The 144,179-nt window shown below is 43.6% G+C and overlaps 1 protein-coding gene and 3 non-coding genes across 7 annotated transcripts; all 4 read right to left on the bottom strand.

Moving 5' to 3' along the window:
• Positions 1-33,233: 33,233 nt before the first annotated feature.
• On the bottom strand, positions 33,234-112,530 carry LOC122805094 (40S ribosomal protein SA). Of its 4 annotated transcripts, none has more exons than XM_044075324.1 (7): positions 112,428-112,530; positions 108,563-108,730; positions 99,854-99,972; positions 70,962-71,207; positions 65,225-65,353; positions 53,455-53,614; positions 33,234-33,373 (listed from the first exon to the last, which is right to left on the bottom strand). In XM_044075324.1, the coding sequence occupies exons 2-7, from the start codon at positions 108,693-108,695 to the stop codon at positions 33,282-33,284; spliced, it is 879 nt and encodes a 292-aa protein (XP_043931259.1). In that variant the 5' UTR covers positions 108,696-108,730; positions 112,428-112,530; the 3' UTR covers positions 33,234-33,281. The 4 variants fall into 4 exon arrangements, with proteins under 4 accessions (XP_043931259.1, XP_043931256.1, XP_043931258.1 ...); XM_044075321.1 differs by having other exon boundaries at positions 33,234-33,376; positions 112,428-112,529; XM_044075323.1 differs by lacking the exon at positions 112,428-112,530 and adding an exon at positions 112,392-112,407 and having other exon boundaries at positions 33,234-33,376.
• LOC122817381 lies at positions 70,450-70,604 on the bottom strand. The gene has a single exon (XR_006367230.1). It is a non-coding gene; the product is annotated as a small nucleolar RNA SNORA62/SNORA6 family (small nucleolar RNA).
• Positions 102,934-103,087, bottom strand: LOC122817373. The gene has a single exon (XR_006367228.1). It is a non-coding gene; the product is annotated as a small nucleolar RNA SNORA62/SNORA6 family (small nucleolar RNA).
• On the bottom strand, positions 107,411-107,561 carry LOC122817367. Its single transcript, XR_006367226.1, has one exon. It is a non-coding gene; the product is annotated as a small nucleolar RNA SNORA62/SNORA6 family (small nucleolar RNA).
• Positions 112,531-144,179: the final 31,649 nt, after the last annotated feature.

Here is a 144,179-nt window from a genome sequence, read left to right on the forward strand (position 1 = left end):
ACTGCATTAACTTTTTCCCAGACCACGGACACACCATCTACACAGAAAGTAGGGCTGCAGCTCCCTACATAATTAACTTGCTTTTTTGAGTGACCTTTCTTAATAACTGAATGAGGCTTGCTTGACTTGCAAAACTTTTGAAAATGGTTCAATTTTTTACACTTGTGGCATTGTTGACCAAATTCTAAGCACTTCTCTCTTCTCGACTCATGGTTGGCACCACAATCATGACAGTTAACAATAAGACTTGACTTAAGTTTATCTATGATTCCAGAGTGGGGGGTTGTGTCTAAGGCCTTGGTGAGGTCCAGATAGGCTGTGTGGACCACCTTACCCTTGTCCACAGCTCTGGAGACTGATTTGAAGAAGTCAATCAGGTTCAGGAGACAAGATTGGCCTTTCAAGAACTCAAACTGCATGGGGTCCAGTGTTTGAAGGTTGCCAATGTCTTTGTTTATAAGTTCCATGATAATACGTTCCATGGCCTTGCAGATCAGGCTCGTCAGACTGATTCCCAGGATTCAAGGTGGATCCCCCCTTGTGGAGTGGGATAACTATAGCTGTGCACCATTCAGTGGGCACGAAGCCTGAGGAGGCGAGGCTATGATTAAATATGACACTTAGGTGAGGTGCCAATTCATTTTGTAGTTCATGTAGTACACAGCTTGGGATGTCATCTGGTCCTATGGATGCTGTATTCTTAGCTTTGGAGAGTACATTTTTTTCCTGTGTGGCCATTATTACCGGAATTTGGCAATCTTTCAGTATTGAAATAGGCCCTTTAGGGGGTGAGAGGGGGGTGAAGTTTGCACTGAATTGATCTGCCAGGATATTGGCAATATCCTTGGGATCAGTATATTTAATGCCATTCTGTTGTAGCTCAGAGCAGATCTGAGCATTGCCATTTAGATTCTTGACATAGCTATAGAATGCCTTGTGGTTGTCTTTGTAATCTTTGGTAATTTTATTTTCGTAACTAGTTTTGAAGGATTTCATGAGGGATCTCAGCTTTTTACTGAGGGTGGTAAGGGAGTTTTTTTTGCATCCTGGGATTTTAATATATAGTTTTCCAAGTCAAAAAACCTTAAATCAGATTAATATGCATGTTCCAAAGGGTAACAGTCAATTTCTCCTGCACATAGTTGAGATCTTAAGGAGGAGCAACCTGTTTACAAAGAGGTCTCAGGTTTAAAACTCCTTTCAGAAATTCTTTTACCACAAAGAAAGAGGCTCCTTGGCTACATATGTTGAAATGGCAGCAAAATAAACTTTTATAGAGTTTTAAGTGGTGGCAAAGGAAAGTAACTCACACAAACATTTGAGCACCATTAGTACAAATTATCTAATCGTCCCATGGTAACTGGGTATGGACCAACTAGAAAACCACTTCCACTTACAACACAGGAGTTTTTACTAGCAGGCTTTCTTGCTTCCATTACCTACTGCATGACCTTGTGAAATAAGTGCCTAAAGGTATTAAAACTGAATCATTCAAGCAGTCAGCTGAAGTTTATTGATATTAAGTGTACCAAACTCCCTCTAGCTTGTGTGAGTAGATTCATTCTGTTGCCATTTCCATCAGAAGGGAGAACCTATGTTGCCTGGACAAAAAGAAGGTAACCACAATGACTTTTTGGGTATCCTTTTTAATCAAGATTTCAGATTACACCTCATCAGCAAACTTTTCATAGGTGTTTAACTAGGCTAATGACTACGAAGGCCTTTTTAAGCCTAGCCATGCATACCAAATCTCTGACAAGTTCTGGTACCCTTGGTAAATGTAAGCAGGGGCTTGGGAGATGAAACATTTGCAGGTTGCCTGTGTCCATTAGAGACATAGGTGCCAAGCTAGGGATGAATTTCCTGTTCCCCATCCAATTATTCAAGTTACACTTGAATTAGGCTAGGGAGGAACTCTGCTTCACATGGATGGGGAGCGTGGTCTCTGGGATACAAACCTGTCTCTCCAGCAGGTCCTATTTATATCACAGGCAAGGTTTAAGTCTTTAGAATGGATAGTAATTTTAGTGCTGACTGTTGTTCTGATGTGCAGGAGGTCCATAAGAATTGAGTTTGACAATGCCCTGTATGCCAGGCACAAATCTTCCCTCAATACCCTATAGGAGACCGAATAAAGGGAAAGGGCCTTGAAGTGGTCTGCATAGGACATTTTACTTATGCCCTGTATTCTTTTCAAGCCGATCTTCTCAATGTTTAATTTCTCTAAATCTTTTGAGTTTCTAATAGCATGATGAGAATAGACCCCATTCCTAAGCTGGAGTATAATTAAAGTTCATGAAGTTAGTATTGTTTCAATCTTTGATGTTGATACCCAAAAGTGCTCTTCACAGCACCTGCAATATACCCACAAATAACTCCTTTTGCAATTCACACAGAGTTTCATACATTGGTAGCAAATCTAAATAGGACTATAGATTCTTTATTAGACTGTTTTCTCCTACTAGTATTGGAAAAATCTGGTCTCTCTCTTCCACAGTGCTCTTGTTTCTGCCTGCAAATGTCGATATTTTATTACTTTGTGTCTCTCTGTGCATGAGACACTGTAATCACTATGTATAGCAATTTCAATGATCAATGCTACTTTTGTCTTTTTTCATGGACTACCATATCTGTTTTTTGAATTGTTTGTAATGGGTGATCGCATGTGATGTACACTTATAATACTTTGTGGTTCATGGTTCCAGTACTTCTCAGCTACTTCTATATTGTAGTGTTTGCACAATCCCCAATGCACTAATTTTGCCACATTACTAAGCCTTTCAGTGTACAGGTCCTCTGCCATGAGCACGCAACACCCAGCAACAAGGTGTGCGACTGTTTTCAACTTAGACTTGTCTGTTTTAACCACATGTTCAATGGACACATATATAGTTCACCATCCTGGGCTGCCATTACTGGTTTCAGCTCACCTCTCCTTAACCATTCCTGCATCAAATCCTGAACAAAATGTGGTTGCTCCAGGAGATTTCTATACTTACCACTATATTTATGGCTTTTCCACATTTCTTTCCTTCTCAACTGATCCTTCTTTTATTCTTTCTTTTTGGCACATTCAGTTGTGGTCTGATTTTTGTCTGCTTCTTATTTGATTTCCATTCCCACTTGCCACCTGAATGCTTCAGCTTAATTTAGGAGAGAGATATCTTAGACTTCCTCTCATGCTGTAAAACTTTCACTGTTTGGATCTGATGAAGTCATCAGATATGTATGTAGTCCCATGACTGCAGATCCATATGTGATCAATTTTGAGGAGGCCCATACCTCCTTCAGAGCATGGAATATATAATCTTGGTACACACACTACTTTTTATATATCATTTGATAAGCGTGAAACATTTTTCTTGTATTTCTGTCCAACTGATCCAATACCTTTTGCTGCCAGTCATTCACACCAAGACTAAGTTAAAACAGGAAGAGCAAATTGATTTATAGCTTGGACTTTATTCCTAGATATCAAGGCTGTTTTCAGTATTAGTTTTAGTCTTCTGAAGTATTCCTTACTGAGTTTTATATGGATTTTTTCATGTTTTATTGCCAATCCTTCAATTTCCAAATATGTAAACACTCCTTCCTACTCAAGTTCCTTTATATCACATTCCTGTCCTTGGTGCTGCAACTTTCTTGTCTTAAACATTGCTTTTGCACATTTATCAAGACTAAATGTCATTTTTATATCATCTGAGAAAGTTTTAACCACTTGCAGTTGTGCTTTCAACTCCTTATCTGATCACCTATACAGTTTTAAGTCATCCACAAAAAGTAGATGAGAAATCTTTAAGCAAGTTTATTTTTTGGAAGCCAAACTGTAATCAATACATAATATATTAAGTAAAACAGCTTAAGGACAAGACAAAAACAATACTGACAATCATCCTGGAATACCCCTCTGAAATTTTATCCCTAGGACAATAATTTGCCCTTTGTTATGGCTTAACTGCAAACTGGTTTGGCACTGTTTCATGTTCACTGTAATGCAATTGATCAATGTAGAATTTAACTTGTACATCCGTAACCAGGCATATAGCCTAGTATCAACCTATGAAGTGTGTTTCGCTAGTGCATTTGTCAATATATTATTATGTATGTCATATGTATGCTCTGTTATCCTAAATCTGAACATTCTGTCCATTTTACCTGTATAAAATGCACTACATAGCTGACATATAGCCATGTATACTGTATATTCAGAATTACAATTACCATTGATCCTGAAGACAAAGTCCTTCCCCAAATCTGGGTGTTTAAACCAGACTTCTGAATTAATCTACATACACTGGTTGCATTTCCCACATGGGGTAGTACAAAACTTGGCAACCTGTTCTTTCTCACTTTTATCAGGATAGCATAACATCTTATTCATATTCTTAAACTGAAATTTGGGGAGTAGGACCTACAATCTCCCTCACTTCTGGATCCATGATTAAAATCGACCAATATTTCTTATATACCCCCAGAATGTGTTTCACATTATTAGTATATCGAACAGGTACTCTTAACTTGTTTTCATGTGAATCATTTTTTTTTCTTTTTCTGTATCCCTCATTTTGAATGCTCAGAAAAAATAGGGTTGGGCTGAAGTAGTTCTCAAAAACCTGACATTCTCCATAGCATCAGAGATGTCTATAGAATTATATCCCCTTTTAGTCACTTTACTGTATAGCTCTTGCAGTTCTACATCAAAAGTTGTTGAACTGGTATTTAATCTTGATGCACTCATACACTGTCCCTTAACGACATTGTTGAACACATATTGGGGATGCATACTGCTCTTATGTAACAACATATTTCTGTAACACTCCTTTCTATGTATACAGGTGTTAACCTTATTTTCATTGTCAATAGTAATTAACACATCAAGGAAACCTATTGACTCTCTTGCAAAGTTCAAAGTAAACCTTAAGAATGCAGTTGAAGTGTTCAAGTATTCATAAAAACAATACAATTGTTCTTCATTACCTTCCCATGAAAATAAAAGGTCATCTACAAATCTATGGTATAACTTCACTTTCATTCTATATGGGCCTTCTAATATATACTGCCTTTCCCATACTGCCATGACTAGGTTGGCATAGCTATTGGCACATGACGTGCCCATAGCTATTCCATTCCTTTGCCAATACACTTGTTCGACAAACACAAAAATATTATGCTCTAGAATCACCTCCATCAGGAAGGTGTACAAATCAATGGCACTCCCATCTAGTCTCTTCTGTAGGAAGGTTCTTAACAGCTCAATGCCCTTTAAATTTGGAATTTTGGTAAACAAGGATTGCATATCCATTGTAACCATTAGAATACCTGTAGATAATTTCCCTTTACAATACTATACAAACTGTTGACAAAATCTTTGGTGTCTTTGATGACTACAACTTCATATGAATCTAGATAAGGTCTAAATTTTTTCTCTAGGAATATGGACAATACTTCGGTGCTCCAACCCCCTCCCAAAACAATGGGTCTCATTGGTGGATCTTTAGAGTTCTTATGGACTTTAGGTAGGCCTTGTATACTCAGCAGTATCGGATTATGAACGGTAAAATATTGTAACAACTTACAATCTATCAAACCTAGTGTAAAACATTCAGCTAATGCACAATTTATGCTATGCACCATTTTTTTCTACATCAATCATACTGATTTTGCCATTCAAAAATTCTCTCATTTTATTAAAATAATAAATACGATCCATCACTACGATGGGCCCCCTTTTATCGGCTGGATGAATACATATAGATTTATTATTCTGCAAGTCAAACAAAGCCATTCTTTCTTCAGTAGTCATATTAAAAAAGTGACTTCTATGAAAGTTAGCATCACTATAAAATAACCTATAAATATCATCTGTACATGCTTTATCAAATGCAGTCAAAACAGCATTGTTATTGGTAACAAATGAACTTGGTTTAGAAAATGCATCATTGCAAACTTTACTTCTCTGTACATCTCTTCACACTTTTTGCATGCGAGCCTCTGGCCTATCTTACTCATATTCCCAACTGACATCCTCTCCATTGCAAAACAGTGTATATACTATTGTAAAACTGTTATTCCTGTACAGACTAATTATGACATATATAACTCACATCATCTACCAGTAATATGTCAACTTCTATAATCCAGTCTTTTACAAGTTTGTAAGTTTTTGCAAATTTCTGTACTTTTTTATATTTTGTAATGTTAAAATTGTCTGCATTTTATACCAAGTACCAGAGCTTTTTGTGTTTGTAAGTTTGCAAATTTCTCTACTTTATATTGTAATGTTGCAAATTTCTGCATTTTATACTATGTACCGGAGCTTTTCTCCTCGGGTCTCCACTGAAAATGGGCCACAAGCCCAGCTGGACTAACCCAGTTAACAATAATAAATAATAAATAAAATAATAAATCGGTTATTTATAGTCTGACTATTGTCCGTTTCAAAAATACTTTTTAAAGTCACTGACCTCAAGAATGTTTTCAAGTCCAATATTACATATGTAATGTCCACCTTCTGAGAAGGTATAAATGGGAGTCCCTTGTTGAGAATCTGTAACTCACCCTTCAATAGCTGCTTACTGGAAATATTCCATACGATTAGGTCTGACCCTGCCACATCCTCTTGAGTGTGTGATTCGCGCTCAGATGTTCTCCCTCTGACTTGTGTTTCGGGCGATTCCTGCTCCTGGACCTTCCCCTTTGATTCTCTGTGCGTAGTGAGATTGGAAAATCTAGCACAAAACCGACAGCCAGGCACATTGAGATCAGGGCCTAGGCAAGGAATACAGTATAAATGGAAATCCTTATGAGGTATTTGCTTCACACAAATAATACAATTAACTTTTTTTGACATCGGTAAAACGCAAGAAAAAAGTTTCCCCAACCGGGCACTTGGCTTTAGTAATGACTTCGGTTCTGAAACAACTCGAATATTTCAATAGTCGGCTGACCGGCACTTGCGAAATGCTTCTGCTTCAGGCACCACGCGGCAAGAAAGACTAAAGAAAATGGCAATGGCTGTATGTTTTATACCCCTGACATCATGGAAGATAAGACAGCAACCGATGCAGGACCCAAGACTTTGGAATTCAGGCCGACTGAGGGCAACCTGTCAGCAGATTACCCAAATGGAATGACTGCAACAGTAAAACATGAAGAACATTGGGAGCCTGGAACAGAGGAACAAGGGTCAGCACACCCAGACACACCCACCTGAAAAGCCAGAACATATGACGAGTCCTCTGTTGGCACAGTCTGAAAAGTAAGGTTGACTCCAAAGAAAAAAATGGAGCCAACTCAAACCCTCTGGCCTGACAGTGAAGACCCGATCCCAAAGGCACTGAAGGAATCCGAGCTGTACCCAGTACAGAAGACAAAAGGTTGTCAGTGCCGAGGTAATTGGAATCTGAGTCACCTGCTCTAAACCCTGCGAAGGGGTCAGGGAAGTACAAGGGGTCGTAGGAGAGAAACCCCCTGCACCAGGAGGAAGAGGGAGCCGAGAAGATGGGGAAGACCCCCAGCTGTCAGAATCTGATCCACCAATGTATCAACTTCTGAAAGACTCCAGGTGGAGAGAATGGACAAGCCAGTTGAGGAAAAAAGAGAGATTGGGGAGTTCCCCAAAGAAGGGTCAATAGATGGAAAATAAGTAGCCCTGGGTTGAATCTGAGAATTGATCTTTGGCACTGTCCGCAGGGCCATAGAAGATATCAGCAGAGACAGCAGAGTGGGAATTGGTGCTATCGGAACCTCATAGCCTGTGTGAAAGTAGTGGTCAGTGTTGATGGCACCGACCCCCTTACCAGTGCCAAAGAGTTACTCCATTCCGATAGCTTCAGAACCTTACATTTTGGTTCTGAAGAGGAACCTGCAGAAGAGTGCTTATGCTTCTTTTGCATCTGTTTCGAAGGAGATGTTGGCACCGACCAAAAAGTTAGTACCAGAGGCTGGAGGAGACTGGTCAGCCTTGGACAAGACTTCTTCGAATGGGGCTCTCATTGAAACCCTTGCAGACAAAGCCCTCAATATTCAAATGGGATGCACCCAAACAGTAAACACAACATTCATGTCCATTAGAGTTTGGACATTTCCTGCTGCATTAGTTACACTGCTTAAAACCAGTTGTAGTAACTTTAGTGTTACCTGCTATCACTGTAAAACACACTAGGTGGTGCAGAAAAGGAAAAAGGCAAAAAAAAAAAAAAAAAAAAAACACATGGGGAAACACTACCAGCAATGGTAGAAAGATTATCTAACAGTTAGAGGGAGAGGGGAAGGGAACTACCAGCTATGGCAGTTAGCAATACCGTAAAAAGGAAAGGGAAACTCTCACTGCTAGAGGGTACACCAAAATATAAAAAATCTAGCGTCTTTTCTACCTTATTAGTTTAATCAGACAAATAAAGAAAAACATTTTTTTTACTAAACTACGAAAGAGGAGTTGGCTGGCACGTTTTGCTGCAAGAGTGGCAAACGCGATCTGAGGTAATGTAGAGAGGGACACTGTGGGTAGATTATTAGCTTGAGTTTTTTGGCTGACAAGAGCTATACAATGAGTCAAGAATAGATTAAGATTGACATCAGATGCAATGTTAACATGAAATCTGTTAAAGGAACCAAACCATCAGCAGACAAGACATGCTGGGCTGACAGAATCACATCCCAACATTATCGCTCACATCTGGAACACACTTACTACATGTTAGAGCAGCAACCTTGCCATATCAAAGGTAAACCTAGACAACTGGATTGAAAGCCTCAAACTCTCTCCCGGTCTAACTCGTTTTTCCCTCCTTGAGGCTAGTGGGAAATTTTGAATAGTTTTTTTTTGGCTAGGCTTAAAATGGTCTGCCGACTGATTCCTTAAGTATTTAACTATGAACTTATGAAAAGGTTCCAAGAAAGCTGATGTGGGCAATCCTACGACAGCTTAGTGCCAGAAACATTGGCAGAATTACTGCAGACTATGTACAACGACCCAATGACAAAGTACAAACATAGTGCTAGAACTCACAGAAGTAGGTGAGGGTCTGTATCAGGTTTGTCATCTGTTACTCATACTGAAGGCTAGAAGAGACCCAAGTTGCTGTATGCAGACATGGCATTACAGGCAGCAAATGACAATGGAATGGAATGGAATGCAAAACTGAAGGCACACAGGATGGAAAAGTACAGCTAAGACAACTCTAATGGCAACAAATGGGGTGCAAAAATCAGAAGAAGCTAGGAATGGAGAAAGCAGGGAAAACAGTGGAACAGGTTATCAGCTTCAAGTATATGTGAAGGGTGGGCTGAGTAGGGAAGTCTGAATCGGTTCAAAGCTCTAATCAAAGGGGCTGCAGCCAATTGGCAGAGTGCCAGAGGTAGTGTGACACCAAAGAATGCCAAAGAAGCTGAAAGGTGTACAGCAGTGGTGTGGCCAGTACTATTGCATGGAACAGAAACCTGGAAAGGCCGAGCAGCTGAGAAAGCTAGAGGTGACAGAAATTAAGTGCTTTAGACGTGGTAAAACCCATACCCTGGGACAGGCATGAAGAGCAGAAGCCAAAGTAGCCCTAATTGCAGAGATAGTCAAATATCTCGGGTGTCTGGGCACAAAAGAAATGCAGGGTCCATTCTCTTGAATTTTGAAGCTTTGGGAAAAAGTTCTGAAACTACCATTACTATGAAAATAGGATTTGTATGATACTATACCTTGGTGAAAATCCAGGAAAATAACTAACTGAATTAAGGCATCAAAAGCCACCTTGAAACAGTACTGAGAGGAGGATGAAGCAGAATTGTGTAAAAAGGGGTAAGTTTAAGTTCTTCTAGCACAAGATTAAGATCCCATGGAGAAATTTTCTTTCTGGGTAGCCAGAGGTGAATAACTCCGTTGAACTGTTTTGAGGTCCACAGGAAGACAAGCAGCAACAACATGCTATTGTATAGAAATGTAAGCTAACCCCAATCTGAAGATGTCACTTACATGACCAAAGCCATTTCAATTGTTTGGGTCAAGACGCCTGAAATGAATCCATTCTCAAATTAGCTCCACTGAGCTAGGAATTATTTTTGAATTAAGAGTTCCTAGCGTCCTGCACAACTTGCCACATTCAGATCCCTTTTGTCTACCTGAAATCAAGGTAAGCTAAGCTATCAGCCTTAGACTATGTTTGGATGTAGCAGTCAGAGATCATTATGAGGCAGCACTCTGCAGTTTCCTTTTACCATGTTGTTCAAAAGCACAAACTGCTATCACTGTCAAAAGGGTGCGATTAGGATCGCTTCTAATCTTTCTTTGCTTTTGACTAGTACCCTGAAAACAAGGGAATCCAGAGGAAATGTGGGAACAGAAAGTACAGTTTTGTACCTACCATAAATGTAGATATTCGAGTGCTTATACAGCTGCAGTCATTACAGATGGGTTATCCTGCCGTCAGGCGGGTCCTCGGTCGGCCGAATTCCAAAGTCTAGGTCCGGCGTCAGTTGTCGTTGCTTCTTCCCCGTCAGTGCGGCAGGGGTATAAAAGAGGCAGCCGAAGCCATCTTCTTCAGTTTTTCTTGCCCCAGATGTCAGGTGCCCCCAGAAGGAAGGCAAAACATAAATTTATGTAATCATGCAATATAGAATAATCACAAAACAGTAGTTGCAAGCAAATACACCATAAAAGAATACCCCAAATAGGTTGTATGAGAAGGTGTTTGTCATAAGGCCTGTCCTAAGAGGGGACGGAGGGGGGGGGTAACCTGGACTGCAGCTGTATGAGCACTCCAACATCTACATTTATGGTAGGTACAAAACTGTACTATGTTCATCGTGCATACAGCTGCAGTCATTACAGATGGGAAGAATCCCAAAGCTAAGTAGGGGTGGCAGGCACTAAGTGGAACTAGGAGGAGCAAGGATGCCCTGCAAGACTGCTGTGGCAAATCCCGCTCTGGATTTAGAGTATAGTGGATGGTGATAGTGCTTGGAGAAAGTGTGCACTGAACTCCAAGTGGCTGCTTCCAAAATGTCCTTGGTAGGAACCCCCCTGAGGAAAGCTGCAGAGGTAGCTGTGGCCCTGGTGGAGTGGGATCTGATGCTTGTAGGCACAGTTTTTCCATGAAATGAGAAAGTGTATGGAGTGGGCTATCCATTTTGAGATTGTCTGTTTGGAAATAGCCTTTCCTTGAGCACCTGTAGCATAGGACACAAAGAGTTGCTCGGATTTCCTGAATGGCTTTGTCCTGTCCAAATAATAACGAAGTTGTCTGTGAATGTCCAAGGAATGTAGTAGTCTTTCCCCTTTGTTTTGTGGATTAGGATAAAAGGTAGGTAAGCGGATAGTCTGATTCAAAGCTACACTGGATACTACCTTTAGCATAAAGGTAGGGTTGGTTTGTAAGGAAACTCTGTCCTGATGGAAAATGATAAAAGGTTGCACAGCCATGAGGGCCTGTAGCTCCGAATCCCTGCGTGCTGAGGTGATAGCCAGAAGGAAGGCTGTTTTCCATGACAGGTATTGTAGTTCTGTTGAAGAAGCTGGCTCGAAGGGAGGGTCAGCTTTTCCAATACGAAGTTGAGGTCCCAAGCAGGGACTGGTGGTTTCCTTGGGGGTTTTATATTCTTTGCCCCTCTGAGGAACTGTCTTAAGAGAAGATGAGAGAATAGAGGAGGATCTGTGTTGTATTGTGCAGAAATGGCTGAAGCGTGGATTTTGATGGAGGAGAAGGAAACTGTTTAACATCTCAGCTAGATACTGTAAAAATTGATGTATATTTATTACCCAAGGATTCTGGCCCTTTTCTTGATTCCAGGCACAAAATCGTTTCCATTTGACGGAGTAGGCTTTTCTAGTAGAAGGTCTTCTGGCCTCCAAGATGACATCCTGCACCTCCTTGGAGAGGAGGGTCTGTTGGGAAATCAAGGAATTGTCCATGCAGCTAGATTTAGGGTTTTGAGCTGGCTGTGAAGAGTCTTGTAGTTGTGCTGGGACAACAGAAGAGGGACTAGAGGTAGGATCCATGGTGGGGAATGTGTCAGGCTCTTCAGGAGCGGATACCAGTGTTGTCTTGGCCAGTCTGGAGCAATGAGAATAATTTTCGGCCTCTCTGCTCTGGCTTTTAATAGAACTTTGGGCAGCAGAGGAAGAGGTGGAAAGGCATAGACTGTCAACATTGTCCAATTGAAAGAAAGTGCGTCCACTTTCCAGGCCTGTGGATGATAGGTCCTTGAACAAAATGTTTTCAACTGGTAATTTCTGTGGGTAGCAAAGAGATCTATGTCTGGCTGTCCCCATGCCCGAGTTATCTTTGTGCAAACTTGGGGATGCAACTTCCATTCGTGTGGATCTGTCATATTTCTGCTTAGGCTATCTGCCAGTGTGTTTTCCTTCCCTGGCAGGAATTGTGCCTGTAGTTGAATTTGCAATTCCAGTGCTGTGTTCCATAGGGTCATGGCTTGCCTGCACAGGGGGTATGAATGAGTCCGTCCCCCCCCCCCGTTTGTTTATGTACCACATCACTGTGGTGTTGTCTGTCCTTATCAATAGCTGGCCTGAATGCAGTAGGTCTTTGAAGGTCATAATAGCATTTTGCACGGCTAGCATTTCCCTTTTGGTTGATGTGTAAGTGCTTCTCTTTTTGGGACCATTTTCCCTGAATGCACTGATCTGTCATGTGTGCTACCCAGGCGTAGTCTGAGGCGTCTGTTGTGATGATTTGAGTTGCTTGAGGTACACAGAAAGGGAGACCTATGTTTCTTTGGCATGCTTGAGCCCACCACAGAAATTCCTTTTGAAGGCATGGAATGAGTGGTATAATTGTTTCCAAGCTGTGGCTGTGTTGAGACCATAAGTTTTTTAGGTACCATTGAAGTTTCCTCATATGCAGCTTTGCACATGGGATTAGTAGGATGCAAGATGCCATGAATCCCAGAACATGCAGGACTTTCCTTGCAGTCAGCCTGGTGAAGGTTGCCATTTTGCTGAAGTATTGAGACAGTTGCCCTTGTTTTTCTGGCGTGAGGTAGGCCATCTGGGTGGTTGTATTCAAGCTGGCACCCAGGAAAATTATTTGTTGAGAGGGTATTAGTTTTGATTTCTTTTTGTTGACTGTGTATCCCAGAAAGTACAACAGTTTTATTACAAACGCCAGGTGTTTCAGAAGTATGTCCGTGCTGTCCGCTTGGATCAGGCAGTCGTCCAGATATGGGTAGATTTGTATTCCTTGTAGTCTGCAGAAGGCGATTACCGATGCCAGGCATTTCGTAAACACTCTGGGTGCAGTAGATAAGCCAAAGGGCAATGCAGAGAATTGATAATGGGTTGAACCTGCAAGAAATCTGAGGTATCTTCTGCAATCTTGTCTAATAGGGACATGCAGGTATGCCTCCTTGAGGTCCAATGTTACCAGCCAAGACTCCTTTGCCCAGCATGGGAAGAAGCTGCTGTAATGTGAGCATCTTGAATTTTGGTACCTGTAAATATGTGTTTAGCATGGATAGGTTTCCAATCTTGGTCTTTCCTTGGTACCAGGAATAGTCTGGAATAAAACCCTTGACCTTGTTCTTTTGCAGGTACCTCGAATCGCTTTCATGTCCATGAGAGTTGAAATTTGTTTTTGTGCCTCTGCCCTTTGATTTTGTGGCAGGTTTGGCATGCCTCTCATTTTTGGAAGGGTGTGAAAGTGGAACCTGTAGCCTCTTGTCTATAATGTCCAGAATCCATTTGTCTTTTGTAACAATATGCCAATTTTTTGAGAATAATGCCAGTTTTCCGCCCAAAGGTGCTGCCATTAAAGCTTTGCTTGGCAGGTAAAGGGGGAAGTCATTGTGTCTGTTTTCTAAATGACTGTGATCTATCTTCTCCACCTCTTGGGGTTGGTGCTTGCCACCGTCTGGCTCTGAAAGATCCTTGAGGTTGCCCTCTACCCCTTGGGCGTCTGTATCTGCCCCTTTGAGGTCTGTCCGTGGCTGGAAAGGACCAATTTTTTGAAGGCCAGTTTCTGCTGAAACGTGGAGGTTGTACCTGCAGGAAATCTTTCACTGTTTGCATTGATTTTGCTTTTTCCTCCATTTTCTTTAGTACCTCCTCAGCTTTAACACCAAACAATACATCTTTTTGAAGAGGTGCATCTAATAATTTGGCTTTGACATGATCTGGTAAGGCTTGCTCTTTGAGCCAAGCATGCCTACGTATAACCGACCCCGTAACAGCAGCTCTACATGAGGCCTCTAAAGCATCAAAACCACACTGCAAGGTATGTTTACCCACTTTCTCTGCACCATGCAACAAATCCTGCAACTCAGTTTGCTTTTCAAGTTAGATAAAAACTGTTGATACTTTAACATATGGAACTGACAGTTTAATGCCCTCGTGGTTAAAGTGGCAAGGTGTACACCTTTTTCCCCCACCTTTCTAAAGCTCTGGAATCTCTCTCTGAAGGTAATGGTTTTTTTTAGCAGTAGAGGCCTTAATTCCCTTGGGACCCTGTGAAATAGTTTCTGGGTCAGCAGTACGGCTTTTGTATAGGACCTGGTGTGAATCAGGAACCCGGTAATACCTGTCTGGTTTTACAGGAGCTGGAGGCAAAGAATCTGGATTAAGGCTGGCTTTTGTGTACACATCATCCAATATATATAAAACAGGAGGGATAGCCAGGGGCCTATGCTGGGGGAGCAAAAGAAAATCCCTGGGCCTTTTCTTGGAATCTGAGTAATCTTGGCCTTCCCAGTGAAAAGTGTTCCCTCAATGTATGTAGGGTTTCCCCAGAAGAGTAGTCCTCAGGGAGGGAGACCGAGGGAATAGACTCCTCTGCATCAGAGTCTTTGAAAGGAGAATAGGCATAATCCTGGTCCTCAGAATGTTCAGCGGTAATAGAGGCTTGATCTGAGGAAGGGTAGTCTTCCTCCAAACTGGGCCTTTTGTCAGGGGGGGGGGGTTGAGAACCCCTGATAAGAGTAATCAAATACTCAGCCATTTTGAGCATCTGTTTTTTAGGCATAGGGCCTTGAGAGGGAGTCTGAGGTCCCTGTTTTTTTGGTTTTCATGGCTGCTTTAGATTTAGTGAAAGCTTTAATAGAGAAGGAGGAAGGCCTGAAGACACCTTGAGAAATGGCAGGCCTGTCTAAACTCTTGAGTTTCCCCACCAAGAGTGGCGTCGGTATCTGTAGTAGGAATGGGGACCGAGGAGCCTGCGACCTCGGGTACTGAAGACACCGGTAATGTTGAGTCATCGGTACTCAAAGGCTGCGTAGATGCCTCGCTGAGAACCGGTAGTCGGCCTTATCATGGTGTCAGTAGTCTGTGCGGACCTCGTATGTCGGTCCTTATCTTTGCGTCTTTTACTCAAAACTGGAGTCAGAGTATCCGACATAATATAATTAATTTTTTTACCAAAATAGTGAAGGGCGAACTCCGCCCAGCGCTTAGTGCGCTTGTTGAATCTAGCACAAAAACGGCAGGCCGAGACGTCGTGGTCTGGGCCTAAGCAAGGTATACAGAAAGAGTGGAAATCCTTATGCGGTATTTGCTTCCCACATGAAATGCAATTATTAACTTTGTCTGACATCGGTCTGAGGCAAGAAAAGTTTCCCCAACGGGGTACTTAGCTTTCAAGACGACTTCGGCTAAAATATTTTTGTAAATCTCAGGAGTTGGCCGACCGGCACTTGCGAACTGCTTCTGCTTCGGGCACCGCGTGGCAAGAAAGACTGAAGATGACGTCGGCTGCCTCTTTTATACCCCTGCCGCACTGACGTCAGGGAAGAAGCAACAACAACCGACGCCAGACCTAGACTTTGGAATTCGGCCGACCGAGGACCCGTCTGATGGCAGGATAACCCATCTGTAATGACTGCAGCTGTATGCACGATGAACATCTGTCCAGTTCTGGGAGAAGGCATCTATTTTCCATGCTTTTGGAGTTGCTATCCTGCCACAGCACTTTCACAGCCAACACATTCTCTGAGGTTACAACAGTTGCAGTCAATGTTACACCAGCTTTGCAGATGGATTCCTCCTATGCTTGAATGGCCAGACTGCAAGCAGTTAAGTACTGTTGCTCGTTTATGCAGAACCTCCTTCTGTAAAGGAGTGAAGGTTTTCAAGACGTGGACGAATTATCTCGAGCGTTTCTTTACTTTGTTCTCCTAATTACCCAGTACCAGCTGAGACACTCCAAGCCAGATACGAGAAATCCATGGTCAGACTAGTTTTGAGGCAGAGGGTACTCTAATGGGCAGTCCCAAATTCTGAGCACATTGCTGAATCCATGAGATCTCTGATAAAGGGAAGGAGTATGGTCTCAAGTATGGGTAAGTTGACGGCATCCGTTTCTCAGGTACTACAGATTCTCATGCCAGTGTACTAGGGGAACCATTATAATTGCAAGATGCCAAGATCACCACTGCCAGAGAGTTTCTCAGGCTCCTGAGCACTCCGCTCTGGGGAAGGAAAGTTCCATTCAGGGAGGTATCGAGATATTCCCAGAAAACTAGCCTGACAGAATCAAACAAGGCTTTTCACTGTTGACAGTGAACGCCAGGCTCCTGGAGGAAGTGAGGGTGGGACTGACAGGATTAGTCAGTCATCTAGGTACAGGAAAATCTGAAAACCATTTGCCTAGCAAAATGCAATCACTGGAGCTAGAATTTAATAAAAATTCAGGCAGTGATCGACAAAGTAGACTAAAAAAAGAAGGTGAACTTAGTGTTCTCCTGCAGCAAACAAAGCATTCTTTGTGCTTTCTGGCAGTGGTGATATGGTGACCTAGACCTGCAGAGTGCGTGCATTTGAAAGGGAGCACTGGCACATTCTGAAGGGTAATCATTTGAAATGCTAGGAATCTGAAGAATTAAGAGAAGGGAGAGAGCTATAATGGGCCTCCTTGGAATTAAGATTTGAATAAAAACATCCTTTCTCGATTAGAGGAAGCCTTTGCAGCCCCTGAATACATTTAAGATGACTGTTAGCATGACAGATCTTTTGGAATTGATGGAATGCCCATGGAGTTTAGTATGTCTGTGAATAGCAGTTTGTACCCTTTTGAAGAGGTTTAGTACCCAGTGATCTTAAGATAACACTCCCAAATTTTCCTGAGGGGGAAAGCAGGACAGGAGAGGGAGACTGGGTTGAGGCAGGTTTGGGAAGGGGGCTGCCTGGCTGAGCTATACAAGAGCCTTGGCCTGGACGGCCCTAGGATCATATCAAGGACTAGTTTCTCATTTTAAAATCCACTTTTTCCTCTTTCCCCAGGTATAGCACTGCCTTGCTTAGGGAGAAAAGGCAGCGTCTTTACTGGGAAATTTTGGCTCTAACTTGGAGCTGAAAAAGATTGCCAGAGACTAGACATGTTTACTCTTCCCCTAGAGTTCTTCAGACTGAGTAGGAGATACAAACATGAGGTCCTTGTTCAAATCTGGCAGGGGCCTAGTCTTCAGCAAAATAAGTCTCATTACTCACCCAATAGCTTCTGCCCTGCATAATGTGTACACTGGATTACAGCAGTATCTGTAATATCTGTTAAAAGTGCTTGGCCATCTGACAAGAGATTACAGGGTCAGCATCTCGCTTCAAATCCTTATGTTCTGGTAAACCCATATAAGCTTTGTATGGTTGGACTTCAGAATATTTTTAGTTTCCCATGAAACACCTACATCCTCTTGTGAATGGTGAACGAGCAGTGATCTTTTCAGTGTCTAACTCAGGTAGCTGTAACTTAGCTCCAAATACGCCTGTTCAGAGTCACATATTTGAATCCTTCAGGAGGACCTACCACTTCTCTACAGAAGTGTCCTTGAACATTTCAGGTAGATACAAGTTAGGCATCCTGCTTTTAAGAAAACATTTGTCTACCTCAGCTGTGGACTTGAGTGGGTAAAGGCACTGCCCAATCTGGCACCTGCCAGCATGCCTAGTGTCCCAAGTTCAGAAAGAGCAGTCTTGAAAGCCTTTGGTCACAGGGGAGGAAACAAAGATCACAATGCAATTACCAGAAACATAAAATTTGCATAAAATTATAAAGCTTCTGACATTGAAGAAAAGCTCTGGACATAAGGAAGCGTTAGGTAAGCTGGTGGAAAATGTGCCCCACCATATACAGGGCCAATGGACCTAAGAGAAACTGTACACGCATGTACACACACCTATACAATGTGTGTACATAAATTATATACACATCTCTATATATAGAAATGCTCTCTTTCAGATGCTTCATTCTCTGCTTATGCTTTTTTCTTGGTAGACACTACAGCAAAACAGAACCAAGCTCGCATTTTTTGATTCTCCTGCATACCCTGGCCTATGCTGGACTGCCAAGATGAATGAAGTACAATGCGGACAAGAGTAATCATGGTCTAGACCAAAGCAGACCACTGAAAAGTACAGTTGTGTACCTACCATAAATGTAGATGTTAGAGTGTATTCACTGTTGCAGTCATTACACTTGGGTTATCCTGCTGGCAGACTACCTACAGTCAGCCTGAATTCCAAAGTCCTGGTCCGGCGTCTGTTGAGATCGCCTCTTCCCTGACGTCAGTGCACCAGGGGTATATAAGGTGCAGCAGATGCCATTTTCTTCAGTTTTTCTTGCCCCAGATGTCAGGTGCCCCCAAAAGGGTAGACTAAAAACATTGCTTATGAAAAGAGCATGCACTAAAATAAACAATACCTTCATCTACAAGCAAATACACCACATAGGTTGTATAGAATAGAGAAGTACAGATACGTCCCAGCAAAGAAAGGGGGATGGTGGGTGGGTAACCTGGACTGCAACAGTGAATACACTCAAACATCTACATTTATGGTAGGTACACAACTGTACTATGTTCGTGTTTCACTGTTGCAGTCATTACACTTGGGTTGAATCCCAAAGCGGAGGTTGGGCGGCTGGGTCTAAATAGAATTAGGAGTGGCTATGAGGCCCTGCAGAACTGCAGTGGCAAAGCCTGCTCTGGATTTAGAGTAAAGAGTGTGCACTGAACTGAAGTTGCAGCCTCCGAAATTTCCTTGGTTGGTACTCCTCTGAGAAAGGCTGCTGATGTGGCTGCTGCCCTGGTTGAATGTGGCCTAATGCCCTTAGGCATCGATTTGCCATGCTGTGCATAACAGAAGCGAATGCAGTGTCCTATCCATTTTGAAATGGTCTGCTTTGAGATAGCCTTTCCTTATGATCCTGCAGCATATTCAACTAAAAAAGTTGCTCAGTCTTTCTGAAAGTCTTAGTTTTGTCCAAGTAGAAGTGTAGCTGCCTGTGTATGTCCAAAGCCTGTGTATGTCCAAAGAATGCAGAAGTCTCTCCCCTTTATTCTGGGGATTTGGATAAAAAAGTAGGCAAATGAATGGTTTAAGGGCCACAGTGGATACTACCTTTGGCATAAATGTTGGGTTTCTCCTTGGAGAAACACTGTCCGGATGGAAAGCTATAAAAGGTTCCACTGCCATTAATGCCTGTAACTGATACTCTTCTTGCTGAAGTTATTGCTAGGAGCACAGCTCTTTTCCATAGAATTTTATTTCAGCTGTATTGGCTGGCTCAAAAGGAGGCAGTGTGAGCTTTTCCAAGACAAAATTGAGATCCCATGCAGGTATTGGTGCTCTCCTTGGAGGTCTTATGTTTTTGGCCCCTCTGAGGTACTGCCTTAGCAGTGGATGTGAAAAAATAGGTGGTTCCATATTATAATGAGCTGAAATGGCAGAGGTATGGATATTAATTGATGAGAAGGATAGGCCCTTGTCCAGCATCTCAGTTAGGTATTGTAAAATCTGAGGGATATTTGGAACAAGCTGTTCAATTCCTTGTGCCCGATTCCAAGCACAGAATCTCTTCCATTTTTCTGCATAGGAATTTCTGGTGCTGGGCCTCCTGGCTTCCAAAATGACATCCATAACTGCTTTAACAGGCATTTTTTGTATTACTGTATTGCCTTTCTATATTTTGAATACTGTAGTTTGTTTTCTTTACCTTGTGTTTTGCTTGCATTCTGTTTTAATAGCATATTAAAACTTCAAAATAGACCACAGCTCTCTCTGTTCCGAGTCAGGCACTGTCTTTCTAGTTGCCCGCCTCTTATGTTAATCTGACCATAAATCTCATTTCTCTCTACTTTCACTGGCTTATGTGAGTAATCACAAAATCATCATTTTTGAAATCCCACCCCTTCAATTATTTAAATTTATTGGCCATCCTACAGTATTTCATAGTACCAAAATACAAAAGTGACCACCCCTTTCAATCCATCTTGCTGTTTTAAAAATAGTAACTCTCCACTAAAACCTTAACTTTTTAAACAGGTAAAACTCAAGTTACCTACTTTCACATCTAACTTCTCTAGTGCACACTGCAGAGTGCATTCTTTTCAATCTTACATTTAAGCATCCCTGTGACTAGCACTTTCTCCAATACCTGCTGGAAAGCACTAGGAAGCCTTAAACTCATACAAACACTGAACTCTCCTTGTTAACAAGAAGAAATTAATAGTAGGCACTAAACAGCCTATAATTGCAAAGTACCTTGCTAAGGAAGCAGCTCCTATACTTTACAAAGAAAAAAAAAGCCCCAAACCAGGCATGTCCAAGGGTCAGCTTCCGGTGATTTCTCCTGTCCACCTGGTGAATCTGGGCATACTGGGGCAATGCAGCAATTGCCTCATGTACATAGACAACCCTCTCCTCCTACCACCCAACACTACAACCTGTGAGAGATGCACTTACATAGCCAAAATGGAAGCAAAGCTCTCTCCACCCAAGATTGTGCTAAACAGTCAAGAGGAGAAGGTTAACACCCACACTACACCTCAAGCAACACATAGCCCTTCTAAACCTGCACCACCAACACCACATATGCAGAGGCCCTTAACTGTAACCTGCCCAAGCAACAAAGACCTCTGAAGCTGAAACGCAAACCACCACCAATCACAACCAATGTGTCACATAGTTCACAACACCAGTGTGCCACCCAGCAACAGCCCCTAAGGCAAGACAATGTACCTAACACTTTAGTCCGGCACACTGATGTCCCTCTCACCAGGTTGAATAAGGAGAAAATTACAGTCAGCTGCCTGTCTGGTGCCAGGATCCGCCACAACGCATGCACTCGTCACTCCACAACAAGTACAAATATGACTCTGTCATTGTCCACGTTGGAGTGAACGACTTGAGACGTACCTCCCTGGACTACATGGAGACATGGAAGACCTCTCGGATCATGTGGCCCAGGCAGGTATGACCCTAGCCCCGAGTAGCATCCTGCCTTCACCCAGAATGATACCACAATACAAGGATAAAATGATTGACTTCAACAATTGGCTAAGCTTATGGTGTCATTCAAAGGGGATCCAGTATCTGTCTGCCTGGGATGACATGATTGACAGACCACGATGCTTTGCCAGAGGTGGTCTGCACCTGTCGCCCCTGGGATTCAGGTTACTGGCTAAGGCTCTTGCCACCCCTATAGTGCCTTTTTTAGGCAAACTTCAAAGGACAAAACCACCACCGTAACAGGTACAAGCATGCAAACTCTGAAGGTAATGCTACTCAATGCTAGAAGTCTAAACCTCAAAATGCACGCTCTCGAGGCACTCCTAAAATTGGAGAACATAGATATCTGTGCAGTAACTGAGACCTGGTTCAAGGCTCTAGAGAGCACCCCTGCAATACCAGGCTACCACACTTTTCGGCCACCAAACCAGGACCGAAACACTAAAGGTGGAGGAGTGTCAATATTCACCAAGGATATTCACACCACCAGGCTAGTTGGCCAACACAATGTGTCTGAAATTCTCCAAGTGCAACTAACACTAGGTAAGACTGCAATCCAAATTGTAGCTTGCTACAGATCCCCCACCATACCCAAAGATTCTCACTACACCTTTCTAAACATACTGGAAAATATTAAGATAGAACCAAACACCCTAATACTGGGTGATTTTAACTATCCTGCCATTAAATGGGAAAACTACTCATGTCCCAACACCTTTGTGCAACGGTTCTTGGAATTCATAAATTCCAATGCCCTGGGATCAACTAATCCATAGTCCCACCAGGGTCGCCAATATCCTAGACTTGGTCATTACCAACACGGGAAATCAATGCTCCATACCTATGGTCACCCCCTCGTTAGTCAGGTCTGATCATAAGCTAATCACCCTTAACATCCACATCCCACCCCCACCCCCCAGTAAAGAAACCACCATAAAAAACTTCTCCAAAGCCAACTTCATGCTACTCAAGTCAGAAGTGACAAACTTCATGACACCCATGCAGACGGGAACTGAAAGTTCAACTGCTGAATCCTACACTAAGGCACTGTATGAGCACATCCACTCATGCATGAATCATGCCATCCCAAATAGAACCAAAATACTCTCATCCAAAAAAAGGAAGCCAATCTGGTGGTCCCCTGCCATAAACAAACTTTACAACAAAAGGAAGAAACTTTTGCAGAAAAGAGGAAATTCCCAGGATGCAAAAAACTCCCTTACTAGCCTCAGTAAGAAACTGAGTGCCTCAAAATCCTCCAAAGCTAGTTACGAAAATAAAATTGCCAAAGATTCCAAAGACAACCACAAAGCATTCTATAACTATGTCAAGAATCTAAATGGCAATGCTCAGATCTGCTCTGAGCTAAAATAGAATGGCATTAAATATACTGATCCGAAGGATATTGCCAATATCCTGGCAGATCGATTCAGTGCCAACTTCACCCCCCCTCTCACCCCCTAAATGGCCCAACTCAATACCGGAAGATTGCCAAATTCCAGTAATAACGGCCACACAGGTACAAAACACACTCTCTAAAGCCAAGAATACAGCATCCATGGGACCAGATGACATCCCGGGCCATGTACTACATGAACTACAATATGAACTGGCACCTCACCTAAGTGTCATGTTTAATCATAGCCTCACCTCAGGTTTCGTGCCCACTGAGTGGCGCAGAGCTACAGTTATCCCAATCCACAAGGGGGGATCCACCTTGGATAACAAACTACCGTCCCATCAGTCTGACAAGCCTTATCTGCAAGGCCATGGAGCGTATTATCATGAAACTAATAAACAAAGACATTGGCAACCTTCAAACACTGGACCCCACCCAGTTTGGGTTTGTGAAGGGCCGATCTTGTCTCCTGAACCGGATTGACTTCTTTGAATCAGTCTCCAGAGCCATTGACAAGGGTAAGGTGGTCCACACAGCCTATCTAGACCTTGCCAAGGCCTTTGACACCATCCCCCACTCTGGAATCATAGATAAACTTAGTAAGTTGGGCATTAATCCCTATGTCACCCAATGGGTTGCTAAATGGCTTACTGATAGAACCCACACTGTAAAAGTAGCAGACTCCAAATCCAGCTCGACAAGTGGAGTACCTCAGGGTTCAGTCCTGGGGCCACTCTTGTTTGGCATCTACTTCTCTGAAATACAGGTCAACACTAAGGGACTATGGCTAACAAAGTTTGCAGATGACTGCAAACTGGGAGCCATTATTGAATCCCCAAATGATGTGGATACTCTACAAAAGGGCCTTGCAGAAACAGATGCTTGGTGCCAGAGCCATGGGCTCAAGCTCAATGCCAAGAATGTATTGTTATCCCCTTTGGGCAAAAACATGTATCCATGAATTACCATATAGGTGGCAGTACACTAAACACAGAAAGTGTGATAAGAGACTTAGGGACACAGGTGGACAGTGGTCTCACCTTCGATAACCACATCGCCACAACAGTCTGGAAATCCTTCGCCACAACAGTCCGGAAATCCTTCTATGTGGCACACCTCATCACGAAAGGCTTTTCATCCAGAAAAAAGGAGGTCATTGTCCCACTGTACTCATCCCTCATTAGACCCATTATAGAACACAGCGCCCCATTTGGTATGTACCTCTCAAGACATCTGCAACAACTGGAAAGGCCTCAGAAATAACTAAAAGAATCACAGGCCTAAAGCAGATGCCCTACGCTGACCGCCTTAAAAAAACTCCAGCTATACTCTGTCGCATATCGTCTACTCAGAGGCGATCTCTGCTTAACATACAAGGCAAGGCCATGTCAAACCCAGAGCTGTTGGACATGCTACACTTAAAGAAATCCCAATCCCTCAGAGCTACACGCTCCAGGGATCTAAACCTTGTCATCACAATAAACAAAACATGCTGGAGGGATAGGTTCCTAACCCAGAGACTCCCCAGACTCTGGAATAGATTGCTCATACATGTCAAGCAGAGTGCCTCTTTGGACCTCTTCAAGAGGAACCTTGACGATTGGATGGGAGAAAGGAAATTCACCCCAGGAATCACATCAGTCGCCCTGCTAGACAGGGGTCCAGGAAAGTAAATAATGTGGGAAGAAATAGCCAGGGAATTGTTATGGCTAGGCTTGTATAGGCCCTAGGGCTGATAGCCTAGTACCAACCTATGAACCTATGTTCGGAGTGGTTACATTATTCGCCATGCAGTCAGACTTAAGGTTCTGAGTTGGCTGTGCAGGATCAGATTGTTTTGTTGGGTCAGAAGATGAGGAATTTGAGGTAAAGTCAAGGCTGAGCCTTAAGACAAGCTCTTTAGGATTGGGTACCAGTGCTGGCGTGGCCAGTTTGGGGCAATCAATCATTTTTGGCTTCTCGTCTGACCTTTAGGAGTACCTTCGGGAGGAGAGGCAGTGGTGGAATGGCATAAACGGTCAGGGTTTTCCAGCTGAATGATGGAGCATCCACCTTCCATGCTTGTGTGTGATAAGTCCTTGTGCAGAATCTCTGTAGACAGTTGTGAGGGGATGCAAATAGATGTCTGGGCATCCCCATTTCCTTATCATGCTGAAGACTTGTGGATCTAGTTTCCATTCGTGAGGGTCCATGAGGCTTCTGCTTAGTTCATCTGCCAGTGTGTGTGTCTTTCCTGGCAGGAATTGTGCTTGCAGATGCACTTGATAGGTCAATGCTGTGTTCCACAAGTTCATGACTTGCCTGCAGAGGGGATAGGAATGTGTGCCCCTTCGTTTATGTACCACATGACTGTAGTGTTGTCAGTCTTTTAGCAATAGTTATCCTGGATGGAGTAGATCCTTGAAGGCTGTCAGGGCGTTCTGTACAGCTAGCATCTCTTTTTGATTGATATGAAGATGCATTTGGCTTGCGGGCCAAGAGTCCTGAATACATTTTCCTGCCATGTGTGCCCCCCAGGCATAATCTGATGCATCTGTTAGTGTTTGCCTGGCTGTGGGTAAAGTGAATGGCTGTCCCTTGTTGTGGTGACAGGCCAGTGCCCACCATCAAAACTCCTGTTGCAGGCAGAGAATGAGAGTAATTATTGTTTCCAGGCTGTGGCAGTGTTGAGTCCAAACACTTCTTAGATGCCATTGTAGCTTCCTCATATGCAGTCTGGCATATGGAATTAGCAGAATGCAGGATGCCATGAAGCCCAAAGCCTGCAGAATTTTTCTTGCAGGTAACTGGGTCTTTGTTGCCATCATTTAGAAGTAATGAGTCAGTTGCCTTTGTCTGGCGTGAGATAAGCCATCTGTGCAGTTGTATTTAAGCTTGCACCCAGGAATATTATCTCTTGAGAGGGCACTAGTTTTGATTTCTTTTCGTTTACTGTGTACCCTAGGCAAATTAGTAATTTTTACAAATGCCAGATGCTTTAATAGAATGTCCTTGCTTTCTGCTTGAATAAGGCAGTTGTCCAAGTAGGGATATATTTGAATTCTTTTGTCTGCAAAATACAACTACTGGTGCCAGGCATTTTGTGAAGACCCTGGGCACAGTAGATAAGCCAAGGGGCAGTGCAGAGAATTGGTAGTGTATTGAGTCAGCTATGAATCTGAGTATCTTCTGCAAGACTGTCTGATTGGGACATGCAGGTATGCCTCTGAGGTCCAAAGTTACGAGCCAAGCCTTCTTGCCCAGCATGGGCAGAAGTTGCTGTAGTGTCAACATTTTGAATTTTGGAACTTCCAGAAAAGTATTTAGAATAGACAGGTCCAGTATTGGCCTCCAAGATTTGTCCTTTCTGGGTACCAAGAAAAGTCTGAGTAAAATCCTTGCCCCTGCTCTTGCTGTGGTACTCTTTGAATAGCCCTCATGTCCATGAGAGATGAAATTTGCTTTTGTGCCTTTGCCCATTGATTGTGTGGCAGGTCTGGCATACCTTTTGTCTTTGGCAAGGTGTTAAAGTGGAACCTGTAGTCCTGAGAAACAATATTCAGTACCCATTTGTCCTGGGTAATCATGTGCCAGTTTTGTGAGAAAAGTGTTAGTTTCCCCCCCCCCCCAAGGGTGCTGTCAAAAGATAAGTGCTTGGCATTGGCAGTGGGAAGTCATCGGGACCGTTTCCTATAAGGTTGCGATGTGTCTTCTCTGCTTTTGGATGCAGGAGCACCCCATTGTTTAGGCCTGTATGAGCCTTGGGCCAGAGATCTGCCCCTGTGGTCTGACACTGGAAAGGACCAATTCTTAGAAGGCCAATTCCTGCTAAATCTGGGTGGCTGAACCTGAAGGCCAATTCCTGCTAAATCTGGGTGGCTGAACCTGTAAGAAATCCTTGACTGTCTGCATTGATTTAGCTTTATCCTCCATTTTCTTTAACACCTCTTCTGCCTTAACACCAAACAAAGTTTCATGCTGTAATTGAGCATCCAATAATTTTGCTTTAACATGATCAGACAGACTCTGTTCCTTTAACCAAGCATGCCTTCGAATGACAGAGCCTGTAACTGCGGCCCTGCAAGAGGCCTCTAGTGAATCAAAACCACATTGCAAAGTAGGTTTTCCCACTTGTTCAGCTGCATGCAATAAATCCTGCATTTCCTTGTTTTCAGGACATTCAGAGTGTCAGCATTTTCTGTTTTAGCAGAGACATTAGGTACTGCTGATATTTAAGCATGTGAAACTGGCAGTTTAAAGCCCTTACAGCTAAAGTAGCAGCAGTGTAAACTTTTTTCCCCCATCTGTCCAAAGCTCTAGAATCCCTATCAGAGGGAACAGGGTTTTTGCAGTGGAAGCCTTTACCCCTTTGGGACCCTGAGATATAGTTTCTGGGTCAGCAACAGGGTTTTTATAAAGAAATTTATGTGAATCTGGAACCCTGTAATACCTATCTGGCTGAACTGGTGCAGGGGGTAAAGACTCAGGAGACAGACTGGAATCAGAAAATACATAATCTACAATGTCTAGCACGGGAGGGATAGCAAGAGGTCTGTGCTGAGGCAATAAAAGAAAATCTCTGAGCCTTTGCTTGGATTCTGAACAATCTTGGCTCCCCCCAGTGGAAATGCTCCCTCATGGTGTGCAGGGTTTCCCCAAAAGAATAGTCCTCAGGAGGAGAGGCTGAAGGGATAGATTTTTCAGCATCAGAGTCCTCGTAGGGAGGAATAGAATATCCCTGTTCTGAAGAGGAATCAGAAGAAATAGAAACCTGATTAGAGGAATCTTAGTCAAGTGTCTTGCCTAGGCCTTTTATCAGGAGGGGGGTGGGAACCCCTGATCAAAGTAATTAGGTACTCGGCCATTTTAAGCATCTGTTTCTTGGGCATGGATGACTGTCCAGGAGAATGCCGTTTGTCTTTAAAGGTGTTTCAGATTTTGTCTTGGCTGCTGAAGTGGTCTTGATAGAAAGCTGTGCAGGTCTGAAAATACCCTCAGAAGCAGATGCCTGCTTAGCGGCTCCGGACCCATCTGAGGGACTAGTTTCCATAGGCCCAATACCTTGAGATTCCAGAGGCCTAGTTGTCTCCACGTGGGAGTCAAGAGGCAGCCTGTAGCTCTGAGGTAGTGGGTGTCGGGCTGCGAAAGCGCCTGAGAACCGGCGACTGGCCTAGAAGAGGCTTAGTCTGTTTTGGACCTCGGATGCCTGTCCTTTTTTCCTTGCGCTTTCTTGAACTCCGGTCATCGGCTGTTCCAACAGCATTATATAGGTAAACCTTCGGCCAAAGTAATGGAAAGCAAAATTGTACTGACACTTAATAGTGCGTTGGTTAAATCTAGCACAAAACCGACAACTAGCAACATCGTGGTCAGGGCCTAGGCAAGGAATACAGTAAGAATGAAAATCCTCATTAGGTATTTAATTCCCACAAGAAATAAAATTGTTAACTTTTACTGACATTGGTCTGGAGCAAGAAAAAGTTTCCCCAACGGGGTACTTAGCTTTACTGAAGACTTTGGATCTGAAATTCAATTTCAAAAGTCTCAGGAGTTGGCCGACCGGCACTTGCAAACTGCTTTTGCTTCGGGCACCGCGCCCCAAGAAAGGCTGAAGAAAATGGCATCGGCTGCATCTATACCCCTGGCGCACTGACGTCAGAGAAGAGGCGACAGCAACAGACACCGGACCAGGACTTTGGAATTCAGGCAGACTGCGGGTAGCCTGCCAGCAGGATAACCCAAGTGTAAGGACTGCAACAGTGAAACACGAACATCGAAATACTTGCAGTGGATTTGCTTACCACACAATTAAACCTTAACTACCAAGTCTTCTGCACTTGAATCAGCCAAAAAGGACAGGATGGAAGAAATCTTCTATGGAACATCCATCCTATGCTGCTGATAGTACACCACAAAGTATTGAGCACGGCTAGTAGTCCAGTTATGGAGTGGCTTGCACTGCAAGGAAACTGAATACACCCTTTATACTACAAACATCCTGATGCTATTGATGGGATGGTATCAGCTGAAGCCCTGGGGGTAGACTGAAAGTTAGTCTGGTCATGGGCTACCTGCAGGCAAGATATCCCAAATGTGAGAATTGCAATGAACTACCATAGTTTCATAGTATACTAGGCTATCTGCCCTGGGGCATTTGTAAGCCTAGCCATAGTGATGTGGCTTTTGCCACCCCATGAAATGGTACAAAAATGTACAGAATAAAATTTAGAATACTGTGCGCCTCTGTCTAGTAGTGACACGATGAAGGTCCCCTTATATAACAGAATTAGTTTACTGTGCCCCTGTCTAGCAGTGACACAGATGTGACCCCTGGGGTAAACTTACGATCTCCCATCCACTCATCAAAATTTAGTCAGTGAGGGGCTCAGCTTAATACGAACTGGGATCTTGTTCCAAAGCATGGGAAGCCTCTGGGTTATGAATCTATCCCTCCAGCATGTCCTATTCATACTTGTGCCGAGGTTTAAGTCTTTAGCTCTCGTGGTCCTGATGGATTTGGATTTTTTGAGGTGGAGCATGTCCATCAGATCCTGATTGGACATGGCCTTGTACATCAGGCAGAGATCACCTCTGAGCAGGCGGTATGCTACTGAATAGAGCTGAAGTTTCTTTAGTCTGGCAGAATAAGACGTATGGTGGAGACCCTTGATCCTCTTGGTGAAGTACTTCTGTGGTCTCTCCAGTGGCTGCAAATGCCGGGTGAGGTACATACCAAATGGGGCATTGTACTCAATCATGGGTCTGATGAGGGAGGAGTATAGGGGTACAATGACATCCCTGGATCTGGATGTGAATCCCTTCATGATGAGGTGTGCAAGGTAGAATGTTTTTCTAACCACTTTGGCAACGTGGGTGTCAAATGAGAGGTCGCTGTCGACTTGGGTCCCTAGGTCTCCGATTACTTTTTCCGTACTCAGTGGGTTGCTGTATGTGATAATTTGTGGGTACTTTGTTTTTCCCAAGGGGATGACTATACATTTTTTGGCATTTAGTTTAAGGCCGTGACTCCGGCACCAGTTGTCCGTTTCTGTGAGGCCTTTTTGTAGGATGTGTGTGTCCCCTGGTGCATAGACTATGGCGCCTAGTTTGCAGTCATCTGCGAACTTTGTCAGCCACAACCCTCCCATGTTTGCTTTAACATCTGAGAAATAAATGCCGAACAAGAGGGGTCCCAGGACAAATCCCTGTGGGACACCACTTGTGACTGGCTTTGAGTCTGACATTGCTCCAGTGATTTTAACTTTGGGTTCTGTCCTTTAGCCAGTTTGCAACCCATCTAGTGACATAAGGGTTTACGTTTAAGCTGTTGAGCTCAACTATGATGCCTGAGTGGGGTATTGTGTCGAAGGCCTTAGCCAAGTCCAGGTAGGCTGTATAGACTGCTTTGCCCTCATCAATGGCTCTAGTAACGGTTTTGGAAAAAACAGGTTCAAAAGGCAGGATTTGCCCTTTACAAAGCCGAACTGGGTGGGGTCAAGTGTCTGTAGGTCCCCTATGTCTCCGAGTTTCATAATGATTCTTTCCATAGCTGTGTAGACCAGGCTGGTTAAGCTTATGGGGCAGTAGTTCCCAGGGACTGTAGAGGTACCCCCTTTGTAGAGTGGGACCACTGTTGCTGTACGCCAGTGTTCAGGTACATATCCTGAAGTAAGGCTAAGGTTAAATAGCATTTTTATGTGTGGGTTTAGCTCCTCTTGGAGTTCACGTAACACGCAACCCGGGATACCGTCAGGTCCCATTGCTGCTGTGTTTTTAGCTTTGTTTAGGGCGGTTCTCACTTGGACATCTGAGATGACAGGGAGATTACATTTAGCTGGGATAAGTATTTCTTCTTTTGGGGGTGAGGGAGTGGAGAAATTTGCACGTGGAGAAATTTGCACTGAACCTGTCAGCCAAAATGTTGGCATTATCTGTGGGTTCGGTGTATTTTTTGTTGTTGTGAACCAACTCTGAGCATATCTGAGGGTTTCCGCCCAGGTTTCTAACATAGCTGAAGAAGGCTTTGTGGTTATCTTTAGTGTCCTTAGCGATTTTTCTCTCAAAGTTGGCCTTGGATGTTTTTATGAGAGAACGTAGTTTTCTGCTAATGTTGATCAGAGATATCTTCCCTTCATGGGATTTTGCTCTGACGTGCAGTAGCTTCCTTCTTTTGTTATACAATTTAATGGCTGAGGTCCACCAGACAGGACGCTTGCCTTCGGTGGAGAGGGACTTGGATTTATTTGGGATTGCAAGATCCATGCATTCTTGGAGATGTCCATAAAAAGCATTTGTGAAGGATTCTGCATTGTGGGATGTGGTATCCACTGGCACAGTGGGCTTAAAGGATACCATCTCAGTCTTAAGAAGAGTGAAGTCTGCTTTTGAGAAGTTTTCCACTGTGGTCTTTTGTGCTGGGGGTGGAGGTGGGATATGTATATCCAGGGTGATTAGTTTGTGGTCAGATCTCACTACTGAGGGGTATACTTCCGGTGTGGAGCATTTTGTCCCCATGTTTGTGATGGTCAGGTCTAGTATATTATCTCCCCTAGTGGGAGAGGTGATTAGTTGTTCCAGTGCATTTGAATTTATGAATTCCAGGAACCTTTGGGCTAGGGTATTAGGGCTAGAATAATGTAACAAATCTAGGTTTGGGTAGTTGAAGTCTCCCAGTATGATGGTATTTTGGGATGCATTCATATCCTCCAATGTCTTCAGGAAGGCTGAGTGGGGTTCCTGAGATTGGGAGGGTGGTCTGTAACATGCTACCAGTTGTATAGCAGTTTTGCCTATGGTTAGTTGCACCTGTATGGTCTCTGATGCTTCATGTGTTGCTACTAACCTGGAGGTGTGGGTGTCCTTGATGAATATGGACACTCCCCCTCCCTTTGTGGTTCGGCCCGAGTTTTGGGGCCGAAAAGCATGATACGAGGTATAGCCTGGTAGCGCTGGGGTGCACTCAGGAGCCTTGAACCAGGTTTCAGTTACTGCACAGACGTCGATGTTCTCCATGCTGAGGAGTGCATCGAGTGCCTGCATCTTGAGATTTAGACTTCTGGCGTTGAGCAGCATTACCCTTAGTTTTTTTTCCATTTTTGTTTTCTAAGGAGGTGGGTTTGTCTTTTGAGCCTTGCCTAAAAAAGGCACTATGGGGGTGGCAAGAGCCTTAGCCAATATCCAGAAGCCCAGTGGCGACAGGTGTAAGCCATCCCTTGCAAAGCAGCGTGGCTTGTCCAACATGTCATCCCAGGCAGACAGACATTGGATCCCCTTAGAATGACACCAGTACTTGAGCCAATTATTAAAGCTAATCAACTTGTCTTTGTATTGTGGTATCATTCTTTGTGAGGGCAAGATGCTGCTCAGGGTCAGGGTCATACCAGCCTGGGCTACATAATCAGAGAGCTCCTCTATGTCTCTTTTCATGTAGTCCAGGGAGGTACGTCTCAGGTCATTCACACCAGCATGGACAATGACGGAGTCATATTTGTACTTGCTTTATAGTGACTTGAGTGCGTGTGTTATGTGGCGGATCCTAGCTCCCGATAAGACAGCTCACAGTCACCCTCTCCTTGTTCAGCCTGGTCAGCGGGATATCAGTGTATCTTACTATAGAGTCACCTATTACTAGTGTATCAGGCATGGTGTTTGCCCTTAAGGGCTGTGATTGGTTGACACTGATTTATTGAAGTATGTGTTGCATGTGTTTTGTTTTGAGGTGGTGGATTTTTGGATGTCTGCTTTGGGAGCCTCTGTTGTTTTGGTAAGTTTTTTTATTAGAGCATCCGAGTATGTCTTTGTGTTTTTATGTGTTTGGTTTGCAGTTGTGGTAGGTCTATGTGGGACTGGGATTATTGTGTGCGTGGTTACCATCTCCTCCTGTCTGGTCATGCCAGCCCTGAGTTGAGAGAGTTCGGCCCCCAGTTTGGCTATATAGTTGCATCTCTTGCATGTATTTGTGTTTGTTGGGAGGAACAGAGGGTTGTCTGTGTACATGAGACAATTGTAGCATTGTCTCAAGATACCCAGATTGACCAGCTGAACTGGAGAGGACGCCAGTAATCTACCACTCGACATGCTAGAACAGTATAAGGGAGTGCTGTACCTTTAAGGGAAGTGGATATTCACAGGGGTGGTAGGTAGATGTAGTGCTTTACTTAGTACAGAAGTATTGAGAACAAGTGCTAGGCTTATAATATAGTGAGTAGTCTGATTATACTAAGAGTAGAGCTTCCTTAAGGGAAAATTTGAAGAGCAGACTTGGCGGAACCAGAAGTTTAACCGCCGCTGCGCTATGCACAAAGCCGTGCAAACGCTGATTTTAAACAGGGAACTACAAAAGAGCTAGAAATGGTCCAAAACAACCAATTACTACAGTTTCTTGTGCTGAGGTCACTTCCTACAGGGACAGGTAGGCTGCTCAAGGCTCCCCACTCCCACTGGTGAGCAAAGAAACTTCCTTCTATCCAAGTAAGGTAATGGACAACACAGGAACTACACCACAGCCCAGAATACAGCAATACCTGTAAACTGGTTTAAACTAGTCGAGGAACATTTCTACATACAACAAAGCAGTACTACTTGTAATGACATTTTCACCTCCAAAATGCTTAGCTCAATAAAGTGAGACCACAAAAGTTAAAGGTTTTAAAATTTATTATGTTCATTTTGCATCCCTGTGGCTCTTTAAGACCATTCAGATGTAGTTCCAGCCCATTCAGTAGCTTGAGCTGTGGGGGCTGTAGACCAGTCTTCTGCACTAGGCTGTGCACTCCAATCTTCTAAAACAAACAAAAAAAAATTAAAAACCTTTAATTTTTAAACCATCACTGCAACACAGTAGGATTAATTTACAACTTTTCAGACATGCATTATTCAACTACATATTTCAGGAAAATCTTTAGAACCTAGAAACCTTAAAATCAAATTGAACAGGTTAGGCTCAAGTCACGTGTTACTGCAAAGATTCCAGAGTCTACTATTAAGATTTTAAATACCAACACCTCTTAGACACTTAGTTTCCATAGACGTACTGCAAGAGCTACCATCCCATTTTTCCTTGAAGGCCTCCCAAGAGTAGAAATCTGGCCACTGAAGAAAAACGTATTTGGATATGCAGTGTAAACTACTGAACCACACAATGAACAGAATGAAAGCGAAATCACATAAGGAATTTGTAGTAGACATTTGAGTGATATCGCTATTGGCAGGACTTTGGGACTGGTCTTATAAAAAGGTCCAAAACCCCTCCCGACATTTCCATCTTAGCCAGATGTCCATGTTCATGGGACTTCACTGCATTTCCCATACAAGAGTAACATCTGTACTAAAATGAGTATGAAATTCCATTAACTCCTGGGGCCCCCATATCTCACAGGAGGTTCTACCAAGAGCCACCTGCTGCAACTCTGCGCCACAGAGACAAGATGACCAATGAATGAAAGTTGGCTTCGCTTGAACACGGGCTTAGACAGAGGCAGCTGTGAATGTAGGAAGTGAGGAAGAAACAGGCACCCCCAACCCAGGATGCACAAAGCTAAAAGATGTGAAAACTAGCTGAATACATAGAATAAATGGAAACTAATGACCTAATTTAAACCATCAACACTTTAGGCATTAAGTAGCACTGGTGAGGCGAACCTCTCCTTGTGAAAGCTGCGAAAGGTTTTCTTGCACACAAGAGCCTACAGGGTCCGACATTCTCCTGGCACAGTCAATAGTCACTAATACAGGCAGCTTTACATGTTAGGGGAGTATCAGCAGTTGGCTTAAAAGGATGGTAAAGTAACTTTAGAACACAACCACAGCGGTGTCAGATTCAAGACCCCTTTAAGGAACTACTTTGATAACTAGAGTTGTATCCAAAGGTTGACATGCAGAAACTGTAGACACCAGTATTTTCTTATGCTTCCGTGAGGATGCTGATGTGGTACTTAAAACAAGTGATATCAATATTAGAGCCCCAAACTTTTCCGGACACCAGAGAAGAGTTTCCAGTCTGATATGTATGGTTCCCTTGTATTTTACTTACTAGCTCTCCTTAAGATATACAATATTCAGAAAAAAATGTTCCTAAAGGGGATGAGAGCTTGATCATCCAAGTCTAGGGTGTATAAGTGAGACTGTTTTGGGTCAAGAGATTCACAGAGGTAGTAGTACAGACTCTGCATTACTATGATCAGGGAGGAAGTAAGGAAAACTAGAAAAGTACAGTTGTGTACACTTACCATAAACGTAGATGTTAGAGTGTATTCACTGTTGCAGTCATCACATTTGGGTTATCCCTGCCAGGGTTGCCCCCGGCCGGCCCGAATACCAAGAGACTTAGTATTTCTGCATCTGTTGCCATCGCTTGAGGACGGCCGTCAGGTCATCAGCAGTATAAAGTAAGGCAGCAGATGCCATTACATCAGTATTTTCTTGCCCTAGCCTGTCAGGAGCCCCCAAAGTAGGAGGCCAGGTTCTGGTGGAAGAACCCCACCAGTGGAAAATAAATATCAATATGTCCATTGTAAGGAAAGGAGAACAAGGAAGAATGGTAGTAAAAGGAGAAAGAATAAAGGGGATGGCGGGAGGGAAAAGTACAGTTATGTACACTTAACCATAAATTTAGATGTTGAGTGTATTCATTGTTGCAGTCATCACATTTTGGTATTAGGGCCGATTGAGGGCTACCTGCAGGCAGATAACCAGAGTCTGGGGATTTCTGCGTTGGATGCTGTCACCTCTTCCATGAGGTTAGGTCGGGGGTATAAAACGTGCAGCAGATGCCATTACATCAGTTTTTCTTGCCCCAGAGGTCAGGCACCCCCCAAAATAGGAAGCAATCACATGGTGTGGAACACCTCCAGTAAAAAGTAAATACCATTTCCATAAGATATGGCCAAAAAAAGAGGATGGGTAGAAGGTATAGAAGAAAAGACAGGGGTCTGGAGGGAGGGTAACCAGGACTGCAACAGTGAATACACTCGAACATCTACATTTATGGTAAGTGTACACAACTGTACTATGTTCTTCATGTTTCACTGTTGCAGTCATCACACTTGGGTTTATTCTCAAAGCTGAGGAAGGGTGGAGGCAGTCAAAGCTGAGGAAGAGTGGAGGCAGTCAAGAAGTATTAGGGCTGGCTAGCAGGCGTTTTAAGACTGGCAAATACAAATCTGGATTTAGAAAAGACAGGCAAGTGGTAATGCTTGAAGATGTGTGCAGAACTCCAGGTTGCAGCTTCCAGGATGCCCCTGGTAGGGACTACTCTGAGAAATGCTGTAGAGGTTAAGGTAGCCCTAGTGGAATGAGGTCTGATCCCCTGTGGGGTAGGTTTTCCATGGTGTTTTAAGCAGAAAAGGATGCAGTTTGCTACCCATTTAGAAATAATTTGCTTTGAAATGGCCTTGCCCTCTGCCCCTGTTTTCTGAAAGATTGTCCTGTCAAGGTAGAACCTGAACTGTTGGTGCACGTCCAAGGAGTGCATGATCCTTTCCCCTTTATTCTGAGGATTAGGAAAAAAGGTTGGTAAATAAATGGACTGGTTTAGCGCCACACTGGATACCACCTTGGGCATAAATGATGGGTCAAGTCCGGAGGGAAACCCTGTCCGCATGGAGGATAATGAAGGGTTCCACAGCCATAAGGGCCTGAAACTCAGACACTCTTCTTGCTGAAGTAATGGCTAGAAGTAAGGCTGTTTTCCAAGAGGGGAATTTTAACTCTGCTGTAGCAGCAGGCTCAAAAGGGGGGAGCGTGAGCTTCTCTAGTACAAAGAGAAGGTCCCAGACAGGAGTGGGAGCTCTCCTTGGGGAGTCTTACATTGTTAGCTCCTCTCAGGAATGGTTTGATCAGAGGGTGAGAGAAGAGGGGTAAGCTTAGTATTGTAATTAGCCGAGATGGCAGAGGCATGAACCTTAATTGATGAGGATAGGCCTATGTGGAGCAGCTCTGCTAGATAATCTAGGATTTGAGTTAAGGTGAGCACGGCTATGTCCTTTCCTTGAGACTGGCTCCAAGAACAGTATCTTTTCTACTTTTCTGAATAGGATTTCCTAGTACTAGGCCTCCTGGTCTCAAGGATAACATCCAGCAACTGTTAGAGAAGGGTTGCTGCTGATGTATTCAGGGAATAAGCCAGGCTGCCAGGTTCAGGGTTTGCAGCAGAGTATGCAAAATCTGTCCCTCCTGCTGGGACAGCAGAGGGGGGGGGGTCAAATGTACGTGCCAGGGTGGCACTGCTGTCTTTGTAGGAGTGGGTACCAGTGCTGGCGTGGCCAGTTTGCTGCAGTAAGGATTGTCCTTGGCCTGTCCTGTTTGATCTTGAGTAGTACTTTTGAAAGGAGGGGCAGAAGGGAGAAAGACAGATTTGAGAGGTTTTCCCATGTAAAGGATTGGGCATCCATTTTCCATGCCTGGCTGTGGGGATTTCTGGTGCAAAATTTGCTCGGTTGATGGTATGGGGGGGGGGCAAAGAGGTCCACCTCTGGTGTCCCCCACCTGTGTATTAGAAGTTTGAATGAGTTTGGTTCCAGTGTCCACTTGTGTGGGTCCATTAGATTTCTGCTCAAGTCTGCCAGTGAATTTTGTTTGTCGGGCAGGAATTGAGCTTACAGGTGCACTTGATTGCTCAAGGCTGTGTTCCACAGAGCCATGGCTAACCTGCAGAGTGGGTATGAATGAGTTCCCCCCTGCTTATGTACCACATAATTACCACAGCTCAATACCAGTCAATACCAGAGAGGAGTTGACGTCAGGTCAGGCAGTCGGCGGCGGTACTAATGCGCCAGGGTACATATGCAAGCTCTTTGACCACATATCCTCAGTCTTTTCTGCCCTAAAGATGTCAGACCTTAAAAAGACAAGTCAAAAAACCTGCGCAACCAAAACAACAATATAGCATACAACAATATAAAAATATACTCACAAACTTCACTCAACACAACCACCCCAAATACAGAGGAAGGATAGGGGTAATTGATCAGTATAGCAATGATCCACGAACATCTACATTTATGGTAGAAACAAAACTGTACCATGCTCCTCGCCTTCCATTGCTGCAGTCCTGACTATTGGGTAGTCCCAAAGCAGAGGTAAGGGAGGCTACAAAAGTAGTAGCTGCAGAGCTGACAACATGCCTTGTAAAACAGCTGTGGAAACCAGCCCAGACGCAGTAGAGAGGTAGGAAGGATGCCCAGGAGAGTGCATGCACTGAACAAACTCCAAGCTTCCAGAATATAATTAGTTGCCACCCCCCAGAAACGTTAGTTAAGTGGAGTAGCAGTAGCCCTAATGAGGCCTAACTCTAGCTGGAATCTCCTTATATGATGGGAATAAATAAAAATGTAATGCAAAGCAAAATCCCAGCCAGAAATAGTTTTGTTTGAGCTGGGCTTGCCCTATAAACCCAAAGCAAAAGAAACAAACAACTGCTGAGACTGCCTAAAATCCCTTAGTCCTGCTTAAATAGAAACAATTGCCTGTGCCTGTACATCTAAACAGTGTAAAAAAATCTTTTCCTTTTTTTTGAGGATCTGCAAAAACGAAAAAAAAATCTATGTTTGGCTATTTGTCACAATGAAACCAACTTAAGGCATAAAGAAGGATTAAGAATGAATGATACCCCTATCCTTATGGAAAATCAAAAAAAAAGAAGCTCGTTACAAGGGCTTCCTGCACCCAGACACACCTCTGCAGAAGTAATAGCCAACAGAAAACAGTAGTCTTCCATGACAAATATTTCAATCAGCAGCAAGCTGCAGGCAAGGAGGTTGTGTAAGTAAGTTTTTCAACACAAAATTGAGATCCCAAGCAGGAGTAGGGCTCTCGTGGGGTCTTGGAAGAGAAGGAAAATCTCCAGGCTCTGAAATCTCCAAATTTTTTGAAATACTCTCTTCTAAAAATCTCTTTACATTTTTCATGCATGTTCAAAGTACTAGGTCTTCTAGCTTCCAACATCACATTTTGTTGACTGTGAGGATGAAGAGACCTGCTGTACTTCAACACAGAATATGCTTTGTGCTGTTAGATGAAGAGAGTGAGAATTGATATTGAGCAGATGAGAGCCTTCTGATGAGAATCACAGATGAGGAATCGAGGAAGGCTATGGAGGCAATCGTAGTCACTGAAAAGTGGGTACCAGTGTTGCCGAGGCCAATCTGAGGTATCAATGGCAGAAGTGGTAGGTCAATAGTGACCTTATCAAAGAGGTAAGACTGGGTAGAGGTGAAAGCACATGGTTTGGCTGCTGAAAGAACTGAAAGACAGAGCATCCACTTTCCATGCTGTGTGATGAAACTGAACTACAGCATAATACTTGGCAGCTGGTGGTTTAGTGGAGGCTGTCAGTTTTCCCCATGAGTTAGTCAGACACTGCTGAGCAAAGAAATCCATGAAGATCCAGTTTCCACCATAATCCATGTCTTAAATGTTTAACACATCTGCTAAGGAGTTCTATGGTGCTCCTGGTGCTAACTTGCCTGAAGAGTTAGTTGCAAGTTTAGCGCAGTCTCCCCTAAAAAGAGGATAGAATGTGTTCTTGTTGCTTGAAAATTCCCCTCGTTTGTTGGGATGTACCACATGACAGTCCCCTTGTAGAAAAGTAATCAACACTCGCCCTGGAAGAAGTAACTCCGCTTGCTTAATGCAACCGACTGCTTGATATGTAGAAATGTTGATCCATCTGATGCTGTAACCTTCTGTTGATATGGTTTGTATCCACTTTCCCAGGCATGTCCGAGGCATCAATGTCCCTCCATTCTGTCGAGCTCTGGCGGCAATGTCCTATTTGGTCACAGAGAGTCCCTTTGTTTTAGTGACATGGTGAGCTCACCACAAGAATTCTATTGAAGGCAAGGTATTATTGCAATGACCTGGTCCAAATGAGATACATTTTGTGATACCACATTTTGAGATACCATTGTAGCTTCCTCATATGCAGTTTACATTGGGAAGCACCAGATGAAGGACTTGGCAGAACCCTTTGCCCACCCGGAGAGTCCTGCAGTCAGCACGGACTGATGAGATAGTTGATGGAAGTAAAGTATAATTTTTGTTTTGTCCGGGGTTATCTGACTGCATTCAAATGCCAGTATTCAGTCTCAGGCCATAGAAGGTTACGTATTGAGAGGGTCACAGAATACCTAGGCATCTTAGCACTGCTATAACATATCTTAGATCTGCTAAGTATATATTCTTTTCTCTGTAGAAGGTCTTCCTTTGAGCCAGAACTGGTAAGTAGTCAATTCAGTAAAGGATGATTTGAATCTCTTGAAGCCAAGAGTAAGCTTGAACTGGAGCTTGAACTCGTGAATACTCTGCTTAAATAGTTTTCAAAGGAATATGCAGAGAACTGGATAATGAGAATTTCCAGCTCTAAACCGTAGTTACTTTCCTGCAACTTGAAGGGCAGCTTCCATGAAGGTAAAGCTTCCTACCATCATCTGATCTTTGCCCCGAAAGAAATTTATCTAGCAGAGTCAAAAGCTGCTAACGCAGAAATCTTAAATTGGGATGAGAAAAACAGTACAGAGAGAGGACAAATTGTCCTTGTTGTTCAGAAATCATTGGCACGCCCCACAGGCGAGAATAAAATCCTACAGGCCCCTTTCTGGCCCAATGTGAAGTGAATGGCCCTCATGTGACTGAACTGTAAGCCTTGTTGTGAGGTAGAGCATTTGTAGAGGAGGAACGCTCTTGGGGCCTTGAAAGGGGCATGTATTGCCGTAATGAATGAATGAAACACACCCAATATCCAACTTGTATTTGTAAATCATAATTTTTGAAAAAACAGTGAAAGAGACAGTCTTGAAAAGAAAGGAGCTGCTAAACTGGCTGGCAGTTGGGTAGCTAAAAACAGGTCATTGTTTACGAAAGGTAGGTAAAGCCCTGGACCTCGCCCTCTGCAGAAGTGAACTCAGGTTCTAATTTCTAAAAGACCCTGAGCCCTGCCCTTGAGCCCCCACCTTCCCGCCCAGACCTACTAATAGACCAATCAATCTCATACTACCCCTATGTCCACCCTTTAAGGCCTTCTCCTACTACCTGCATGCATGCACTCCAAAAATCTTTTGCAGTTTGCATAGACTTCCTCCATTTTCTTTCTTTAAAAAACACGCTTGAACAATACAAACCAAAACAACAGTCAGACTGTAAATCAGCATCCAAAACTTTGTCTTAACATGCTCTTCTAAATTCTGATGCTTCAACAGAACATGCAGAACAACTCGAGGAGGCCTGTACAGCATCAAAACCACGCAAGGAGCATCAAAACCACATTGCAAAGACACATTACCACTTGTTCCAGCACAAACCAAATCCAGCAACTTCTTACAATCAAAAGCATCCGCCAAAGCATCAGAATTAGAAAGGAGATAATTCTGATATTTTAGCATGTGAAACTGACACAGCAAGACAATCTGGTGCTTCCCATGGCTAGAGGAAGACACACTTTCCCCACCTATCCAAAGCCCTTTGCTCTTTTTATCAGTGAACAGGATTTTTTAACCACAGAAGCCTTTACACCCTTTAGGTCTTGGAAAAGGTTTCTGGGTCCGCCTAGGACTCAAACATTTCTGAGTCAGCACCCTATAAATACCTATCAGGCTTAACAGGAACCTCACACTTAATAGTTTGTTCGTTTATAACTAGCTAGCTGGCAACAACCACAACGTCGTGCTCAGGCCCTAAACAAGGTATCTGTGGTATTGTCTGTCTTTACCAAGAACTGTCCTGGCAGGATAAGGTATCTGAAGGCTGTCAGTGCATTCTGTACAGCTAACATTTCTTTTCGATTGATACGCAGGTGAATTTGCCCTGGGCTCCATTTGCCTTGAATGCATTTGCCTGCCATGTGAGCCCCCCATGCATAGTCTGATGCATCTGCTGTCAGTGACTGGGCGGCAGGGGAGGGGGTTTGAGTGAAAGGGAGTCCCTTATTGTGGTTGAAAGCCTCTGCCCAAACAAAGGAACTCTGTCCTTAGACGAGGAATGATGGGAATCACCGTTTCCAGGTCCTGAGATGACACCAGAGAATTATTTTTTTACATACCACTGAAGTTTCATGATATGCAGCCTTGCATATGGAATTAGAATGCATGAGGCCATGAACCCTAGGGCTTGCAGTATTTTTCTTGCAGACAGCTGGGTTTGGGTGGCCAGTTGTTTGAAGTAATTTGTCAAATAAACCTGCTTTTCTGGAGTGAGGAATGCCATCAGGGAAGTTGTGTTCAATATTGCTCCCAGGAATACAATCTTTTGGCTCGGTACCAGATGTGATTTCTTTTCGTTGATTGTATACCCCAGAGAAGTTAGGAGTCTCTTTACAAACGTCAGGTGCTGAAGTAGCAATTCCTGTCTGCCTGAATCAGGCAATCGTCCAAGTATGGGCAAATTTGAATATTTCTCTGCCTGCTGTATGCAATGGCTTGAGCCAGGCACTTCATAAATACCCAGGGCACAGTAGACAAGCCAAAGGGAAGTGCAGAGAACTGACAGTGCATAGAGCCTCCCTGAAACGTAGATATTTCCTGCAAGATTCCCTTATGGGGGACGTGCAGATAAAAAAAAAAAAATCTTAAGTCTAGGGTGACTAACCAGGAGTCCTTGGCTAGCATAGGAAGCAGCTGTTGGAGAGCCTGCCCTGAAACAAGAAGTTATGTACTCACCATAATGTTCGATGTATGTAGTCCATCTCGCCTCACATTCTTACCCGTGGGTTCAGAGCCGAACCTCGGCTCAGACTCTGCCATACTCTAGCTTGAAGTCTTTCAATTGGCTGGGCTAAGAAGGTATTCCCATGCTGCACTGCTCCCTTTCCCCAGATCTTGTTTGCTGCAAGCTAATCATTCACTTCTCCACACACAACATAGAGAAGGACGAACATACTAACCAGAAAGGAATTTGAAACCATACCTAAAACCCCTAGGTCCTCTAGGAGGGGGGGGGGGGGGGTGGTAAGTAAGAATGTGAGGAGAGATGGACTACATACATCGAACGTTATGGCGAGCACATAACGTCTTGATGTTATGTAGTCCAATCTCACCTACATTCTTACCCGTGGGACAGCGTCCCCAGCACCTGAATCCTGGGAGGCTCAGTGGAAAATACACCTGAGCACTGTGGAATGAAAGGAAGACCTGCCTCTGGACACCAAATCTAACTTGTAGTGAGTGACAAAGGTGTGAGGAGATGCCCATGTAGCCGCAGCACAAATATCCACAGACAACCTGGCCTGAAATGCTGTAGCTGTAAGACACAGATCGGGTAGAATGAGCCTTCACTCAAAATGGTAAATCCCTGCCACATGAAGCATAAATGAATGAAATACATCTAGACAATGTGACTTTGGAAACAGGAGACCCAATCCTGTTTTCTGAAAGTGAGAAACAACTGATCCGATTTTCTGAGATCCTTCACTCTATGTAAATAGAATCGTAATTGTTTGTGCACATTCAGCTGATAAAATCTAAATTCTGCCTTGTTCGAGAACTCTGGAAAGAATACAGGTAGTTCAATGGATTGGTTTAGATTAATAACGGAAGCCACTTTTGGTAGAAAGGAAGGGTTTGGTGCGAGAGAAACCCTGTCCTTATGAAAAATCAAGTAAGGTGGTCTAACTGATAAGGCTTGAAGCTCAGAGACATGTCTGGCTGAAGTGATGGCTACTAAAAAGATGGTCTTCCAAGTCAAATATTTTAAATCACAAGTGGCTGCAGGCTCAAAGGGGGGGGGGGGGGTGAGACATTAGTCCCAAAGCATAACTGGTTAAAAAATTGGAGGACAAAGCAGCATAGTGCCCTTCAGGAATGTCTTACAAAGTTTGTGCCATCAGACTAGGCTCATCAGCGATGTGAGAAGTGGAAATAGCCGCCAACTGGACCTTAATAGTTGCGGCCGCTGATCCTTGGTTGAAAAGCATGGAGAGGAACTCCAGGACTGACTAAATTGGAGCTGTACAAGATCAATTTGTCTTGCATGCGACCATATGGAAAATCTCTTCCATTTGCTGGAATAGATTTGGTGGAAGGCTTATGGGAGGAAGACAGAATATGAACCACTTACGGCGAAAAATGATGAAGCCTGACTAATGATGGAAGTGGAGGAGCCAGGCTGTCAACTGGAGGGTCTGAAGAGAGGGATGGAGCTGCCCCGACATACGAGTCAGCAGATCTGGTTGAGGGTCCAGAATCCAGGGGGTGTCCGCTAGGTAAGGATGGAGAAAGGGGAACCAAATTTGACGAGGCCAGTGTGGAGCAATCAATCATTTTGCTTCCCAAAGACTACCTTTCTGAATAACCTTTGTCAGCAGAGAAACAGGAGGGAAGGCATACAGTAGACCGGAGGGCCAATCGTGAACTAAAGCATCCCTGGGTGACTCCCCCTGAGGGGGTATAAGGATGAAGGAGCTGCTGAATTTGGTAATGAGGGGGCTGGCAAATAGGTCGCAGCAAGGCTGACCCCACCTGCAGAAAATCTGCTCCGCAACCTGATTGTTCAGGGACCACTCGTGAGGCATCAGAATAGTTCTGCTCAACCTGTTGGCAATCGCATTGGACTTCCCCGGAATATGCATTGCTACAAGAAAACATTGGGAAGCCTGCCCACTGCCACACTCACATGGCCTCTCTGCAAAGGGGGTACGACTTTGTTCCTCCCTGTTAAGAGAGCATACCACTGACATATGGTCTGTGTGGATCGCAACTGTCCCGAGAGGAAGAAAGCTCTGAAGTGCTTGCAACACCAGTAGCACTGCTCTCATCTCCAGGACATTGATATGCAGATGCATCTTGTGTTCCCGGCACATGCCTTGGACTATCCTGCCTAGATAATGCCCCCCCACCCCATCTGGGAGGAGTCAGCTGTCACTGTGGCAACCGGAGGGGACGGAACAAAGGGTTTTCCCACGTCGAGGTTGCTGGTGTGAAGCCACCAAATCCTGCTTGCACCTGTGATTATGAGACGAGAAAGCGGAAGACATTGCAGAGACCACTGGGCAAAGAGTAGCCATTGAAGGAGCCTCGTGTATAGCCTCGCCAAAGGAACCAGCATAAATTGCAGCAGCCATCGTTCCCAACAATTTCAGGATCAATCTTGCCTTCAATCTTCTCAAAGGGAGTAACACGTACACCTGCTGTTGTAAACTTTGAATTCTTTCCAGTGGTAAAAACGCCCTCATGAGCATGGTATCTAACTTGGCGCCTATAAAGGTGACACGCTGCGAGGGCAACAAGGCAGACTTTTCCCAATTTAGAGTGATGCCTAATTGTTGACACAGTTTGATCGTAGCGTCTCTGGTTTGTAGGAGTAGATGCCTGGTGGTGGCAAAAAGGAGCCAGTCGTCCAGGTACGGAAACACTTGGAATCCTTGACGTCTCAAGTGAGCCATTACCACTGCCATGCATTTGGTGAACACCCTGGGGGCTGTGGTGAGACCAAAGGGCAGGGTGCGAAATTGAAAATGACTGGCTCCCATCCGGAAGCGTAGATTACTTTTGGATGCCCTATCCCTCTTTATATGTAGTAAGCATCCTTGAAGTCGATAGAGCACATCCATACTTTTCCCCAACAATGGGAGAATAGATTGCAACGTAACCATACTTTTCCCCAACAATGGGAGAATAGATTGCAACGTAACCATTCGGAACTTGGACTTCTTTACCTGGGTGTTCAATCTGCCGAGATTCAAAATGGGTCTCAGGTCCCCTGTCCTTTTCGGCACCAAAAAGAATTTGGAGTAAGTCCCTAATCCGATCTGGTCTGAGGGGACATGCTGGATGGCTCCTTTTTCTAGCAGCTTTAAAACCTCTGAAGCTGCAGAATCCCTTTGATTGGGTGGAACATCCGGGATTTTTTTGATCGTAGGGGGAGCTGAAGAGAAGGGAATGTGATATCCTTCGGAAACCATTTTTAATACCCATTGGTCCTGAGTGACACTTTGCCAGGCCTCTGGGTATAGTGAAATGCGACCCCCGACTGGCTCCGGAAATGCAGGCGGGCCTCCCATCAGGAGAGATGGTAGGGAGAACCACGAAAGGAACTGTGGTCTCCCTGGTTATGTGGGCCTCCTCTGCCCCTAGGGTGGAGTCTACCAGGGGACTCGCCTTGTGCGTCACGAAAAAACTTTGAACCACATCTTTCCACCCCTCTGGGTCTTGGGATAAGGCCTAGATGGTAGGGAAAAATGGACTCCCACAGCAGTTTTTCCCTCTTGCTTGCACCTAGTGAGAGTGTCCTTCACCTTGGTTCCAAATAAAGAGGAACCATCAAACGGGGGAGTTGGTGAACAGATTTGAAGGCCTCTGCAAAATTACAGAAGCGCATCCAGGAGTGTCTCCTGACAGCAACTTCCAAACTTGCTGCCCTACCCGCTCCTTCGACTGCTTAAGAGATCCGCTTCATGGAGGAGTAAGCAACAGAGTTGAGGGTAGACATCCGAGCTTTGACCTTCTGAGCCACCGCGTCAGAAACGTTACCCTGTAGAGCCATCTCCAAGCTCTTTCAGGAGATCTCTTTGGAGCCGTGTAAAGTGAGATGAGTAATTCAGCGACCGCAGAGTAAAGGCCGCTGAAGAAAACATACGCTTCCCGTACCGGTCCATGGTCCTAGACTCCTTGTTAGGAGGATGGACGGTAGATGAGGTCTCAGCCAGTTCCTTCTTGGTGACCGCTGCCGCCATCATGGCATCTACAGGAACTCCCTTGGATAAAAACTCTTTGTCAGAGGGGGCGGACAAGAATTTGTTGAGTCTCCTGGGGACTGATTCCACACAGTCATTGGTTTCCCACACCCTTCGACAAACCAGATCCAAAAGCTCAAAGGGTGGAGGCACCCAGGAGGCAGAGGGCTGAGCCCCAAAGGCCTTCAGGGACAGACTCCTCCTCGGAGGGGAGCTTTGGAGGGCCACGTCACCCCTCTGCTTCAAAATTTCTAGGATGTCAGAGAAAGACATCCTCAGATGATGACTTGGGGAACCCTTCAGATTCCTTGCAGTCGGGTGTCTGACATGAGGGACTCATCTTGGGAGTTAATGTGCTTCCTCTTGCACATTTGTTTTCTGGGTGGCTCCTCAGACAAAAACACTGAGGGGCTCTCAGAAATACGGGGACCACTCATGGGGGTCTCCTGAGGCCTTGGGTCTCCAGCTGTCGAAAGCTAGAGGGCAATCAGAAATCGGCACCGGAGCTGGAAGGGACAGAGCATCAGTTTTAAATGATGCCGCTGAGGACCTGGCCAGTGTGCTCGGAATGGCCTCGAAAGCTGGTCCCTCCAGCCCCGAAGATAGACCAGCCATGGAAGACCTCTGAGCAGAAGGGACAAGGTCCGAAGCAGAGGTCAGGCTCCCCTGAGCCGAAGCACCGAGAGGGAGGCTAGGAGCCAGAAAATTACCCAAGGCCTCCCCCTCTGGTCCAACCGAAGAACCACAAGTCCTGGACCCCGTGGACGGAGCTGACTGGGTCGGAGCTGAAGCCGGAGCCGATAAGCCAGGACAGGCCATCGAAGCCGACCACTCCAGCTCCGAAAGCTGAGATTCGATCGGAAGTATCGAAGCTGGCTGGGTGACAGGCTCCGTAGCCGACTGGGCTGGACCCGAAAACAATTTTGCCAGTACCGGTGACTGGAGCAGTCTCTGTACCACGCTATCTACATCCACATCTGAAAGGGTCCTGGAGGACCTAGATGATGAGGAAGGAGATCTAGACCTCTCCGGAGACCTACGAGGAGAAGACCAGCTCCGAACTAGCACCTCTGCAATCGGCTCTGAGGGAAGCAGATTCAGTCAATATACTAACTTCCTGCGGCTCCGAGGACAGTGGAGCAGAGGATACCACAGTAGATTTCACAGTAGATTTCACTACTTTCTCCAGAGATTCCAAGGATACAGATGGAGCCGGAGAACACTTTTTAGCCTTAGAAGTTTTACCCTTAGAGGGACAGGACTTGAAGCTAGAAGCCCTTCCCAAATCCTCCTTGAAGGAAGGTTTCAAAAGTCCTTTCAAAATTAGTTTGTTCTTCCTCTCCTGAAGAACAGATGGGCTAAAAGCATGGCAAAATGTAAAAGATTCCTGGAGGTGAATAGCCCCCAGACAATAAACACAGTGTCCAGTGATAGACATCTTATAACCACATTTAGTACATTTCTTAAAGCCAGAGGGCTTATGCTCTTTCGTATCCTTAGACATAATGAGAGAAACCGCCAACCGTTAATAATGATCAACCATTAATATATATAAAGGGTGGGAACTAAGAAAACCAACAGACAATTACAAAGACCTCTAACTTAAATTGGTCTCAACAGGAACACAAGGAAAGGACTAGGTCCTCTAACTTAAACGGTCCTAGCCCAAGGGATGGGTACCTAATTAACACAAGCAACACAGAAGGGGCAGACTAGTAACTGAAACGGGCCTAGCCCGTAGGGAAACAGTTAACGGGACACCACAAAAGACAATACCAGAAAAAAATTTCACACCAAGTATTAGACCAGTACACACACAGCTATGAAAATAGCTTTTTTGAAGCAAGAAACTGTCAAGACAAAAGTGATACTTAGCCACAGCCAAGAGCGAGACCACGTCCGAGCTACATGAGCGGCAAAGGAGATCTGGGGAAAGGGAGCAGTGCAGCATGGGATACCTTCTTAGCCCAGCCAATTGAAAGACTTCGAGCTAGGAGTATGGCAAAGTTGGAGCCGAGGTTCGGCTCCGAATCCACAGGTAAGAATGTAGGTGAGATTGGATTACATAACATTGTAGATATTTCCTGCAAGATTCCCTTATGGGAGACGTGCAGATAAGCTTTAAGTCTAGGGTGACTAGCCAGGAGTCCTTGGCTAGCATAGGAAGCAGCTGCTGGAGAGCAAGCATTTTGAATTTTGGTACCACCAGGAAGGTGTTGAGTTGACAGATCCAGAATAGGGCGCCAAGAGTTCTCTTTTCTGGGCACCAGGAACAGTCTGGAGTAGAAACCCTGTCCCCTTTGCTCTGCTGGAACAGGTTGAATAGCCCTGAAACTGAGAAGAGAAAGTACTTGCGTTTGGGCCTTTGCTCACTGGTTTGGAGGAAGGTCTGGCAATCCACTTGGGGCTGACAGTGAGTGAAGTAGAATCTGTATTCCTGGGAAACAATGTTTAAGACCCATCGATCCTGGGTAATATACTCCCAGTTTTCCTCCTAGGGGTGAAGTACAAGTCATTGTGAATTTTTTCCATAAGAGGGTGGCTTACCACTCCGTTTTTGAGGAGGGAGCACTCCATTGTTTAGATCTGTGCATACCCTGAGACTGTAGTCTTTGTGGTCTGCTGCCCCTGGGTTTGGACTGAGAAGGTCTAGGAGGAACTTTAAAGGACCAGCTTTTTGAAGGCCAATGCCTACTGAATCTAGGTGGCTGTACCTGTAAGAATTCTTTAACAATTTGCACAGTTTAGATTTTTCCTCCATCTTTTAAGAACTACTACTGCTTTTGAGCCAAACAAACATTCTTGGTTTAATGGAGCATCTAGTAATTTTGCCTAGACATGGTCTGGCAAGATTTATTCCTTCAGCCAAGCATGCCCTCTCAGAACAGACCCAGTGATAGCGGCATGCTTCCAAGGCATTAAAATCAGGGCAAGAGATAATATACTGCAGTGTTATGTCATGGTCTATACATTTTTTGGGGATGCAGTATGACTGACAGTGCAGTTCAGTGCTCTGGACCTGCATCTTTTTTTTTTTTTTTTTAGGGGGTGGGGTCAGGGTACAGTAGGACTTGCTTATAAAGTACTGTCATTTCTGCAGTTGTGGTAATGGTCTGTGGCAAGGCTACCAAATAAATTTGTATACACTACCTCCCAGCCAAGCAGCCAAAGCAGTGAGGAAGCTGCCTCCCTCTACCCAGGATTGGTGAGATATCTTGCATTTAAATGGTTAGGTAATTAGGTATACTAGAATAACTCTCTAGTCAACTCAGTATTTTCTACAGCACTACAAACGGAGAATCCTACACAACCCCAAATTCACAGGCCCAAACATTCCAGCTAGTCCATGTGCCCACTAGGTGTGCTAAGATACTCGACTTAGCCCTTATGAACACAGGTGTTGCACCCCCCCCACACACAATCACCATGAAGCTCTGTCCTTTGAAATAAAACCTGGGGCACTAACCAGATCTAGAACTTTCAGGAATTAGTCCAATGCAAATGACCTATTAAGTGCCACTGGCAACATTTAATGAAGTTAAAATAGCCTACTAGCCTAAGGACAATTGTAAGGCACTCTGTGTATTGCCTTTGAGGTTGCTGACATAACTAATGTGCTGAACTGTAAATTAAGCTACGTATACTGAGCCAGAGGTTACAGCAAATCTACAGGCTGATAGTCAGCTCCAACTTTATTCTTCTTTCTCCCCTTGACACCTCAAGAAGTAACCCCAACTACAACTAGGGAATACGTTCTCTATGATCTCTAACAGGCCAAAAAGACACTGCATTGATGGGTCCTGATAATATCCCAAGACTCCTCCTAGATGGCAAGAAACATGACCTGAAGGGCCAACTAGAATGATTTAACCATAGCCTCCAAACAGACTATGGAAAACTAATGTAGGACTGCAGCTGCCATCTCTCTGCACAAGGGCAGACCATCTACAGACCAGAGTAATTACAGACTTACAAGTCTGACTAGTCTTGTATGTAAAGTCATAGGAAAAAACTTATGGATAAGACAAGCAATGACACAACCTTCACTGCACCTAACAGTTTTAGTCAACGGCAGCTCAATCTGGTGGACTTAAAGCAACGGATGAAAGCAAAATGGGGCATATGGCCTACCTTGACATGCCAAGGCATTCTACATCATATCCCGCTCAAGGAAAAGCTAAATGAGATTAGGTGTACACTCCTAAGTCACCCACTAATCAGCTGGCTTACAGACAAGTCCCAAGAAATCTGCAAAAACCTCAGCCACTAGCAGTCAGCAAGTGCTTCGTGCTTGGGCAGCTCCTTTTTGGCATCTTCTCTGAAGTCCAATATCACTGGCCTCTGGATGACCAAGTTCAGAGGTGAATGCAAACTAGATACCTTTATAGAACCCCTCAAAGACAGATACTCTCCAAGAAGGCCTGATACACGCTAGTAACTGGTACCAAAGGCACGGCCTAAAATTCAGTGCCATAAAATGTACACTATAGTAACCTTGGGTAAGGACCATTTCCGTATTTAACAGTCATTTAGTATATATGGTGTCTGTCGCCATAAGTAATGCATTCGATCCAAGGAAGGCAGTATTGGCCTAGTCAGGACGTGTTCTTTCATCTGTCTGATGAAGGAATATGAACCTGGATGTCTTTATAATAAAGAACGTTACTCTCATTTTAACAAGTGACACGGGAGCTTTAACACACACCAATAGTGGTATCTTGGAATTAAACGGAAAGAAAAAACACTTGCATAAACACAATAGTAATGTGGGATGAATTTATAAAGAGCAATGAATAACTGAAGTGAGTGGACTCAAAACAGTGAAAGGGGGGAGGGGGCTGCATACTTAACTATAGTGTGTGAAAAATCCGAGCAGATACATTAACAATGATGTGTCTGATACAGTCACCAAGGCCCTTGATGAGGGGAAATCTGTGCATACAGCCTACTTAGACTTAGCCAACACCTTTGACACCATCGCCCACTCAGGCATAATTGACAAACTCATCCAGCTAGGTATCAACCCGTATATCATTAGACTGGTCCCTAACTGGCTCACTGACAGAACCCATATAGTCAAAAATAGTGGAATCCACCTCAAAACAGCAGACCTGTAACCAGTGATGTTCCACAGGATCAGTCTTGGGTCCTCTACTGTTTGGAATCTATTTCTCAGGAGTGCAAGCTATAACTGAAGGTCTGCAGCTGTCAAGGTTTGCTGAGGACTGCAAACTGGGAGTGGTCACAGAATCTCCCAACGATGTCCACATCTTACAAGAGGGTCTTAAATGACTAGCACCAAAGTCATGGCCTTAAACGCAAAGCAAAAAAATGTATTAACCCTTTCAGTAAGAATGATGTTCCTACTAACTACCACATCAATAGCACCCTAAGTAGACACACAGTGATGAGAACTGGTGACGCAGGTTGACAGCAACCTTACCTTTGATCATCATGTCTCCACAGTGGTAAGAAGGGCATTGCTCATCTCATAAGCAAGGGCCTTGCCTCCAAAAGAAAAGTTATAACCCCCCTTGCTCTTCCCTCATCAGGCCAATAATAGAGTATAACGCCCCTTTTGGTATGTACCTTTCCAAGCACCTGCAGCAACTGGACACACCACAAAAGGTTCCTCACAAGGAAAATTCAAGCTCTTCAGCATCTGTCCTATGAGGATAGTCTGAAATCACTCACTTTATTCCGTTTCATACAGATTACTCAGAGGCAATCTCTGCCTTGCATACAAGGCAGTCTGAAGCTGCTTAATTGAAAGTGCTGCATATCCACAAGTCAAATAGTACACTGGGTTACTCGCACTAATGGCCTTATCCTGGTAGAAGACTAACAGAATCTGCTAGAGGGACAGATACATCTCCCAGAGGTTACAACACCGTTGAAATAGACTCCTGCTTCATGTCAAGTAAAGCATCTCATTGGCCCTCTTCAAACGCAATCTGGACGATTGGATGAATATAATTTGACAAGTTTACACTTGGGTTCATAGGTTAGTACTAAGCTAACTGCCCTTGCAAGCCATTTTAAGCCTAGCCAATTATCCCTTGTGAGACTCAAAAACAGCGCACCTTGTGTTTGTAAGGAAAACACCTTAACCATTAGGCCACCCTCCCAACCCCTTGAATTACTATTGTTTAGAAAATGCAATTTGATGCAAAAGTCTTAAGTGCATCACAGTGCTATATAAAAAGGTTTTATTTTTCTATGGCCTTTGCGACAATTTAAGAACTCTGCTTTCTCGGGAATCCCTGAAAAATAAAGTTGGAAGGTTTTCAAAATGATGTGTTACTAATTAAAATTTGGGGACAGAAAGAGGCTATTGCGCAGTAAAAACAAGTGTCCCACTAAGTAAACTGACAGTACAAGGCAACAGTACAAGAACTTTGCCACCTGTTGCGAGCTATCATTCACAGCAGCAAACAGTGCAAATTACCTTTGTGACTTTGGCAGATATGAAGGGGAGGGGAGAAGAGTTTAAGGACTACAACTCGGGCATAACAAAAGAATGGAAAATGGCCACTTTAGAAAAATTGGCAACAGGCACTGAGAATACTGTTCTGTGTGATTATTCCCGTTTCTCTTAAGTAGTCACTGAAAAGCAACAAATGACAATTAAGCCTAAAAGAAAGCAGGGTATATGTGAAAACGCATGTAAAAGGCAATGCACTGACAGGAGCTTATGGGCTATGATGTAATATTTTAAAAGCCAAACACTGCATTGTGGGATACCCAGAGGTAGACTAAAAAATCAAGGTGGCAGACCCCATGTGGGCAGTCTCGAATTATATTTAAAATAAACAAGTACATACAGCCCTAAAGTGGTGTTAAAACATTGGAAACATCAATACATGCTGTGGGTGCAGTTCTCCATTAAAGGTGCACTATGCAGTGCACAAGCACTGGTTAGCACAAGACTACTACAGAGCACTGTCAAAGGGACTGCATTTAAGAGAACTTCCTGGCCAGACAAGGCGCTGGAATAAGTCTTGTTTGGCAATAGTGACACTGCAATAATCGTACTGGTGGAGAAGCTGATTGTACATCAAGCAAAGGTTGAATTGGGGGGGGGGGGGGGTTTATAAACTAGTTCTTGCATATCATATACAAAAAAACAAACAAAAAAAAAAAACAGAAGCTATTATGTTTTTAATCTGTACAATACGAATAGTAATTACAAAGAATTACCAGTTGGGAACTGTTGGATAGGAACTGACGGGACCTGAACTCCCTCAGACCAATCTGGGACTTCTGCCTGGGTGAAGTCTGGTACCGGAGCAGTCCATTCAGCTTGAAACTCCTCTTTAGTGATGGCCTTTTCAGCAGCAGCCTGTTCTTCTTTCTCTATCTGCAAATATACCAGCATCGTATTAAATTTCTATATGATGTGTTGAAGTTAACAATGAATCTCAAACTACTAAAACGAAAGTAGTCGTCATGCACCCTCATCTCTAAAGATCAGGCAACAGTACTCTGAATTGAGGATGCAGTCAAGTCAACGACTCGAAGATCAGGGTAGAAATCACTTTTACACCTTACCTCCATTTAAATAAGCAATCAGAATCACAGCTGATAAAATTCAAGTACTGCACATGTACAATATAAGACCCTTACTATGTGCAGTGGTATGTAGCTCCATACTTATCCTCCCTAAATTGTGAAGTCATACCTTTCTGTGCAGAGTGACCTATTTCAGAAACTCAAGATTGGCTGCTAATTACCATTTCTGCAGACAAAAAGATACCATCTTAAAAGCAGCCTGACAAGGCAGCAAGCTCTCAAACACTGATCCCAGAAATCAGTATTAGCCAGCAGTTTGTTGGATTTCAAGTTGACAAGTCAATATTAAACAGCAGAGTATTAATGCTCACAGAAGCAAATTTAGTTTTAAGCAAAACTAATCAGCGATTGATTACAATATGCCCAAAAAGAAAAGTTGCATAAAATCTTACCATGACCATAGATGTCCTTCCCTTCCATGTTGCAGTATTCTGCATATGGGGTTTACTCTTCTAGTCTCGCATACACAAGGCTGGTATTCAAAAGCTTTCAGTCCCTCCAAGGTGCGCGAGACATTTGACGTAGCTGAGAACGTGGGCCATAAAAGTGACGTCGGCATGCACCAGCCCTCAGAACTGAAGGCCCCAGTCAGAGCCAGTCCTAGTAAGGGCAATGCCAATTCATTGCCATCCAGATAGGGAAGTTATTAGCTGACAGGAGGGGAAGGAATACTGCAACATGGAAGAGAAGGACATCTATAGTTATGGTAAAATTTTACACAACTTTTCTATGTCCTTCTATTCCCATGTTGCAGTATTCTGCATATGGGGGAGGGACAAAGCTCACGGAGACTGGGGTGGTGGTCTAGTGGCAGACTCCAGGAATCTATAGCCCTGGCGAACCCTGCCCTGGAGATGTAGTCAAGTTTACATTGTTTGGTGAAGGTGTGAACAGACCATGTAGCAGCCTCCAGGATAGTAGGGGTAGCCAAGCCCTTAAAGGAAGCACATGAAGAGGCCATGGCCCCTGTGGATGTGTTTTAACTATACCCTGCAGAGACTTGTGTAGAATTGGTGATCCAACTTCAAATAATCTGTTTGGACACTGCCTTCCCCAGGGCTCTAGGGAGGAAAGATACAAACAGCTGGTCAGCCTTGTCCGATAGACCTGGTGCTGTGCAGGCAGAACCTGATTTGTCTGTGTACATTCAGTAGCACACTCACTGTCCCCTTGTGTGTTTGGGGAAAAAGACAGGCAAGTGTATGGCCTGGTTGAGGGACAGGTTATTCACTACCCTGGGCATGAAGGACTGGTTTGTCCCAAGGATGACCCAGTCTTTGTGGAAAACAAGGAAAGGAGGAATAGCCATAAGGGCTTGGAGTTCTGATACTTTTCTAGATTAGGTCAGGGCCACTAACTGAAGAGTTTTCAAAGTACAATGCTTTAGGGAAGCTTTATCTGCTGGCTTAAAGGACGGGAGCGTAAGCTTCTCGAGCAAACAGTTAAGGTCCCAAGGCGGGGGAAGAGGGTTTCCTGGGGGGGAGGGGGCGTCTGAGGTGAGGTACCCCTTTAAGGAAGAGCTTGGCAGGAAGTCTGGATGCTAAAGGGGGATCCAGAGGCAGGCATGCAGAATTAGACTAGCTTTGATGAATGAGTAAATCCAGTCTGTAGTAGTTCACACAGATAATACAGCACTAGAGGGTGTTTGCTAAGTTCACACAGATAATACAGCACTAGAGGGTGTTTGCTAAGAAGTGGGTCCAGCTGTCTTATGACACCAAATAGTGAATCTTTTCCATTTTGAAAGGTATGATTTTCTTTCTTGTATTTGGCTTCCTGGCCTCCTGCAGGCCACTGAGCACGTCCTCGTTCTAAATGCGTCTGAAGGGGATCAGAATCCTATCAGACAGAGGGTTAGGTGTAGAAGCTGCCTCTGTAGGTGAATTAGTGGCCCCTTGTGCTGTGTGAGGTGGTCTGCTCTGGGGGGAGGTAACTTGTGGTGATTGCCCTTGGACAAATACAAATCTAGGAGCAAGGGGAACCAATGGTGTCTGGGCAAGTAGGGTTGTCACCAACAAGATTTTTGGACTGTCCTGTTGTATTTTCAGTAGGACTTTGGAGTGGAAGGGGGGAATGCATATAGATATCTCCCCTTCCAGGAAATTGAGAAGGTATCTGTTTGCCAGTGCCTGGGGTTCTGGTGTCCTTTTGCAAAAGCCAGAAGTTGCCTGTTGATGATGGAGGCAAACAGGTCTATTTGAGGTATACCCCAACTGTGGACCATATCCAGGAGCATCTCGGTGAAGCATCCATTCGTGGTTTGTGCTGGTTCTGCTCAAATATCTACCTGGAAGTTGGGGAAGGAGGAATGTAGGTCACCTGCAGAGTGATTTCCTGTGAAGTGGCAAATTCCCAAACCAAGAGGGCTAGTCTGCAGAGCAGGTAGGACTTGGTCCTTCCCTGCTTGTGATATACCACAGTACAGTGGTGGTGTCGGTGTTTATCTGAAGTGGTCCCTGCTGTAGGAAAGGAATAAATGCCTGGAGAGCTAGGAGGATTGCCCTCATCTCTCTGGCATTTATATGTTCTAATCAGTGGGGATTTGGCCACAGGTCCTGCAACCTTTAGTGGCAGAGAATGACTCCCCCAACCCAGGTCTGAGGCGTCTGTGTGCATGACCTGTGTGGGCTGGGTTGTGCTTCACCTCTGCCAACCACAGTATTTCCTTTATAGGCAGGGTAGAAGGGTTCCTCGTAGAGGACAGAACGCATTCTAACGTGTCTTGGTCGAACTTAAAATGAAAAGGCAAAATAGCGAAGCGGCTTTTAAGCAAATTCCTTCCCAGGGAAAGAATTTGCTTGGCAGCTTCCATTACTTTGCCGATTACGGCACTGTAGTGCAATCGGAGTTAAGTAAGGGGGGTGCGGCGGGGGTGAAGCCCCCCCCCCACTAATGTATTCTTTCAAAATTTCTCTTTTTGGAACAGTGATCCCCCCCCCCGGGGGGGGGTCGCTGTTCTGAGCTTTCGAGATTGTAAGCTTTTGCTTACATGGGGTTGATTATTCATAGTTCGCTTTAAACGTTCGATATTACAGACCCGGGTAGAAGGGGCACAGTGTGCTCCAGAGGGTGGTTGTATTGCTTCCAGACTGACCAAAGGTACCACTGTAACTTTCTAACGTGCAGTCTTGCTAAAGGAAGCATGGGTATGTTAGCTGCCATGTAAGCACAATAGTTTGAGGTACTGCCTTGCAGTCAATTCTGTGGAGTGAAGGACCAGGAGGACATATTTTGTCAACGAGTTCACTTTGAATGGGGGTAGGTATGCCTCCATGAGGTCTGAGCAGATCTTGTACCAGAGGGATAGAAATGTTTTGGGTTGGTTGTAGATGGGATTTTGGGAAGTTTATCTGGAATCCCAGTGATTGAAAGAGGGTCACCACGAAGTGGATGTGCCTTTGGAGGGTCTCGCAGCCTGGATCAACATGTTGTGCAGGTAAGGGAATTTCTGTATTCCCTTTGTCCTGCAGTAAGCAACCACTGGTGCCAAGCATTTTCGGAAGACCCTATGCAGTGGAGAGTCCAAAGAGCAAGCCAGAGAACTGCAAATGAGAAACACCAAGAATCTCGAGTATTTCCTGTAGGTGGGTTTTATTGGGATGTGGAGCTAAGCATCTTTTATATCCAATGTTGCCAGGAATCTTTGTGGAATTAGGAGAGGGAAAAGGGCTGGCAGGGTCAGCATTTTGAAGGTAGGGACCTTTAGGAAAAGGTCGAGATCTGAGAGGTCTAGAAGAGGTCTCCAGGATCCATCCTTCCTGGGGACCAGGAAGAGCCTTGAGTAGAATACTTTTCCTTTTGCAGCTGAGCGGACTGTCTCTATGGTGCCCTGAGCCAACAGGGTCTGCACTACTAGTTGCAAGGGATGCAGTTGCTGTGAAGGTGGCCGTGGGATGCCTTGTCCTATGGGTGGGAAGATCCAGGACATGTAGTAACAGTTTTGTAGTATGGACAGGACCCACTTGTCCGAGGTGAGATTGGTCCAACCACGGAGGCAGTGGGAGAGGAGGAGGGGGTGGAGGAAGCAAAGGTGGCTGGTAGTCAGATGCTATCTGTCCCGTCTTGAAAGGGCGGTCTTTGGCTAGAGGGAGGAGGATGCTCTAGCTGGAGGAGGTGCTTCCATGTGGGGCATACGATGCCTTGAAGGAGGGTCAGGATGAGAGTGCTTCCTAATAAACTGTTTTTGCTGAATAGTTTTTGAAATTTAAGGTCCTGCATTTCTTTGCCTTTTTGCTGCAGAGACTTGAAAAGGTCCTACTTTAGAACCAAAATGTGCAGCATTGTCCTAATGAGCATCAATAAGCTTTGCCCTGAAATCATCTGGCAGGGGGTGCAGGCGAAGGCAAGAGTATTTGCATAAGGCAGATGCTGATGACCTGGCTGAGGATTCAGCAGCATCAAAACTGCACTGGATACTGTGTTTGGTAACCTGGGAGAAGACCGCCAGGAGAAAGGACAGTGATGCTTTGGCAGGCAAGTCTGGAATATCTGCCAGACGTTTGGTGGCAGACTCTTAAGAGGGACAAGGCATACCTGGCCATACGAGTATGGCAATTTGTAGCTCTGAAGGCCAAGGTAGCAAAAGTATATATCTTTTTGCCTAACTTTTCCATAGTTTTGCTGTCTTTGTCAGCAGGGAGAATGGTAGTAGGAGCTTACAGGCTTTCTCTGTAGAGAAAGAGATTGTGGCTGGATCAGCAGGTAGGCACTTAAGCAGATGCTTAGCAGTGTCAGGCACCTTGTAAAATCTGTCTGGTCTGCGTGGAGCAGGAGGTTGGGAGTCTGGGTTAAGAGATGCTGATTCGAAGGCATCTAAACAGGCAGGCAGGATAGAAGGAACAGCAGATGGGCTGGGGGATTCCATTTGAATGAGGTTGTATCTTTTCTGTACCTCAGTCATTTCTGAGGATTCCCATTTAAAAAAAAAAAAAGTGTCCCTTCATCCTGCACATAGTTTCTCCAAAAGTCAAGTCTTCAACTGGGGAGTCAGGGTCGACAGATTCTTCCTCTGGGGATCTGTATCCCAAGGGAAAGATATCCGAGTTGTATGAAAGTGATTCCTCTTGAGGAATTTGAAAGGACTTCCTCTTCCCTAGTGACTGCCTCTGCAGTCCGAGGCCTAGGGTTTAGGAAAGGAGGTGATATGAAGTAGCAACAGCAGAGGTAGGCCTCAGTGCCATAGAAGTACTGAAAAGGCTTTGGCTAAAAGCCTGCCAATCAGGCATGCTTTCTGTTGTGGGAGAAATATGTTTCCTTCTCTCTCTTTTAAGGGGTCCAGTGGACATCTGTATGGGCCTAAAAACCGGAGACTGCAAAGAATCAGAGTATCAGATGGACCCTTGGAAAACTCAGGCTCCCCCCGGCGTCTAAAACTGGTGCCAGAATAGTCTCTGCAGACATGCTCTCGCCTAGGGATTGTGTGGCGTCCTTAGAGGTACCCGCGTTATCAGAAACTGCAGATCCAGGTGCAGAGAAGACGTGTACAATTATGGTAAGATTTTACACAACTTTAATACGTCCCTTCCACTGTTGCAGTATTCATATCGGGGAGAGTGCCAAAGCTCAGGAAGAAACTTGGGAGGAGGTAGGACCAGCAGAGCCCTCTAGGAAGCCATGAAGGATGGCCCCAGCAAAACCAGCTCTACAGGTTCCATCTAACTTGTAGTGCTTGGTAAATATATGCACTGAAGTCCAGGTAGCTGCCTCAAGAATGGAATTAGTATCAAAACCCTTAAAATGCACCAGAAGCAGCCACAGCCCTAGTACAATGAGCTTTAACAGAATGAGGAAGGCTCTTGCCATAAAAAGGAACAAAATAGCCTTGGCGATCCAAGAAGAAATAGCATTAGCTTATCCATGCAGTTCAAGCAGGTGGGGTAAGGAAAGGCTTGATTTTGTAAAGTGACCCTATTTTTGTTCATGATTTTGATAGTATTGTTAAGGTGTATATCAAATTTGAGGTCATTGTCTAGAACGACTCCTAATAGTTTTGTATGGGGGTCTGGAGAGATTGTAGTGCCGTTATTAGAGTACACAGAAAATGAGAGTGGGTTACACCTGTTGGTGGGGGAGAAAAGTAGCAATTTTGTTTTTTTTAATATTTAAGATCAGACAGACATTTTTCCACTGTGTTAAAGGTTAACTGCGATTCTATACACAGATCTGACAGAGGAAGCTAAACAAATCAGAGTGGAGTTGTCTGCGTATTGAATGCAAGTTGCATTTGGGATGACAGTACAGCGATCATTAATAAATACAGAAAACAAGAGAGGCCCCAGTATGGATCCCTGGAGAACTGAGGGTATTGGGTAGATGGCCGATTCTGCCATGGGACGCCCTGCTGTCTGCCATTCAAATTAGACTGGAACCATTGGACAGCAGTCTTATCCAAGTAGGTAGTTTCTAGGGTCTGGATTAGTAGCTGGTGACTGACCATGTCAAACTCATTGGAAAGGTCTAAGGGGGCTGAGGATAATTTATTACTGTTGTGGTTTATGGTATTAGAGAAGGCATGGAGGGCGGAGGTGGTGCTATGAAACCCTGAGTGAAGTGCTGCCATTCACTTTGCGGACCCTTAGGAGCAGGACTCGGGGCAGGAAGTTCCCTCCATAGTGTCGTCGCAAGATGCTGGTTTTCAAGATAGGGTGCCAAAGACAACAGAATCTATTACGAAGGGTTTTAGGTACAAAGGTCTGACGGACGGAACAGGAAGTACGGTCTTGCGAGGCACCTAGACAAAATGGACACTGGCTGTGGCAGTCTATGAGGGAATGTCTCCCACACTGGCATCCACCCCACTTGGATGACATGAAACCCCACAAGCAACAATAAAAAAAAATAATAAGCAAGAAAACGGGGCACTTGCCTGTAAAGGCTTGGTGAATCAGCAACGGAATGGGCATTCAGACAGACCATCAAGTGATGATGTTCAGAGTAGTTCTGAGGATGGTACGTGTCCAGACTTCACCTTTATGCCCCACGCTATTGCAAGGAGCATGTGTGTGATGTACGGCATACCTTAAACAAACCTAAAGGCTTTGGTATACTGGCCGGATATCAGGCTGCCCTTGGCACGGGATGTCTAATGTGATGAATACTGCAACAGTAAACTGGAAGGACATCATAAGATTTGAACCTGTGACTGAATATTTATGATCTGTAAATGTAATCCCTTTATTCTGTGAAATAATTTCACTGTAATTTCTGGTATAACCTACACACATGCTTTCAAAATGGTGAATGTGTACTGCTATCTTTTATCTTACTCCACTCCCAGTGAAGTACCGCATTTTCAGGAACATTATCTTATTTTTTCTATAAAATCTTCGAAACCTTTATTACACGAGTGTAAAGCAAATACTGTTGATTTCTACACAAAAGATACTGGAACCAGTTTATAGCTGTGACTCCCGAAGCTGCGCTACCTGCTCTTAAAATCGTGGGCTCTGAGAATACCTCTGCAAGTGTGGAAATACCGTATGTCATCTGTGACAACTAACAAGACTGGCTGATATCATTCAGAGCTACAAAGGCACATTCCCTACCATATATTGGAGCCTGCACACCTTTGGAACAGCTGCTACAAGAAAACAAAGCAGCAAGAAACAATAGATCAAAGACATGCTTTATTGAGACAATGGACTAATTCTCATTGGTGGATTACTTTAAGATAATGGATTATATAATGAGATGGTTCATTTACTGTTTGCATCTGATGAAGTATTGGCAACTTTCACTGAGCCGACTATTTTCCTTCATCTGTGGTACTTTCTTTGGTTTTGGAGTAGTGTGTTTAGTACCTGTTCATGTTATTTTTGGTTCTATAAAATCTTGTTACTAAAGTCTACAATATACAATTCTGACAAGTCAATCCCTAGTTTGAAGCTGTTACACTATATTTAACCCTTTAGTGACAAAAACTACACGTGTCTTCTAATAGAGGTCTATTTGTAACTGAAATTGATGAGTCTTCAGTCCATTTCACAATTTTTCTGTAAAAAATTAAACATTGTCATTTCTTTCAACCTTTAACAATTACAGATAAATCGTGTTTGGTGCTGGGCTGCCACAACCTTTATAGACGAGCTGAAAATCTTTTACAGAACTAGCACCACCACTGACTTGAGCTATGGTATGTATGTTTTTTTTTTTTTTTATTTTGCCCTGAAACACTACTGCCTTGAGCCAAGGTATGCATTTTTTACTTTGCTTTGTCTGATGTCTGTACATCATTTAAGTGGTTTACTTTATGAAACTGATGATCTACACTGACCCCTCTTTATTCCCCCTCAGTGCAATACTTGCACTGCTTCTGAAAACTAACTATATTCTGAACATCTAATAGTCTGTAGCAGTGTGCTTTTGTGATTTAACCTTTTTGCGTTTAGAAAGATTAACATTTTTGAACTAAAATGTTTAAATTTAAAATAAACATTTCTGAACAATTTAGACTTGTTTATCCAATTTTTAACTTGAAACTAAACATTTACTGGTGTCTACTGCAGAAGTATCATTTGACATTTAAACAATTTGATATTTAAACTTTTGAGATTTACTATTAGACTGAACTAAAAAACGCATGCGGATGTTGCTTGAGAAGGTAGCCTGGTGTGTCACCTTTTTTTTTTTTTTTTTTTTTTTTGAAGTTTGTTGACAGACATTACACTAGAAACTTGAAAGTCTGCTGTCTGCTTTGTAGATGGTAAAGTACATTGCTGTTAACTGGATAATGTCTTTTACACTGGCATCTTGGAGAGTCTGAAGTTATTTGAGACTGTTCAGAAGGAACACTGCTTAAAGTTTTTAGATTGTGTGAAGTACTGCTGCTTTTTTTTTTTTTTTTTTTTTGAGGCTATTACTGAAGTCGTGTTTTGAATTAACACTGGTGTTCTGTAGTCTGTTTTGCAGAATACACTGACTGCTGATTAGGTTGCCATTTGTTTTTGTGACCAATTTGTACTCCCCTCCATGGTGGCTCACCACTGAAAGAACTGATGACTGTAGGATACTGGAATTAACTGGCATAAATGCCTTAATCTTAATTATTCTTGTACATTTTTCATGCATCGTTACGTAGCATGAATATTAGGAACCCTCCTATCTTATATAATGTACAGTCAGCTTTATTGCTTGCCTTGTATTTTGCTTATTTTCTTTTATTGAATTCACATGTTGTACTACTTTGTTATTGTCTTAGCACTTGTAACCATTGTTACATTTTTTTTTTAATTCTGTTCAGCTGAAAATGGGCTCATACCCAGTCAGAATTTCCCAGTAAAATGTCAAGTCTGTTAATTACCCAGATCTGTGCTGAACAGGTGCTAGCCTCTCCTTTATGGGCCAAATCTTCTTGTAGTTTTTAGAATAAAGTTTACACACACTAATTCCGTTAAAAATGCTTCATGTACAGTGATGATAGAGGTCAACATCTGAATAATGTTTTCAATAGCAGTACGACTTTGGAAATTAGTATTCTGGAATGCTGGACATTTGGCCTGACTTCTGTACTCATACCAGTGTCTGTACTGCCATGACTTTGTGCATAACAGTCCAAACTTAACTGGCCCTGAAATACTTCAATATTAAAACCCTGTAAAGTTTTACATGCCTCTTTAGCCTCTGTTTCCAAGCCTTGTAGCACACAAGGTTTTATTTATACTTAAATGTACAACACATTCTGTGCACAGTATTCTTGACCAAAGGTTATTTTCTCTAATTAAAAGTGCATTTACTGAAACCATATGCAAACCAAAGCCTGCTCCAATATGGCTGCATTTCTAGACTTATGTGAAGAAAGTACTGTATTTTTGTACATGTAAAGGATACCCGAACAAAAAAGTGTTCTTACAATATTAAATACACAACTTGTGTTGGCATTAATCAATTATATAAACAATGAGCAACAAAAAATATGCAATTTAATTTTTAGTTTTCTTTATACTTTTTTTCCAGACCTTTTGGTATCCTGCTCATAGTTTTGGGCAATTCAGTCAAGACTGGATACACTGCACTCCACACTATGTTAGAGTGTAAGTTGTGGAATCTCAATCTACCATAATTAAAAAGTTATCAGTTAGATCAGGAGAAAAGTTGCTATGAATGTAATGGAAGGGGTGCTGGTACCGAAAAAATACACCACCTCCTGGAAAATATGTTGCATGTTAAGTACTCGCATAAAACAGTTTCAACTGTGGCTGGTAAAGTACAGAAAGGCATTGGTCTGAGAGCAAGGTGGGTAAAATCTGAAACTGCTCAGATTAATGTAAAACTCATTTGTGTGAGAAAGGTGTTTGCAAGTACTTTAGGAAGCAATGTGTAGTTAGTGTACGCTCTACTTAATTATCTGGGGGAGGGGGGTCTTACTGCAGAGTACTGAAACGCAAACAAAACATGACAAAGAATCAATACCAAACACCACTCAAAAACGTCATTGCAAGGGGGCAAAACTCCTTGCAACCCACCAAACTTTATATTACAAATACATAACACACGTATACAACTCACATAATCATACCACAGAGAAAAGGAGATGGCAAACTTGATATAGAAATTTGGGTTTTTCTGTCTCCACATTCCAGGACTCTGCATTCAAAGTCCTGATATTAAAAATGGTTACAGTGAATGTTAATATATAGTTAATACCAAGACTTACTGTTAGAGTGACTACTACTCAAATCTGGCGTCAGTGTGGAGATAAAGCCTGTATTTCATAAAATCAGCAAAAGTTGTGCAGATCAAAGGACTACAGTTCCTGTCAAATTGTACTTTAAGGAATCACGTGGTGGGTAGAGTGGTGGACCTCAAAATCTGAAAAGGCACCTTTTCTGAATACTATCTTCAAATATGGAGCTGACATTTTATAAAATCATTTTAACATCTTGCAAATCGCATCCATGTTAGATGCAAGACATACCCACTAAATCTGCCAATACGCAAAAAGCAACAAAACATCATGCTAACTTAAAATCCAAAGCATTACATCATATTTAAGTCCTTGGATAAAACTCCCCTTTAGGTCTGGAAAACAACTTTGCCCTTCAGGGGTTAAGAATGCACCTCAAATACCATGCAAACACATGTTCCAAACGCAAAACAGTAACAAGTAACCTACAGACACAAAACATTCAGCAATCACAAAAAAGAGCACACCAAGTATTTAAAAAAACTGTTTAAACGCCTTTCAGAGTTGTACGTTTCAAATGATCACTTAAGGTCATCAAACTGAATGTTGGCGCTTAACTTTCCTATTCAAGAAAGGATACCAGATACAACTGAAAAACCTTAGTAAAACAAGTTTGTCTGATCTAAATTTCCCCAAAATTCACTGTCAAATAAAGTAATGTTTTGTGTTCTGAAAAAAGACAGTAGTGTCTTCGTAATCTTTTAAGCCAGTCCTTACCTCCTCAGGATCTCTGTAGAAATAAAGATCAGGCATAACATCCCATGGGTGCTCACGTGAAATAGTGCCACGCATGCGAAGGACCTCACGAGCCAGCATCCACCACATTAAACCAACTGAATGAGCCCCCTGAGAAAAAATAAGTACACTGTTTAAGTAGAATGTTTTCATTCATAAAACAAGACCAATGCAAGTACCTGTAAAATGCATTTACTGTAAGATGTAAAAAAAAAAAAACACTGCTGCAAACACCACAATCGCAGTCTTAGCCAAATATGGAGTCAGAACAGAGTACCCCTGCAGCTGAGCTGAAACCACCTTTCCTGAAGCATCCGTATAGTCACGAAATAAGTAGTCTTTATTCCATTCTCTCTTTCTCCAAAGACTGAAGAAAGCCTGTAAAGCACAAAAAATCCTACCATGATATGCCCCCTTTAAGGCCAGATCAGAAAATCATTTCAGAACAGTGGTCTCGGCAAGTCCAGACAAAGGGAGGCCAAGGTCATAAAAGGGATTAAGAGGGGCTGTAAAGATGTGTGAGATACCTGGAAACCCACCCATGTCCTAGAACGCCTTTAACTAGTGAAAAGGAAATGGGAGGCAACTGGTGCTGTACGTGATCCAACTTTAACATCTACTATGACATGTTCCCTAGTAAACTGCACTACAGACATCACAATAGACACACTGAAAGCTCTTCAGTGTGGTGAGGGCTAGTTAGAAACTAGAGGTCTGCAGGAGCCATTACAGAATCACAGGCAAATCCAGTCCTGACTAGAGACTGAATGACTAATCTACAGTTTGTTTGGGGGGGGGGGGCACTGAAACAGGGTACCTGCCTCAATGATTACCTGGTCATGCCTGCCTAAAAGGCAGTGGAAACTGCTGTACCCTAGCAGAATGAGAACTGATCGATCACACTGGTAAGACTGCAAGGACGTAGCAAGGTATGCCATGAGCTACCCGTTTGGAAGTTGGGTGTTTAAATACTGGCACCCCCCCCTTTTTTTTTTTTTTTTTTTAACAGCTACAGTTACTAGTTCTACTCAGATGAGATCAGTAGCTATAGTTACTGGTTCTGCTCAGAATCTCAGTTTGGAGATACCCAGGAGTACACAACCCTCCCCTTGTTTTGTAGAAAACTGCAACTTTTATGAGACTCCTCTCTAACTCCTCCTAGCAAGTTGCATTTGTGCATATCCTGTTTTCATGGAAGACTTGCACAGGGGTGGAAAAAACTAGGTTCAGAGGGAGTTGAGGCTCAAAACAAGATCCTACAGTGGGAGCAATCTAAGTGGTCTCATGCAACATCCTTTGAGAACTGCTTCACTGGGAACTAGGAAAGGGGGTTTCAACAGGCAGAGATGGCTGCAGTGTGCACTTTGAGAATCATAACAGCTCTACTTTCTACTTCTCACAAGTAGGCAACGTCTAGGAATATCTGTACAGACAATGGGGCCGGTGGTCCTCTGTTAGGACACCAGTGGCAGAACTTCCACTTGGCTAGAAGATTTAGTTGTGCTGGGTTTCCTGGCCTTCCTTAACTCATTACAGCAGTGTGCCTCCAGACGTTTCTACCGCTAACTCCTACTGAAGCCTCTAAGCATCAAACATTGCATGTTCATATGTTCATATCTGCATCAATTCAACAACCATGCTACACACAAGGTATCAGAAAAGTTCATGTTAAGGCAGACAGGATGGCAAACTGTACTGCTATTTGACCTGTCTAAAGCAGCTAGAGATAGATTATTCACATATTTGTACTGTAATAATTTTCATTTCTCTCACTCTCAACATTCAGGTAACAGAACTGCATAAACCTCACATGGAGGCTCAGAGCTGTATGAAGAAAATCCTGCTGGCAGTGTGTCTCTTGCTTGACTAGAGATATCATAAGCTGTTCATACATTACAAAATAAATATTTGATGCCATTATTTTGGCTTATAAAATCAAGTTTAAAGCATCAAGCTCAATGAATGCCACAACATAAAGACTTACCCCCTGAATAGTTTGCCATTTACAGTTTTCTGGTAAAAATTTACGGTTCCAGAGATAAGAATATTTGTTTGAACTGTAAAGTGATAACTTCATTGGTTTAGAGGCTCAAGCAACACCCACTGGGAGTTAAAGGTACACGCTAAGAGAGCTGTACTGGAGGGAATGTGCAGCAAGTTGACTGGTAGGGGATAATGCCAGATTATCCACACTGGCAGCCTGCGTGTCCACAAGCTAGTATGGGTGGTCAACCCCTTGGGTCACAAGGTCCACATGTTAAAGCAGCAAGTGGTTCTTCTCTCCCTAACCTCCACATAAAGGAGAAACAATGCTGCCTGGGCAAAATTAGTGCCATCAGGACAGGCACCAATACCTTGGGATCAACAGAAAAGGAGTGGAATAAAACTACAGACCTATCCCGGGAATGCAGAAGGCATCTGCTGCCAAGGTCTCTCATGGGTATCCTGGTGCAACATTCAGTCAGTTGTCTACTATACGAAGCAAAACAAAGGCTAAAATTTCCAGCCCACTCTACTTATGGACTAAATCCAAAATCAATTCCATTGTTAACATCCATTCATTGGGATGTAGTCATCTGGGTAGGTACTGTCTTGGGGTTAGCCATGTTTCGTGTGTTAGTTCCCATACTTGAACAGCCAAACTGCAAAGTGGACAGCAGTGAGCTCCCCTTAGTTGTCCATGTACTACAATACCTTATTTTGGTGTCAGAATTTGCAGGAGCTCTGTTGCAAGATTTGGGCGAGTGTACTGATGGCTAGATAACAATCATCTGATGCTTACACACTTTCCAAAAGTGCCTGTCCTAAGTCCCCCACACTCAGGGGACAGGTGGAATACCCATGAATTTTCTTCCAAAATTGTAGTCTGGACCCATTTTGCAGAACCCTTGTCCTGAGAATCCTTCCCATTGTTCTACAAAGGCCAACCAACCTCCTATTCTGGACTGCAGGAGGTTAACAGGAGAGAAGAGGGTGGGATAGGAAGGAAGTACTGTTCTAAATTACAGCTGCTCCCTTTGGTTGCAACAGTCCTGAGAACCTGAACTACCTTTACGGTCAACTGTGCCTTTTCCTTGTCTGCCCTCCTTTCCTTTTGGGGCTTTATTCATGCATTGCTTGGGAGGCAGAGGGTAGTTTTTGATAAGTTTCAGAAATATCAAAGTGGTGGGGGAATAAAAAAGTCAGACTGCAGAGTCCCCTTTTACAGTTCAACACATTTCCCACAGAAGGTCCAAAGAGGAGCTCCTTGTCCACAGGGACATTAGGACCTCTGCATTTGCATGCCCTATTCAGTAAAAAATAAATTCAGTGGCAGCAGCTCTAATCATTTGACACACAAGTTTGTTACTGGGACATTTCCTTCTGCAATGTATTCTCATAGGCATTGCACCCTAATGCCCTCCTCCACACAGTCCTTGCAAGGAAGCAAAACAATGCTGCTCCCCTTTCCCCATTCCTTTATAAAAAGACAGACAACACTCGTACAATAACTACCACCAAAATATCATATTAAGGAATTCTACCTTATCCACTACTATAGTTTGCCAACTACATAATCTTAAATAATTCAAAAGCTAGCCTTCCTGCAGGAGCCTGGAGCTTTTTAAATACTTCCAAGCTCCTTAAAGGACAAACAATCTTTTCCACTGCTTATGCGAATATAAAGTTGGACATCTTGGACTGAACTGCAGTTATGATCACTCAACTTAGGGATAAGAGAGATCATTTTATAGAGCTACCATGACAATGAATGTGCTGAAGGGCAGAGCTTTTACGTAAACACAGACTCACCTCCCCTTTCTGGGCACAAATGACCTGGCTATAACCAGACGTAGCACCCCACCAAAGCTTGATCAAGAGGTGCCTTTCCAATTTTAGCAAATGTTCGGCTCCTTCCAAAGGGACATCTGGTGACATGACAAGACCACCAAACATGGCAGCTTCCTTAAGGACTTCAAAAGGTATAGGAGTCCATAGACGTTGGGCCTGGGGGCAGAGTATGACCACATTAGCATAACTGGACAGAAAGTCCTGCAGTATTCACTGACTTTAGTCCTCAAGTTTACAATTTACACAACTGAATTTGGAAAAAAAGGACCGGGAGGACTTGCAGATGAACAGTGAGCTAGGATGCCACCTCTTCCTGCCTTAGCCTTTGACCTGAATTTCCAGCGAATATTACAGACTGACGCTGAGACCCAGACAAAAACATTTATGCCAGTTTTTGAAATTAATATGCATTTTACAAGCAAGTATAGTCTGAATGAATACCATCCCCAAATCTCTGCTTGGAAAAGCTGTAAACCAAGCAAATCTATCAGAAGCACATTCTAAACAAAGTACTCTTCTACCAAATACCAAAAATCCAATACCAACCAGACACTACTTACTATATACATCTTCTCCATACGGACACTGCAGTGCAGCACTCCTGTGCCATCTTTTGGATGAGACAAAAGCCGCATCTGCCAAAGATGTTAGTAGCTTGTGTAGATCTCATGGCACTTATTGGGGGGGGGGTCCACGGTACCCTGGCCAAATTTCTCCTGCTCGGTATGACCATCACCATAGGTGCCATACAAGAGGCCATTGTCCTGGTGGGACTGATCTGGTCAACAAAGTGCAAATAAAACATCTAAACGACTGAGCAAAATGAGTTACAATTGCTGCACGAACATCCAAGGTTGCCTTGGTCACACTTGGACCAAATGTACTGTAATCAGCCTGGCCTTGGATACTTTGAAGTTATCTGTAAAGGTCAAGAGGGCAATCAACTAATGCCATTTTCCAGGAAAAAAGAAATTAGAGTGTGCTTAACCTTTCAGCTATATTCCAGAAACACACTGTGGGAAAGACAGGAGTCCAGACATTTGGAGGGAGGGGGGAGCATCCAACATGCTGAAATTAGGACAAAGCTACTGTTAGTTAACTGCAAAATAAATGACAAAACTGTTACAAACTCTGTACTGTTCAAGGAGACCAAGTAAGCAAGTCAAATTCTCACCATCCGTAAGCAATTTATTCCCCATCTAGAAGCCAAAATCCTAAATGCAGAAATAGTCTTAAATTTCACTGGATCTCCTTAGTAATGTTACTGTTAATTCTTTGCATTAAATATGTAAAAGCTGGTGCTTAAAAATCACATTTTAAAAGACCACCAGCAAATCGCAACCTAACCATCTCAAATCAATACTGGGCAGAAGTGATCATGTGGCAAGGAATACTATCAAACTCCACTCAATAGACCAGGAAGGTACTTGTGGCGCTAGCGAAAAACCTGCCGTGTTGCTATTGCACACTTCCTACACTCAGGAGTTCATTGGCCAGAAAGCCTCAGCTCTGAGCTCTAACAGTGTGCAGTGAGCTAAACAGTTACTTCAGCAAAAGCAGACCAAACTGTGAAGTGCACTTTAAAAAACTAGGCATAACCTACTTTTATAAGAGCATGCAAGCCCTGCTTTAAATTTCACTTCAAACTTGAAAGAGTTGACTGACTTTACAAGCACTGAGAATGAAAAAACATTTCCCTCAAAGTAAAAAATAGTCATCATACATGAGCCATGTTTGGGGTAGGTCTAAACATAAAGCCATGTGAAAATTATGTACTGAACAAAGGAATCTGTGGAACAGCAAAAGCAATAACTTGCAACTATTAAAAAGGAGGAAATCTGCTAAAAGCAATGTGTAAAGCCTTCCCTTGAAAACAGTGAACACCTACCTTGTTATTGCAAGGAATAGCAATATCAACATAGCGTAGAGGTGAATCTGTGTTACACAGAGCAATAGTTGGGATGTTGACATAGGAAGCCTCAGTCAGTGGCTGGTGATCAGCACGAGGATCTGTGACCACTAGAAGACGTGGCTCCCTGAAAGCAGCCTGAATCTGGTTAGTGAAGGTACCAGGAGTAAAACGCCCAGCAATAGGTGTGGCTCCAGTTGCAGCAGCAAACTTTAGAACAGCACGCTGTGGGACAAGTTTATTGTTAGTACTAGCATGTCTGATCAGTTAAGCATCATTTAATCTACAACAAGCAGCTTCAGAGTTCCATAGACTTGGTATTGCTTGCTACTGCCCAATAACAAGTAAATACAGAAAGCAAACATACTCACCATTAACAGTTGAAATTTGAATAGCAGGATCACTGCTGCAATACAATTCTTTATCAGTCACAACTGGCCACAGGGGACATGGTTCCTGACAAGGATATGTCACTGAGCAGCGCCTAGTTTCTGGAGCCAGAAGTTCCTAATGTTTGCCTTAAAGCCCCACAGAGGAAGAGAAGACTTGGTTATATGCTAGGACCTCAGACTCAACACCATGAAAACTTTGAAGGAGGACCCTTAAAGAGAAGTGTCCTACGGAATTCCAAAAGAGCTGTGGAGATATGTCAGTCACTCAAAGCACAATGGTATGCAAAAGCCTGCATTATACCATTATTCAAATTATGTCAGCATATTTACACAAATATACTATGCTTACATTAAGATAACTGCTGCAGTTTAACTAAATGGGAAGAGTGCTGAAAGCAGTTTGCTACCCAAGGGGTTTTCCGTATCCCAGACCTGGAGAAAGCTGCAACAAAGATCAATATACAAGGGCAATTGGTAAACGACCATGTGCAGCTGGGCAAATTGCCACCTGCAGCCATTACCCTTGTATGAGGACAGTAGTGAAAGAAGACATGTCATGCAATTTGACCTGCAGAGGAAGTCTATTCCAAAGCACGGGAAGATGCTTGGTAAAAACTCAATCCTCAAGGTTTTATTTATGCTGATGCAGATTAAAATGTCTGGTTCTAGTATTTGCTGCACAATTTAAATTTGAGAAAAAGGGAGGCAAGCATAACTAGCAACTCAACGAGCAAAGCACTAATCATCCCTCAGCGGTCTCCAAGACAATGAAGGGACAAGGCCTTCAGTCTCTCCTGTAATTAAGATCAAGACCAGAGACTTGTTGCTAACATTGGACAATCTGAATTTTGTCTCCAGTGAGGTACAAGCCAAAATGAGAATTATATTCTAGAGTCGAACACTGAATATACGAGTGATCATTTCCTTGGATCTGGAGGAGATGCCCTAGGCGATTAGTTGTGCCACAGGACTCCCCAGCTACAGTACCCACATGATGATCAAATGACAGGGATCTACAAGGGTATCTAGACTGCTAACTGCAGTTTCACTCGAAAATGGGATGTCAATGCTCTTAAGCTGCATTTCTTGCTATTTGGTTTTAGCCCTTTTACTATAACTCATGTTTATTAAGATCATTTGGAAATGAACACCAACCTTCAGGGTTTCTGACAAATGTAAATTTGGTCAGACGTCCTGGTTTTTGGTTCTGAGGTCAGACAAACTGTAGAACAGAACACAAAGCACAGATCCCCAGGGAACTCAACTGGTACCTTTGTACTTTTTAGAAGAGGCAACTGCCAAATGGACGTGAATTCTACTTGTTCTCTATCTTGCCCCAAAAGGGATCAAGGTTAAAAGCCAGTAACTTTACAATGGTCATGTATGGTATCAAATGCATTGGCCAGCTCAAGTTAAGCTGCATGCATAGCTGTTTGAACTATCACTTGAGTGACATTCTCAAGGAAGTTGACAATTAACAAGCATGATCTACCCTTCATAAAGCCAAACTGTTGAAAGTTGACCCTGAGATTTTTGAACAAGATTACCTGACAATATGCTCCATGGATTTACAAATCAGACCCATACAGCTGGTAGGTCCAATTTCTAGGGCCTGTATTAGACTACAGCTTTTAGCTAAACTTAGGTTCATAGGTGTGTACTAGGCTAATGGTCCTGGAGCCTTTACAAGCCTAGCCCATAGGATTACCCTGATACCATGCCACCCGACCTTAGTTCCCAGTGCCTCTGTTGATAGAACCACTGGAGTGATTTCCCGGGGTGAATTTTCCATTTCCCATCCACTCAAGATTTCTCTTTAAGAGGGTCAGTGAGGTGCTCCGCTTAACATGTATGGGGAAGTCTATTCCACAGCATGGGTAGTCTCTGGGTTATGAACCTACCCCTCCAGCATATTCTGTTGATTGCGGTAATGAGGTTGAGGTCTCTGGAGCGTGTGGGATTGGAATTTGTTTAGATGTAGCATTACTAACAGAGCTGGGTCACATGGCTTTGTAAGTCAGAGATTGCCTTTAAGTAGGCAATATGAGAGAGAATAGTCAGGAGTTTTTTTGAGTCTGTCCATATAGGACAAGTGTTTAAGGCCTAGGATCCTTTGTGAGGTACTTTTGTGGCTTCTCCAGTTGTTGCAGGTGACTAGTGAGGTACATGCCAAATGGGGCATTGTACTCCATGATTGGCCTAATGAGGGAAGAGTAGAGGGAGACAATGACCTTTTCTTTCTGGATGCAAAACCCTTAGTAATATGTGCCACATAGGACTTTCTGACCACAGAAGCAATGTGGTGGTCAAAAGAGGTTGCTGTCAACCTGTGTTCCCAGATCTCTTACGACTTGGGTTCAGTGGACTACCATCGATGTAATTCATGGGAACCGGGTTTTTCCCAAAGGGGATGACGACATTTTTGGCACTGAGCTTAAGGCCATAGTTCTGACATCAGTCATTGGTCTCAGTGACGCCTTTCTGTACAGTGTCAACACCACTTGGGCAGTTAATAGCCCCCAATTTGCAATCATCTGCGAATTGCCAGCCAGAGACCTTTTGTGTTGGCCTGGACTTGAGGAGATACCAAACAGGAAAGGACCCAGGACCGAATCAAGTGGGACTCCACTCGCGACTTGGCAGTCTGACCTGGAGTCAGCTACTTTTACACTAGGTTCTGTGAACCAGTTTGCAACCCGCCTAGTAATATAGGGGTTGATGCCTAGGCTTAGTAAGTTTTTCTATGATTCTCGAGTGGGGAATGGTATCAAAAGCCTTGGCCAGATCAAGTTAGGCTGTATGAACCACCTTGCCTTCATCCACAGCTCTGGTGACTGACTCCAAGAAGTCAACCAAGTTGAACAGGCATGATCTACCCTTCACAAATCCAGACTGTGTGGGATCCAGAGTTTTGTGATGCCCTATATCCTTGATGCATTCCATAGCTTCTCACATCAGACTAGTCAGGCTAATGGGGCGATAGTTCCCAGGGTCTGTAGTCGCTCCTCCTTTGTGGAGAGGGATGGCTGTAGCAGTGCGCCATTCTCGCTCCTCCTTTGTGGAGAGGGATGACTGTAGCAGTGCACCATTCTGTAGGGGCAAAGCCTGAGGTAAGGCTGTAATTGAACAAGGCACACAGGTAAGGTGCCAATTCACTCTGTGGTTCGTATAGAACACAGCCAGGGATATTATCAGGTCCCACAGAAGCTGTATTCTTGGCCTTGGACAGTGCTGTTTTAACCTGTCCAGGAGTAATATTAGGTGCCTGGCAATCTACTGGTGCTGTGATTGCTCCTTTTGGGGGGGTAAAGTTGGCACCAAATCTGTCGGCCAGTATATTGGCAATATCTGTTGGCTCTGTATAGGAGGTTTCCATTGTGCAGTAGCACAGAGCAAATCTGGGTATTGCCGTGGAGATTCTTTACATAACTACAAAAGGCCTTGTGTGGTTGTCTTTACTATCTGCTGCAATTATGTTTTCATAGCTAGCTTTAGAGGATTTGATGAGGGATCTCAACTTTTTGTTGAGGCTGACAAGGGAGTTTTTCCAGTCTTGGGACTTCACCTTATCCACATCAGTTTCCTCCTCCTGTTGTAGAGTTTGCTTATGGCAGGGGACCAGCAGACTGGCTTGCTTTGTTTTGGATGAGAGCATCATGGTTCTACTGGGTAGGGTGAGATTCATGCATTTGTGTACGTGTTCGTACAGTGCACTGGTGTAGGATTTGGCGGTCAGCATCTATTCTCCATTTGCATGAGTGCCGTGAAGTTAGCCACCTCTGTTTTTACGAGCCCAAAGTTAGCTTTGAAGAAGTTTTTCACGATGGTTACCTTTGCGGGGGGATGTGGATTTCCAAGGTGATTAGTTTGTGGTCGGATCTAACCAGGGAGGAGTTGGTGTAGAGCAACGGTCACCCATGTTATTAATGACCAGATCAAGGATGTTGGCTACCTCTAGTGGGTAGAAGAACAAGCTGGTCCAGGGCATTGGAATTAATAAATTCCAGGAAACGTTGGGCAAGTTTGGTACACTAGTAGTTTTCCCAGTTAAGGGAGGGGTAGTTGAAGTCGCCCAGTATGTGTGCGTTAGGTTGGACCCCAATATTCTCCACAGTGCTTAGGAATGTGGAGTGAGCCTTGGGACATGGTTGGGGACCTATAGCAAGCTATGACCCGAATCGCTGTCTTAGCTGCACTTGAAGTACCTCTGATGCGTTATGTTGGGCTACCAAGTCTGTAGGTGGGCACATCCTTTATGAATATGGAAACACCACCGCCTTTGGAGCTTCGGCCAAGTTCTGCGGCCAAAAGGTGTGGAATGAGTTACAACCTGGTAGTGCAAGGGTGCATTCTGCTGCTGTGAACCAGGTCCTCTGTTACAGCACAAATGTCAATGTTCTCCAGTTTAAGGAGTGCTTCAAGTGAGTGCATTTTGAGATTTAGACTTCTAGCGTTGAGCAGCAGGACCCTCAAGATTGCATGTTTGAAGCTATTACGGTGGTAATTTGGTCTTTGGAACACTGCCTAAAAGGCACTATGGGGGTGGCGAGAGTTTTGGCCAGTATCCAGAATCCCAGGGGTGAAAGATGACAGATCTCTGGCAAAGCATTGAGGTCTAGGTTATCCCAGACAGATACTGGATTCCCTTAGAATGACACCAGAAACTTTAAGTCAATTGTTGAAATCAATCATTTTCTGCTTGTACTGTGGTATTCTGGGTGATGGTACGATGCTGCTCAGGACTATGGTCATACCAGCCTGGGCTGCATAATCCAAGAGCTCCTCCGTGTCTCTTCATGTAGTCCAGGGTGATACGTCTCCGGTCATTCACACCCACATGTACAATGACAAGAGTCATATTTGTACCTGTTGAGGGACCAGAGTGCGTGCGTTGTGGCAGATCCTGGCACCTTACTTTCTCTTTATTCAACTCCATGACTAGTGCATTGGGCATGCGATTTTACCTTAGGGGCTTTGGTCGAGTGGCACAGTGTTTAGGAGAGTTGTATCTAGTGAATACTTCTGAATACTTCTGCCTTGGAGGTCTACCGTTTGGGTAAATATTTATGGACAGCCTCCGCGAAGGTGGGTGCGTGGTTTGTTTTATTATGTGAAAGCAGTGCTGGTGTGCGTTCTGAGGGCTGTGTGTTCCAGGTGGTGTGGTGCAAGTGTTTATCTTCTCCTCTTGACCAGCTATTCCAGTCTTGGCTGGAGAGCATGTGGCTTCCAATTTGGATATACAAATGCATCTCTTGCAAGTCTGAGTGTTGGGAGGTAAGAGGAGAAGTTTGTCAGTGAACATGAAGAAGATGCTACATTACCTCTGGATGCCCAAGTTCACCAGGTTAATAGGAGAAAGCACAGAGAAATGACCTTTAGACATGCTTGGAGGGGTGGGCATTAATAAGTATTGGAGCGGTTTCCCTGTAGAACATACAATGCTGGTAGCACTTGTGTGCTACAATAATTGCTACAAGAAGTCTGGCAAAGTGCTAGACTAATAAGCTAGTAAAAGTACACGAGAGGAGAGAACTAGCAGATCTAAGGGAAAATTTGAAGAGCAGACTGGCAACACTAAGCAGCTTACAAACAGTCCTGGATACAGCAATCTGTATCTGGACTCTACTAGTTACAGGAAAGGGGGTAAACAAGTGCAAACACTGGCTTTTAAACCAGAAAGTTGAAAGATATGGAAAAACTGCCCAAATAGCCAGTAAACTACAATTTCTGGGCCAAAAAACACTCCTCTTGTGGTAGATGGTGCTTACTGCTACAACTGACGAGCTAGAAGGCTTCCCTCCAAACACAGAAAGGCTTGGGGGGGTTCAGAAGCTTACAAGCAGTCCTGGGATACAGCAAATTTGTATCTGGACTAGACTAGTTACAGGAAAGACGGGAAACAAGTGCAAATAGATTTAGAGATTTAGGAGGGGTATGGGCAAGTGCATTATCATCAGTCAAAAGAATGGGAGACTTGTATATTAACATTGCCACCCAGATTGGAATATGTTACAGGTAATGCCCACGTTGTGTGCGTGTGTGTGTGTGTGTGTGTGGGGGGTCCACTACTTCACAGCAGGATATTAAGCTGCTATGAAGCTTTGCCATTTAAAAAAAGAAAACAGCCATTTTATTACATTTGCTAAACACTGCTTTACCATTTAGCATGAATAAAATACAAAGAAAAACAAAAGCATGCCAGACTCTGCATATCTGTTTGCTTACGTGCATCCATGAGCATAGGCAAGAGACAGATGGTGCTGATTACTCATTCATGATCTCTGCATACAGCATTTTTTTCAATGACTAGCATTACTGACTATTCTGTTTTTATAAACAGACGTTCTAAATCAAGGTACAGAGAAGCAATATAGGGTAAAAAATCAGAACAGTAAGAGGGACAATTCATTTGCACTGAACGTCACAGAGGATATCTTCACTCCAAAAGTGACTAATTGGGGTATGGTCGTGCACCTGCCTATTTTTGAATGTGTTTCTATTTGTATAATTCTGAGTGTCATTCAACATGTGCTTCAGTGTGTTTTTCAGACGCAACGCTTGCATGACTTTATTCTGAATGTAAAATACTTCCTCCAATTACATATACAACAGTAAGTTTGAAACATTAGGTGGAGGAACTATTTTGCAAATATAAAAAATGCATACTAATTAAAAAATACAAATAGTACACAGCTCATTCTTCAGCCTAATGTCATCCAGGGTGTGAGGGATTCTGGGATGAAAGTTGCGGGAAGAAATTTGTAGTAAACCTGTTGGCTAGCATACCTGTGCAGTGACATATGCTGTGGAACTGTCACCCCCCTCTCAACTGTGGAAAGTTCAGAGCAAAGCTGAGTGCTATTCATTAGCTTTCTAACACAGCCAAAGGCTTTATAGTTATCCTTTGCCCCAGATGCAAACCCAGGTTTGTTATTTTTTTTCTTGGTCCTGTAGTACCTCTTCTGGTTCCAGGCATTTTTTTTTAAACTGTCCCAGTACACAAGAGTTCTAGACCATGTTAAGGAATTTCTCCCCATTATAAAAATTTAACTATTTAAACACTGAAGTGAGGTATTTTTAAAATTCTCCATTGTGAGACTCCATACGGACCGGTAGATAAAATGCATTTGCTTAAAGAGGCTTAAAAATCCTTAGTGTAGATTACTGCATATTCAGGGTTGACTGCAGTAATGCCAAGAATAAAATTAGAAACTGTCATACTTGTTTAAAATACTTCTTTTTCTAAAAGTCTTTAAAAAGGGCGTCAGTTACCAGGGAAATGGAAGTCGAGACTTAAGTCAAAGTTAATAGGCTTAACTGGTGTGGGACATACTGGGGGTAAAAACAATGAGGACCATATCAAGAATGCTTTTGTTTCTATGGCAATGACAGGGATTTACCTAATCAAAAGATATGCAAAGGTATAGGTGCTCAATCTATGGTAAAGTGAAGCCACCAGGGATCACAGATGTTACTTATAGGAATTTCTTCTAAGACTACCACAAATTGCACATGTTCATTTGGGGTCATGAAAGGAGATGTATAATGGATCGGAGATGAATCATGCCTTATTCATAAGTAAACTGCAGTTCTAAGAGCTCCTTATTGAGGTTTCTGCTTCTTAGTCAAGATGGGAAATGATCCCCAACAAATATTGAAATTCCACTGCAGTTTTCACTGGGCCTGAAGGAATGGCAAGCATAAAATGTATAGAGTGCTTTCCTTATTTGCAGCCACATCAAACACAAAGTGCCTCAAAGTCAAGCAGTTAAGACTCCTGGTACTGAGGAGCCACCTTAATGCTGCCCAGTTTGGGATTTGATGGAAGTTGGGATGTTTATCGTTAGATGAACTTGGCCTAAAAATGGCACTATGGGGCAGACTTTAGGCCAGTATGTGGAAACCTTTGAGAGATTCAGGTCATCTTCCACAAAGCAAGTTAGACTGACCATCTCATTTCAGGTTAATGCATACTGGATCCCCCTTAAATGACAGAAGCTATCCAAGACAATTAAGTCAATGTCTTGTAGGCATAACTAGGTGGAAGTATTCCACTCAGAGCAAGGAGTCTTACCAGCATGTTTTTTTGGCATGCTCCTCCAGATTTTGCACATCAGAGCATTTACTCCCACATAGAATACCACCATGTGTTAGTAATCAAGACAGAGTCTTAAGAGCTCTTAAGTCAGCAATTCTGGTTCCTGAAAGGCAAGAGCGTAACCATGTCCTTGTCTAGCCTAGTGCAGAATCTGTACATCTTACAATTTAGTCAATCACAATCATTAGATCCATGTCTGTAGACAAAATGCATGACTGGTAGCCACAAGTGGTCAGAGTTTGGCATCTTAAGGAAGATCAAACCTCAACTTCCTCCCCTAACTCACTAAAAGAAACTTCACTATCCCCAAAACGAGGGTGACTGCTTACAAGCAAGCATAAGCACCAAGATACAGTATTAAAATTTAACTATAGAAATGATAAATCTAGGCTCAAGCTATCCTTGTAGGCTTTGGGTATGTCCACATCAGCAGTCAAGTGCCAAGAGTGGGCAGGTATGTTGCAGTGTAGACTGGATCATGCAAGACAAAAAATAACATTACATGGTCCATGTTTGTACACTGCAACAAGATATGGTCTGAAGTATAACATGGGTGGCAAGACAGAAAACTTCAGCCACTTACCCTTGTACAGTTCGAATTTCTGCTTGGACCACTCTAGACTATAAGGGTTTCTGGCCATTAGTGGAAATATAACAACATCCATGCTGCTAACCAGCATCTGAATGTCCAGGTGAGATGCTAGAAGAGAGCTCCTTAACAGAGGCAGCCACGGAATGAGAAACCAGACTTGTCAGTGCAGAAAGGGAATCAGAAGCATCCAGTACACTATTGATTCACAGTCTAATAGTATTACTCAGCCTGTCCGCCTTTAATATGCCCCAGTTTGTCTACTGCACAGCCAATGCAACCATCACAATAACCAACACAGGAATACTGCAAACACTACTTTTAATATTTCTGGGACTTCAGCTTTGAAGCAAATATAGCATTACTATAAAACATTTCATATTCAACTTTTTACCTCATCCTTCACACAATTACATGAGACTGTCAAATAGGTGCTCCATCTATTCCTTGGTATGGCAAAATTCTTTGTTATACAACTTAGAGGAACATATCAGCCAGTTATTTCAACATTAGGTTCCAAACACCTGATTAAAATAGAAAAATTTCCATTTAACCAGACAAGACCACCCTAGCCACCAGTAAAAATGACCCATTATTTTTGCATAAAAATTTTCATATAGCAAACTTGAAACTTTACATATTTAGGTACACTAGCAACACCCTTGGATACTCTTGCAGATGTCATAGATAAAAGGCCCAGTGTCCTTGGTTAACAGAAAGTACAGTTCTGTACACTTACCATAAACGTGGAGGTTAGAGTGCATTCACTATTTCAGTCCTGACTTGTGGGATTTCCTGCTGTGGAAGCCCTTGGCCGGCACGACTACCAGAGTCAAAAATCTCCCTCCTCAGGAGGTGAACACCCTTACCAGACATCAACATGTTTAGGTATAAAAGGAGACAGCAGACACCATTACTTCAGTTTTTTCTTAACCCCTTAGAAGGTAGGCGTTCCCAAAATGAAGCATAAGCAAGTGAAAAAGGTAGAAAAATGAGCCTGCAAGGTACACACACAGAGGGTCTTCTGGATAGTGCAGAAAATAGAAGCAGACTACTACTGTAAATAAAAAGGGGGAAGAAGGGAGGTAAAGACTGCAACAGTGAATAAACTAACATCTACATTTATGCCAAGTGTACACAACTATACTATATTCTTTGTGTTTCACTGTTGCAGTCCCGACTTGTGGGATGATTCCCAAAGCTGAAAGGAGAGTCAGTTATGGAGAAGGGAGGATGTCCTGCAAGATGGCAGAAGCAAATCCTGCTCTAAGACTTGACGAGGTGGTAGTGTTTGGTAAAGGTATGCACAGATGACCAGGTAGCGGCTTCCAAAACGCGTTTGGTAGGCAATCCTTTCAAGAAGGCAGCAAAGTAGAAGAGACCCTAGCAGAGTAAGTCCTTACAGTTTCAGATGGCTTCTTGCCAATATGACTAACATAAGGAAATACAGTGGGAGATCCACCTGGAGATTATCTGTCTGGGGACTGATTTCCCTTCAGAGCCAGTGGCAAAGGATACATAGTCGGTACGACTTCCTGAAAGATTAGTTTTGTCAAGATGCTAACGAAGCTGTCTGTGCAAGATGCTAACGAAGCTGTCTGTGCACATCTAAGGAGTGAGGGATACCCCCCCTTCTGAGGCTTGTGGAAGAAGGTGGGCAAGTGTACAGCTCTAGTCAAGATGCGCCTGTAACCATCTTGGGCATAAAAGATGGATTAGTCCTGAGTGATACTCTGGGTGGAATGAGAAATTTTTCCACCTCCACAAGAGCTTGTAGCTCAAAGACCCTTCTAGCGGAGATAACCAGTAAAAGGGCAGTCTTCCAGGAAATTTTAAAGCAGTACAAGCTGACTGTTCAAAAGGGTGGGTGGGGTAGCTTCAGTTTTTCGAGAACAGAACTGGTGGTCCCATGTAGGTGTGGGTTGCCTACTGGGAGTAGTGAGGTGAACCACTCCCCTAAGGATTATTTTTCAGCGGGTAGGAAAAGATAGGAAGAGTGGGCTGAAGTGGCAGAGGTGTGAATCTTGATGGAAGAAAAAGGATATCTCTGTCCACCAGGGTAGGCAGGTAATCTAAAGTGGCAGAAATACAGGCTGACTTAGGATTGTGTTGGATTTAAGATTTATGGTGAAAAGGGTCCGAGTGGAAGCCCGATCCTCAAGGAGCTTTGAATGACTCGTGGCTTGAATGGAGGCACTCATCCAGATGGGGGTAAATTTGGATCCCTCTTGTTCTGCAGAAGGCAATCACAGCAGCTAAACGTTTTAGACCATGGGTGTAGTAGACAAGCCAAAAGGCATTGAAGAAAATGGACAGTGAGCGACACCTGCCCTGAAGCGAAGGAAACTTCTGCAAGATTTATCTATGGGAATGTACAAGCAAGCATCTTCTAGGTCCAAGTTGACCATTAAGGCCTGAAGGGCCATCATGGGGAAAAAAGTCTGAAGAGTCCTTTTGAATTTTGGCACCAGCAGGGGCAGACTGAGGGTGGACAGGTCTAGGAGAGGGTGGCAAGAGCCTTCCTTTCTGGGAACCAGGAATAGTGTGGAGTAGAACCTTGTCCTTATTTGATGATGAAACTGGTTCCACTGAGCCCTGTGAGCACAGGTTGTAAAAATCGGAGAAAAGGCCTCCGTTTGACTTTGTGGAACATCTGGGTAACCAGAGTATCTCTATAGATCTTTGAAAGTGAGCTTGTAACAATCCGAGATAACCTTCAGTACCCACTTGTCTGAAGTAATGAGGAACCAGTTCTCTTTGAACAGGGATAGCCTTATCTTTTCTGGAGAGGGTGAGGTTGTCATTGCTGCTCTCTGCCATGGCCCTTTGGTCTGTAGCTCCTTTGCCTGGGGGTTCCCTAAGGACCATTGCCTAGACCTTTATGACTGCTAGTGCCTTTGAGGCCTTTCCCTCAAGAGGCTTCCCCTGGCTGCCTTTTGATTGAAAGGCAAAGGACCAGAGTTTAGTGGGAAACTCAACCTAGGAGGCTGAACCTGGATGAAGCCCTTGACAGTTTGCATAGATTTTGCTTCATCTTCCATTTTTTTAGCACAGCCTCAACCTTTGGCCCAAAAAGAAGTCCTTGTCCAGGGGTGCATCAAAGACTGAATGTGACATGGTCTGGTAGGGTCTCTGTTCCCCAAGCCAAGCATGTTTTCTAAAGACACAGCAGCTCAGCTAGGGGCCTCCATAACATCATAGTCAGTGTAAAGTGTCTAGCCACCTGGGAGCTGGAATGGCAAAGGTCCAACAAGTCTTTAGAAATGTTCTTGTCCTCCAGAGAGGAAATAGGTTTCATTTTATCCAAAATACTTCGTTGGCATTTTATCACATGACACTGGCAGTTAAGGGATCTCATGGATAGGGTAGAGTTGGTGTAGACTTACCAAAACCATCAAGGGCCTTGCTTTTCTTGTCAATAGGTAAAGAATTCTTAGAGCTGAATTTTGCTCCCTTGGGAATTGGAGTGACAAAAGCTCCGTCAGCAGAGGGTTTTTTTGATGGACTAAGGATAGAGAGTCTGGGTTCAGGGAAGAGTCCATAAAAACATCCTCTACCACCTCCAATACAAGACGAATAGCCAAAGGTTTGCATTCTGGGAGGGGAGGTCAATGAAGTACCCAACCCTCTTTTTAGATTGTGGGGAATTCCTGTGCTTCTCATTGGAAATGTTCCCCCAAGGCACAGTCTTTCCCCAAAAGTGTGTTCTTCATGAGATGAAGCTGACGACAGATTGTTCTCAGAATGTGAATCCACTAAAGTAGTAAGGTAGGGTTCTTTCTCAAAGACAAACCCCTCCTGGTCAGAATCCTCATCTGAATCAGGTGGTTCAGAGAAAACATCAGGGGTAGGATCCCTTTTTCTTGGGGAAGGCTCCAGAGTGGGTTGCCTAGCTCTAAGGAGAGGAGCTCCTTGGCTAAATTGACCAGGTCTCACTGATAACCTGCTCAGTGTGAGCCGGTAGGCACAGGACTTGAGAACCCTTCTTAGAAATAGCTTTAGCCTAGGTGCATCCACCATCCGGAGGTCATTCTCTTTGCAAGGCAGAATCTATTCAGGCAGATGCCTCAAAGGAACACTGCCAGTATGGGATCGCTCGGAAGCAGATGTCTGCTGAACGACTCCAGGCCCAACCGACAAACTGAAAGCCAAGGCCTGTGTAGAAGATGAGGAACCAGACACCATGCAGGAGGCCTGTGCCACCACCTTGGTCCCATACGGGGGCTGTAAAAGTGCCTGGTCTTCCTCAGTGATAAGCCTTGGGGAACTGGCAGACAGTGAAAGGTTGTCGTCAGAGGCCCTAAGCCCGGGTCTTTTTCTTACTCTTGGTGAGCTCTACTTCAGGATGACTAGCAGATGCCATAGAACAGGTCTATATCAATGTTGAATGCTGACCAGCAGATGTCATAGAACAGGTCTATATCAATGTCGAATGCTGACAAGTTCGAAGCACTAAACTTTGAACTTGAAAGTTCTAAGTGTATGTATAACCGAGATCGCCATAAAGTGCAGGAAGGGAAGGTTTCCCTTAACTGCCCTGTAGTGTGATCTCAGAGTTGGTATATTTAAGTAGTGGGGGGAGCAGGGGGGCTTGCCCCCATGCAGAGCATTTTTTTTTTTGACATTCAACGCTTTTAGATTTCAAACTTTCAAGTTCTAAGTAGTTTGAAGCTTTGAAGTTGTCAGCATTCGACAATCTGACACGGACCCCATAGAACGATGCGCAGAAGACTAGAAACATATGCCTAGCTAAGATTTTGGCCCTACACATGATGGGCCTAGGATTGAAACTACCTCAAAAAATAAGAAGTCATGATCAGAACCTAGACAGGTGACAAAAGTATGAAAAAGTCTGTGTGGGATTTGCTTACCACACAGCAAAGATGATGGTTGCCCTTATCTGACATGAGTTAAGGCCAAGTAAGGGTTTCCCAATGGGGTACTTTACAGCAAGAACAGTCACGGCATCGGCTGGCTCCCTTTATACCCAAACGTTCTGATGTCAGGGTAAGGAATCCCCCAGCCTTAGGAGGAAGATTTTTTTACTATGGTAGTTGGGCCAGCCCAGGGCTTCCACAGCAGGAAATCTCACAAATTAGGACAGCAACAGTGAAACATGAACAACCAAGGATACACTTGGCTAAAGGTGGGACAGTGGTAGTTAAAAGCATTACCAGAGTACAAGGGGAGGAATGCAAGCTCCCACCCCAATAAGAAGGCATTCACTGCACAGGACTTTCTGCACAAGTTACCTGGCATAGAATTTTAGAGATTGTTCTGTAAAGGAGAGCAAGTCCATTGCTGAAACACAAACTTTGGTTCAGTTGTAGGTTGGAGAAATACCTGCTCTGTTGGTCTGGAGACATAGGACTTCAGATTTTAAGTCTCTGCAAGCACATCAGTTTCTAAGACAACACAGCTATCCTGAACTGCAAACAGTGCCCCCTTGTTTGAAATACTACACAGTGATATTGACAATCACTAATTTTTAGTACGCTTGTGTACCATACATTAAGTATTTTAACACAGAAAGACAGTGCCCAATATTTATGCACTTTCCCCGTCTTTTGGTCCACTGTCCCTGCAACTTTTCAGTGTTCAATGTATACCCCCATCAAAATCCAAGGTTTCAAAACATGCTTTTATTTTATCAAATTACGATTTTAAAAAGTGACCGTATTTAAATGTTGTTAGGCACCATTTTTGCTAAAGATGCAATTACAATTCTGACAAAGCTTTGTTTTACAAAATTTCACAATTTAACGAAAAACACGTGTACCTTTTATTTCATTAAGTACTTATCCAAAAATATGAATGTTCCAGGGCATTTCACATGTAAAACTAGAGGAATTGCATATATTAGTGTTTGCAGTGGATGCCCTGCGTTTATATTGGTATGACTACCGGAACTTTGCAGAAAAGTATTAGAGAACATCAGTATACTATTAAAAAATGTGACCGTAATAACCCTTTGTATAAGCACTCTACAGAATGTGACAGCTACAAAGTTTTTCTACAATAGAACAAATTCATTTCGATTTAAGAGAAAACTATAAAAATTATATAGAGCAGAGAGACTTATTGGCAAATAGAACTGAAGGCTGACAAAAAGCCGGGTTTAAACGAAGTTAGGCGTTTTTTTGAGAGATATAAGATTGCATTTTAACAAATAGCATGTGTAGTTTTTCCTTTTATTCTGAGTAAACTGGTTGACTGTGTTTTAATTGTGTTTTAATGTGTTGACTGTTTTATAGCAAAGTGTGCGTTACTGGTTTTTGTTGTGAAGTCGTCCTAGAGACGAAAGCATTAAAAGGTTGTATGCTCATTCTGAAGTCTTCTATTCTGCTTTTGCTGCTTCATAGGTTGGTACTAGGCAACCGGCCCTAGGGCCTACACAAGCCTAGCCATAGCAATTCCCTGGATATTTCTTCCCACAATATTTACTTGCCTGGACCCCTGTCTAGCAGGGCGACTGACATCAAATCAAGGTTCCTTTTGAAGAGGACCAAGGAGTATAGGGAGTCTCTGGGTCGGGAATCTATCCCTCCAGCATGCTTTGTTCATTGTGATAAGGTTTAGATCCCTAGAGCGTGTGGCTCTGAGGGATTGGGATTTCTTTAAGTGGAGCATGTCTAACAGCTCAGGGTTTGCCATGATCTTGTATGTTAAAGCAGAGATCACCTCTGAGTAGACAATATGCCACAGAGTATAGCTGGAGTTAAAAATACCAAAACAGGGCATTATACTCTATAATGGGTCTAATGAGGGGGAGGAGTACAGTGGGACAATGACCTTTTTTTCTGGATGAAAAGCCCTTGGTGATTAGGTGTGCCACATAGGATAGCCTGGTATTGCAGGGGTGCTCTCTGAAGCCTTGAACCAGATCTCAGTTACTGCACAGATATCGATTTTTTTCCATTTTTAGGAGTGCCTTGCGAGTGTGCATTTTGAGGTTTAGACTTCTAGCATTGACATGCATTACCTTCAGATTTTGCATGCTTGTATCTGTTACGGTGGTGGTTTTGTCCTTTGAACCTTGCCTAAAAAAGGCACTACAGAGGTGGCAAGAGCTTTAGCCAGTAACCTGAATCCCAGGGATTGACAGGTGCATACCATCTCTAGCAAAGCATCGTGGCTTGTCTATCATGTCTTCCCAGGCAGACATGATACTGGATCCCCTATGTATGACACCAGAAGCTTAGCCAATTGTTGAAGTCATTCATTTTGTCCTTATACTGTGGTATTCTGGGCGAAGGCAGGATGCTACTCAGGGCTAGGGTCATACCTGCCTGGGCCATGTGATCAGAGCGCTCTTCCATGTTTCTTTTCATGTAGTCCAGGGAGGTACGTCCCAAGTCATTCACTCCAACATGGACAATGACAGAGTTGCATTTGTACTTGTTGTGGAGTGACTTGAGTGCATGCATTATGTGGTGGATCCTGGCACCCAACAGGCAGCCGACTGTAATTTTCTTTGTTCAGGCTGGTGAGTGGGACATCAGTGTGCCTGACTATAGAGCCACCTATGACTAAAGTGTTGGGTACACTGTCTTGCCTTAGGGGCAGTTGGGTGGCACACTGGTGTTGTGAGCTATGTGTCACTTTGGTTGTGACTGGTGTTTGCTTGCGTTCCAGCTTCGGAGGTCCTTGTTGCTTGGGCAGGTTAATGTTAAGGGCCTCCGCATACGTGGGTTTAGTGTTGCTATGTGTGGGTTTTGAAGGGCTATGAGTTGCTTGAGGTGTAGTGCAGGTGTTAACCTTCTCCTCTTGACTGTCTATAGCACAATCTTGGCCAGAGAGCTTTGTTTCCAGTTTGGCTATGTAAGTGCTTCTCTCACAGGTTGTAGTGTTGGGTGGTAGAAAGAGAGGGTTGTCTGTGTACATGAGGCAGTTGCCACATTGCCCCAGTATGCCCAGATTCACCAGGTGGGCAGGAGAAATCACTGGAAGCCGACCCTTGGACATGCCTGTTTAGGTGCTTTTTTTGTAAAGTACAGGAGCTGTTTTCCCTTACCTTTGCAAGTTACTTTGCAATTATAAGTTTCGTTTTCGGTGGGCCAGTATTTTTACAAAATTTCATAATTTACTATTGTTAACAGACATAAGACAGAAATTGGATTCTTCTCAGGATACCTTTCCCCAGATAATATGAAAGTCTTATTAGCATTTGCTCTCAGAAATCTTGAAATGTGTAACTGTCATTAAATGCTAAAATATGGCTAGTATTTCTATAAATCCAACATACTTAATACAGCCTTCATTTATACACAATTTAATGTTTTACATATAGTTACTAGTTATCAGATGTATTTGTACTTTTTAGCAAGTCTCCTTCTAGGAGTTCTCAATCTATACAAAAACATAGTTCCAGCTTGTAAACACATAAGCAAACTATAGCTTTTTATTTTGCGAAAAAGGTCTTTAGCACACCACCACAGACTCTCTCAATTAAAAACACTTATTAAAAATTTGGTTAAAGACTTGGTTAAAAACAAAGCTTCGAGCTTGTGAAGCCTTTGAAAAACTACAAGAGCTGCTGTAGCCTTCATCAGATCGTAACTGGCAAGGCCTTCACTTTTCATTAATTGAACTACTTCTATTCATGTCCTTTGAGCTACCTTCAGCAGTTGAGAGTTCTGTTTTACACTGATAAAATAAGCTATTTTCCCTTGCCCTAGTATTAAAAAAAAAATTATCCAGCAACTATGCTTAATCTATGCCCAAAATCAAGTGAGCGATATGCATGCCAATTATAGCAACATAAAAAAAAGCAATTCTTGCAGAAATTTGAGGGAAAAGCCACCTAATGCATTTGTGCAAAATAATTTGATTACAATTAGTCAACCATTTACCAATGGCAATAAGCCATCTGAAAATGTACTGTGAGTTGCCAGTACATACGTCTTACTACCTTTTGCAATAATAGTTCTACAATTGTCTATAATCCTGCTACAGAATGGGCAACCTGTACATTAAACTAATGTTGTCCAGCACAGTGCTGAAAAAGACCAATTCCACGAAGCTCCGAAAGTTAAGCAAATGGCTGCCTTTTTGCTCATTAGAAAGTACTTGGATATACACGATAAAAAAAATGCACGTGTGCATGCTTGTCTGTGCTAGCTTCTGCAACTGAGACCATAAACAGAGCGACAAACAAAAAAAATTAAAGCAATTAGTTTAAAGAAAAACCTGTGTATGGTGCATGTGCAACAGTGTTAAGACAGAATGAGTGTTGGTAAGCAAGACTGCAATAAGCAGTCAGCAGCATTCAAGTATGAAACTAATGTCTAGCATAATCAACTGACCTTAAACCACACTGGTTTACCAGCAAATCTTCAGTTCTACAAGACAGCAGTGGCAAAATTAGGTAACAAAAGCATGGTGAAGGATGCATTTGCAATTAAAATAACGTATCTGATGTGCATCAACTCAAACTGGCTGTAACTGATGTGTGCATTTACATTTGTTTTGATTTGGTGCTTCTGAATGTGTCACACACACACAGACATTACATAACACACACTTTTGCATGCATGCAAAATAATTCCTCCAACAACTAGGTTACCTAGGGGTAAGCACTAGGTAGTCTACCACAGGAGTGGTTTCTGGCCCAGACATTTTAGTTTATTGGCCATTTGGGCAGTTTTTCCATCCTTTCAACTTTGGTTTAAAAGCCTGCATTTGCACGAGTTTGTGCTTGTTTAAGCTCCGCTGATCCAGATTTGGCATCCTGCAGACTACAAGTGCAAAAGGAAGGAGAAAGAGATACAAGTGCCTCTTTTTATTTTTTCATAATTTACTGCTTTCTGCACTTTTTTTTTTTATTTAAACGCAACTGCATTGAAACTGCACTTGCTTTAATTTTGCTACACACAAGTGTGCTAGCTTGCACTGCATTTAAATTGTTTCTACTGCCATTTTAGCTGCTTAAAACAAAAGTTCTAAAGTTGTTTCCTGCCTGTTCTGTAATTCTAGTACAGATACAGATTTGCTGTATCCAGGAATGTTTAAGTTTCTGAGCTCCCCCAAGCCTTTCTGTGTTGGAGGGAAGCCTTCTAGATAATCAGTGGGAGTGGAAAGCACTAGGTAGCCCATCTATCACAGGAGGAGTGGTATCTAGCCCAGAAATTGTAGTTTATAGGCAGTTTGAGCAGTTTTTCCATCATTTTCAACTTTCTGGTTTAAAAGCACGGGTTTGAGCTGGTTTAAGCACCGCGAAGTGGCACTGAGGTAAACCATTACCAGCACCAGAAAGTCTGCTCTTCAGTTTCTCCCTTAGAATTTGTTTGTTTTTACTTCTTGCACTTTAGCTTACTCGCCTTGCACTTCAACAGGCTTTTGTAGCATTTATTGTCAACACTAGCTGTTCCTACACAGCTAACAGTAGCAGTGCTTATAGACCACTCCTCCTGGCACGATTGTAGGGCAATTTCCTGCACTTTCACATGGTGAACTTGGGCATTCTGAGGACAGTGCATCAACTGTCTTATGTACACAGACAACCCTCTCCTCTTGCCTCCCAACACCCATAATGTGAGAGATGCGCTTATCACCAAGCTGGAAGCAGTGCACTCCCCAGCCACAACCGGACTAGTTAGTCAAGAGGTGGTGGTCAACACTTGCAACACACTACACGGGACAGACCCCCTCCAGAACACAACTCACACAAACCATACATCTAACTTAGAGGCGGCTCTCAAATTTACCCAGAACCCCCCCCCCAGACAGAAATGCAGTCTACCACCACAACACACCACCAACCACAGAACACATAGCTCACCACCACAGTGTGCCTCCCAACCAAAGCCCTCAAGGCAAAACACTTTGCCCAATGTACTAATCATAGGAGACTCAATTGTGAGGCACACTGGATGTCCCACTCACTACGTTGAACAAGGAGAAGGTGACAGTTGTCTACCAGGCCAGGATCAGCCACATAGCACATGCACTCTGGTCACTCCACGACAAGTACAAATATGACTCAGTCATTGTCAATGTGGGTGTGAATGACCCGAAACGTACCTCCTTGGACTACATGAAGAGATGTAACTATTGGATTAGGTAGCCCAGGCAGGTATGACCCTAGCCCTAAGCAGTATTCTACCGTCACCCAGAATGATACCACAGTACGAGCAGAAAATGATTGACTTCAACAATTGGGCAAGTTTCTGGTGTCATTCTAAGGGGATCCAGTGTGACTGCCTGACGACATGCTCTTGCCACCCCTTATAGTGCCTTTTTTAGGCAGTGTTCCAAAGACCAAATTTCCACTGTACCAGCTAGAAACAAATGCAATCTTAGGGTCATGCTGCTCAATGCTAGAAGTCGAAATCTCAAGATGCACTCTCAAAGCTCTTCTCAAAATGAAGAATCTCGACATCTGTGCTGTAATGGAGACCTGGTTTAAAGAGGCAGAAAGCACCTCTGCGCTTCCAGGCTAAAACTCATTCCATCGGCCCCGGAATATGGCCAGAAGCTCCAAGGGCGGTGGAGTCACCATATTCATAAAGGATATATGTGCCTCTAGGCTGGTAGCCCAGCACAATGCATCCAAGATGCTCCAGGTACAACACCGGGTAAGACCGCGATACAAGTCATAGCCTGCTACAGAACCTCAACCGGGATAGACTCTCACTCCACATTCCTAAGCACCCTGGAATCTATCAAGGTCCAGCCCAATACTCGCATACTGGGTGACTTCAACTGTTTTCCCAGTTGATGGAAGGGTAGTTGAAGTACCCATGCACCGGCCCAATGCTTCTTGGAATTCATCAAGTTCAATGCCCTGGACCATCTCATTTCAACCACAAACTGCTCACCATGGAAATCCATCTCACCTACACCCCCCCCCCAAATGTGACCACCCTGAAAAAAAAAATTCTCCAAGGCTGATTTTGGGCTGCTAAAACACAGAGGTGGCCAACTTCTCGGCACCTATGCCATTCCCCTCAAAATACAGCATACAACAACTTTGTTTGTAGTTTTATTACAGAGTGTATCTTGGGGTGGGACCTGTAAATGACTTGTCTCCTAACTCATATGCTGAGCTGTATTCTGGCTTAAAAAGGACACCAGTTTAATACATTTATAGGAGCAGATGTTTTTTATATTTTAATTCCTTGTGCAATTCAGTTTAGCCTGTTAAACATTTTAATCTATGCAGAAATCAAACTTGTCAAAAACATTTAACCATTTCCTAGTACAGCACTTTTGCAGCATAATGACAACTTTAAACCTTGAATTTCAATGCAATATACTCATATGTCAGAATAGGAATTCATTTTTATTCTCAGCAAGTCTGTTCACACAGAGAAAGTGAAGACATGAATGGTTTGCATTACTGGGCACTTCTGAAACACTGTCAAACAGCCAACACACTCACTAGCAGCTCGGATATGACCAAGATGGCAAGAACACAGCTGTCGATGGGACAAAGCTCTTCCTGAATGGGAGGCATGGATCAAGCAGTTGTCTTGAGAGATGTACGCAAACTTACTTTGTTCCAAGATGGACAAAAATTATGCAGTCAAGCACTTTTTTTGGTTTTTTTGAAGACTGATCAGTGCAGTGGACTGTCCAGATGGCAATTCAGGGCACTTAGGCATATGGCAAGTCAAGGCACTTGGGCATGCTCTTTCCCAGCTGCAAAGTGGAAAAATTGTTTGTGCTCCTTGTGAACTGAAACTATTCCAAGTAATTGTCCATGTCAAGACATTAAATGCATAATGAACAAGGAATAACCCACAAATTTAACATTTTGAACTTCACTCAGCAACTTGCCCGATCTTAACAGGCCACAGACTGCGTACTACAAACAGTCAAAAGTGCCGCCTTTGTTCCTGTTAGAGCTCCTTTTTTAAAGCTTAATGTAGTAGTTTGAATCTGTTCTGAACTGGTTGGCAAGTACCTGAAGCATTCAAAAGAAAAATTCAGAATCTGCTAATGACAATCAACTCTTATTCTTGGGTCCAATTTCAGGCTAAACCAATTTTCAATGAAGGCAGCTACTCATCCACCCAAGACACGTCAGGGGACTGCCTCATCAATCCGTTTTCCTGGATAGGAAGGAATCTGGGCATACCTTACTGCCCAGTCAGTCCCTTACTGCCTCTTCTATGCCTAAATGTTTCTCAAAATCCTCCCTTGCTTAACACGTTCTACCCTTTGCTGCCAAGCTGCTGTGACTACCTCAAGAACACTATTAATGGCGGGATCAAGAGGACTTTATGACTGAAATGTAGTTGTCATGTATGTTTACCTTGCTTGACCTCTTCTCTGGAAGAGACTCCCCATTCATGTGAATACCTTGCTTTACCTCTTCTCTGGAAGAGACTCCCCATTCATGTGAAACAAAGCTCTTCCCCAAGCCTATTCAAACACAATCTGGACCAATTGATGGGAAATACCAAATTCACTCCTTTGTCGCCTGTGGCCCTTATGGACAGACAGTTTTAGATGCCCTAAGGCAGAGGCATATACCAAAGCCATTCTAGCTTGTGGGCATTAATTTGGAAAAATGGGGCATGAATGGCTAGGCTTAAAAAGGCTCCACAGCCATTAGCCCATTAACCTCCTATGAACATGTGAATTTGACATAGAAGGCATTACTAAAAAAAAAAAAAAAAAAAAAAGGTTTGAAACAACATGGGACAGCAAGTACTATCTACTGTTTCACTAAATCATCCAGTTTAAGAACAAAACATGACCACCAATATGCTACAACACGTATACAAACAGGGGATTATCTGCAACAGGGACAGACCAAATGCCTATACAAAGAAGTTATGTACTCACCATAACAATCCATCTGAATAGTCAAGACTTCATTTGTCAGCAACCTGTGGGTTTCAGATCCGATACGGATCCGAGCTGGCAGCTTTCCAAGCCAAGATCCGAGCTCCAAGCTCCTCCCCCTCACCCATACTACACTACAACCTCCTTCCAACCCTCAGATCGAGTTTGCCACCCACAGCATGAAACACATCAACCCAAGAGACATAACCTGACCTGAATACATAAACTAGGCTCACCAGACCCAGAACACTGAGCCCAAAAACAGACGTAAACCACCACGGTCAGGGAGAAGGAGGGGAGGAAGGTTGCTGACAAATGAAGTCTAACTACTTGGATGGAACGTTATGGTGAGTACATAACTTCTTTATCTGAAGTAGTTAACTTCATTTGGTCATCAACCTGTGGGAGTCCCCAGCTACCAAAAGCCTTGGGAGGCCCTTAAGGAAGGATATTCAGGAGCACTGCAGAACCAAGATGCGCTTCCTCTACACACCATATCCAACTTGGGTCTACATTAGAACAAATATTTAACAATTCGAATCACTAAAGGTCAACCTTTAGTGATAGAACTGTTAAAACACTGAATGTTCAGAGGAAAAAAAAAAAAAAAAAAAAAAACACACACCTCAACGGTGTAGGCAGGGGGACAAACACACCTGCACCCACCACTACTTAAATATACCAACTCCGAGACCGCACTACATTGAAGTAAACCGAAATCACACCCTACGGAGATTTCCATTAAATTGTTCGATGTTCTGCAGTTTTGCTATTCTCGTGTCGATGTCAGATTAGACATTGTCGGCTTTCGAGAATTTAATATAAACCCGTCCAACTTGAGGTAATGAAAGTGAGAGGAAGCCCAGGTAGCCACTGAACAAATCCAGGGAAACCCAATCAAAATGCAGCAGAAGTGGCCATAGAACGAGTAGAATGAGCAAGAATCCTGGCTGGTTCTGGTAATCCATGTTCCTTATATGCCTGCAAAATACAAAGAAATCCATCTAGCAAGAGTGACCGTTGAAACTGGTTTCCTCAAAAAGTGTTTGGCAAAGGAAACAAAACGCTGATCAGACAGAAGGGTTTAGATCTATGCAAGTAAAAGCGTAACTGTGAACATCCAGCAAATGAAGTGTGTATTCCCCTTTATTTTGGAAGTTAGGGAAAAATACTGGGAGATTAATAGACTGACTGATGTTTGCCTTCGAAGAGACTTTAGGAAGGAAAGAAGGGTAAGTCCTGAGAGACACCATATCCTTATGAAAAACCAAGTACAGGGGTTTCATACATAAGGCTTGAAGCTCAGACACTCTTCTGGCCGAAGTGAGAGCTACCAGGAAGGCTATCTTCCACGACAAGAATTTCAAGTCAACCGATGCTGCGGGTTCGAATGGAGCCACAACTAAGGCCTGAAGAACCAACGTCAAATGCCACGGAGATGGATGCTTAGTAGGTCGCAGTAAAAAAGTAACTGAGAAAGGTCTTATTCTGGCAGCAGCTAGAGAACCTGAATTTTCTCCTACATGAAAATGGGATATAGCCGCCAGCTGGACTTTCACCATGGAACAGCTAGACCCCCTGCTGGAAAATCTGAAACAAAAATTTTAATACCGCTGAACAAGAGCGGTAAAGGGATCCAAATTTCTCTGAGAAGCCCAAATGGAAAAATGCTTCCATTTACTATGGTACACTTTCCTGGTAGAGGACTTGTGTGCCACCACCAGAATGGACTTAACAGGAGAAGAGACCGGGAGTCCTGGAAATTAATGGAACTGGAGCAACCAAGCAGTAAATCTTGAGGCTGTCCAGATTCGGGGGAGGACTTCCCGAGGGATAAAGAATGAGATCTGGAATGGGATCCAATATCCAGTGCGGAGCTACTAGATGAGAAAGTAGGCAGGGAAACCAAATCTGACGAGTCCAGAATGGGGCTAGTTTGTTGATATACCAGACCAGTTGACATTGACTGAATCTCAATAGTCCCCAGAGGAAGAGAAGCATGAAGGGCCTGCAACGCTAAGGACCGCACTCATCTCCACAACACTGATATGCAGAACTGTCTTGTTTGGGGTCCACGTGCCTTGGACAGTCCTGCACGAGCAATGCCCCCCACCCTAGACAGAAGACGGGAGGCGTCCGTTGTCACCGTGGCTTGGGGCAGAGGCATAATAAAGGGGCGTCCTTCTCGCAGATCCTGGGGGATTGAAGCCACCATGAGAGAAGCTTTGCATACCTTGCTTAGAGGAATCAGGAAGTCTAGGTGCTGGTATAACAGAGACCACTGAACTCTTAATGTCCACTGTAACACTCAAATGCAGACGTGCACAAGGAACCAGATTTATGGCTGCTGCCATGGACCCTAAGGCTCTCAGGACCAACTCTGCTGGGGGTGAAGAAGTCTGAAGAAGCACCAAGACATGAAGGGTCAGGTACCAGAGTTTGTCTGGAGTCAAAAATATCCTGGCCTGAACAGAATCTATTCTCGCCCCTATGAAGTCCAGAATCTGAACAGGCTGAAGAGAGGACTTTGTAAGGTTTATTGTAATACCCAGTAGATTTGATAACTGAAGGAAAGAATTTCTGGCTTGCATAAGTTGATGCCTGGTGGGGGTGGTGAGCCAATCATCCAGGTACGGGAAGACCCAAATGCCCTGAAGCCTCAGGTGGGCTGCTACAACTGCCATGACCTTGGTAAACACCCTGGGGGCTGTGGTGAGACCAAAGGGTAGGAACCTGAACTGGTAGTGAATGGCTCCTAGCCAAAAGCAGAGAAACCTCCTGGATCACCTTGTCCATCAGGATATGGTAGTATTCATCCTTGAGGTTTACCGAGCCCATCTAGCCTCCCTCCTGAAAGAACAGCAGGATGTATTGTAATATGACCATCCGGAACTTCTCCTTGGCAACGGACAGGTTCATTGTGGACAGGTCGAGAATTCGGCCTCAAGTCCCCAGTCTTTATTGGCACCAAAAAGAACCTGGAATAGGATGCCTGATCCGGACTGGTCTGGGGGAACTGGCTGGATTGCTCTTTTTCCCTAGCAGCTTTTCTATTTCCAAAGCTGCCATCTCCCTTTGAGCGGGTGGGATGTCCAGGTGGTGGGATGTCCAGGTGGTGCACTGGGGTGAAGGGACTATTCATGAAGGGAATGGAATAACCTCTGGATATCTGAAGCACCCAGCGGTCTGATGTTATGGACTCCCACTGAGCCAGGTGCTTCGAAACCCCCCCCCCCCCCGACTGCCTCCAGAGTGGAGCAGTCGGGCAACCCCTCAGGGCTGCTGTGCGGGTCGATCCAAAAAAGGTTCACATGACCCGAAGTTCTTCGGTTCCCCCTCTGGCTCTGGGCCGGCGGCCACCTTGTCCCCCTCTGTCTTTAGGGGAAAAGGAGTCTGGAGCATCCCGGGAGTGCTGAGACTTTCGGAACCACAACTTCTTCTGCCCTCGCTGGTCCCTGGAAAAGGACCTCTGAGGAGTGGAGAAGCGGATCCCGATGGAATTTTCCCGTCCTTACTCTGGACTAGCGTGTCTTGGGCAGTCTTCCCGAACAGGGTCAAACCATCAAAAGTGGCATTTGCAAAGGAAGTCTTGAAAGGTTCTGAAAAAATTGCAAAGCTGGAGCCAGGCATGACATCTCATGGCAATACCGGACGCAGCCACCCTAGAGGCGAGAGAGTAAACACATGGACGTATTAGTAACAGACTTAAGAGTGGCCATACGAGCAGAGAATGAACGTTTATCCTCGGCCGAAATGGACTCCAGGGGAGACTCCGCGTACTCCTTCAAGAGGTCGCACTGAAGTCTAATCATGTGGGCCATATAGTTCAGCACCCTTATTGCAACAGTAGCTGAGGCATACGTCAGCACCCTTATTGCAACAGTAGCTGAGGCATACGTCAGCTTTCCGAGACGATCCATCACCCTAGACTCCTTGTCCAGGGGATGGACCGAGGAACTTTCCTGGGCCAGTTTTTTGGTGGCCACCGCCACCACCATGGCATCAACTGGGGAACCCTTACTCCATGCAGGTTTGTCAGGAGGGCTCAACACTATCTGGCCGTTTTGGTATTGGTTCTACAGTGTCTGGTTCCTTCCAAGCTCTGGTAGTAATGAGGTCCACCAAAGGATCAGCTGGGGGGGGGGGGGACACCCAAGAAGTAAGATGGGCCTGCGAACACCTACAGGAATACAGACTCGTCTGAGGAGGCTTTGGGGTGGGGGGGGTCCAGCCTCCCTCTGGCGGAGAATTTCCATTCGGGGAGGGGGGGGGGTGATCTGGGGGAGCCTCCCCCTTCCTCCAAGTCGGTACCAAGTGAGGGACTCTGAGTACATGCCGCCTCTTGCACTGGCATTTGCGAGGGTCCTCGGGGGGGGGCTCCCAACAGTTTTGTATTCCTCGAGGGGAACCGTCTGGGGCGCATCAGACACACAGGCTGTCCCTGGGAGGACTGGATGACAGAAGACAATCAACTGCGAGGGAGCAGGGGCGGACTCAGAGGAAAGAGCGAGGGGTCTCGATCCTCCTGAGACCACCTCTCCACAATGAAGGCCAAAGGGGAACAGACTTCCTTGAAACTGGTGGAACGAGTAGCTGTGCAACAGCCGGACCCGGAGGGATGGTATATCCCAGCACAACGGAGTCGATGACACACTCATCACCTCAGATCAGACGCCCAGGTCTCAGCTCCAAGAGCTCTGATCAGACATACGAGCCGGCAAACTCGAGGGTATGTCCGGTGTCGGAGGAACCATCGGCGCCTACCCAGATTCTGGGGCTCCTCTGATCCAGGGACTCAGAAATCCAGGGATGGATCAGAGAAGGAGCTATCAGGGCTAGCATCGGAGCCGAACTCCCTGCTCCGGCGGGAGGGGGAGCCAGCAACACTCCCATCTGCAATTGTGTCTGCAAGAACCTTATCATCCGGTCCATGTCAGCTTCAGAGAGGCTTCTCATGGCTCTGGAGTGGAGGATGCCATCGGCACCGGCTGTGAGGTTCGATGCAAGGACGACATTGAAGCAGGCTGAGCCTCCTCCGGCAAATCTTGGAGAACTGAGAACTGAGCCAAGGGGAATACTGTCTAGAAACTTTTTCTGGCGTGGAGACCACTTTGGCGGGGGGGGGGGGGGGTGCGACTGATCAGAGTCTGCTGGTCTCCTCTCTCTTTCCCTGTGCTTCTCCTTCCTGGCCTCTCTATCGCACTGTTTTGAAGTGGAGTGTGAATCCCGAACAGGGGAGGAGGACCAGAAGCTTGTACAGCCACAGTCGTGGCTGAAAAGGAAGCAGATTCCGCTGGGAGAAGACCAGTCAGAATCAACTTTGCCCTGCAAAGCCAAAGGGTTAAATGCTGCACAAATCTTGCAGCCCAAAGTAAGACGGGGAACCCCTAAACGCACCACACATAGTATGACCATCGGCCACACACACACAGGCAGGAAGGGGAGGCCTACACTAAGTTTACAACTCTAAACTTTCTCTTTTTTTTGCGATAATACTGGAGGGAGAGCAAAGGGAAAAAACGAAAACCACACACACTAAAAAAAGCACACAGCTAAAGCTAGATCAAAAATCCCACTCTACCTGCCTGGAGCTCAGAGATCACAACTTGGCGAAGGCGTGGCAAATGAGCTTTGAAGGAGGTTGCAGTGCAGTATGGGTAAGGGGGAGGCGCTTGGAGCTCTGATCTTAGCTTGGAAATCTGCTGTATCGGATCCGAAACCCAAAGGTTGATGACCAAATGCAGTGAACTACTTCAGATCTTCAAATTTAAGAACTCCAAAGTGCTGACACCAACAAGGTTTTTATTCTGTAACGCAATAAATCCGTAACAAAATAGCCAGTACCACCAAAATACAGTTTCTGCTACACTATCACCAGATTCTGTTAACAAAAATCTAAAATATATCAAAAAAATGAAATGCATTGTTAATAGCCAGTGCCACAAGGCAGAGCAGCACATTAAAGATAACATTCGCTAAAAACGTAATTTATCAGTACCTGCCCAGTGTTTCTGGAAGAAATAACACAGACATCTGCAGGGTTCTCAATGGCAACAACAGCCCGAGCAGCCAGCAACAGTTTTTCCCAGGTTTTCTTCAAGTTAATGATATAAATACCTAAAATAAATAAATGCATACCTAAAATAAATGCATCCCTAACAAATACATACATCCCTAAAAATAAACGCATACCTAAAAAAATACATACCTAAATACCTAAAATACATTCCTGCATACCTAAAATACATAAATACCTACATAAATAAATAAGCTGTGGTTAATAATCAATACAGACCCAGAGAATAAGTATCAAGATGATTCAGACAAGAGGCAGGGAGGGGACTTGGCAACACCCCTTTTACCACATAACCTGCAACAGTTTTGGTAGGCAAGCATAACCAGAGAAAAAGGCAGGTCAAAGTAAATAAAATTTACCGAGAAGAAACTGTGTTGTAAATTGTCACAGGTCAAGTACAAGAAACTGTGTTGTAAATTGTCACAGGTCAAGTACACTGATCCAGACCAAACTATTACTACTTTCCATGACATCAGGGAACTGCTTATGTTCTTCAGTGAGGGGTTACTACTGACCTTGTCAAACAAAAAAACATGAGAGATGAATCTGGAAAATTATGAGCAGAAAATGAAACTGCATACGTTAATACCAGATCTAACAAAGCCAAACTAACTGCATCTTACTAAAATGCTGGTCTTATGGTTCGTAGATAACTGCCCTTGCACATCATTTTAAGCCTAGCCAATTACCTCATGTGAGAATCAAACCCTGCACCTTGTGTCTGCAAGGTAAACACCAACATAGATTCTCACTTTTAAAGCACCCCCCGCGTGTCAACAATTAGCATCTCCTTCCCTACTGCTCCCTTCCATCACAGTTGTGATTATGGTTGAGTGCCCACCCAGAAGATCATCAGGTTGTACCAGACCTAGGTTTCCCTTGTGCACACAACAGTACAAAAGGTGAGCACACAGTGAGCACTGTATAGGGCGGGCACTTTCACAGACTCAAGGCCACAAATCTCTGCCCGTTTAGAAGCAGTTGCTTCCTGTTTATGTTCCAACAAGGATCATTTACAGTAAAACACACCACTAACCATGTCCCTCACCTCCTTCACAGAAGGAATGTCTCCCTTTTTGGTCAACTCCTCCAGAGCACAAGCAAACATTGGTACTGTATCACCTATCTTACAGTCAAGGGCTTTAATCACTAGGCCACCAAGAATCTACATTGACTTTAATCTCAGTTTACACGAGAAATGAAAATTTCAAAACCTTGCATGACTGAATGGAACAACTTTGGGGAGGGGTGGAAAGCTGTAGTAAAAGGTACTGAAACAGGTGATCTACCTATGACAAGTGAGAGACTAAAACGAACAGAAGCAGCCAAATGCATGCTCTTAAGCTGGAATGACCATGCTGGTGCTGTGAAATTGTTTGCACTATGACATCAGGCAAAGCAGTTACATGAAGCAAATTTTACAAAGTTTATACATACGCTACAGTCTAAATAATTACATGCAATAGATAGAACAGTTCAAAGGAAAATAAAAGAGGGAAGAAGACCGTACACAACAGTACAAAGCAAAAAACAAAAAAAGTGTAATGTGTTGAAAGAGTTCACACAAAGTAAAAGAAAAAGTATGACAGACAAGAGTACATCATATGAATCATGTAACAAACACAACAAACAGTGAGTTTGGAAAAGAGTTGGGAAAACTCTCAAAAAGCAATGGGCCCCGAATCCTTTACATAACGGAGCTACTGCCATCTCAGGCAGATGGCACTGCAACTTAATCTGACCCAAATGTTCCTAGGCCTAACACCCAACATTTCACAGTTAATTATACAAATCACCATCAAAATGGAGTTAATATTTGCTAATCTGCATATAAAAGTTAATTTTTTTCATTAAAATTCAAGCACACAGTATTTAGAAACACTGCACATTCAAAATAATCAACTTCTAAATTACAGCACTGCATTATTGCTGTATTTTGCCACTCCCATTAAAAAAAAATCAAAACTTCACTGTTCCTAAAACTTGATTTACTAAGGAAACCTCATCACATTCACCATTACATTTAAATTACTAACTCTGACCAAAACATGCAGAGACTCCATAAAATACAGCACTGCCACCAATTTAATCCTCTCTCAACTATCGGTGAGCAGAGTCTCAACTTGTGAAACCAGGAAGCCACCCCACACTCATTGGTCAACACACCCACGTCACCCAGTCGTTTAACCATTTGAGCATATTTTTGCTTGACAAATCAGAAATACCATATGGCCCAAACTTAAGCCAGTTTATAGATCCTCTCCACACTATCTGGACTATGATATCAAAGGCCCTTCTGCAATGGGCGTTGCAAGAGGACTACCCTCTTCCATGTCAATGGGTTCATACAGTCATTTTATGGAGATGCATTTGTTAATGCCACACAGTATCCCATTGAAAGGTGTGCGGATTTGAGACTAAGAATGTTTTTATCTTCAAATATCTTGTTTGCTGCTACGACAGTGATAATTTCTGGTCCTTCAGCGTGTACAACTTTTATCAAAATATACCTTGGTCTTTCTGGTCTGCATATGATCTCTAAAAACCCATTCAGATTTTAATTGGACTTCTGGGCAAGCCAGTCCACTTAGAGAGTGGACACAATTTAGTTCTGGCCCTTAAGTACCCTAAAGTTCAATAGTGGTTATGTCAGTTTCAATAAATTTCATCCGTCCTATTAGTGTTATGAAATTATCCAGCCTTTTTACTTCCTTGAAGCTCAGTTCCTTCCACCGTGACCAGGAGCAATGCATACAACTCCTTGGGGACTGCAGCCTCTCCAGCTTCGTCACCCAGGTCCACATGTTCCAGTGAACTCACCTGCCCTTTTTTTAATCGCTTGTCAAACTTTGTCATGCAGGAAAGGTTTCCAAAAATATAACACTAAAACCAAAAAGCCACCAGCAAAATAAAATTAAGCATTCAAAACAAGGAGAAAAATCACAGTCATGGAGAAGGTTGCATAGCCAGCATTTATTCAATATTGAGAAAATAACTAGAACTGTTGTGGCAAGGATTACTATCAAACCCCACGCATTGAGACAAACTCTTGTGGTGTTAGCGAAAAACCTGCCATGTTGCTATAGCACACCTCCGACACTCGGGAGTTCATTAGCCAGAGACTGGTAGCAACACCAAGCTTTAAGAGTGTGCATAACAAAAGTACCACAAACATTAATGGCTAAATCAGACACTCAAATTTCCAAGTAAAGCAGGAAACGGCTCTAAATGCTTGGCATGGTCTTCAATGCACTGCCAGTTAAAATCACTCTCACATTCTCACACAGTTGCAATCACAGCACCTTCCTAGAAGTGCAATCTTAACTTCCACAGAAAGAGGATTCTTTGAATGGCATCACCAGAAACAGAATTAAATGTGTTGCTGGATCAGTTTATTTCTAACAATGTAAAAACTGCAATTAAAGCTTTACAACTGAGCCTTGCAGACATTCATGAAGCAGAATGGACAAGCCCTCTCAATGCTCAAGACTTCAGATGCACAATATAAAAATCAAATAAAAGCCTTGATGTACATATCCAACCAGCACATTAACATATCTACTTGTCATGCAAGCAACAGGATTAGTTGTAAATTAATTGTTCATCAGGTTGGTGGGCTGGCCTGAAAATTTCCAGCCACAACCCAGGCCAAAGGCAGATATTAAATATTTGGTTGTAAAATTGTAACACCATTCATTCAGCTACCACTTTACTCAATGGGGAGCAGCCCGAATTGTATCCAGGCACTGAAATAATGCAAGGAAGGGGAAACCCTACCAAAGAAATGAAAAGAAAATGAAAAGTAAAGAAATCTCTAATAGAACTCCAATCTACCAGAAGACATACAACCATGGGCAAATTGGAGGAACACCAAGGCACAGAGAAAGTTAAATTCAATTGTATAGAGGGCATGCAGACTAAGAAAGCATATTTGGTCAAGCACTGAACAGAGGAACAAAACAATGAGGGGCAGCAATACTAACTACTCGGTCACCTTTAGTTATGTAGACAAGCAGAAGCTTCACATATAAGCAAGACATTATATTCAGTGTTTGTAGTATTTAAAGATGTTACACATTGCCTTAAGACGTCCTGTTCAATTCTCAGCTAGAGTGTCTTCTGTGAGGAGACATACGTGAATGGGCGTACCTTTGTTGAAGGTTGTGCGTCAGGGCCGGCAACACAGCAAGTAAAAATCTACTGCCAATCATTAGCGGACCGGAGTTCTGCTGTGGCGACCCCATAACCGAGAAAAGCCGAAAGACAAAATAAGCGAGAAAATAGTGTGGACTGACTGATGACAGTATGCATAAACAAGAGGGTGGTGAAGTGGCTAAGGACAGAAAAGATGGCATTTCAGACAGCAGGCGTTGAGCTGAGAAAATTTCTTTAAATGTTGCCTAGAGCAAAGTGTCCATTCTTGCTGAAATATAAGCAAGCAGCAGTTACAATTGTTGCAACCTAAAAACGTACAGCTAAGATGTAGCAGAAGCTGGTGCACAAAGCGCAATTCCTTGTGATGCGGAGTAGTTTGTCAAGATGACAATTCTTGTCAGATGTATAAATTTTCTATGCAGAAGTACAGTACCAATTTGCACACCACTGAAATCTGGTATAAGTTACACAGTGTGCAATACCAAATTATAAAGGCTTTGGATTCAAAAAGTGTGGTATTTTGAATTTCACTCTAGTGACATACTCTTGGTATTTCTCAAAGATGAAAACTCCCACCATGACATCATGGAAGAATGAACCCACGATGCCTTATTACCTAAATCAATATACAAGCCATTGTAATTACATGCTAAATGTATCAACTGGGTTTAGCTACTAGGTTTGCAGGTGGAACATATTACACAGACAGTTAATGTGTAAAGATGGTAGTGAAACCACAGTGTAAGAAGTTCTAAAAATGTCTCTGCTTTGGAAGTATATTAACACTCCAAAATGGCATTTTATGGCCACATTGTAGCCAGATTAGGGATCCATTTCAGCCACAGCCCAGGAATACAAATATGCACACGCACAAAATGGCCGTAACCATTAGAATGTGATACATGTTTAACTGTTCAAGATAAAAGGTGACAAGCACTGAATATACAGTTCATACCAGCTCAAATGGTTGAGTGCGTTGGTTTTTAAATTTCAGAAACAGTGGTGTTTTTGCACCAGGTTACTTTCACTACTATAAAGTAGGTGATTCAGTAAGCCTTTCTCCCACTAAAGCGCACAGTACACTCTAATCCTGATTTTGCTGCAATATGCAGTCATGGTTGACCCAGGGAGAACTCCTTGAGAAAACTATCCAACTTGTACTTAGATGCACGAGCCTAGCCTGTCTACAAAGCCCAATAATTAGTATTTACATGTTCAATACGTACTGGGATACACCCACTGCCAAACCATCCTCTCTATTCTCCCCAGTTCAAATATGGAATGTCCCAATTATGTGCCACATGCCTTTACGCTTGTGGACTGCCTGCACAGTGTACACTTGTTCAAAAAAATGTGATGCAGCATTACTAGCCGGTACTCCAAAATGATTACCAGTACAATGGAAGGCTATTCAGCCATGACTTGCCACACTAGCCTTTTCACACAGATTTAGGACATTGTTTATTGACTGGCGGGGGCTAGTGTCAAAGTAATGAACACCTGCTGAAATGAGCTGCCCGAACTCCCCCAAAGTAAACATTATATAACCTAATTTGTCACTCTAGACCTGCTACACAGAAAATGGAGCCAGGCTATTTCTGACCAAAAAAAAAAATTTGTGAGGGCACTTCACGAGCTTCAGAACTTTGTTGCATTAAATTAAAACCATTAATTAAAATCCATTTTGTTACTCATGGACTCGATATTACAAAAATAAATAAAAATGAAAATAAATATCAGACACGTCTAACTTAACTGGTAGAGATATTCAGATTATATACAACAGGAAGAACTCAAAAACTGCCAAAGAAATGTGTAATAAAATTCTGTATGAACAACTACTTTGTATCAGGCATAAGGGTTAAACTATCTTGTGTGCAAAGAAAAGAATTTCTAAAAGAACTGTTTGACCTGAACAGGCTGACCATGAAAGAATGTGCAGATGTTAACCTACATGGGTGTACAGAAAGAGTAGACTCACCTTAAGGTTTTACTTGGACTATAACACAGCCATGCTTGGCCAACATTATGCGGATGTAAAAATAGCAGTCTAAATAAATAATTTTCTCTAGATAAAAGATTAGGAGGGCAATATCGCATTTCTAGGATTTAAGTCAAATGGGGGTGGGGGGTTCTTTCCACTTACCAAAGGCTAGAGGATGTGATTTGCTCCACTCCAAGCCTAAAAACTAGGACGAAAAAAAAAAAAAAAAAAAAACCCACAACTGGCATCCATGCCTGGCTGTCAATGACTTAGACAGGGACAAGTTTGTTACTGCACATCCAGGGGGGTGTATCTTGGAAAAAAAAAACATCCATAACCCCTTTCCCCATTTTTGCACATGGGGATGATGTGTCACCAACAGTAATCAGCTACAGCCAAGCTTCACACCACTAGGTGACTAGCCCCGCTACAGCATCTGAGAAATAACGCAATACAATTAAACAGAACAATGCAGCAGACAACCGGAAGTTCATGAACTTGTCATGGCACTATGCAGCACTGCTGAAAGATGTTTACAAGCTACATGGATCAAATCTACACTAGGACTACTGGACCCCTTCCCCATGTCAGGTACAGGGTTCCTAACCCCCATTACAGCACCAAAAACAATATTGCTGGTAAAAGACAGAACCTTTCATGTCAATACAATAGGATCATAAACAGTTTTATGATCGATAATTTAACAGAACAAGTCATCTTTCTACTGACCTTGCAACTTCATGAAAAATCAAGCAAAATAAAACTGCACTTTTAAAAGCACTATCAAGATCTAATATACACCACACAACAGCAGCATAATCAATCCCCACTCACCACTGATTTTAGACTACACACTGCCAACTACTGTATTCATACAGCGAGCAAAATTACCCACAACTGTCCCTCTTCTAGGAATGTATTCCAAGTTGTTTGCAGAATGCAAATTCACATTACCATTTCCTTTACAGCCCCAACCATCAATTTACTAAACATTAGCCCACAAAGCACTCCAATCCCACTTCTTCAGCATGTATAAAAGCAGGAGTCACTTGGTGAAGTGTACAGCCAGGGTACATTTTTTGGCTAGGCTTGTATGGGCCCTAGGGCCGATAGCCTAGTACCTACCTATGAAGTTACTAGATCGATGACAGTAAAAAAAACTAGTTAAACATGCAAAATCTAAGTAAGCATGCCTCCCAACCGATCTGTCAAATGCATGCAATATCTTAAAGAAATAAGAGTTAACCGCAGACAGGAAAGATCAAGTAAACTAAATTCCAAAAAACATTTTAACAGTACATGGAGAAGATCAGAGTTAACTTCAAGAAACCGAGAGAGAAGCTTGTGGCAAGGATTACTATCAAACCCCACTCATTGAGAAACTCTTGTGGTGTTAGCGAAAAACTTGCCACGTTGCTGTTGCACACTTCCGACACTGGGAGTTCACTTGCCAGAAACTGGCATCAACACCAAGCTTTAACAGTGTGCATAACTATATTACATTCTAAAATTAAGATACACAGCTAAAAACATTCACAAATTCTGTATCCACGTTCTAATAGCAAAGTATTTGACCTTTTTTAATACATGCATCGCCTTCACTGCAGACTGCCTTTTAAAAAGTGAGAAAGAATGTTAAAATTACGGCAATCTCCCAAACCAGAAAGTTACATTAGTGCCAACTGCAATCCTGTGTACAATTTCAGTATAATACAAGCTTTACATAAATGAAAATATGAACTGTGGTAGCTTCACCTCATAGGAAAGTCCTGGCAGACTCAGATGGCTTCCCCATCAAAACTCACAGCAGAACCATTGCACAGTCTACCATGAATTAGGTAAAGACTCAGACCACAAGGAGACTAACTACACAATTTTTTTTTTCCATGTATCAGCAGTCACCTGAATCAGAGCTACACAGAAGATCCTGCTTTGCCACCACAGTCCAAAATCATAAAATACTACTGCAAGTGTTTAAGTAATTGCTTATAGTAAAACACCCAGGCAAAATGAATTCTCCATTTCACTATCTATACAAGCCACAGAAGGCAAGTTCTGGATTTAATTTGTGTATTTTGCATAAAACGGTATTATATAGTGTTAAATACACTACAAACAACAGTACTACAGTTTGCACTTTTAGAACATCCTGGCTCGTTACTACCAACCAAACTGGTTTTAAAGTGGATATAACACCATTAGGGCAAAACCTACACCCACATATTCCTTGGATTCAGGCAGACGGAAACCTTAAACCCTAAGAAAATGCTCATTTAACCCTAAGAAAATGCTCATTTAACATTACAAGACTCCAGTATCGAGTGCTGCTATGCAACAGTAAGCCAATTCACCTACTGCACTCTCCCAGCCACAGACTATCAAATAGTGCCCTAGAAGGCTAATGGTAATGATCTGCAGTTTCACAAAAACATTCCAGGAAATGCAGCCCGAAAGGAATACTACAAGAATCAAACCACAAAATGCCCTCTTACCATCACTCTTTCTCTTGTACACATACTGCTCAACTTGAAAATCTAGGTTGGTTCCACCCAAGTGGGTTCCAGCAGCAAGGAACTTGAGAACATCCTCCTCTTTCATTTGCAGGACATCGAGACCTCCGGACATTGTGAAAGTTTCCCTTTAAAGCAACGACGGGTAACCTGCCAAAGATGAAACAAAACATCAACCCACTGAATAATAAGCATGGCATACTGGACAATATCAAAGCACAAAGCTTTCCAAAGAGCACACACGTTGCATATAACCACCACTCAAATTCTAGAAATTATGACTTCTAATTACTCTAAAATAAACTACTACAAAAACCTTAAAATTATCAGTCACAGTAAACATACGATGGTCACAGCAATAGCATCCAATTCAAGAAATCAGAGACAAAGTTTTCAAACTGTAAAGCAAGAATGTGCTTACAGAAAGACACCATTTCCTCAGCTTAAAAAGGGACATTATATCAAAAAAATTAAAACAGATAATTCTTTTGAGTGGTAGCTGGGAGTTTAGTCATTGAGGTCGTGTCATCCGTAAGTGAGCAGCTCTACTCTTTTCTACAAAGCACACTGCATACACTTAAAAGTACATTTCCGGTCATTTGTAGCTTCAAGATATAAAGGGGGATGCATAAAAATGGAAGAATTCTGAAACGGTTATATAAACTTGGGCTAATCCCCTATCAATAAGTCTTTGCATCAGTAATCTCAAGTGACTAAACAATCTGCATTCAGAAACAGGAGGGGGGAACAAAATGCTCCTTTACTGTTCTCAAAGCTGACTACACCAAAAACAGACCCAGAGTTCATATGCAGTCCAGGAGATTTAAGAAAATTAGCTCCATTACTTCTGTATTCACAGAGCCACCCTTAAAGTGGGCTAAATCTAAGCAAACCAGAAGAATCACATTAAAGGATTTCACTAAAACAGAGCACTTTGCCATCTTTTTTTGGATCCTTTATTGCAATAGGGAACAAGCTACAATAAAGTTCTTTACAACCTACTGTTCTACTACACTGACATTCCTTTGAGAATTACAAGTTTATTAAACAAGGCTCACAAGGGTCTTCCAAGTGACATGCTGGCAGATGAAACCAAGCAAGCCAAATTCCTTACACTCTTGATTTGGTTTGGTTTCAGAAGTGAATCCAACTCACTCACTTTACCAACTGAGGATTTTGAAGGAAAACTGTTGCATATGTAGATAACTGCAAGACGAAAGCTTACACAAGCTCTCCCCTTTTCCCCCATGTACTGAAAGTGTAAATTAAAAACACTGAAGTTTCTTGCCTTCTCCACAAATAACTTTCCAGTCATATCATTTTAAGACTTATCTAGATTTACTAATAGCACATATGGAAGAAAAAGTTAATAGGATCAACAGAACCACTAAGCCACTCCCAAAACTAGTTTAACCTTTGTTGACTGGAAAAGTCAGACTACGACAGAGCCTATTTTCAATAGAGGCCTAGGGAGAAACACTCCAGATACACGTCTTTGGAATGGGGGAGGAACCTCACATGGAACACAAGGAGGACATGCAGACTCTGCACAGAAGGCACTCCAGCGGAGGATCAAACCAGAGAACCTCTTGCTGTGAGACGTTAACCACTGCACCTCCCAGTTAACAGAACTGTTAAAATCTCAGCTGATGTACACAGGTAAGGAAAGAAAATGCCAGACATTAAGAATGATGGCCCAAACATTCTGCAAATGGCAAACTTGGCACAAAGTACTTGAAGACTGAAGATTCCTAATGGAAGCAAACCAATTTGTAATGTTCATTTTCTTACTATTTGTAAAGGAGTAGCACCTCTAATAGGCAAGCACTGGGCTAGCTATCCTTCTGGATCATTTTAAGCACACCTAGTTTAGTCAAACTTTGTACCTAGTTTGAAGTAAAACAACCGTTGTACCAATCCCTAACCTTTAACCCATGCCTTGTTCTTAAGGAGATAAAACAGCCCCAACTTGCTCTGTGACCAGCACTATTAAGTCCATTATTAGACTACCACACTGCAATAGCAGTGAGTGATATAAAGTTTACTTACAAAAATGTGCAGCAGTCAACTTCACTGTTGGAAAAACCATTTTATGAATGTCATGAGGAATGTGCTCAATTCCTTCCTCACCAAGACTCTTGGCAGCATTTACTGCCACAGCAGACATGCCACTAAACCATCTCCCAGGGTCAGCATAAACCCAGACATTGACGAACTGAAGGTTAGCCACAGCTACGGCAGCTCAACCCCCCCCCCTCCAAAAAAAGAGGTAGAACGGCCACCCAGAACTTGAGAAACTAATCTTAAGTCACTGACAGCAATCCGACACCCTACCTCTGTGAAAAGCAGACTGGCCGTACATTCCATATATATACGCCTCTGTTTACCTTCAGGACAGATTGTACATTTTGGTAGTTGTGTGCTTATCCATTTAAATGAGAAGAAAATTTGACCTACTTGCTAAGCATCACCTGGACAATGAAGTTTTAAGAAGTTCTTGTACTGCTCTCACAGGAACCAATACAAATGATTTTGTGAAGTCAGCAATGCAACAATGTCCACATGACCAACTGTAATTTTATTAACTCCTTCTTTAAGGATATTAAGAAATCTATATGGCACCTCAAGTGAATGACTTTGGAGTACATGCAACCCTCCTCCCCACTGGGCACTAACAGAAACACTGCATATGGCAAAAAGGGGCAATAAGCCCGAATAGCAATGACTATTTACACACTGTTGACCGTGTTAGTTCCATTAGGTCAACTGCCTCTTAAAAGACAAAGTAGTACTCATGCTTATGGAAGTTTGGCCAAGGCACCAGGGAACTTCCTCTACTCTTTTTGACAAGAGCCACGGGATCCTTTCCATCCACTGAAGCTACCACTAACTCGGGTGGCTAAAGTCAGCCATCTTAAAGACTTAGTAACAGAACACACCAAAAAAACTTTTTTAGAAAGACCAGAAAAACTACAAGGTACAGAAAGAGAACAGCTGTTGCATTTCAGCATTATCATCTCTCCCCACCTCAAATAAAAGCTTTAAATATTTCCTTTGTCCCAAAGGGAGGTTTTTGGCATGGTCAGAAATACCCAATGGCCCCGTTTTATAGGGCACAATACTCACGATGCAACCACCTTGTATAGTCTGTCAATTAGTACACAAGATTAAAACTGTCTGAGCTGTTAAACTGTACTGTAACACACTGTCCTGTAGTCAAGAGCACAAAATTAAGGTTCTTCTACATGTACTGTCTATTGCTTGCGGGGGCAGGCAACAAAAAGGAGCACTTGTATCCACTCGGATAACATTGTTTTACAGAAAACTGGTAGGTTTCTACATCAGACATGTGAAGGTACAAAAAAAAAAAAAAAATGAAAAAAGTATAAATGTTTTTCCAACCCACAGGTAAATACAGCCACTTCTCAACCGCCTGCTATTGCCGTTTTAAGCGAAGTGTTACATGAGGGATTATTCTTTCTCACCACAAGACTTAATGAAGAGTAAATCTGTACTCTCTTAATACAGCTACGTTACCATTTTATTTAAAGATTAAAGAGGAGGGGGCGATAGACAGATGTATGTTTAAAAATACGTGTTTCCTACAAACATTTAATCAAAACTTGTGTTAAGAATTGCAGCCTCTTATAGATGCAGGACTAATGAAGCATTGCAACCGCGCTCCAAAACGGAGAAGGCCCACACCACGCGGAGTCAACAACAGACTTATTAATCACAGTTTTGCTACTTTTCAACCACCTTCCGCATTTCCGAATACCTTTCATAATTATATGTAATCCATTTAACATACTTCCTTAAGCCAGTTTACAAAACTCCATAAACTCACTAAATTCAACGCCGTATAGAGATCGGCTGTTCGGTTCCGTACAAAAAAGGAATTACAACCGGAAGTGGCTCTCTTATATAGTGACTATGCAACCAATCAGTAGTAGTTTCCTGCATGGCCTCCGTTTTCGTATACCTTGTAGTCAAAGAAAAACATGGCAAAGTCTGCAGAACTTTACGTAAAGTGGGGGAGGTGGCAAGCATTTGCAAAACTTTGCAAGCGTGCTCCAGTTGGTTATAGTATACGCGCCTACGTCTTTCTCAGGATTGATAGAAACGGTTAAGCCGTAAAAAATTTCATATAACGGTTGAAATTAATATGGCCTGTCGTGCGGTGCTACCCCCTTACACACACACACACCTAAAGTACATAGTAATGAGCGCTGCTCATTTGTTTTACATTAAACCACAGTTTCATTTATTCATCCTCTAACCTCAAGAAAAAGTAAATGCAAGCTTATTAATATCACGCATAGTAAGTATATTGGTGCTTTAAAACCTCAGCTTGGCCAGCTAGAACTTGGTTATATTCAACTGGACGTATAAGAGAATTTAAGTACCTTTATCTGCACTTTTAAAAAAAAAAATACAGTATTTAATTTGATTTAAACTGTGTATGAAGGAGTGTTGAAGGAATTTTTAACTGAAGTTATAGTGGCATTGAAACTGCCCGCCCCTCAGCTTGCCTCTGGGCCCATCTCATTTGCTCACTCAACTGAGTGCAGTGAGATCATATTCTGATTTCAGGCACTCCTACTGTGTACAAAGAGAGCATCTGGGAAATAGAAAAAAAAAATTAAGCTTATTTCCTGCCTTTCTTGTTAAGTGGTACAGACTATTTGTAGGCTTCTGAGCCCCCAAGCCCTTCTGTGTTTGAGGGAAGCCTTCTAGCTTGTTTTTTTTTCTTATAACTAGCCAGTTTTCTAGTTTCAGCACTCAAATCTGTTTCTTTGATCTCAGCACTTGTTCAGAAAAAAAAAAAAAAAAATCTGCTTTTACTGTACTTGTGTTTCTACCTACTTCTTTTTACTTTTGCATCATCTTAAAATACTCAATTGTATTTATTACTGCTTGGTGTAACTCATTCTAAGCCTTTTGGTTTAAACACTTGGGCTTCGGACCAGTTAGTTGTTTTGCACTGAGAGGGTTTGTGGTCTGCACTGTTGTGGCAGAACAGGTAGCTTACATCCTTCTAGGTTGAGAACTGCTGATTGAGGGCTCAGTGTCTGTTATTCTAAAAGTGTATTAATTCTGGTTTAAGCACTTAGGCTTTCAAGCCAGTTATTTTACATTAAGAGGGTTCGTGGTCTGCACTCTTGTTGGAGGAGAAGCTGGACTCTGCCCTTCTGAGCTGGGAATTTCTGGTTAAAGGCTTATAGTGCATGCATATCTGAACTGTTTCTTACTGAAGTTGGTGCGCCTTGTTTGCTGTGGCATAGACTGGATTCGGGCCTGCTGGATCTAGCTTTGTTTGTGTAACTTGAGCACTAATCCAGACATTCTCTAAAGTAGTCAATGGTATTTATTACTGCTTGGTTGTAACTTGATTAAAGTGTAGCTATCATTCAAGTCTTTTGGATTAAGCACTTGGGCTTCAGACCAGTTGTTTTACATTAGGAAGGTTTGTGGCAAGCACTGTGGTGGCAGGACAGGTAGCTTTCATCCTTCTAAGTTGGGAACTGCTGATTGAGAGCCCAGTGTCCAAGTGTATTAGTTCTGGTTTAGGCACTTGGGCTTCAGGCCAGTTATTTTACATTAAGAAGGTTTGTGGTCTGCACTCTTGTGGGAGAAGAGGCTGGACTCTGCCCTTCTGAGCTGGGAATTTCTGGTTAAAGGTTTATAGTGCCTGAATATTTGAACTGTATCTTACTGAAATTGGTACACCTTGTTTGCTCTAGCATAGACTAGATCCAGGCCTGCTGAATCTAGCTTTGTTTATATGTTTGTTGTTTGTTTGCTTGTTATTTCCCTGGAAGCTAATTCCACCTAATACGCAACTTCTCAGCGCTTCTGTGGATCACTGGTGATATCTGCATTGCTTACTGTACTTATTTCCTTGTTTCACTTGAAAGAAAGTTACTGTTTGTCGTTTTTGCATTTAGTTACTTGTAACACATTGCACTCAAGTTACCTGGCACTTGCTCACTAAAGCAATTATATAAGTCAGCACTAAAAATTAAAAGCACTACACCCTCACTCCCCACTGGCCCTTGTTTTCAATTAAGGATTTCCCAATATTATTCTAGCATGTCCAAAGGTCAGTTGTCAATCTGCTCTCTGGTGCAGCTCGTGAATCTGGGAATCTTGAGGCAATGTTATAACTGCTTCATGTACACAGACAACCCTCTCCTCCTCCCACATAACACAAATACTTGAGAGATGCAGCTATTTAGCCAAACTGGAGGCTGAGCTCTCTCAACTCAGGACTGGCAAGACCAGACAGAAGGAGAAGGCAACTACACACACCACAAAACCAGCCTCACATAATGCTACCACTCCACTGAATCAAACACATAAACACACAAAGACATACTCGAGGCTCTGAGTAAAATTTACCTAAACAGCAGAGGCCTCCAAAGCAGACACCCAAACAACTGCTACCTCAAGACACCCCACAAGCAACACATAAACCACAAAAGCAGTGTGCAAAGCAGTCACAGCCCTTAAGGCCAAATACAACACCAAACATACTTGTCATAGGTGACTCCATAGTCAGACACACTGACGTCCCACTCACCAGGCTGAACAAGGAGAGGGTCACAGTAAGCTGCCTATCGGGCGCTAGAATCCGCCACATAACACAAGCACTCGGGTCACTCCACGGCAAGTACAAATATGACACAGTCATTGTCCATGCTGGTGTGAGCGACCTGAGATGTACCTCCCTGGACTACATGAAAAGAGACATAGAGGAGCTCTCTGATTATGTAGCCCAGGCAGGTATGACCCTAACCCTGAGCAGTATCCTTCCTTCACCAAGAATGATGCCACAATATAGAGACAAGATGATCAGCTTTAACAATTGGCTTAATGTCTGGTGTCATTCAAAGGGGATCCAGTGTCTGTCTGCCTGGGATGACATGCTTGACAAGCCACGCTGCTTCAAGGGACGGCTTGCACCTGTCACCCTGGGATTCGGATATTGGCTAAGGCTCTTGCCACCCCATAGTGCCTTTTTAGGCAAGGCTCAAATTCTAAACCTACCACCCTAGAAAACAAAAATGGGAAGAAACTGAGGGTAATGCTGCTCAATGCCAGAAGTCTAAATCTCAAAATGCACGCACTCGAGGCCCTTCTCAGTATGGAGAACATTGATGTCTGTGCTGTAACTGAAACCTGGTTCAAGGCTCCTGAGAGCACCCCGGCACTATTAGGTTTTACCTCATATCATGCGTTCCGGCCCCAAAACCCGGACCACACCACAAAAGTAGGGGGTGTATCCATATTCATAAAGGATACCCACACCTCCAAGTTGGTGGCAACGCCCGAAGCTTCGGAAACCATCCAGGTGCAACTAACCATAGGCAAAACTGCTCTACAAATTGTAGCATGCTACAGGCCACCCTCTCAAACTCAGGAATCCCACACAGCCTTCCTGAAGACACTGGAGGGTATAAATGTATCTCCAAACACCATCATATTGGGTGACTTCAACTACCCGAATATAGACTGGGAACATTACTCAAGCCCTAACTTTCTAGCCCAACGGTTCCTGGAGTTCATAAATTCAAATGCCATGGAACAGCTAGTCACTGTTCCCACGAGAGGAGAAAATATACTGGATCTCATTGTCACAAACATGGGGACAAAATGCTCCACACCGGAAGTATATCCCTCATTGGTGAGATCTGATCATAAACTAATCTCACTGGCAACCCACATCCCCCCACCCCAAACAAAAAGACCATAGTGAAGAACTTCTCTAAAGCAAACTTCACACTACTCAAGACTGGTGTGGTATCCTTCAAGGCCCCTGAGCCAGAGGAAACCACAACCCAAGCTGTGGAAGCCCTTACAAATGCTTTCTATGAACACCTCCAGGACTGCATGGATCAGGCAATCCCAAATAAAACCAAGACTCTTTCCACAAAGGGCAAACGTCTGGTCTGGTGGACCCCAGCCATTAACAAACTTTACAATAAGAGGAGAAAGCTATTACATGATAGAACAAAATCCATAAAAGGGAAGTCACCCCTGATCATTATTAGTAAAAAAACTACGAGCACTCATAAAATCAACTAAGGCCAATTTTGAGAGAAAAATTGCCATGGATTCAAAGGACAATCATAAGGCCTTTTTCAGCTATGTTAGGAACCTGGGTGGAAACTCCCAGATATGCTCAGAATTAGTCCAAAATTATACAAAAATCACTGAACCCACAGACATTGCCAACATACTGGCAGACAGGTTCAGTGCAAACTTCACCCCCCTCTCCCCCCTAAAGGAGAGATAACTATCCCAGCCGAGTGTAGCCTCCCGGACATCTCAAATGCGCAGGTGAAAGCTGCTCTCTCTAAAGCTAAAAACACAGCATCAATGGGACCGGATGGTGTCCCCGGCTGTGTGCTACATGAGCTAAATGAGGAATTAAACCCGCACATAAGGCAGCTGTTTAATCTCAGCCTTACCACAGGATACGTGCCCAAGGAGTGGCGTACGGCAACTGTGGTCCCACTCCACAAAGGCGGTGCCTCTACGGACCCTGGTAATTACCGCCCCATAAGCTTAACAAGTCTAGTCTGCAAAGCTATGGAGAGGATCATAATGGAGCTCATAAACAAAGATATAGGGGACTTGCAGACATTGGACCCGACCCAGTTTGGCTTTGTCAAGGGAAGATCATGCCTTTTGAACTTGGTCGACTTCTTCGAAACAGTCACCAAGGGCATTGATGAGGGAAAGGCAGTCCATACAGCCTACCTTGACCTTGCAAAGGCTTTCGACACAATACCCCACTCTGGTATTGTAGAAAAACTTACCAGCTTAAATGTAAACCCATATGTCACAAGATGGGTTGCAAACTGGCTTAAGGACAGAACCCACAGGGTTAGAGTTGCTGGCGCTGTGTCAGACTCCAAGCCGGTCACAAGTGGTGTCCCACAGGGCTCGGTCCTTGGCCCCCTATTGTTTGGCATCTACTTCTCAGAAGTACAGGCCAACATGGGAGGACTTTGGCTGACAAAGTTTGCAGGCGACTGCAAACTGGGCCATAGTGGAAAGTGCATCGGACACGGATATCCTTCAGAAGGGACTCACGGAAACAGATAGCTGGTGCCAGAGCCATGGCCTGAAGTTAAACACCAAAAATGTATAGTCATACCCTTCGGGAAAAACAAGGTAACCCCAAGCTACCATATAGGTGGCAATCCACTAAGCACAGAAGAGGTTATCAGGGACCTGGGGACCCAGGTTGACAGTGGCCTTTCTTTTGACACTCACGTTGCTAAAGTGGTTAGAAAGACCTTCTACATTGCCCACCTGATCATGAAGGGATTCACATCCAGATCTAGTGAGGTAATTGTTCCCCTGTACTCTTCACTTATCAGACCAATGATCGAGTACAATGCCCCATTCGGGATGTATCTCACCCGACATCTGCAGCAATTGGAGAGACCCCAAAAGTTCCTCACCAAAAGGATAAAGGGACTCCAAAATCTGTCATATGCTGCCAGATTGAAGAAACTCCAGCTCTATTCAGTCACATACCGTCTGCTCAGAGGTGACATGTGCCTGACATACAAGGCCATGTCCAACCCGGAATTAATGGACATGCTCCACCTCAAAAAAATCCAAATCCACCAAAACCACTAGAGCAAGCAACTTAAACCTTAGCACGGATATAAATAGGACGTGCTGGAGGGATAGATTTATCACTCAGAGACTCCCTATGCTGTGGAATAAAATCCCGGTCCATGTGAGGCAGAGCACCTCGCTGACTCTGTTCAAGAGAAATCTAGACCTGTGGATGGGAGATCGTAGGTTTACCCCGGGAATCATCTCTGTGTCACTGCTGGACAGAGGCACAACAAACTAATGGGCACAGTATTTTTTCATATAAGGGGTGGCGTAAGCCACAACAATTTGGGCTAGGCTTATAAATGCCTTAGGGCAGATAGCCTAGTATAAACCTATGAACCTAGTATAAACCTATGAACCTATGAACCTATGAAGAACATGATGGGGGATATACTTCAGTCGAGACATAGTTTTAATTAGTCTGGCTTACTGTGTTATTGCTTACATTTTCCGCGAAACATTTTGTACTTCACACGGGCTGAGCCTAAAATTCGCCAACAATGATCAGTGCACTATCCCGGTTAACCAAGAAAAATATAAAATAAGTAGGTACTTACGTATTATCGCAACCACATTACCAAACCCAAATAAAGTGTATATCTCATCTGCAACTGGTTTTCAGGGACATCGCCGATTCTGGCTCAAAATGTTGCTCTTTCCCTCTAATCACTCCTATAAATGGCAATTTGGGAAGAAAAAGACTATCACAGTAATTAGAGTTATAGACGTATTTACTTCAGAACAAGCATGCTACTTCTAGGGTTACCACCTGTCCCACTTTGTGAGGGGCAGTGCCTCTTTGGGCAGTTGTGTTCTGCAAAAAAATTGTAAAAATGGCAAATGTCCTGATATTTTAGGACAACATTATTTCCTATATTTTATGTAATAGTTGCGTAAAACAGTTATTCTGTATCTGAAACACCTACATGTTATAAGAAACAGAATAATCAACTAAAATGCTACAAGAATAAGCTTTTATTTAGGCAAAAACGTGAAGTTCTGTCCTTTGTACTGGCCGTGGGTATGTTTCGGCTTGCAAAATCTGACATTTGTAGAAAATATGTCACACTTTGGGCATTTGAAAAGGTGGCAACCGTAGCTACTTCCATACCTCTCAGATCAAGAAATCTGGACAAAGGGAGAAAAAATGGAGGGGGAGGGAGTGGGCAAAGGCCCCCAAACTAGGGACAGATTTTAAACATTGCTCCTGTAAAGTTATAAAAATGTTAGATTGACAGTTTTTGCTTTGTTATACATTTTCTTAAGGATATGAAGTCTGAAATTCAAATGTCATTATTTAGATATAAATATATATAAATGTCATTATTTAGTGACTTTAATCATCGATGATTTACTAGAAAGCCACAAAATTTATAAGGAGCAGACCAAAAATAAGAGGAAAAATCTGTACATTCTGCAAAAATATGGACAGTTAAGAGATATGGGGCCGGATTCACGATGGCTTGCACGGAGTCTAAGAGTAGAGTAAGACTCCATGCAGCCATCATGTCCGACGAGCGATCCAGGAACAGCCTGCAGGGGTGTGCAACAGAACACCTAAAACGGCTCTTACACGGACAGGGCTGGGATATGCAAATTACCTCAATTGCAGGCAAAAGGCATGCAAATGAGGTAGATTTGCGATTCAGGAAACCCAAACCTGTCCGAATAAGAGCAGTGTTATTTGCAGAAATGTACTCAGTTGACATCTGAGTACCATTTTGCAAATAGCAAAACGGAGCCGTGACAGCTCCAAATAAAGGTTGCATCCAGTGCAGGAAGCATGCCATTGGCCAAATATACGGCCATTTGACAATGTTTCCCGATGCAATATGAAAAAAAAAAAGTTTATTTTTTCTCCGATTTCCGATGTTTAAGCGCAGCGCCGCGCAAATGGGCTGCGCTCTAAAAACCAGAAAACTAAAAATTAAAACCCACAAATGTGGATCTTATTTAAATTGTTAATGTACAATGCAAGGGAAAGGCAGGCTGAAGACAACATGGCCACCGAGTAGAGGTTGCTAAGGGGGGAAGCTCAGTCTAAGAGATGTAACCAAGCATTAGTAGGCAATCCTATGCAAAGGAGTGTTAGGATAGTGAATCGCAAGTTTACATAGCAAATGAGCACAGTCAGTGGAGTGTAGGAGTAGCAGAGTAGAAGATAGGTGACATCACGAGTGGGGTATGTATGAAAGAAGTGAAGCTCATTGGAGCAGAGTGGCATATGTCAGCTGTCATTTACACATCATGGAAAGAGGTGTGTCAACAGGTAGGCTAGGTAAAGGCAAGAAATGTAAGGTATATGCCGTGGATAACACCAAAGTTTCTTGCTGAGTGGGTATGCGGGTGTGTGCATGCCTGTAAACCCGAGTAAGACAGAGTGCGCGTGTGTAAGCATGAGTGCGAGTGTTTAAGCCGGACTAAGCATATATAAGGCTGTTTAAAGAGTTGTAAGTGCATCTGCGCTGGTGTGTGCGCGTTTTAACCCGAATAAGCAAGTTTTAGTCCGTGTAAGCATGTGTGCGTGCGTGTTAGCTGCTGTGAGCGTGTTTGCACTTGTGTGCGTGGCGCTGCCCCCCCCCCCGAGGAAACAGAAAGGAAAAAGGAAGCGCAACAAATAGTAGGAAGCTACCACTGAGTACTAGCAGAGCTAGTAAGTGAAAACAATCAGAATCAGGCAATTACACAGGCAGTACACTAGCCCAGCCCAGCCTAGCACTTAAAACTCTGCAAACAACAGTCCATTATGTTTCTCACAACAGACACTGCAGTAAGCTAATAGAAGTGAAAACTGAAAAAGCTTTACTGAGACAAAGAAATGTTAGGGGCTGCCATTGCTGTTATAAAGCGACATATGCAACATGCTGAGGGTGGTGACAATGGAAATGCTGCTGGACAACCCACAGTTAGGAGATGGAGAAGAGTGTACAGGCCCAGGGTAACCTACCAGGGGCTACATGAGCTGGAGATAGTGGAGCGCTATAGAGTGGACAGAGACCTCCTGCAGCAAATTGTTGAGCTGTGCAGGCCACGCCTCACACACAGAACCAACAGAGGGGAACCCATCCAAGTGGAAACCAAGGTATGTGTTGACTTAAGAATATTAGCAACAGGTACCTTCCAGAGACCAACCAGTGACATGATAGGGATATCACAGGCATCAGCATCCAGGGTACTGCATCAGTTCCTGGATGCCATGTCAGCGATCATGTATATTTCCCCAATTCCCGTGAGGTACTGGCCAGCAATATGCGTCTCTTCCAGCAAATAGCAGAATACCCTGAGGTAGTGGGTGCAATAGACTCCACGCACATACGCATCAAAGCACCAGCCGGCGAGCGGGGTAGGGTCTACTTCAACCGCAAGGGCTTCCCCTCCATCAACTACCAGGTCATGTGTGATGCCCAGAGCATAATATTGAATGTGTGTGCTGGCTGCCCTGGAAGCTACCATGATTCCCATATCTGGCATCTGACGCAGCTGTACCAGACATTTACCAATGGGGACATCCACATGGTCACCCAGTGGGGGATGCTGGCTATGCACTGGAGCTGTGGCTGATGACACCCATCAGAAACGCACACACACCTGAATAGGAACGCCGTAATGAGGCACACGCACAAACACGTAATGTAATCGAGCGTGTGTTTCGGCTGCTCAAGTCACGGTTCCGGTGCCTGGACACATCTGGTGGAGCCTTGCAGTACTCACCAACTACATGTACCCAAATTGTCATGGTATGTGCTATGCTACATAATATGATCCTGCAAAAACAGCTGCAGCAGGACCAGCATAGGCCTGGGCCAAACAGCCCCCCACCATTGCTAAGGCCATCACAGGCAGAGCGTGACTCAGAGGAGGAACAACCTGAGCCTGCCACAGTAGGCAGAAGGAGGCGTGCCCAGTATGCTTTGGCCTTGGCACATACACTGGCTCAGTAGGAACTGTGGAAATGATACCTCTCTCTGACTTGCACATATAGTAAAAGGGATGCCTAAGCTGACACTACCTTCTTTCAAACATGTACAGGGAGTGTAGTATGTGCATCCGACATAGGCAGCCCTGCAGCACCACCTGAGGCATGATTGCCATATGTTAAGCAATAAAACAGTGCTAAACAGCATTTACCACCACGTAGTATATGCAAACAAAATCGCACACACCAACTAGCACAACTGTGGTCAATGTTGAGTAATATTGGGCAACGTCCAGCAATGTTGGTGAATATTGAGCAATGTCGGACAAGCCTGGTCTAAGTAGGGCATAGCTGAACAAAAGCCAACATGCTCACATTTGCTTAACTGGTCCTTAAGCAGTCTGGTCTGCTCAGTATGAAAATATAGAGCAGTGATGGGCCTCGAACCCAGGATACTGTGCACTATAGCTAAAGTACTGAACCACTAAACCATGACAGTATTACAGTGGTCAGCCTGTATGAAGGAATGTTGATAAGTCTATGCAAAGTATCTCATGGAAACCCTGCAGGCACAGCATAATCCCTGTCGAGTTATGACACAAAGGTTAGTCCTGCAGTAAGAACAGAACCTGACTTCCAACACACACAGTATAAATGTTAATATTGGTCTTGTTCACACACATCAACAAATGTAGTGGACCTCAGATAGCAACATACTGAAAGGTCACACTGGGCATGCTCACACACTTGAATAAATGAGACAAATGTCAGGCAACAAAACACGGAAAGCCTGAACTGGGCATGCTCACACACTTAGGCCATGTCTGAGTACAGCAGTGGGCCACACATATCTGGCAGTTGCATGTGTTAACCCAGGAACCTCTCACTATCCAGCAATCCGCCCTGTGCACACAGTTATATGACAACAGACACATATATAATATAGTGGAACCCTGTCATAATCAAATATGTTCTGCAGATACCTAAGTTGTTTATAGAAACTGGTAAAGCAAAGACGATAAAGACCTGCAAACAGTATCAGCAATAAACATTGTGCATCCCGAACATTAGCATAGGTTCAGAGGTCGATACTAGGCTGCCCTAGGGCATGTACAAGCCTAGCCAGTGTGTGTTTGGCATTCGCAACCCTGTCAGATTACTACACTGTGGGTGGGAATAGTAGGTCACACAAGATAGCCCATGTACGTTTAGGCTAGTGTGCTCTGTCTAGCAGGGACACAGAAGATATCCCAGGGGTAAACATACGATCACCCATACAGTCGTCAAGATGTCTCTTGTAGGTGGTCAGTGGGTGGCTCTGCCTATGTGAAACTGAGATTACAATCCGGAGTGAGTGGAGCCTCTGGGATAAGAATCTGTCCCTCCAGCATGTCCTATTAACATCTGTGCTGAGGTATATGTCCTTGGAGTGTGTAGCTCCAAGGGAGTCGAATATCCTGAGGTGGAGCATGTCCAGTAATTCTGGGTTGGGTATATCTGTAAACAACAGGCACACATCATATCAGAGTAGGTGGTAAGCGACTGAGTAGAGCTGGAGTTACTGCATCCGAACTGTGCAGGGCATCTGTGTGAGTCCCTAGATCTGCTTGGTGAGGAACTTCTGTGGCCAGTACAGTTGCTGCAGGCGTCGGTTAAGGTACACCCCAAATGTGGCATTGTAACCAAGCATGGTTGTGATGAGTATAGGGGCACAATGACCTCACTTGATCTAGATGTGAAACCATATTGGATAAGGTGGCCTATATAGAAGGTCTGTCCAACCACTTTGGCAACATTATTGTCAAAGGCAACAGTACAAACAAGTCATGTCCCCAAACCCCTAACAACTCCTACCGTATGTAATGGAGTACTACCTATGTGGTAATGTGTGGGCATGTTGTTCTTCCCAAAGGGGATGACTATGCAACTAATGGCATTTAGCTGTAGGCCATGGCTCAGGCACAGTCATCCATCTCTGTGAGACCCTGTTTGAGTATGCATGTGGCAGCTGGAGAGTTGATTATGGCACCCAGTTTGCAGTCAAGTGCTAACATGGTCAGCCATATTCCCTCTGTGGTAGCCTTTACGTCAGACAAATATATACTGAAGAAGAGAGGTCCCAGGACCGAGCCATGTGTGATGCCACGTGTAACTGGTGTATAGTCAGACATGGCACCTGCAATTCTGTCCATGTGGGTGCTATCCCTGATCCCAGGTAGCAATCCATCGTGTGAGATATGTGTCCATATTGACGCTGGTGAGCCTATGCATAATGGCCCAGTGGGTTATTGTGTTGAAGGGTTTTGCAAGGTTCAGGTAGGCTGTGTGGAGAACTGCCCCTATGTCGATGGACCTGTTAACCATTTAAAGAATACAAACAGATTCAAGAGGCAAGATCTGCCCACAACAACGCTGAAATGTGTAGGACACAGTGTCTGTAGGTTCCCGATGTCTATGTGTATGAGTCCCATGACAATATGCTCAATAGCTTTGCAGAACAGGCTAGTTAAGCTTATAGGGCAATATTGTTTGTGGTCCGTTGTGGCACCAACTCTGTGGAGTGGGCCGACTGTCGCTGTACTCCATTCCTTGGGTACATATCCTGTAGTAACTCCGATATTGAACAGTGATGCAATGTGAGGGTTACGTCTGTCATGAAGCTCGTGTAAGATGCAGGCCAGGACACCATCTGGTCCCATTGATGCTGTGATGTACGCTTTGGGGAGGGCAGCACTCACCTGTTACTGTGTGATGTTAGGGAGGTTACACTCTGTTGGGATGGATAGTTGCTCCTTAGGGGGGATGGGGGGGAGACATCTGCACTGAACCTGTTTGTCAGGATGTTGGCAATGCCAGTGGGTTCAGGGTAAGTTTAGTCAGTATGCAGTAATTCACAGCATATCAATGAGTGTCCACCCAGGTTCCTGACATAACTGAAGAAGGCTGTGTGATAGTCCTATGTGTCTGGTGCAATTGTCCAGTAGAAGCGGCCCTTAGAAAAGTTCATGAGTGATCGTAGCTGTCTGCTAGTACAGATCACAGATGCCTTCCCCATCTGGGATTGTGCTCTATCATGTAGTAGCTTCCTCCTGACGTTGTACAGCTTATTAATGGCTGGGGTCTACCAGACAGGTCCCCTGCCATTGGAGGCGTGAGTCCTGTTGTTATTTGGGATAGCACAATCCATGCAGTCCACTAGGTGTCCATAGAATGTGTATGTAAAGGATTCAGCAGTCTGAGCTGTATTTGCCACTGTCTCAGGGTCTCTGAAGGATACCACCTTGCTTTGGTGAAGTGAGACGTTGTCTCATGAGAAGTTCACCAAGATTACCCAGGATGGGTGTGTGGAGGGTATATGTATGTCTAGTGAGATACATGTATGTTCTGACCTTACCAATGAGGGATATATCGCTGGTGTGGAACATAGAGTCCCCATGTTGGTGATGATCATGTCCAATATGTATTCCCCCTTGTGGCTGATTCTGACTAGTTGTGCCATAGCATATGAGTCTACAAATTGTAGCAACTGTTGGGCAAGGGTGTTGGGGCTTGAGTAGTATCCACAGTCAATATTTGTGTATTTGAAGTCACCCGATATAATGGTGTTTGTGGTGACCTTCATATTCTCCATAGTTCCCATGAAAGCCGAGTGTGGTTCCTGAGTTTGGGAGGGTGGTCTGTAGCAGGCAACAAACTGAAAGTTAGTTTTGCACAATGGTAGTAGTATATGTATGGTCTGTGATGCTTTGTGCAGTGCTACTAACCTGGAGGTGTGTGCATCTGTGATGTATATGGATACTCCCCCTAGTTGTGTTGTCTGTTCCAAGTCTTGTGGTCAGAAAGCATGGTATGAAACATAACCTGGTAGTGCTGTTGTGCATAAGTGAGCCTGAACCAAGCATCTGTTAGTGCACATATATCGCTATCCTCCATATTGAGGAGAGTCCTGAGTGGCCGCAATATGAGGGTAACACATCTGGTGTTGAGCAGCATTACCCTTAGTTTCATTTAACCTGTAATGTCTATGGAGGTGGGTTTGTCTTTTGAGCCCTGCTTAAAAAAGGCACTATGGTGGTAGCAAGAGCCTTAGCCAGCATTCGAAAGTCCAAGGGTGACAGGTGCAAGCTGTCCATAGTGAAGCTACGTGGCATGTCGAGCATGTCACCACAGGCTGACAGACACTGTATCCCCTATGAATGACACCAATTTCTTAGCCAACTGTTAAACATGATATGTTTGTCTGTATACTGTGACATCACAATTGGTGGGTGTAAGATGCTAGACAAGGTCAGGGTCATACTGGCCTGGGCTACATGATCAGAGTGTTCCTCCATGTATCATGTCATGTGGTTCAGGGAGTAACGTCTGAGGTTTTACGCACCAGCATGAACAATGATGGTGCCAGTCCTCTACTTGCTTTGGAGTGACCTGACTGCATGTGTTATGTGGCAGATCCTGGCACCCGACAAACAGCCCAAAGTGACTATTCCCTTGTTTGGGCTGGTGAGTGGTACGTCAGTGTGTCTGACAATAAGTGTTGCCTATTACAAGTGTATTAGGTGTGTTGTTTAGCCCGAAGGGCAGTGACTGTGTGGCACACTGACATTGTGAACTATGTGATATGTGGGTATTGTAGTCGGGTAGCAGTTGTGTGTGTGTCTGCTTTGGAGGTCTCTGCTGCTTAGGCAGAGTTCATTTACAGCATCCGAGTATGTCTATGTGTGATAATGTGGTTTGAGTGCTGTCGCTAGAGGATAGAGACTGATATGTGGTGTGTGTGGTTACCTTCACCACCTGATAGACTGTGCCAGTCATGGGTCGAGAGAGTTCAGCACCCTGTATGTCTATATAGGTGCATCTCACACATATATCTGAGTTTGTTGGGAGGAGGAGAGGGTTGTCTGTGTACATGAGGCAGATGTGACATTGTGTCAACATCAGAATATTCACAAGCTGGACTGGAGAGTACACACGAAACCGACCCCTGGACATGCCAGGATATTATGATGACATACTCTGTAGCCTGATCACAAAGGATCAGTAGGGTGTTAAGTGTGTAAAAGAGTATAACAGGGATTAGTGCTCAGGTTCGTTGGTGTTTTGTAAAGAGAAGCTGAGAAGGAGTCCACACTGAATCATGACACCTCCTTCAGCTATGTCATAAATGGCAATGTACACCCATATATGTCCTGAGCCAGGGCCAACTGTACCTGACTGACAATGCCGACATCCTGACAGACAGGCCCATATATACATACGCACCTCCCACTGACGATAGTCCATATCATCATACCAGGAGATATCACATGTAGAATGGATGAGCAGCTACCCCCAATGCCAAAAGCATGGCAGCAAGGGGAATACATTGATTTCCAATATGTGTCATGCATAAACTACAGAACAAACAGATCCTGCACCTGAACAGTCAGCTGAGCCTCACCTCCTACACAGGATGTGGAACCGTTGAATGTGTTACAGCAACATATGGCACTCCCCACAAGTGTTGGTGCACAACACATCATGGGTAGTACAGTCCAGTATGCCTATGAAGTCTGATCTGCAAGGTCATGGAGTCCATCATGGTTGAAGTCATAAGAAGAGCTATTGGAAGCTGACAGATACACAACCCTACCAACTGTGGTATGTTCATATGCGGATCATGGTTCCCAAACATGCTAGACTGTTTGCAAGGCAGCCACCCAGGACATACATCACTGAACACAGCTACACATGTCTCACATAGACTTTGAATAGCCCTTTATGAACATCCCAGACACATGTAGTATCCACAAAACCAACAAGCTGTGCATAAATACGTGTTGACATATGAAGGAATGTCAATGTGTCCATAGATAGATCACACAAGATAAGGATTATGAGGTCCTGTTGAAGCTGTTGACACCTGCTGACCCACATGGACCATTCCTGGAATGGCATAAAACAAAGTGTACACACATCACCATGTCCAGTCTGATGATGTCACCATCCTAAAAATACAGCAGGAGAAAAGAAACCACCCAGAAAAGCAAATATCGCGCTGTGTTACTGTGTCTTTCTCTAGTATCATAACATAGTTAGATAGGAGTTTGAATCCTACAAACGCTGACTGGGTGTGTGTGTGTGTGTGTGTGTGTGTGCAATTTCTTTTGAGAGGAGTGCCTTTTTTGGAGACTGGGAAAACACATTAAAAGAGGTACATTCCTCTTTGGAAAGTCTGATGATGTCACCATCCTACAAATACTGCAGGAGAAGGGAAACCAGCCAGTAAAGCAAATAGCATGCCGTGTTAATGTGTCTCTCTCTCTAGTATCATAACATAGTTAGGTAGGGGTTTGAATCCTGCAAGCACTGACTGTGTGTATGTGTGTGTGGGGGTGTGTGTGTATGTGTGCAGTTTCCTTTGAGAGGAGTGCCCTTTTTGGAGACTGGGAAAACTCACTAAAAGAGGTACATTCCTGTTTGGAAAGTCTGATGATGTCACCATCCTACAGATACAGACGGAGAAGGAAAACCAGCCAGTAAAGCAAATAGCGCGCCGTGTTAATGTGTCTCTCACTAGTATCAGAACATAGGTAGGGGTTTGAATCCTGCAAACACTGACAGTGTGTGTGTCACTGTTGGTCAATGCAGTGTGGGTTTTGGTTTTACTATGGTAGGACATATTATGATTAAAACAGTAAGTGCATTGCACACATCAGGTATCTGCGTGGCAAATATATATGTGTACATGTCCCCTCAATCAGTACATAGGTGTGAAGCCTGCATACTACATGAATACATCTGTTTCCATTGACAGGTTTTGCCGCTGCTTCTCAGATCATAGGTCACATATGTATGTATGTGACAAGGCCGTCCACTGTTGTGATCTGTGGTCAAGGTCATCTTTGCCACACACACCCATGACAATTACTAAAGAGTAGTGTGAGTGAGGGTATATGCCTGGGGTATATGTCAGACATGTTCATACACAACAATGACTGGCAATAATGGACAGTCTGTATAGGTGTACAACTGCCTTGTGGATATGCATTCAGGCCTCTAATGTCTTATGTTATACACCAAGGGACTCCACAATAACTATGGATATGTGGATACCAAAGGACACATGACATAACACGAGGCTGTATGTACACAGTGGTACCCAACATACATGTTGAGGTCTACCATCGATGTGGTACTGATGGGATAGTATGTATAGTAAATGTGGATGACTATGCCATAGCCGGCTTACTGCTATACAGTATGTATCAGACAACAGGTATCTGTCTGTATGATACCCTTGTGTAGGATATGCGTCCCATTCAGGGAATGCATTGTAGGCCAATGCATGCATTTCCAGATGTGGATGGACACATCCCTAGTGTGTTTGCATGTACCTAAGGGGGCTATATGCCAAACAGGTGTGGTCCCAGGAATGGGTGGCGGTCAATACCACTGGTTAGTGTTAGAGTATAGAACTGGAAGGATCCAACTGTTACTGAGTTACCTACAACTGTGTGTCATTTGTCAGGCATCATCCAATGATTGCTTATAGTCATGCTGTTGAGGTTGTGTATACTACCAGATCGCAAATCATTGACAGATATTAACAGTATCACCCACAGCGTAGTGTCAACCCATGTCATACACACATGTGGACCCATGTTAGTACATAACTGTAGTAGAATGCATACTGGCCATTGAAAGATACTATGAAATGTTAACAATGTGTACAACAGGGTATGCCACACATCCCACGTGTCCACCATGCATGTACATGCAGACAGTGTGCACCCACCATGTTCACAGATGTACACTTACTAATCTGTACTGCACACATCATACATATACTGTCCACTCACTAACACATGCTGGCAACACATTACACTTCAGCTAAGTGGCACATGGGTGGACAATACATACACAGACCTAACAGTGGTGTAAACAATGCTACATTGACAATCAGAGCTTTGATGCATAATGCCTGCTCAGATATACCTACAAGGATGTCATTACACTTCCCTGTTGACAACTTGCTAATATTGCTACACTGCTATAATGTCACCCTGTGCATCAGCACCATCTTAGCCTGTTCCTGCATCAATGTTACAGATGACAGGAGGTGACACAGGTATCATCATATGCACAGGGTGTGTTGTTGTTTGCCAGAGCCTGACATTGACCCATCCAATTGACATGTGTGTGTGTGTGTGTGTGTGTGTGTGTGTGTGTGTGTGTGTGTGTGTGTGTGTGTGTGTGTGTGTGTGTGAGGGACAACAGTACAGCATGGGTCAATGTTGATGTAATGTGTGTGTGTGTGTGTGTGTGTGTGTGTGTGTGTGTGTGTGTGTGTGTGTGTGTGTGTGTGTGTGTGTGAGTCCTAGTTGTTTGGTTAATGTGTGTGTCTCTGCATGCACACATTTCTACCATGTGGCTGCCATATACGGTAGTTTGTGGGACAGCCACAGACTGTACCTGCTAGGCTGTACAGATCACGGTCTCTGGCCATCGACACAGTACCTGTGCCTGGCAGGGGTGCTACGGACAGTATCGGGTACCAACCCCGACTGGATACTGTCATCAGAGGCAGAGGTATGACGACTGGACCCATGTCCCTGCTGGGATTGGCCAGAGCCACATGCATGTGGTCTACTGGGACAGTCAATGGACAGGCAAGTCCCAGCATGGCTGGGGCTGGTACTGCCACTACGGGAGCAGCTGTGAACTGTGGGGCCTCCGCGACCACTGCCAGCTGTTGCTGTTGCTGGCATGCATCCAGGTCGATATCGCAACCGTCCCACATGGTCCTGGCTCATGGAAGACATATTGTGGAGGGCATCTACTGTCTCCCCCAATGTCTATCAATGACCTCGGTGTAATTCCGGATGGCACTGGCAAGGTCACAGATGCTGTCATTGATAGTGGTGTAATGGGCCCTCTGCCCCCTAAGTCCCTGTCTGGTGTACCGTTCCATACATGCCTGAGCCTGCATTACAGCCCAGAACATACTGGATGCTGTAAGATCTGTGAGGGCACGTCTGCCAGAAGTAATACAACCAGCGGTGCTCCCCCGAGAACCCCTGGACCTCCGCCTATGTGATACCATTCCAGGAATCTGGCTATGGCTACTGTGAGGGGATGCAAGTGCCATGGGTACCACACTCTCCTGTTCAATGCCAACTGTATGCTGTCCCTCGCCTATGGCTATTGGTGATGAGGGATGTATTGATAGTATGAGTGTGCGCATAGATGGGGTTGAACGGTGTGTACTGTCGATTGGCGGACCAACGACAGACCCTGTCAAACCTTCCTGTGCCAGAATACATGTTTCATCATCACCATTATTCGTGGCAGTGGCTTCAGGTTCCCTGCTACTTTCCGCCACCCCTAACTCAGCACCTGTGAGAGGAAGACAGAAAACACACTTTACAGTCAGCACATGATGCATGCACACATGCACACATGTACACATGAACACATGCACACATGAAAACATGCACACATGCACACTCCTCACTACAGCACATACACACACACCAGTAATCCAACACATACTCTATAGTGGTGAAGGAGGGTGTCAGTATCACAAGGCAGTCACCACACATGTGTCAGCATGCAGAATATGTGTTGCACAAGACCATGCAGTGCAAGTGTAGACGCCCCTATTTCATGGCAGTGTACATGGCTTTGATGCAACTGTGTAGTTGTTCAGTGATTGGCTACACCCTGGAACACAATGTGTACCTGGACACAACATTGCTGTGCAAGTATTATCAGCTCTGCAATGCCCTGTGTACCATCACTCACAGATATACATGCCATGGCTGCATGTGTTATCTGTGTGACACATATATTTCCATGTCTGAGTACAATGTCTGTGTCCATAGCAGATAATAGTGGGCACAGGTGTAGCACATGCATGCTATGTATACACACGGGATGAGTGGTGCATGTTTACGTGAAGGAATCCCAATGCTCGACATGGCCAGTGGACAGTGGTTATGGTGAGTGTGGAACATATTGCAGATATGTTGGTGCCAGCCATGGCATGGCATGCTACACGACTGCAACATTAAACACCACACATACCCAATGTGTGTCATGTGACCTATACACCCACTAGCATTCCAGGACATATATGTGACACTTTGTTCGGATGGCGACTGCTGTGCATATTTATACTGGCATATGTAATCACACACACAACATGCTATGCATATTATGTATAGATGCATATGTTTGCACACACACAACGTTGAGGTGCACAGCAATGACTGCATGAGTAGTACTGTGGTCACTGTAACTGGATGGGGTGTAGTACCCTGTGCCATCATCATCATGCATCTTGTGGTCTCTCACAGCTACTAATGTGTGCAAGACCACTGCCTAGCATGCTGCACCTGAACTGCAGTGCCATGGCTATGTTCACAATTACACAGCCACTTTGTACATGGGTGTGTGAGGTGCCCAATAGGGAACATTGCCTAACATGACTGTGTTATGTGTTGAAGAGTGTTGCACAGCCCCATGATATGCCTCTATCCCTGAGGTAAATCATGTGTGTGTACATGACATGTGGGATACTGAAGTGTGACCTTACAGCAGGTGTGTGGTAATGCCAAATGTGGCATGTTTTCGTGTACTGCGTATGATAAACGTGTTCTGTTGTGTACAGCTGTAGCAACTATGCATATCCAATGTGCAGTACAGTGTTGCCACAAATGTGTCTGCTGCTCTGTACATTGCATGTGATTGAGGCAGCTACTGACTTTACTGAGATGTTTAATGTCTCACAGCAAACATGCACAGCATGCATTATGCGTAGGTGTGTTAAGTGTACATGGCCTACACCTCACCTATGACATGCACATGTTATTACCAATATTAAAGTGTTAACACACTCACGAGCATGTATCGTCTGCCCTGCTGTCACACCAGGGGGACCTACAAGAATATGACACAGTTTGTCAGTGGCCACAACTGTGGCATTGCTACTGTGAGTGTGCTAAACTACAGTAGAACAGCAGTCACCAGTCACAGGTGTACAGATACTATTCCAAATATCAGTATTGCACACAATAGGCAGCACAACTGATGAACACACAGTACACATCTCACATATGCATATTCTAACAATACCGGTAACAGTAGTCTACAGCTAGGGCATATTACCTGCACACTCCATGTCATCATGCTGGGTGGCTCCAGCCTCCATGATGACACATGTGTGATGCTGTTGCTGCTGTAGGCCAAGAGCCACCACACTTAGGAGCAGCTCCTCCACTCTGGTGAGGGGGAGATGTATGGCCGCCCCACCACCTGTGGCAAGCTGTTGTCTATGGATATCAGACGCACGCCGCTGGACATGTCTAATTAAATCACTGCAGTGATGCCGTACCTGCTCATATGTCCAATTATGCATGCCTATGTCACTTACCCGACGAACAAGATCTTGCCACAGTGCAGTACGCTCATGCTGGTGCTGGCTGGCCCTGGAAAACAGCAGTGTATAGTGCTGCACCAGGCTGTTGTGTATTTCCTGTTCCTCCGCAGCTGTATATGATGGATTGTGTTGATGAGCCATAACCCTGGAAGACAATTAAATGATATGTGTGAGCAAGTCATGTGGCACACTTAACATTATTAAGTACAAATATCACTTAACCGCCATATATAGCATCTGTTTGTCTGTCAGAGGATACACACGTTCAATACCACATATCAGTGTTCAGCCCACAACTGGCTGACAGTGCCTGCCACACTCCATATAACAAACCAGTATACACCAGTACTCGGCACACTGTTTGGGATACAATGCACAACCTCGCCACGGGGGTATATATCAAGCTAATGCATGAAGAAATATGTCATCCAATGCAATGAATGTAAAGTACATTTACAGTATTACCAGTAAATCACCCTAGTCGTTGATGCCATACCCCTACCTAACATATGTGCACGGTTGTTAATATAGCTGGCATACTGCTGTAACAGAGTATACATGTTGCTAGGTACACATACATACCCTGTAACACACATGTGATTGCGGGCATGGTACAGACATCATTACACACACATCAGACATACATACAACACACAAATGTATGCCGACACAGATGAGCATTACCTGTGTACCTTACAGTACTGTGTGCCCCTACTTACAGATACCTATGCCTGAAGTATGTAATCTGTGCAGACTACAGGAAACACACAAGACAGTGTTACCACGGAATGTGAACATACACCATACTGTGCTGTTTAGGCCTACAGCTTCAGGTAGTACAACAGTTCATATGTGAGCTGGGTTCACCAGCAGTACCACTTACTGAGCATACATGTATTGCTTCAGCCTACAATGGAACACCACATTTGTACACAAGGAACTACGTCACAACATATGCCATCCTACTATGTCTGCATCCCAATAACTGACACATCTTTCTCTGGCCTCATACCTAGGACACAAACTACCATGACAGAAACAACCTCACACTAAGCTATCACACCTTTACAGACCTTGCACACATTCACTGTCACACTCATTCCACCTCACATAGCAGGTATTGCACTGAGTACATGTGTGTGTGCATTGTGTCATAGGTAGGTAATACGCTATTGGCCCTAGGGCCTAGAGCAGCCTAGCCATATGCTACCCTGGCCTTTGACACACATGTAATGTGATTTCACTTGCTCCTGTCAACAGGATACACAGAGGTGACTCCCAGGGCAAATTACCTATCTCCCAAACAATCATCAGGGGTATGTATGACATCTGCTAATGAGGAGCCTTGTTTGTTAATGCTGGGTGGTTTAGTCCAGAGTATGGCATATTTGTGGATAGGAACCTGTACCTCCAGCATGTGCTGTTTAGTGAGGTGGTGAGGATTAGGGCCCTAGGTCATAACCCGGAGGGATTGTGAGGTGTTGACATGGTGGTTGGCCGACTGCTATGGGTGTGACATACCTCTGTATGTCCAGCAGAGGTAACCTCTGGGTGGGTGGTATGCAACGCACTCTAGCTGTGGTTTTGTGAGTCAGTCTGCATAGGGCATGTGTTTGAGGGCAGTATTACTCTTTGTGAGGTATGTCTGTGGTCTTTCCACTTGCTGTAGTTGTCATGTGAGGTACATACCACATGGGGCATTGTGATGAGTAGAGGGGAACACTGACCTATATTTCCCTAGATGACATACCTTTTGTGATGATATGTACCACGTAGACAGATTACAAGACTAGTGTGGCACTGTGATTATCAAAGGGGAGGCTACTGTCCACCTGTGTCCCATCTTCCCTTCTGACACCTTCAGTGTTAGGCAGGCTACAACCTATGTGGTAGTTACTGGGTAAAGTGTTTTGGAATGGGGTATGGCACTGCAGTACCAACACTGGTGTTCAGTCCATGCCTTGGTCAACAGGCACCTGTTGCAGTATGTATGACCCCGTGTCTCCCTCTCTCTCTCTCCATATATATATATATATATATATACATATATATATATATATATATATATATATATATATATATATATACATATCTATACATAGCTATAGATATCTATACATATCCATATATATATATATATATATATATCTATATATGTATATATATCTATAAATATATATATATATATATATATATGTATATATATCTATATCTATCTATATCTATATATATATATATATATATATATATATATATATATATATATATATATATATTTATATACACATACACACACACACACACACACATATATATATATATATATATATATATATATATATATATATATATATATATATATATATATATATATATATCTATCTACACATACATGTATACATCCATTGCTGTACATATAGATGCACATATAGGCACATATACTGTCCACCTTTCATGGTGGGGATGTCAATTATGCAACAGTTGTGAGACATACGGTTATGTAATAATATTGCACAGTGTTGTGCAGAATGCATTTTGCTGTCCTCAGGCCGTATAGCTGTAGCAGGCCTCACTGACTGTAGCTCAGTCCCACAGCGTTTAACCACCACATGACATATACCGGCACTGCTTGCTGTCTGCAATGCCACACACTACAACCTACATACATATGTGCACATAGCAACCTTCAACAACATATATATGTCCAGCCTTCACTAACAGTTGCACTATGTCCCTTGCCCTATGCACATGTGCATATACATATAGATATGGACTGCTGCCACATATGGATGATTCACAGTATGTAGAGTACCCTTCAGACGCATCATTAGGATGCCAGCAAATACATATCTGTTGCATACCTTACCTTTGTATTCCTCACCTCTGTCTGTTGTAGCTGTTGATTTATTATTTTTTTTTTGGTTTTGGTTTCCTCTGTGTGTTGGTCTTTCTTTTCAGTGTCTGTCTCTTACAGCCTGTTTGTCTCTGTCTGTCTGTCTCTCTCTCTCTCTCTCAGTTGGTGCAATGATATTATTGCATGTGTGGACAGCCAGTACAGGCTGCTTTTCTAGGTATATACACATGTGCATGTGATGGCCTCTGCACCAATTGGTGCCCACCATTTAGTAATTGCATGCAGCCTGCTGTGTGGTAATTGCAGTACTCACTGTGATTGCAGGTCACTGCTATAAAATGCTAGGTTAGGTAGGCGTAGCCCTTTCAGTTGTGCAAGGTGGGGCCCATGCTTGTTTGCTGTGGACACTGTTGTCTCAGTCAGAAGGTTGGTATATGTCTCATATCTGAAGCTAGGGTTATAGCCAGTGATATGCATGTTGTACTGAAACCTGACTGTTGCTTCTTCCAGTGCACTCTTCTCAGTGTGTAAGTTTACTCACACCTCCTAATACTAACACTGGATACATGGGAGTATGTACTTTCTTTCTGAATTAGAGAATTAACTGGCATACAACAGTAGTTATTGCAATGTGTTCCTATGGCTTTCCTATTTTCCCTTTACATTCACTCATTGTAATGCATGATATATTTCTTACAGCACCAAGTTATTGTATATCTGCTGTGGCTTAGTGGTACTTCATGCAGACTGGTGAGTCCAAGGTGTGGTGTTTGAGACTGACAAGGGTATTTTATTTTGCTGCTGAGCAGTACAAGGGCCCTGTCATACAAAGTGACTAAGGCACTTTTAAGCAGTTGTAAGCGGGTTTGTGTGATGCTTAGCTAAGCGCACACATGCGCACACTGGTGCAAACCCGCTTACTACTGTTTAGAAGTGCTTACTCTCACTAACCCCCGCGCTCATTTCTTTGACAGAAAAGTAAATGGGGAGATAGGAATGTGGTGATAAAGGGTGCACAAAGAGGGGAAGACAGTAGGGAAACCAGCTCAGGATGTACGGGATGGCTGTGGGGAAGGTCCATAGTTGCCAGGTTCTTTACCAGCAACAGCTGTGCAGATGCAATACATTAGGAGTGAAATTTGAAACCTTCCACCCCTGAGAGAGGGGTGAGGGCAACTAAGTATGTTGTACTACCAATTATGAATATCAGGCACATGCACTGTTTATGAACTGCTATAATGTCATTAGTACGTTACTCACTTCCGAACAGTTTGTGGTTTGTTTGTGTTGACATTAGCACAGTCTGCTCAGGACAACTGGACATATTTCAGTACTGTGTATGCCTACCTACACCCATGGTTGTGCCTGACTACACAGGTATATGGTACTTTTGAGTAGGGGTGCAGAACTGCGGAAAGCATTATTTATTATCCTGTGCTGTTTATCTTGCTGAACATGCAGAGTTGCTATGTACCTGTTAGTCTACAAAGGCTAGTAGTCTGTCTCAGTAGCTCCCACCTGTGGACATATCCAGATGGTAGACAGAGGTTAGCCTAGTATTCTTTGACTGTGCACCACACCAGTCTTTTCAGCACCTGAACAATGGCATTGTCACAGGTGGTTGCTAGCAGTACATGGCTACATCCTTTGATATTTCTGTGGTGTACTCCTACATACGGGCATGCTTGTGGAGTTCATTCTACAGCTATTTGCTGAGTATGTAACAGCAGACAAGCTGATATGCCTGTGTGTTTCTGACAATTCCAGGCCTCAGTTACTCTCAGGTAAATATGTGAACAGCCTCAGGGAAAGGTACATATAAGTGGGATACACCTGTGATATATTTCAGATATTTTGCTGTTGAGACTTTGGGGGATTTGGAGCATATGTATTACTACACCTTTTCTGATGTGCAAGCAGTGTCTACTCTCACTTAATGACATTTTTCATTAAGTGAGATTCCCCACCTTTCTACCTACTGTTAGCACATTTCACAGGGAGTCAGAGGGGCACAGCTAACATTTGTTTGCAAATCAGGGACATCCCTGTAAATCAGTCACATTTGGGAGGTCTGGCATCTGACCTATTCAAATATGCCAGTGTTTATCCTGCTCCGATACTGTGTGGGGTTTGTAAGGTGCTACTGTAACATTATTCCCTACTAGCATGGCTGGTTCTTTTTTCACAGTCATGTCATGAAATTCCACAACACTTGCTGGTTAAGGGCTCCAGAACAAGATTTGTGTTATGCCATTACTATTCTCCCTTTACATTCACTCATTGTAATACATGATATATTTCTTTCAGCACCACATTATTGTATATCTGCAGTGGCTTAGTGGTACTTAATGCAGTCTTGTGAGTCCAAGGTCTGGGGTTCGAGACTGACAGGGGTATTTTATTTTGCTGCTGAGCAGGACAAGGGCCCTGCCATAGAGTGACTAAGGCAATTTTAAGCACTTGTAAGCGGATTTGCGCAGGTTTGCGTGATGCTTAGTGATGCTTAGCTAAGCGCACACATGCGCACACTGGGGCAAACCCACTAACTACTGCTTAAAAGTGCTTACTCCCGCTAACCCCTGTGCTAATTTCTTTTAAAGCAAAGAAAATGGAGATAGGAAAGTGGTAAAAACAGGGGGCACAAAGAGGGACACACATTAGGTAAACAAGCTCGGGATGTGCAGGACAGGTGTAGGGAAGGTCCATAGCTGCCCATTTCTTTAACAGCAACAGCTGTGCATATGCAATGAATTTGGAGTGAAATTTGAAACCTTCCACCCCTGGGAGAGGGGTGAGGACAACAAAGTATGTTGTATTGCCAATTCTAATTATCAGCTTACATGTTTGTCCGATGGACATTTGTGTGAAATGGGCAGCTATGTATGGGGCGTAATTTTTTTGTGGGTACAGATTGCCCTTTTTTTTTTCCCAGGTGAGAGTGGGAAGTGAGGTAGAGGAAGAAGGTATGTCCGGGGAGGTAGGTTGGGAAGGTAAACAGACAAGACAGACAAGACGCATACAGGGGCAGTGTATGAGACATGGGGTAGGTGACACAATTGACGGGGTCGGATGTTTGGAAACCGCACACCCATGAGCCCACAGATGGTAACAGTGGAACTGAGATCCCCACCCATGGGCAGTCACCACTGAACCTTCACAGCCCGAGGGTGGCTGTGTTAGGGGCTGCGTAGGATGGGCAGGCTCACCCATGAGATGCGCCACTCTCGCCTCAAGCTGGCGTAGGGGATCAGCGACTGAACGCTGGATCTCCTTGCGCACTACAGTCCGGACCAAAGGTGGCCTTTCTCCGCCCACGCTTGCACGGGGGGGATGAGCCCCATCCCCTGCAGCGCTTCCACCCGAAGGTGGCACAGGACCAACAGAGGAGGGGAGCCGGGGCTGGGCACCGGACCTGCTGGTGCCAGGTGCACTCGCCGGCTGAGGAGGGACAGGTGGGTCCGCTGGGACTGGCCTTCCCATACATTCTGTGATTAGGTGTGTTTAATTACAATATAAGCAAAACAGCATTCCAGATTAGTTGTAACAGCATGCAATAATATTCCCAGTAACCCAACACACCAAGGGTACAACAGTTGAACAGCAAGCATAACACATGCATATATTGAACCACAGTGGTTATTCCAACAGCATGCAGGGATGTTTGGTAGTAACAGGCCACCATGATTGTGGTGTTTAAACAGGGCACATGCATCAACATGAATGCAAATATTTATAGAACAATAGGACATATGTCCCAACAAATATTTAAGATTACACACACCCATTGAGGTGTGGAATTGCATGGTCTATGCACATACAGTAGGGTGTATAAAAAACATCGGTTAACATCTTATAATGACCTTTTAGTCTACACTACATTCCTAGTGACTGCAAATGTATATACCCTACCTGTATTATTACACTTTCCACCATACATTAGGTTGTGTACTGGGTTTGGCTAGTACAATATATGCCTGACCTATATCTGACATACTAACTGTCCAGGATGCAGATGCTACTGCTACATATTTCTTGATTGCATTTATATTTATCTACATATCTGGGATGTTTTCACGTGACATTTTCACTTTGATTTGTACAGAACCCTGCATTTCTTGACATACACTCACATTTCTGGGGAAAAATAACATGCTACACGTGTGACACGTTTACTTATTCATGCCAGCCAGTAACTGCCTGTTGTGGACTGTATATATGTTTCACAGCTACTAATACTTCCATCACCCACTTTATATGGGACTGCACAACTCTGGGTTGCCAGCACCTTTTCAAACAGTAGTGTTTGTATACTGCAGGGGTACAACAACAGTTCAGACTCTGTGACACAGACACACTCTGGGTTTTAGTCCTTTATTAATGACATTACACACTTTTCCACAGGCTCACTCCTGTATTTGTTTTAACGGTGTATATGGCAGACATGTTCAAGACATATTATACCTTTATTAATAGGTTAGAACAATCTTTTTTTCAGGCTCACTCACTTATTTTATATGACAGTGCCTGCAGAGGTATTATTCCAGACATATGTTACCTTTCTTAATGGGTTTCTACACTCTTTTTCTGCCTCTCTGACATTTTTATCTGACAGTACATGCAGAGGACTTATTCAGGCAATTTTATGGCTGTATTATTGGACTACAACACTTTCTTTCATGCTCTCTCCCATATTTTAGATAACAATACATGCAGGATAATCAATAACCTGCCTTGTGGCACAGCCTTAGCAGCCTATCAGCATAGGCTTGCTGATTCATAGCACGGTCACCTGCAGCTGTAAAGTAAATGAAGGGATATTGAGACATACCTATCCATTACACATACTCCATTATCAATTCTTACATACTGCATTCCATGGCTACATACTCAGTTGTGGGGCATCCCGTATCCCACGCGCCTCCTGTATCCATTGGTTCAGGTGGTCCTGCTTTCGTCTCTTCAGGTCTGCATGGTGGTGACAGACCTGTTCACCAGTCCGAGGAACGCCGTGGCACTGTTGAGGTCACGAGCTAAATGGTTCCAAGCCTCTGCCTTGTACTCCGTCCCTTGGAACTGTTCCTGCAGGAGTCTTGACTCGTGATGGTGGACAAGGAGCCAAGCCATGTATTTCGACTCCTCGATGCCCCAACTTTGCGCTCAGAACCGTGTTCCCTCTCCGACACCAGACATTCTAACTGCAGATGTAAGCTACAATTAGTTATGACGTGTATTCCTGCCTGTGGGGCTTAAATATGCTGGATTTCCTTCACTTTTTTGTGATTGGCCGTTTTGTAAAATTCTCGGCTGACTGCAGACCTGCTTAGTAATGGTTAAACTACCATTCGTAAGTATATGAATGTTAATAGTGGCTGTTTCCCCTATGTTGTCATGCCTTAGTGGTTCTGTACTTTGCTTCTGATGCACAGAGTCCTGGGTTCAAACCTTGTCATTCATTTTATTTTCATACTATCCAGACAGGCTAGGGGGTGTGGCTACATTTAAGCAATTTTGCTCTATGTTGCTCCTCGGTGCCCTGGTTGGCGCGGCGCGCATGTCCGTGCAAACACATTGCGCTGGTAAAGAGCCATTGAACTATGGGCAACTCTATTGTGCTGGATAAAGTGCTATGAAACAATGGGCAACTCTATTGCGCTAGGTAAAACGCTATTAAACTGTGGGTACCTCTATTGCGCTAGGTAAAGCGCTATTACACTACGGGCAACTCTATTGCACTGGGTGAAGCGCTGCTTAACTGCAGGCAATTTTATATCAGGATCCTTTAAAATATTTATTTTGTTCACTGATACATTGGCCATTTCACTGCATTTTAGTAATGTCTAAACATATTTGTCAGGTATTATTTGATATACTGATTTAAAAATTAAATATGAAGGGGAGTGGTGGGACTCGAACCGTGAATGCCTCTTCTTTGTGTGAGCGCTCTACCATTATGCTATTGCTATTTGGTGTGATTTGCATTAACATTCTTTCTTATGCTCTTCCATGTCAGAATTGCTAACTCTAGCTAAATAATGGGCACACCCACGCAAATACGGGCAGCTATTTTGGGGATTTAAAAAAATATATTTAATGTTTTGCGTTTTAGAACTGTGATATGGGTTTACAATATCAGGGAGTGTGGTGTTGCGTGCAGGGACATTTGAGCGGACTCGCTCTTGTGTGTGTGTTTTGTTTAGTTTTAAAACACTTGCAGGGGCATGGACATTTAGACTGCTCGGCAGTCGGACACGCCCCCTGCTTCCTTACACGGTCCGTGTAAGAATTACGGTTGAGTCAGCGTGCCATCATGCATATTCATGGCATGCTGATGTCATACCGTTCAACTGCAGCCTCCGAGTAAGACTTATTAAGTCTTACACGGAGGATTAGTGAATCCGGGGGATGGTTTATTTTCTCTGATTTTGTCAGCCTCTCAAGTTAATAATTTAGATTATTTTACAAAGTGTCCCTGATTATATCTGGATTTGTCCTTGATTCTGGAGGAAACATCCAAACTAAAGGGTAAAAAGGCCACACAAACAAACCATTTAGTAAGCACTGAAAAGAAAAAAAACAGAGCTGACCTAAAGCTTTCATTCTGTGATACTGTAATTGCCTGTAATGGAGATCCATGGGATATATGCAAATGACCTCTTACGGACATCAAGCATTTTATCTACAAGGCTTATGAATATCCATGAGTTTTTTTTACTTTTTAGTTCATAGGTAGGTACTAGGCTATTGGCCCTAGGACCTATATAAGCCTAACCAAAAAGGTACCCTGGCTTTTGCCACCCAAGAAAATTATTGTCCTGTGCCCCTGTCAAGCAGAACCACAGAAGTGATCCCCGGGGTGAATTTCCTATTCCCCATCCAATCATCAAGATTTTTCTTGAAGAGTTAACCTACATTCAGGCCAATAAAGTCAAACCCCACTAGTTGTGGGAAAGCATGTATACTTCAACCTTATATTTTTATTTATTTTATTTTTATACATTTTGTTAGTACAATACAAAGGGATAGTTTGGCTATGATCATGAAGATTAAGGTGCCTGTAAAATAGCCCAACTAAACCTTTAATGTTGATGTTCGATTTTAACCTGAATGTAACCACTTAAAATGTTAAAAAAATCATGGACATTCAGAAGACATATAGCTGAAACACTTGACATACTTTAGGGGTTATTTGCATATTTATTTATTTATTGACATTTGATTACTGGGAAAGTCCGACTGGGTAGGAGCCCATTTGGGAAAGTCTGACTGGGTAGGAGCCCATTTTCAATGTTGGCTCGGGGAGAAAGGCTCCAAAGAATTACAAAACATTTTAAGAACAATAATTTTGCAGTCTTTAAAAATAATACCAAAACAACTGAAGTTTAAAAATTATATGAAATTAGACATAATATGAAAACATTAGCTAAGAACAGATACAAGTTATATGACAATAATTTAATAGAGAAATTTTAGCCAGTTTATAGAGAAATTAAAGGTAAGTTAGTATAATACAAATAGAAATTGCAATATGAAGTGAGAGAAAGGCAGACTTATGACATATTTAGGGAGAAAGCCAAGTGAGAGAACTTGATAGAAGTAAGGAAGTGAGAGAAGAAGGGAGAGTAAGGAGATGTAAGGTAAGAATAGGTATTTGTTCACAAACACACACACACACACACACACACACACACACACACACACACACACACACACACACACACACACACACACACACACACACACACAATCACTATGGCCAGGATTCATG

The sequence above is a fragment of the Protopterus annectens genome, chromosome 1.part1 (genome assembly GCF_019279795.1).
Source record: "Protopterus annectens isolate FY-2018-M chromosome 1.part1, PAN1.0, whole genome shotgun sequence".
Classification (NCBI taxonomy): Eukaryota; Metazoa; Chordata; order Ceratodontiformes; family Protopteridae; genus Protopterus; species Protopterus annectens.

Coding starts and splice junctions, on each gene's coding strand:
- LOC122805094 (XM_044075321.1), bottom strand. CDS start 108,695: ATGTCCGGAGGTCTCGATGTCCTGCAAATGAAAGAGGAGGATGTTCTC. Junction 65,354..70,961: donor CTATTCCTTGCAATAACAAG/GTAGGTGTTCAC, acceptor ATTTTTTCTCAG/GGGGCTCATTCAGTTGGTTT. Junction 53,615..65,224: donor TCTACAGAGATCCTGAGGAG/GTAAGGACTGGC, acceptor GTATATTTGCAG/ATAGAGAAAGAAGAACAGGC.